This window comes from Pristis pectinata, chromosome 20 (genome assembly GCF_009764475.1).
Source record: "Pristis pectinata isolate sPriPec2 chromosome 20, sPriPec2.1.pri, whole genome shotgun sequence".
NCBI classification, from domain to species: Eukaryota; Metazoa; Chordata; class Chondrichthyes; order Rhinopristiformes; family Pristidae; genus Pristis; species Pristis pectinata.
Window position 1 is genome coordinate 16,533,406 of NC_067424.1, and position 144,179 is coordinate 16,677,584.

At 41.4% G+C, this 144,179-nt stretch overlaps 2 protein-coding genes and 1 long non-coding RNA gene across 4 annotated transcripts; 2 read left to right on the forward strand and 1 right to left on the reverse strand.

The window, feature by feature from the left end:
• The first annotated feature begins 9,023 nt into the window (after window positions 1–9,023).
• lamtor5 (late endosomal/lysosomal adaptor, MAPK and MTOR activator 5) lies at window positions 9,024–17,699 on the forward strand. The gene is made up of 4 exons (XM_052034781.1): window positions 9,024–9,099; window positions 11,418–11,479; window positions 12,761–12,878; window positions 16,215–17,699. The coding sequence occupies exons 1-4, from the start codon at window positions 9,065–9,067 to the stop codon at window positions 16,273–16,275; spliced, it is 276 nt and encodes a 91-aa protein (XP_051890741.1). The 5' UTR covers window positions 9,024–9,064; the 3' UTR covers window positions 16,276–17,699.
• Window positions 17,700–29,986: 12,287 nt separating this feature from the next.
• LOC127580826 (uncharacterized) lies at window positions 29,987–47,926 on the reverse strand. Its single transcript, XR_007957881.1, has 3 exons — window positions 47,842–47,926; window positions 30,297–30,403; window positions 29,987–30,151 (listed from the first exon to the last, which is right to left on the reverse strand). It is a non-coding gene; the product is annotated as an uncharacterized LOC127580826 (long non-coding RNA).
• Window positions 45,921–115,172, forward strand: slc16a4 (solute carrier family 16 member 4). Of its 2 annotated transcripts, none has more exons than XM_052034748.1 (10): window positions 45,921–46,189; window positions 67,733–67,884; window positions 69,115–69,265; window positions 82,032–82,164; window positions 84,238–84,381; window positions 87,893–88,054; window positions 89,820–90,431; window positions 101,947–102,158; window positions 105,029–105,122; window positions 114,718–115,172. In XM_052034748.1, the coding sequence occupies exons 3-10, from the start codon at window positions 69,161–69,163 to the stop codon at window positions 114,969–114,971; spliced, it is 1,716 nt and encodes a 571-aa protein (XP_051890708.1). In that variant the 5' UTR covers window positions 45,921–46,189; window positions 67,733–67,884; window positions 69,115–69,160; the 3' UTR covers window positions 114,972–115,172. The 2 variants fall into 2 exon arrangements, with proteins under 2 accessions (XP_051890708.1, XP_051890709.1); XM_052034749.1 differs by lacking the exon at window positions 45,921–46,189 and adding an exon at window positions 46,375–46,471.
• The last annotated feature ends 29,007 nt before the right edge of the window (window positions 115,173–144,179 follow it).

The following is a 144,179-nucleotide window of genomic DNA, read 5'->3' on the forward strand; positions in this document are numbered from 1 at the left end:
ACTGGATCATACATACCATGTGAATGACTGTAGCCTTGAGCTCCACTCTCCATGATTGGCCTTGGGTCTTCATCCAAACAGCTCCTCCATCAGCAAAGATCATTTATTTAATGCAGATAGTTTTAACTTTCCATTTCCTGTGTTCTTTTTCAAATCAGCTCAGTTTGGTCCTTTGTAAGACTAGGATGAGTTGGAGGTCAGATGCCAGCATATTTGACTTCCCACTGCATTGCTGCACTCACCTTTGAGCCCCAGGGCAGAATATTGAGGTACTGAGGAGAGGACTTAGCATCTGGCCCCTCTACATTTTGGTAGGGAGTTTGTGATTAGTTTGAACGAATTGCGAGCCCTGTGGGAAAAAAAAACTGCTGCAAATTCATGAACGGTCTTCAACCTGAAACATTAGTCTGACTGTTTCTCAGCATTTTCCTGTTTGTTGTTTTAGATGTAGTGTAGCGGTTAGCATAACGCTTTTCAGCGCCAGCGACCCGGGTTCAATTCTGGCTATTGTCTGTAAGGAGTTTGTATGTTCTCCCCATATCTGCATGGGTTTCCTCCGGGTGCTCTGGTTTCCTCCCACATTCCAAAGACGTACGGATTAGGAAGTTGTAGGCATGCTATGTTGGCGCCGGAAGCATGGCGACACTTGCGGGCTGCCCCCAGAACACTCTACACAGAAGATGCATTTCACTCTGTGTTTTGATGTACATGTGACTAATAAAGATATCTTACATGTCTGAGTCCTTTTACTTTATTCTAATACTTTGAATTGCCTGTTTGTACATTAAGATATGTTTAACTAAAATTATTTTTTGTTTTTTTTAACAATTTTTAAACATCTTTATGATAAAGGTTTGAAAACAGCTCAAAGACTGTTAATGTTCAGGATAAATTGCCATTAGATGGCCCTATCTCCCTGCCACTCAAAGCCCATTCCACCTTGTCAATGGGGCATCAACTAAGTTTCAGCACTTGGAGAAATTAAGTCCAGGCAGACATAAATGCGGACGGCAAGTCTGAATGGTTTGGCAGGTCCAGCACCATCCAGCCACAAGGAAGCAATCTTAAAATCTTACCAAAAAACACTAGCTCCAACAAGTTACTTGCCACTCATACTTGCCCAGCCCTCTCCTTCCGCATCTGAGTGTCTTCACAATCCATTCCTAGAATGGTAAGCAGCATTGCCCAAAGCAACAACTGCTCCTTGGTAATATTATAAAGTGATGCTCAGGGTGCTGTTCATAGGTCAGAAGGTAAACTGCTTTAAAGAGCATTAGGACCAATAATAAACAAGGATTATAAGATCCATATTAGAGGGAAAATGGGTTACACTTACTAACACTTTCGTTCACTCTGATTTAGAAATGTTCAACATGTGCAATCAGCTCATCCTACAATGTGTGACACCAAGAGGTCACAATATTAAAATAATACCATCCTGATCTGTTTTGTTGAACATAGGTTTACATTTATTTTCACCAGATCAATATCCTGGATCTCACTGCCTTATAGTGCAATGAACACATATTCACAAGGACAACAAAGCCTCGAGGTGAAGGTCCACTGCCACCTTTCCAGGAGCACCCTCAACAGCTTCTCCAGAGACTTGAATACAAATGTAAATCTTTTATTCTAATCTAAGCCAACATTACTGAAGGAGTACTGCAGTGTTGGAGGTGCCACCTTTTCAGATGAGATCCCATTTTCTCCTCAGATGAACGTAAAAGATCCTACTTCAGAGATCAGTTGGTATGAAAGATTTTATATGAGGGTTGAGTAATCAATGAGGATTTCAGGTGAAGGGGCAGAGGGCACTGAAAGATTTTAAGTGAGGAGTAAATGGGCACTGAGGAAATTCAACCAAGGGGTAAGTGGGCACTGAGTGAATTCAGGTGAGGGGTTATAGAAGGTACAGAGAATTTCAGGTGAGAAGTCCATCGACACTGAATGATTTCAGTTGAGATGTCAGGCAGCATTGAGGAATTGCGGGTAAGACATCAATGTACTGTTGAAAGTATCCTGACAGGTTGTGTCATAGTCTGATACGGCAATTCGAATGTGCAGGAACATAAGAAGCTGCAGAGAGTAGTGGACTCAGCCCAATACATCACAAGCACATCCCTCCCCACCATCGGAAGTATCTACTTGAGGCACTAGCTCAAGAAGTTATCGCCTATCATCAAAGATCCCCACCATTCGTGCCATGCCATCTTCTCACGGCTACCATCAGGCAGGAAATACAGAAGCCTGAAGTCCCACACCACCAGGTTCAAAAACAGCTACTTACCTTCAACCATGCAGTTCTTCAAACAACCTGCACAACCCTAATCACTACCTCAGTATAGCAACACTATGACCACTTTTCACTGCAATGGACTTCACTTTTTTTTGGTTCCAATTGTATTCTTCCTTGTAAAAATTGTGTGTAATTTATGATTAATTTATGATTTTCTTTTGAATGCCGCTTATCTGATGCTACGCGCCTGTGATGCTGCTGCAAGTAAGTTTTTCATTGCACCTGTGCATACATGTACTTGTGCATATGACAATAAACTTGACTTTGACTTTCACTTTGAATGGGCAATGTGGGATTTCAGGTGAGGAGTCAGTGGGAATTGAAGAATTTCAATTGCGACATCGGTGGGCACTGAGGGATTGTGCAGGTGAGTCATTAGTGGGTATTGAGGATTTCAAGTGAGGGTGGATGGGCACTGAATGATTACAGGTACAGTGTCAATGAACAGAATTGTCTGATGGATTGCAATAGAAGAGGTATAATCATAGAAGGGGACATAACGGAGGGCTCGTCCACTGAGTCTATATGGGTAGAACTCAAAAAAAGGGAAGATGCAATCACTCTGATGGGATTATACTACAGACCTCCCAATAGCATCCGGGACATTGAGGAACAGATATGCAGGCAGATTAGGGAAAGGTGTAAAACAAATAGGGTTGTTGTCATGGGGGGACTTCAGCTTCGCTAATATAAAGTTAGGGAACAGTGAGCACAAGGAGTTTTAAGATGGCTATAGATAAGGATAAGTATGGACCTTGTGGAAGAGTATTAAATTGGAGCAGGGAAAATTACGAGAACATTAGGCAGGAACCAGGGAGAATTAATTGGGAACAGCTGTTTCTGGGCAAGTCCACATCTGACATGTGGAGGGTGTTTAAAGACCAACTATACAGGTATAGTCCACTAAGAAGGAAGGACAAGGATGGCAAGGTAAGAGAAGCTTGGATGTCGAGAGAGGTGGTGAATTTAGTCAAGAAAAAGGAAAAGTATGTAAAGCTTAGGAAGCTAGGATCAAACAGAGCACTTGAGGATTATAAAGAAGCCAAAAAGGAACTCAAGAAGGGAATTAGGAAAGCCAGGAGGGGCCATGAAAAGTCCTTGGCAAGTAGGATTAAAGAGAATCCCAAGGCATTCCATACATACATCAAGAGCAAGAGGATAACTAGGGAGAGGGTAGGACCACTCAAGGATAAAGGAGGGAACGTGCTTGAAAGTGGACAATGTGAGGTCCTTAATGAGTACTTTGCATCAGTATTTACCAAGGAGAAGGATGTGGAGGATAGGGAGATCAGTGTGGAGCGTGCTAATATGCAAGGGCATTTTGAGATAAAGGAGGAGGTAGTGTTGGGTCTCTTAAAGAACATTAAGATGGATAAGTCCCCAGTGCCTGATGGGATATAGCCCAGGTTATTGAGAGAGGCAAGAGATGAGATTGCTAAGGCCTTGACCAATATCTTCATGTCCTCTCTAGCCACAGGCGAGGTCCTGGAGGACTGGTGAGTAGCTAATGTTGTTCCATTATTCAAGTGAAACAGGGATAATCCCGGTAACTGTAGACTGGTGAGTCTCACGTCAGTGGTAGAGAAGTTACTGGAGAGGATTCTTAGGGATAGAATTTATGAGCATTTGGAAAACCATAGACTAATTAGGGACAGTCAGCATGGCTTCGTGCAGGGCAAGTCGTGCCTTACTAACTTGATTGAGTTTTTTGACGAGGTGACAAGGGTGATTGATGAAGGTAGAGCTGTGGATGGTGTCTACATGGATTTTAGTAAGGTGTTTGACAAGGTCCCTCATGGGACGCTCACCCAGAAGATTAAGATGCATGGAATCTACAATGAATTGGCCGTTTGGAATCACAACTGGCTTGCCCATAAAAGACAGAAGGTTGTGGTCAATGGGACTTATTCTAGCTTGAGGTCTGTGACTCAGGGATCCGTACTGGGACCTCTGCTGTTTGTGATGTATATAAATGACCTGCATGAAAATGTACATGGGTGGGTTAGTAAGTTTGCAGATGATATGAAGGTCGGTGATGTTGTGAATAGAGTAGAAGACTGGCAAAGGATACAGTGGGATATAGATCAGTTGCAGATGTGGGCGGAGAAATGGCAGATGGAGATCAACCCGGCCAAATTGAAGTGTTGCACCTTGGGAGATCAAATGGAAAAAGACAGTACACTGTTAATGGCAAGACCCTTAACAGTGTTGACGAGCAGAGGGATCTTGGGGTCCAAGTTCATAGCTCCCTGAAAGTGGCTAGATAGCTTGACAGGGCAGTAAAGAAGGCATACGGCATGCTTGCCTTCATTAGTCGAGGCATTGAGTTCGAGAGTCAGGAAGTTATGATGCAGCTTTATAAAACTTTAGTTAGGCCGCATCTGGAGCATTGCATTCAGTTCTGGTCACCCCATTATAGAAAGGATGTCGAGGCTTTGGAGAGGGTGCAGAAGAGGTTTCCCAAGATGCTGCCTGGATTAGAGGGCATGTGCTATGAGGATAGGTTGGACAAACTTGGGTTGTTCTCTCTGGAGCAGCGGAGGCTGAGGGGAGATCTGATAGAGGTTTATAAGATTATGAGAGGCATAGATAGAGTAGACAGCCAGTATCTTTTCTCCAGGGTTGAAATGTCTAATACCAGAGGGCATGCATTTAAGGTGATAGGGGGTGTTCAAAGGAGATGTGCAGGGCAAGATTTTTACACAGAGAGTGGTGGGTGCCTGGAATGCGCTGCCTGGGTGGTGGTGGAGGCAAATACATAGGGGCGTACAAGAAGCTCTTAGATCGGCACATGAATGTGAGGGAAATGGTAGGATATGGACATTGTGTAGGTAGAAGGGATTAGTTTAGTTGGGCATTTTATTACTAATGTAATTGGTTTGGCCGAAGGGCCTGTTCCTGTGCTGTACTGTTCTATGTTCTATCTATTAACAGCTCTTTCAAGAACAGATGAGCTGACTGCAAGTGAGAACCAGGTCAGACTTAGTTTGATGAACTCTAGATTCAATGCCAACACTTGTGCCTAACTAGGCACTAAAATCTACTTTCAGATATTGAACAAGCAGCAAAGATGAAATTGGAAAGAGGAGGGAAAAAATAGAACAAAAATGTTTGACGTGTTCATATTTAGAAGCCCACGTGCTGATGATAGACGCATTGTTTAGTGTGCTAAGGAACTAATCAACTGCTCTTTAAAATAGATTTAAAAGATTTTAAAAGAACACACTGAGTTATGTGAAATGGTAAGTTCTCCTGAGAGAGATTTTTGATTAAATTCTCCAAACATACATTACTGCTCTCAGTCTATCTTCTGGATCATCTCTCAATCACAAAGCTCCCTCATGAGAATCAGCTGGTCAAAAGGGTGTGCAATTGATTAATGAATTTCCATTAAAAAGGACATCCAATTAGTTGAGATCCAAAAGATCCCATTTTTCCCATGTTTAGCAACTCCTGAAATGTTCTCCAATTTGAAACCTCCTCATCATGAGGGAGAATTATTTATTGATTTGATTTCCCTTAGAACGGTTCCAAACAGAAACGATTTCTAAATCCCTCCATGGGCATGTTGGAAAGTGGCAATCTTGTTTGTTGAAATGAATAGCATTGTTTTATTGCAATATTTGACCCTCCCAATTATTTTAACCCTGTGGGGTTGGTCCTTCCACCTGTTGTTCTGGTTCAGTGTAAATCCCTGAGGGGCCTTTGCCACACTGCCACCTGTCTCGCCTCAACCCCATTGCTTGTATTGTCACAGACAGAATCTCTCCTGTCTGTTGTCTGTAGAGTTCCTATGTGAAATGAGGTGGAACTGTTTCGGTTCCTTAAATGCAGAGACAACTGGACACTAACTGGCATTTCAATAGCAAGGAAGTCTGGGAGATAATGTAGAAATGAAAGAGAAATACATGCTTCATTCTTCTAGGATTGAGGCTGGTTTATGCAGCCAGGGAATGGGAGAACAATCTGTATATAATTAATGGTGTATCTGCTGGATACTGTATTTTATTAGAAAAGTGTAGTGAGAGTTTGACTCTGTATTTAATTGTGGTTTCCATGCCTTGTGAGTGTCTGATGGGAAAAATAAGAGGGAGATTTTCCTCTCATTTGTGGCCCATGCTATAGCTTCCTTCAAGTGATTAATGGAACAGTGTAGAGATTGTTTTGACCTAATCACTGTGGTACTTTTAAAGTATATGAAGGGGCATTACATGAGGTATTCTTTTGTATCTAACCCATGCTACAGCTGCCCTGCAAACATTGATGGTGAAGGGAGCATTACTGTGTCCAGTATGTCATGCACCATCTGCAGGAGTGTTTGATGGAAGCTTTGGTCTGTACCTAATCCAGGCTGCACCTGTACCAGGTACAACTATCTCATTCTGTTCCCATTCTTATGGTGCTTGATGGGAGAGTATAAAGGGGAATACTCTGTATTTGACCTGTGATGATACTCCGGCCATGATACCAAATAAAGCTGATTGTCTAATGGTGATTGTTAACTCCCATTCTTTTGCTCAGGTGGGTTTGGCAAGGAAGAGCTAGCTCCAGTGGAGTCTCCTGACAAAATGCCTGGAACACGGTCTTGTCATAGCCAACGCCCTGTGTGGTTTGAGAGTTGGGCAGTAGGCCCCAGGGCAATACCCCTGATCCAGGCACTGATACCTGTTAGATTAATTCGTCATCCATTGACAGGTACTGATGGCTGTTAGACTGAGCACCACCCTGTCACTTCCATCAACCTGGCCCCAAAACAATAGTAGCAGCAGAAGCATTGCTGCAAGAAGGTCAATATTGTAGGACTCAAGGATCTTCTAAAGAAGGTCCTTCTCACACCATGCCTCAGGTGCAACGTGGTGGCATCTAACCAACGGGATTGGAAGTTTCACAATGCCTCAAGGGAGAAGAACAAACTCTTTGGGCATTGAAGGCCAAGGTCCAACAAAAAAAAACTCTTGATATAAAGACACACACAAAATGCTGGAGGAACTCAGCAGGTCAAGCAGTATCTATGGAGGAAAATAAACAGCCAATGTTTCGGGTCAAGACCCTTCATCAGGATCTTGAATAAACAGTTTATTTCCCTCCATAGATGCTGCCTGACCTGCTGACTTCCTCCAGCATTTTGTGTGTGTTGCTCCAGATTTCAGCATATGCAGAATCTCTTGTGTCTCTTGATGTAAAGAACAGTTGGTGGGTGGAAAGAGCACAGGAGACCTGCCAACTCACTATTAACCATGACACATGCAGCGTGCAGTATATTAGATGGAGTTATGATACAGTTCGGCAATGAAGTCACCAAATATCAGAAATAAGCTTCAGATGCTGAGGAGCCCATTCCCCTTCCTATGATCAGTACTTAAGGGTTAGGTAAAGGAAAGATCCCATGGGATCTGCAAAAGCTGAGGGAAGCTGGATTAAATGTGGCTATGACCCACATTTACGAGTAGTCCACTTTAATTCAATGGCTGAAAGACAGGAGCCTGTATAACCAAACCCATTAAGAACTGGCACTGTTAGTAGTGTTGGGAAGAGGGTAGAAAGGGAGGCAGAGAGGAAGGGGAGAAGTGGCAAGAGGGGGAGGGGAGAGGGGGAGAGGGATATGGAGAGAGGACAAGGATGGGAAGTGAGAGATTCTAGGGAGTGGAAGAGAGAGGGAGGGGAGGCAGTGTTGAGGAAAAGGGGTGTAGAGTGAAGAGGAGAGGGGGAGAAATCAAGAGAAGAGGTGTTGAGTGATGAATAGAGGAAAGGGCAAATGTAGAAGGATAGGAGGAAAAAGAAATATAGGAGGGGAGGATGTGGAGGGGAGAGGGAAAGCTGAGAAAGAGGGGAGAGGGCACAGGGGAGAATGCGGGTACAGGAGAGAGGAATGGGAGTGAAAGGGAGGGGCTAAGGAGGTGAGGAAGGAGGTGATGTGTGGGAAGAAGCAGAGGGGATTGGAGGAGAGGGTGGGGAAAGAAGAGAGGAAACATTGAACATAAAACATAGGAAACAGGAGCAGGTACAGTCTGTCAAGTGTACTCCATCATTCAATACGATCATAGAGGATACCATATTCCTACACTCTCACCAAACATATTGGTTTTTGTGTTAGAAATCTATCTCCTCAAATACAGTCAGTAACTCAGACTCTGCTGCCTTCTGTGATAGAACATTCTGCAGGTTTACCACCCTCTGAGTAAAGGGGTCCCCTCATCGTTCTAATCTCCAGTCAATACTGGCTTGGTCCTCATACCTAAATCCTCCCATCCCAGGAATCAGTCTGGTGAATATTCCTCTCAATCCCTCTATTGGCAAGTAAAACCTTTCTTTGGCAAAGAGACCAAAACTCCACACAATCACCCAGGTGTAGTCTCACTAAGGCCTGCAGAGTTGTAGCAAGACATCCTTGTTCCTGCAGGCACAAATTCTTGCAATGAAGGCAACATACTATCTGCCTTCTCAACTCCTCGTTGTACCTGCATATTTGCTTTCAGTGACCTGGTGTACAATGACAACCAGCTCCCTTCTGTGCATTAACATTGCCCAATCTATCTTCAGTTAAATCGCTCTGTTTCACCTACCACAGTGGATACGTTCACTTTTAATCCAAGTGAGGGAAGAGAAGGCTGGAAAGGAATGAAGGGCAGAAGGAAGCGGACAGGGAAGGGTTAAGGAGGGTGGTTGGGGGGGGAAGCCTCCTGTCCTGGCCCCGCCCACCGGGGCTCTGAGTCATGTGATCAGCGGCGGCAGGTCATGTGACGCGGAGCGAGAAACGTCGAGTGCGGGATGGAGGCGGTTCTGGAGCAGCAGCTGCGGGAAACGTGAGTGCGCCCGGCTCCCACTGGGTCTCCTTCCCTCCCGCTCGCAAAGCCCCGGGGCCGGGACGCCCGGGTCGGTCTGGTTCCACCTTTGGTGCACTGAATCCCCCTTTGTGAGCTCCACAAGCGGGCCGACTAGGGCGGGGGAGGCGCTGCCGACCCTTGGGATTGTCTGAAGGCATTTGATGCAGTGTCAGTGGTAGGGATACAAAGCCCCTTGGATCAAAGGGGTGGCTGCAGTGTGGGTCGGGGAACGGGTTCAGTGTCAGAGTGAGAATTATGGCAAACACTTCCTTTTCGGTGTTAACTGTTGCCCAGCGGTTGGAGCTGAGACCTCTACTTGTTTTGATACACAGTGGCCTGGAATTTGTTCAAGTTTATTGTCATGGGCATACACACCCAGGGTATAAATGCCTTGAAAATGACCTTTTTGCAGCACAATACAGTACAAACATAAATTATGCATAAGTTTATGTAATTTATGTTAACTTGCATGACCAAATAAGCAATGGCAATAGTGCAAATTGAGGGAAATATCGACTGAAGTAGAATTAGGGTTTTTCAGGTTGGTTCAAGAAACTGATGGCAGTGGGGAAAAGCTGTTGATCCTTGAAGTGTTGAATCATCAGGCTCCTGTACCTCCCACAATGAGAAGAGGGCGTGGCTGGATGGTGGAGGTCCTTAATGATGGATGTCACCTTCCTGAGACATCACCTCTTGTAGATTATCCTCCATGGTGGGGAGAACTGTCCCTGTGATGGAACTAGCTGAGTCCACCACCCTCTGTAGCCTCCTGCGTTCCTATGCGTTGGAGTTTCCATACCAGGATGTGATGCAACCAGTCAAAATGCTCACTGTACGTCTGTAGAAGTTTGTCAGAATCCAGGTCCTAATTTTGAGATGTGTAGATGTAATGAATCTTATAAGCCGAGTAAACAATAAAAATTATAGCAATTGAATTCAGGGTGTCATGAGCCAATAACTTTAACAGTGATTCATTCTGATAGGAAACTAATTTTATAATATCAAAGAAATGAGTGCATAGAACATAGCATATTACAGCACAGGAATAGGCTCTCTGGCCAACATTTTCTGTGCTGACCATGAAGCCAATTTAAATGAAACCTATCTGCCTGCACATGATCCATATCGCTCCATTCCCTCCATCTTCATTTGCCTGTCTAACTGCCTCTAAAACACTATTATATCTGTTTCCACCACCACTCCTGACAATGTATTCCAAGCATCTACTACTGTGTACAAATAAAAGTTACCCCAAACTTCTCGTTTAAACTTTCCCCTTCTCACCTTAAAGTTATGTTCTCTAGTATTTGACATTTCTTCTCTAGGAAAAACAGTATCCTTTATATGCCCCCTCATCATTTTATAAACCTCCATCAGGAATGCAGAAGGAGGCTATTTGCACCATTGTGTCCATCTGGCCAAAAGTGGACTAAAGTTAATCCCATTTTTCCAGTTTGTAGCCCATGGATTATGGCACATCCTGTTGTTTTAATATCTGCTGTAAACATTTTTAAAGAAGTGTGCAGGGACAGAGCTATAGGGATGGTTTACACATTTATAATCAGTGAAGTTGACAAGCTGATAATGCTGCTAAAATGGTATGTGGAATTTAGGGTTTAGAGAGATAGTGTCCAAAGCAGGGGAGTTACGCTCTACAAAACAAGCAGCACAGTGGCACATCAGATGGAGCTTCTGCCTCACAGCTTTAGTGACCTGGGTTCAATCTTGATGTTAGGTGCTGTTTGTCTAGAGTTTATATGTTCTTTTAAAATCCTCCCACATCCTAAAGACTTGCTGGTAGGTAGATTGGCTATTGTAAATTGTACATTTAATGAAAGTAATTGTGAATTATGTTCAAAAGTGTGCCTAGTTTTGAGCTGATTCCCATGGCAGGTGTTGGAAATGTTGATATATAAAATAACAGCTGTAACCCTTTAATGCAGTACAATGACTTGTTAAGATTGGAAATGTACTGCCAGAAAGGGTGGAGAAGCAGATTTGAGGTTTAATGTGTATTTAAATGCTTCTGAGCTATGGAGAATGAGGTGAAGCAGCCAGATTTATAGCTGTGTCAAATAACTGGCACAGATACAGTAAGCTATTATTTTATGATTCCAGGGTGGAGGCACAGTTCTGGGGAATGGGGTTATGAGTTAAAGCAAGAATGGGGTGATGTTGGATAAAGTTTGATGCTGAACTGAATATAAACAACTGGTAAAACCCTAGATAATGCGCAGTAGGGATCGCCACACTGGCAGATGCTTTGGAAGGACTGACATTCATTTCTGATTCCACAGGATGAAGAACCCTGCGATTATAGGAGTCCTCTGCGCTGATGAACAAGGTCTTAACCTGGGCTGTAAGTACTGGGCTGCAGTTGATCACAAATCCCCTGACCAGTGTGTGAATATATGCTTTTCCCATCTGGCCAACTCACATCACCTTCAAGGACATTATTATTCTCTTCCTCTGTCTGTCTACCCTAACCATGCACTTTGTTACACTGTTTGGTAATTGTCTGTTTTAAGTCAGGAATATGATAAAATACTCTTCCCTTGCATAAATGAGTGCACTTCCAGCAACTTGCCAGAAGCTCAACGTCATCTAGGATAAAGTAGCATGTTTGATTGGCACCCAGTCACCCAACCTAAACATTAATTCTTGTCATCAGTGGTGCACAGTGGCTACAGTGTGTATGATCTGCAAAATGCACTGCAGTTACTTGCCCAACCACCTCCCACGATCTCTACCACTAAGGAGGACAAAGGCAGCACCCAGACCATATTTTGCAGGCTCCCTGCCAAGTTGCACACCAAACTGATTTGGAAATAGATTGCTCTGTGGGAGTACCTTTACCAGAAGGACTGCAGCAATTCAAGAAGCTAGCACATTGCCGCACCAGGACAACAAAGGGGATGAACAATAAATGCATACCTTGCCTGCAGTACTCAGACCATGGAAAATGAATGAATAAACGTTTGCCTTTAAATATTTTTGGGTATGGCACTGCCATATCTGACTTGCAAATCTTCTTCAAGCACAACTTAGTTACTAGTGAGGATCTGTCTCCCCGTGCACACTGTAAATCGGTTTTGCCTGAGAACTTTGTACCAATGTGGTCAATAAATTTCAAGTCCCTATGTGTAATGTGAAGCTGATCTAGAGTACAGGATTGTAGAGAGTGTGTGGGTTTGGGGAAGGGCACAGGGATGTGGTTAACAGAAGTGCAATACTTTTTACTATTGTTCAAATGCACTTGGCCATCTTCAGAATATCTATTTTATTTCTTTTAAATTCTGCATTTTATAATGCTGGTATCAGTGAAAATGATACTTGTGTTAAAATTCTGTGAAATTCTTTAAGGGATGAAATACACAGTCTGGGACTAAGCATGACTACAGTCCCCTATTAATGTGGTTGCCAGCTCCTCTGAAGTACAAAATGCTTTCCTTATACAGTACATTCTTGAGAGACAAAATCAAAAAAATGAATCGAACTTGTTTGCACACCATCCACCTTTCTCTGCCATGCATCCCTCCACCTACCCAAGCACTACAGCCCTCTAGTGGTTCTGTTGCTTGGTGCAGTAGACAGTGCAAGCCCTGGTCAGATTTGAGTTTTTTCCTTCCTCTCTTTCCAGGTCGTGGGTCACTGATCGATGAACATGCGGGTGTAGTTTCTGTTCTCGCACAACAAGCAGCAAAACTGACTACAGACCCAACAGATGTGCCTGTGATTTGCCTGGAGTCGGATAATGGGTGAGGTTTTGAAAATTGCTTTTGGGTAATCTTGGTGGATTTTTTTAATATTACTGGCTTGTGAAAGATTCCTGTACCTCCAAATCCCGAGGAAGCCTCCCACCTGTAACTGGAGAATCCATGTTCATTTGTCATTATGCCATGCCATGTCCTATGGCAGAAAGGGAAGGAAGGAACCAAGTGGAGTGACAGCCACAGATGCATGTTCTTCAGCTGCAAGTGATGTGACACACTTGTTACACACTTGTCTGTATGCTGGGGGTGTTTGAGCATTTGCTCACTTTGACCTTGGCTCAAACTATGCTCAAGATACAGGCCAACTCTTAAATATTAAACTCAAGACTTGGTAACAGGAGTTCTGCAAGTTTCACCCAGCACCCCATCCCGCCTGGCATTAACTCAGCTGCTCCCTTCCCCCTGCCCATTTCTGCTGCTCATTCTAATCAGCATTCACTGAAATGGGTGAAAGTGATGCTAATCCTAAATTTGCTGCAAGGCATTCTGAGATCTCAGAATGATTGCTGCTCTTGAGGTTTGCCCTCCAAGACTGTTTGAAGCATGTTGGCAGCATAGGGGCAGTGACAAGGAAGAGTGAGCTAGTGTTGGAGGAATGTGGAGAATGATTGGCTGCCACTGGGTAAAGGATAATTCTACTGTTATTTGTTTGTCTTTCATGATTTTGGGAAGCATGTTATAGTCTATGAAGGATGCTGAAGAGTGCACTTCAGTTTGCACACTGCAAAGTCCAAAGGCATTGTGGTAATGAGCAGGTAATCTGTCTGAGTAGTGTGGAAGGGATAAACATTGCTTGGCTGTGTGGGAGAGCCCCTGCTGCTTTGAATGGTGCTATGGAGGAGAAGACAAAAGAGACCTCAAGTCTTATCTAAAAGGCAGTGGTATTGGTATTATTGGTATTGGTTTATTATTGTCACTTGTACCAAGGTACAGTGAAAAACTTGTCTTACAAACTGATTGTACGGGTCAATTCATTACACAGTGCAATTACATTGAGTTAGTACAAAGTGCATTGATGTAGTACAGGTAAAAACAGTAACAGTACAGAGTAAAGTGTCACAGCTACAGAGAAAGTGCAGTGCAATAAGGTGCAAGGTCACAACAAGGTAGATCGTGAGGTCATAGTCCATTCTCATTGTATAAGGGAACCATTCAATAGTCTTATCACAGTGGAGTAGAAGCTGTCCTTATGTCTGGTGGTACGTGCCCTCAAGCTCCTGCATCTTCTACCCGATGGAAGAGGAGAGAAGAGGGAATGTCCCGGGTGGGTGGGGTCTTTGATTATGCTGGCTGCTACACCAAGACAACGAGAAGTAAAGACAGAGTCCAAGGAGGGGAGGCTAGTGTCCGTGATGCACTGGGCTGTGTCCACAACTCTCTGCAGCTTCTTGTGGTCCTGGGCAGAGCAGTTGCCGTACCAAGCCGTGATGCATCCAGATAGGATACTTTCTATGGTGCATCGGTAAAAGTAGGTGAGAGTCAAAGGGGACAAACCAAATTTCTTTAGCCTCCTGAGGAAGTAGAGGTGCTGGTGAGCTTTCTAGGCCATGGCATCTGTGTGATTTGACCAGGACAGGCTGTTGGTGATGTTCACTCCCAGGAACTTGAAGCTCTCGACCTCAGCACCATTGATGTAGACAGGTGCATGTACACTGCCCCCTTTCCTGAAGTCAATGACCAGCTCTTCTGTTGACACTGAGGGAAAGGTTGTTGTCATGACAGCATTCCACTAAGCTCTCTATCTCCTACCAGTACTCCAACTCATCACTGTTTGAGATACAGCCTACAATGGTGGTATCATCTGCAAACTTGTAGATGGAGTTAGAGCAGAATCTGGCCACACAGTCATGAGTGTATAGGGAGTAGAGTAGAGGGCTGAGGACGCAGCCTTGTGGGGCACCATTGTTGAGAATAATCATGCCGGAGGTATTGCTGCCAATCCTCACTGATTGCAGTCTGTTTGTTAGAAAGTCAAGGATCCAGTTACAGAGGGAGCTGTTGAGTCCTAGGTCTCAGAGTTTGGTGACAAGCTTGCTTGGAGTTATTGTATTGAAGGCAGAGCTGTAGTCAATAAACAATAGTCTAACGTAGTTGTCTTTACTGTCCAGATGCTCCAGAGCTCAGTGTATGGCCAGGGAGATAGCATCCGCTGTAGACCTTTTTCGGTGATAGGCGAATTGCAATGGGTCCAGGTTGTCTGGTAGGCTGGAGTTGATGCGTGCCATGACCAGCCTCTCGAAGCACTTCATGATGGTGGATGTCAGAGCCACTGGTTGGTAGTCACTGAGGCATGTTACCTTGCTTTTCTTTGGTACTGGGATGATAGTGGTCTTCTTAAAACAGGAGGGAACCTGAGATTGAAGCAGGGAGAGGTTGAATATGTCTGCAAATACTTCTGCCAGCTGATCAGCACAAGATCTGAGCACGCGGCCCGGGACACCATCTGGGCCAGGTGCTTTCCTCGTGTTCACTCTCCGGAAGACTGATCTTACATCCTCCACTGTGATCACAGGTTCAGCTGCATTGGTGGCTGTCAGGGTGGATGGTGACAATCCACTTCCCTTTTGTTCAAAATGCACATAGAATGCATTAAGTTCATCAGGAAGGGATGCGCTGTTGTTAGCTATGCAGCCCGACTTCGTCTTGTAGCCTGTTATGGCATGTAAGCCCTGCCATAACTGGTCAGGGACTCTATTTTGAGCTGGTATTGCCTCCTGGCATCCCTGACAGCTTTCCGAAGGTCATACCTCGATTTCTTGTACAGATCAGGACCACCAGATTTGTGCGCAGCAGTCCTCTCCTTCAGTAGGGAGTGGATCTCCCGGTTCATCCATGGTTTCCTGTTTGGGAACACCCGTATTGCCCTCTTTGGTACACAGTCCTCCACACACTTGCTGATAAAGTCTGTGATGGTGGTGACATACTCATCAAGGCTGGCAGCTGAGTCTTTGAACATGGACCAGTCCACTGTCTCAAAGCAGTCACGTAGGAGCTCATCTGCTTCCTCAGACCAGCACTGCACGACTCTCCGTACCGGATCCTCCCATTTCAGTTTCTGTTTGTATGCAGTGTTGCTGAAGTGCAGCATTGTGTTGGAACTGGTAGCAATGGTAGTGCTGTCAAATCACAGGAATAAATCTGGGACCCAAAATTTTCTCACAAGGGCAATCTTGCTCTCACTGAACCTTGACTAATGATGAAAAGTCTATGCCAGAGTTTGGTAGTAAGTGGAAATGAGAGAGACAGTAACATTTCCATTTATAATAGGTAGCTTGAAGAGACTGCAGAAATCTTATTCATTCATTGTGATTCCTTCCGTAGGAATATCATGATACGGAAACATGGAAGCATCACCATCGCTGTGCACAAGATGACGGTCTGAGCCAGACCGAAGAGGTGGAATTTGATCATTTGAAGCACAGCTTTGCTACCATAGTCCCTGCTATGGGATGTGCAGATCCTTGTTTTAAGCCCTCAAAAGGCAGCTTCTGACCTGGACTTGTGTCTGGGTACCAGTTCATTGACACTGTAGGGTGGAGCATGGGGGTGCGGTGAAAAGAGAAATTATTTGATCTTTCAGTGGATTAAGTTTGGAATTAAATGCAAACTCAGCAAATGTGTACAATTTTCATTATTTTTTCACTCACTCCTGAATTGGGAGGGGTGATATTTCTACTCCTGGAGCCCTTGTATGATTTGTAATAATTGTGTCAAACCAGCAGTGACTTTAACCCCAAATCCAGAAGCCACTCCTAATTTAGGTTTAGGCAAGTAACTGTGAGTGAGATGGGGTTGGTGGAACATTTGGGTAAAGGGATGGGTTGTATTTAATTGGCAGGGGGGGAGTTTGGGAGGAAGCTCATGCTGGTACTGGAAAAATCCCCACAAGGATAGAGATGTTGGATTCTTCCCATTTCATGTAACCTTGAGTGAGACTAGTGTGGCATTTTTCATGACAATTTCAGTGCCTATGAAGAAGCAACAAAATTCCAACAGGACATTTCCTTTTAATCAAGCCACAGTGTAAATATTTTGATGTTTGCCTGTACATACATTTTCATCATATTATTCAATGTTATTTTAAACTTTGAAGACTACGACAAACATTCATGATCAAATACAGTTCACAGGTTTGTTTTTGGAGACATTGTACCTATTTAGAGTTCTATGGGAGAATTTGAGTAAAGTTGAATTTCCATAAGTGGCATCTTCTATAACCTGGGTGGCCCCTGTACCTGTTGAAATGCCTTTTAAACATTGTAATTATATCAGCTTCTACCACCACCTCTCAGCTTGTTCCATATAACCACCACCCTATATGTAAAAATAAAAACCTGCCCCTTAGATCTCCTTTAAATTTCTCTCACTCGCCTTAAACCTATACCCTCTAGTTTTAGATTCTCCACCCTGGGACCAAGATGCTGACTATCTGCCCTATCTCTGCCCCTTATAATTTGATAAACCTCTGAAATCACCCCTCAGCCTCCCATGCTCCAGTGATAATAATCCCAGCCTATCCAATCTGTCCTTGAAACCAAAGCCCTCCACTATAGGCAATATCTCATGAATCTCTTCTGCACTCTTCCTAATGCTACCAGATGCTTCCTGCAGTGTGTTGATCAGAACTGTACACAATAGTCCACTTCTGGCCTAACTAATGTTTTGTACAATTATTGGAACCATGTCACTATGGTAATGGTTTTGTTTGTATTATATTAAAAAACTTGATTAAAAATGTAAAAACCTTTCCCCTGTTCTGTAGATCAAATTTGCATTTTTCAAATTAAATAAATAAGGACTGTGATTATGGTTACTTCACTTATTGCTCGATCAGACTGCTGGCTCTCAGGCTTGCAAGACCTGACTGTAAATGTATTTGATTTGGGTTATTGATTGGGTAAGGTGGAGCTGGTGCTATTTTCTCCATCGCTACCTCACTGGGAACTGACTCTACACTCCTTCACCACACCATCTGAACGGAACCATTGTCCCTCTACATCTCATGCAATTCATAATCCAGATGTTTGGCAATTCTAAATGTATCACTACTCAGGTCAAACGTGGAGAGGGAAGTTTAATTTTTACCTACTGCTTTCCATCAACTGATGCCTGAAAAGAAAACTAGTGCAAGGAGGAAAAGTATAATTAAATCCTCACCAATTGGAACTACGTCTCTTCTGAACAATATAAAAACTAGGACTACTGCACAGGCTTTGTGGAGGTCATAACCAATTTATGCTCTGAGGATATCTTCCATCCTGCTCAGTTTAGATTCAACCAAAATCGCTCATTTCTGGAATTCATTGAAGCCTTAAACAGAGGTGAGTTGGAAGAGGCAGATAACATTCATGCCTGATGAGTGCTAAGTAGTGACCTCCAATATAAGACACTTGGCATTCAAAGGTATTGCTATTACCAAATCCCCACAAGCTACATATTTGTGGCTTTTATTGACTAGGAACACAAGAAAACAAGCAACATGATGTCATAGCTTCAAAGCAGATCACAGTCTAAATATTACGTGAAGTATGGCTTGCTTCCTAATTTCTTAAAGCCTCCTGCAGGCAAAGTGACCATAAAGCAGATTGGGCCACATGGAAGCACTCCTAAGAATTGGCCTCGTCACCCTTGTCTTTACCATCCTGGCCTCACCTCCCAGGTGGCTCTTCAGTAACAGGATTGTCTGTTTCCTCCACCGAGTGTCTGATCTCTTGCTTCCCACCAAATTTGCCCCTTTGGCTTTGGAAGTTGAAGGAACCAAAAGCAAGATGTTGAATGAAGCTTTTTTAAAAAAGTCCTTGGAAATAAAACCCATCAAGTATTTTATACATTCACAATGATTAGACTAATTTAAAAATATTTGAATAGCATTGTTTAAAAATAAATACTATTTGGGAATCTGAAAACATGGTTAATGTCTTACTAATATTTCCACCACAAGAGGGCAGAGCAAGACTGAGTCATGGTCTCCAATACAAGATGCCCCCTCAATCTGGAATGGTTGTGTTCCATTCAGCATTTGGACGTACAAGTTTGGTAGCCTAAGTGGCAAAACTCATACAATATGTTGCATTTGCTTGGATGGATGTAAATGCAACATCATTCAAGAATTTCAACACCAAATTACCAGGGCAGGGTAATCTACTTGATCATCAGCCCATCCACCACTTAAACATTTACTTTCTCAACCTATTAGCAAGCCAATCTGACATGTACCAGTGACAAAATGTACTGCAGCAAATCATCAAGGCTTCTTCAATCATGCTTCCCAAACCATGAGCATTAACTAGAAGGGCAAAGCTAGCAGGCACTTGGAAATAACTTCCAATATCCCCTCCAAGTTGCTTGCTATTCTGATTTGGGCATAAACCACCATTCCTTCATCACCACTTAGTAAAAATGCTGGAATCCCTGATCTAACAGCACTGTGAGGCACCTGCATCACACAGACTGTGTAGAAATTCCATTACATAGCCCACCTACATCGCCATCTCAGACCAACCAGAGTTAGGCTAAAAGTAGTGGTCCAAATCTCAACAATGAATTAAAAAAAAATTTGGTGGATGAGCTCTAACGTGATAGTGACTTTTCAATTTCTGGATTTTCTAATGATATTCATACTTCCAATGGTCTAATTTTCAATGGAGAGCTGATGATGTTTGCGAACTTAATGCAGAAGTAGTAGTTGGATTTTAATGTTCATCTTTGCTCAAAGAATTGTACATTACCAGGAATGGAATTAATGCAATTGATAGCCTAAGAATTTGCTTGAATTATACAATTGAGAGAGAAAAAAGAGCAGCCGTTAAGAAATATGTTTAATTTCAGATTTCCAGTATTTGTCCTATTTATCTGTACATGGGGAAACACCATTGCCCAGGAACTGCATCCTGGACTGTTGATTTAGTTTTTAAGTGTGAAGCACGTTTACATCTTCAATCTCTTGTGTCTACAACCCCTGAATGACCTTGTCAAAAGGTAAGCATGTCTCTCATTTACAAAGATAAAGTTACTTTACTGCCCAATGATTATCATGTAACATCACTAGAGATTAACTCGTTATGTGATGTATTCATTGCTAAAGAGATCATGCACTGATTTTGATCTAACTGCCACTGAGCACCTGACAAACAATCATCCAGAAATGAAAGAATTTGCAAGAGTGCTGGAATTCAAAATATTCCAGATGAAATAAAAAATACCCAGGAAAGGCTAACGGCTGGCAAAACAATTGATAGACACAGTTAACAAGTTACTTAGAAAGTCTGGTTACTATCTTCAATTCTATTCAAGCAAACACCCCAGAGAAGACCTGGGGTAAGTTCAGCTGCTTCCATGGGTTAGAAATTGAACAAATCTTCCTATCCTTTTCCTGTTTCTTTTCACTTTCTCTGGGTTGGATATTCTTGCCTAATAGATTTGGAAAGGACTGATCTTGTGGATAGATCTTAAACCAAATATCCAAGAACAATTAATATCAGCAATACAAGGTATCTGGGAATTTCAAACTTTGCATTAGATCTTAAGACACCTTGGTGCACAGTCACCCTGGATGCCTGGTCTGGAGTTTTACTGAGGCACAGCTATCCTGTATATCTGGTCTGGATATTCAAAGTAACACACTTATTCTTTATATTTTTCTGCAGGAGTAGTGGTACACATACACTCTGTATATCTGAAGCTGACGTTCCATGGTTCACATCGATCCTTCACATCTTGTCTGGACATTCAGCTTTACAGGAAACTAAATGTCTGAACAACCTGTTTTATATTTTAAAAAATCTGCCATTTATGATCTGAGTTTGGCCTTTTGATTAATTAATTAATTAAGGTAAAGAGTCAGATACTGATGCACAAGGCAAGACAAAAAAATAATTAAGTTCTGCAGCGGTAAGTGGGTAGACCAAGCTTGGATTTAAAAGCCTGAAGGTTATCAGAGGAAGGAAGGATTCAAGGAGGATTTCTACACAGGCAAGGTCCCTAGAAAGAATGAGTTAGAGTAGGAGACAGGGCATGGGTCTTAATTTCAACACACCAGCAGTAGACAGAAGAGAAGCAAAAGAAGAAAGTTCAAATGAGCAATGACCATAAATAAATAGAAAGATGCTACAAAAGGTCAACAGGGAGAGACAGAGAGAGTTGGAAGCCATATATCAGTGGCAGCTGTCTGTCAAGTGTTTAGGAAGGTGGCAGCAGGCAACTGGAAGAGGATATATTTAATTCCAGACTTGTAAGGTGTAGGTTAAAAAATGTAATCAAGTATTCAATAGAATTGTTTTTATAGCTTTGAATGGTTCCAAGTTTGAGGGATTACAGTTCCTGGAAAATCTGCTTGAGAAAAGAAGACTAAGAGATTTAATAAAGGGGTTAAAATCATAAACAGTTTTGTTCATATCTCTGTGTAAATTCACCAGAATAGTTTTTCTTTCCTCTGGTCTTTTGCGGGGCTGATTAATTTCTATTATTTGAAAACCTTTTCCTTAAAAATTAGAACAAGTTGTCCCGCTTTTAAGTGAGCAAGGGTTCCATGAAATTCATGTGTAGGCAAAAATTAAATGCAAGTTCTTAAGTGTGCTGGAGCTTTAGAGTCATGGACTCACATAGCATGGAAACAGACCATTCTGCCCACCACTCCATGCTGACTGGTGACCCATCCATATTAATACCATCTTCCAGCACTTGACCCATTGTTTTCTATGCCTGGGCAATTCAAATGCTCATCTGGACACTGCTTAAGTTCCGTCAGTGACTCTGCTTCCTCCACTCTCTCAGGCAGTGTATTCCAGGTACTCACCACTTTCTGGGTAAACAAGGTCCCCCTCAGATCCCCTTTAAATCTCTTACCCCTTATCCTAAATCTCCGTCCATTAGCTTTATCTGTCTCTGATATGGGGAAAGGTTTCCTGCAGTCTACTCTATACCCCTTATAATTTTATATACCTCAATCATGTCTCCTCTTCACCTCCTCCACTCCAGGGAAAACACACCCAGTCTGTCCTCATAAATGATATGTTCCATACCAGGCAACATCCTGATGAATCTCCTCTGCACCCTCTCCAGCCTGGAGTTGTTAGTCCAGCTCCACTAGAGGGTTACTGGGACGTGGCACTGAGCTATAAATGCCAGAAAGTTGCAAGTTCAATCCCTTGCTTGTGCTGAGATGAACAATGTTAATTAAAAGGCTATTTAACTGCAACATGTGTCACAACTAACACTGATTTTTTTTTCATCTGATCTTCATTCATTCCCTTTGCAGAAGATCTCACTTGTGGAATTCCAGGCGGATTTCCCTCTCTGGCTCTATTGACTTCTTACTTAACATTAGCTTACTCTGCACAGATTGAACCTGGGCTTGTCCAAGCCCCATATGGTCCATATATTCATTAATCGATTTGAGGATTTAAGTTAAAATGTAACTCTTGATCTTAGGAAATGCCAGATATGAGGCAAGGCCAAAAGATAGATGTCTTGTGCTGTTCTCCAGTGTGCCCTGGTTACAATGTGTAAGGTTATCATGTCCATACCTTATTTTTCTTGCCCTGTTGATAGGTTCATGCTGTGCTGTCTATTTGGCTGCGATCGTTTATTAGAAATGTAAATCTCTCAGCAAAACCGCTGTTTCAGCTGTGGAAACTTGGCAATACCTAACTCACAACGTCCCACAAACTGGGCTCATAAGCTAAAGTGGAACAGAGCAATTGTCAGAGATCTGATACAAACATATGAGCAGCTCTAACTGGAAGCTAAACAGGGGCAAGGACTCCTTGATTCTGACATATGTGTAGGATTGAGAACATGTTTCATGCCTATCCACAAGGTATCCAGATTATTGAATCAATCCCATGAAGAACTTCATTTAATAGGGTTAATTTAGGGGGACAATGTGTATTGAGCTCAATTCAATTCAAAAGATTAAGGCATGATCTAATCAAAATGTTTAAGGTAATTAAACGTTTGATAGAGTAAATAGAGACTCTTTCCTCTCATGGCTGAGCCCAGAACAAGAGGGCCTGATAATTAATTAGCGAGTCACTACAGTATAGCAAGAGTGGAAATCTGGAACCTTATTCTTTTACAAGCTGCTGTGGCTGGAGGTCAATTGAAAATTTCAAAGCTGAAACCTTGGATTTTGTTAGACAAGTGTGATAAATGTTATGGATCAAAGGGTGGATGGAGTTAGGATACAGACAGATCTGAATAGTTACGCAGGCTGAAAGAATTGAGTACCCTTCTGCTTTAATGTTCTTAAATGGTACTGTTAGTTTCAGTGAAAAGATTTTAAGACCACTTCTACTCTAATTTATATTTTGTTTTGCCATTGGGCCAACTCCTGGTGTGTTAATCTCCATGCCTCCTGTACACACTGTACAAGATTGTACCAAACTTATTATGGCTGATAACGAGGAGAGGCCAGAGCATAAAACTGCATGAGAACCATTACTAAACTCAGCACTGTGAGCTCCCAGTACAGTGAGATCAATGCAATAACTAGGAGCATCTTGAGAAGTCTGGGCTTTTTTTTAAGAGCTGAGGTTAAGTGATGACTTTGCAGAGCCCTTGAAAATTATGCAATGTTCTTTCCATGGTCAATGACATGAGCCACAAAATTAATAAAATCACATGATTAAAGAGATTAGAACTGATTATTTATATACAGGGGGTCTATGTGGAATTCTCTGCAACAAACTTCCTGAATCAGGATCTGGAAGTTCTTTCAAAAGAGAATTAGTATGTTTATTGTAAAAGACGTATACTCAAGGGTATGGAGTGAGCAGGAGATTGGGATTAATATCGTGGGATCTGAAAGGGTACAGGGATCAAAGGATTACACCGGTGGTATATTAAAGGTCATTTGGATCAAGGGAAGAGTGGAATTATAATAGAGGGATACTATGGGAAATAAAAGTAAAGGGGAGAGTAGTGTTAGACTGGTGGGATATTAGAGGATTTGGGAAGTGTAGGATTCATGTAATGGAGCAGATAGTGTGGTTCTTGGGGAACTAAACATAGAGGGCTGCAAATCTCATTTCACAAAGACTATAACAGCCCCCCTACTGCTGGTCATTCAGCAGAAGCCCAAGTCAACCCCAGAATGAAGGTTCCCATTTAAATGATTCTTTGAAACTGTTTGAGCTCTATCTAATCTCTGGTAAGACCAAGAAACCACATGAAGGTAGAGTGTTAGCAAACTGCATCTTTCTGCACAGTAGATTTTATCCATTCCTAGTCTTCATTTCCTATTACTGTGAATTATTAGCTCATTAGTGTTTTGCCAATAGTTAGTCTTCCTATAACTAATCCAGACTCTGAGGACCAATTACTTTTGTAAATGTTGCAGCAGTTTTAACAGCTGATATGTTTTTTTAATTTATTCCCAGACCAAGGCCCTCACTGGCCATCTCTGGTTGCCTTGAGGTTACGGTGGACATCTTTCTGAACCACTGTTGTAACTGTTATGGTTTGATGCAACTAAGTGATTTGTTAGTCCATTTGGGAGTAGAGTTAAATGAGTCTGGAATCACATATAAACCAAACCAGATTTCCTTTCCTGGTGAATATTAGATTCATAGGAGGTTTTATAACAATCCCATCCCTTCATAATGATTTTTACGTTTTTTTTCAAGTTCCTCCTAGTGGATATGAACTTATTCTGCTGGACTACTAACTAGGCCATTATTAAGTGAATAACATTATCACAGGCATATTCTGAGATTTATCATTAACACTTACAATCATATTCTGTATCCATTTGCGTGGGTTTCCTCCGGGTGGTCCAGTTTCCTCCCATATTACAAAGACGTACGGGTAGGTTAATTTGGGTTTAAAATGGGCGGCACGGACTCATTGGGCTGGAAGGGCCTGTTACAACGCTGTAAATAAAATTTTTTTTTAAATTTAAATTTAAAATGGACTTTGTTTTTTTTCTGTTCTAATTGTCTTCTTTCTTGTAAAATTGTATATAATTTATGATTAATTTATGTTTTTTTCTTGTGAATGCTGCTCATATGATACTATGTGCTCGTGATGCTGCTACAAATAAGTTTTTCATTGCACCTTGTGCATACATGTACTAGTGCATATGACAATGAACTCAACTTTGATTTTGACTGTATCCGAACAAAAGTTTTAAGTAAAGAAAGTGACTGACATGATTTTGCCTTTTACCTTGAGACCACTTAAAACTGCTCACTGCTCCAAGATTACTCCAGAAGCAGAGATAATCTCTGGCTTCTTTCATTGAGAATAGTCATTTCAAACTCTTCTCTCCAGTGTCCTCCATCCTCACCTCCAAAAATTCAAAGGCAAGGAGCTCCTCGACCTTTTTATGACCAACATTGAATGCACTAGATAAGGTTACAATATTTTCAGCCATCTTCAGCCAGAATATTGAATGCACGATCCACCTTGGGTTCTTCCTTTCATTTCTAGTCTTCAGAGAATACAACACCTTATCGATTGTGATGAAGACTGGTGCTCCAGAGGATGTTGTGCCTCTATCCAAGTTGTTCCAGTACAGCCACCTAATAAAATGAAAATTGTCTAAGCTTGTCCCATCTGCTAAAAGGCAGGACAATCCAATTCAATAGTTATTGACTTATCACCTCTCCTGATTGTCAACAAAGAAAAAGAAGATGTCGTTGGCAGTGCCATCAACCAACAATTATTCACTGATGATCTGCACACTGCTCAGTTTGGGTTCCATTAATCTGATCAGCTTGGCTTCCACCAATTCCACTCACCCACAGACCTCATATAGTCTTGATTCCACACAGACAAAAAAAAACTGAGTTCCATGGGTGAGTTGAGAGTTACTGCCTTTGACTTCAAGACACCAAGAAGTTCTGGTTAAACTTAGGTCAATGGAAATCAGCGCCAAATTCTCTTGCAACAAAGAAAAAAGGAATATGACTGTGATTGTTGGAGACAAATTACTTCAGTCCCAAGACAATGCTGCAGGAGTTCCTTAGGGCAATAGCCTAGGCCTAAGCTGTTTCTTCAATGAACTTCCTGCTATCATGAGATCTAGGAGTGGAATGAATGCTGATGGTTGCATTGTGTTCAGCTCCATTTGCAGCTCCTCAGATAATGAAGAAGTCTGTGCCCACATGCAGCAAAATCCGGACTACATTCAGACTTGGTCTGGTAAATGGTATATTATATTTGTGTCACACAAGTGGAAGCAACAACCATTTACAGCAAGAGAAAGGCTAACCATCTCCTCTTGACATACAGCTTTATTGCCACCATCAAACTGGGTAGTTGGTGGTAAGCAACTGAAACCCTTTAAGGCCCTGAAACCCTCCATCTGACAGTATTCCTCTGAAACTCTTCTACTTGCACTCTCTTGCACTTGTCTGGAGCACTTTAATTTAACTGTTGAGGTCAAGCTCGCACATGTGCTCATTACTGAGAGCTTGCTTCTTATGTAGAGAAGAAAGAAGTCATTCTCTGCAGCACGTCTATTAGATAAAAAGGGCTGAGGTGGAGACATCTGGCTCTCAAGCCTTCATATTTTCTGATTAATTAGTTGTAATTTCATTGTCCAAAATAAGGCAACTGACACTTGTAAAGAAAGTCATCAGGTGGAATGCTATAGGCAAAGGGCTGTAATTATCTCCACTATAAAACACCTATGTTCACTTGGAGTAAATCAATAAGCTCCAAAGCAGCCATTATTACTTTCAAATCCCGATGTCCGGGAGAATGATTTTCATTTACTCCTCATTATTCCTACCTCGTTATTCCTCTTTGGCACTACTTATTTATTTTTGTAACTTATAGTAATTTTTATGTCTTTATGTCTTGCACTGTACTGCTGCCACAAAACAACAAATTTCACGACATATGTCAGTGATAATAAGCCTGATTCTGATTCTCAGCACCACAAAAAGACAAATTATATGGTCATGTTCATATTGATGTTTTGTAGTTTGCTTTACACAAATTTCAGCTGTGTTTCACTGGAGCCCTTCAAAATTCATTCTTCTGTCAGCACAGGACACTGGCCATTGCATTCCAGCAGTCACAAGCAACCTCCAGGATTGTCACAATCTGATGAAGATCACTCAGGCTAATCTGTTGTGTCTTCCAGGTCAATCAGCTTCTCTTCATGCACACAGCTACCCATTCACTTCCACTGGAGACTAGCCCTGAAACTCAAGTAAAAATAGTTCTGAAGAGCAAGACATGGTAACACAGGGAGCTTGAGTTTCAGGAGTCTGGAGGTAGAAATTGAGGAGGCAGCTACTACTGGCGAGAATCAGAAGACATCAACTGTGAACTGACAAACATTGGGAGCCAAATCATAGTTAAATAAAGGATGTTAGCAGTCCATCACTAAGGATGTTTCCAAAGTTGGTGCATCTTCTAGCTGTATAGATTTTTCCTAATAATAATGATGAGCAAAAATCCCTTTTTCCAAGAGGAGTTAATTCAATGACAGTCAATGAAGGAGGACTGACTGATTATTCCCATCTTTGGCACAGAGCAGGAACTAAACCTAGGACATTGCTGCAGAGAGGGATCTGGGACAAGCCAAACCTTCAAAACCAAAAAGCTTTCAGAATAACTTGGAGCATTTAGAATGCTACAACTTAGAAGAAGCCCATTGGATCAAGAGTTATTTTTCATAGAGAGCCATTGAGCTGCACAGAAACAGAACGGGTTCTTTGACCTGAGGAAAGAGGTATTGAGGAATCTCATTACCTTGTATATTTTTTTAAGAACAAACAACTCCATATGATGACATATATTCATCTCTGTGTTGCCTAGGGCATTTTATTGTGCTCAGAATGTTCTGGCACTGGAACAACATCTGTAGATGTCTAAATAATTCATTGTATATAAAGATGAGAGAAGGATTTCTGAGAACCACAATTTTCCTTTTCCTGGGATTTCTGTGCATGGGAATAAACCTTGTGATCTCTAGACTAACAGCACACAACCCATTAAAGAATCTATTTAAACAAAAAAGTAAAACCTTCTTTGTGATGGGAGTGTAAAATAAAAGTAGTAAGTGCTGGAAATGCCTAGCAGATTGGCAGCTTCTGTGTAGAGGGAATGGGGTGAACAAACTTACTAAAAAATGGAAAAAATTAGAATCCAAACCCACCCACCCCTGGGTTTAGCAGAAGTGAGTAAAAGGACAGGCAGCAAACATACTCCCAGGAGCTTGGTTGGCTTTTAAAACATTTTACAGAGGTTCACACTCTTTGTTTTCCTGAGAGATTAAACAGTGTTTGGTTGATAACATGACAGCAAAATGAGGTAGGGATAGCATTCAGGAGAAATTAAGTATCTTACAGCACAGGATGTTTCTCCCCAGCGTCACATCCTGATCCTCATGTAAAGGATTGCCAGCTCACCAATGAGATTCCCACTGTTCTCCTTTTTCTGGGCTTATGAACCTGTAGACTCTGGATTCCCTCTCAAGCAAATGGAAGCCAAGCTGTCAATCGATGTAACTCCCAGACAGGGGGATGTTACAGGAGGTAAAACTTCGCACTACCAGGATTTTCTTTCACATGAAGCTTGTGAAGGACAGGGTAGCTCACTTGATAATAATTCTTTTGTAAACATTAAGATCTCTCCATTACTGACATGCCATGACTGCAGTATATTTTACTGCAATGCTTGGCAAAGCAATTTTATCACCAACCCTCAAACCTACGTCCTCAACTTAACTGGGAATAAAGTCTTAGAGGCATGGGAAGATACAGCACAGAAACAGGCCCTTTGGCCCACAGAGTCCACTCTGACCATTAACCACCTATTTACACTAATCCTATATTCATCCCATATTTTTATTCCCCTTCATTCTTGTCAACTTTCCCCAGGTTCTACACTCATCCATACACTAGGGGCAACTTACAGTGGCCAATTAACCTACCCATCAGCCCATCTTTTGGATGTGGGTGGAAACCAGTGGACCCGAAGGAAACCCACACAATCACAGGGGGGACGTGCAAACTCCTCACAGACAGCATCCAGGGTCAGGACTGAACTGGCTCTTTGGCGCTGGGGGCAGCAACTCTGTTAGTTTAAAGGAGATGTGCGAGGTAAGGTTTTTACACAGAGAGTGAAAGATGCCTGGAATGCACTGACGGGAGATGTGGGAGAAGCAAAAATGATAGCAACGTTTAAGAGGCATGCAGACAGACACATGTATAGGCAGGGATACAGACCATGTGCTGACAGATGGGATTAGTTTAGATTGGCATCATGGTCAGCACAGATATGCGCTGAAGGGCCTGTTCCTGTGCTGTACTGTTCTATGTCCTATGTCCCATGATTCCAAATCCTGGAACCCTCCATGTAACAGACTGTGAAGCGTTACTTCATAAAACAACCATGCTCCTTCTCATCACCATTATCACCTCCTTTTAGTTCAGGGACAACATGGATATGGTGCATGTTGATCATCTGCTCCATACAATGCTGGGGGAGGGGGGTTCCTTTAAAATTGGAACAAATAAAAACAAACTGTCCGGGAAACTCAGCGGGTTAAGCAGCATCTGCGGAGGCAGAAGGATGGTCGAAGAGATTCCTGGTGCAGGGTCTCGACTCGAAACATCGACTTTCCCCTCGCCTCCACAGATGCTGCTTAACCTGCAGAGTTACTCCAGCAGCTTGTGGTTTTTTTTTGCTCCAGATTCCATCATCTGCCGTCACTTGTGTCTCCTTTAAAACTGGAATTGGTTTCTCCATCTGCGCTTGAGAAGGTTCACGGTAAAGAGAACCCAACCGATCTGATGCTTCCATCAGGCCCTGAGTAATGACCTGCACTGGTTCTGTGGATCAATAGTGTTCATTACTTGTCTTCTTACTTAACGTTCATGCATCTTCTTAATTGTGACGATGAAAGATGGGAGAAGTGAATTTAAGTGCATCCTCATTCCGCATCTGATTCAGAAATAAAATGCTGGAAAGGCACAGCTGGTCGGTCAGTTTTATTGATGTGCAGTTTTATTGTGACAGTTTCTTTAATGTACAGAATTTATGCAGCGCTGAACGGGCTGTGAAAGTGACAAATGGTAAACACAATATTCAGGTTTGGCAGTGAGTGTAACTCCGGGCTGAGAGTTATTTGCACATTGAGGCCTCTCGCATCCCCTGATAGTGCGGCGGTCCGCCTGACACAGACACCGCAATTGATCCGCTTTCTCATAAACTTATTTGATGAAGTAAAGAAATGCTAATAACTGCTCCATGTTCGGTTAACATCACCCGCGATCCACTGAACCTTAACTCGCTGCATCCTGCACAGAATAAAAAAAGAATTATTATTATTATTACTGCATTATTATATTTATGATGTTTTAAGTAAAATATATACTATATACTAAAAAAAACATTTGACTAATTGACGCTAGATGTGAACTGTACGTAACTGTTCTGACTTACATACAAATTCAACTTACGAACAGACTCAAAAACAGAACTCGTTCGTAATCCGGGGACTTCCTGTATATAACAGGAAATGATGGAAATATTCAGCAGGCAGACAGCATCTGTGGAGACAAAAACAATGATGACGTTTAGATCAAAGACATCATCAGAACTTTCATCATGGCTTTACAAGAACTCAATAGTTTTAAACTTTGTTAACAAACATATGAATATCAAACTTTGATGTATTTATTATTAATCTTGATGTAATTCAACCCATTCATTTTATGAAGAATACAAGCGTTGTTTGAAAGCACATGCTTCCCTCCAGCTTTGTCCCTTTTTAAAGACTGAGGCATAAATTCCAGCCACAACCTTCTGACCTTCCCAAGGGATTATCCTGCTGAAGGCTGGGTTTTCCTGTATTTGTTCCTGGGGCATTTTATTATGTATAGATTGATCTGTCATTGGATATATAAATAACTAATTGTACATGAAGATGAGAGAGGCATTTCTGGGAAGTATGAGTGAGAGATTTTTCTTTTTCCTGGGATCTCTGTGCACCCTATGATCACTAAATTAACTGCATGTAACCTAGAAAAGAAATTATCCAAACCAAAAAGTAAAACCCTCTGCATGCTAGAAATTCAAGATAAAGGTATTTAATGCTGGAAATGCTTGGTGGATCATCAGCAACTACAGTGCAAGGAATGGAGTTAATAGGATGAATTAAAAGTGGAAAAAGTTGGAAACCCAACCCAGCAGCCTCTGCTATTTAAATATTTTACGGAGGTTGATGGTCTTTGGTTTCCTTACAGATTAAATTATGCTTGGCTAGGCCTTATTGGTAACATGGCAGTAAAGGAGGTGGGGATAATATTCAGGAGAAATTAAGTGTCTTAAAACAGTGCTTGTGCACCATGAAACTCAGAAAATAGGAATAGCAGTTGGCCATTTAGCCTTTCCCTCTCTGTCAGTCAGGCTAACTGATCTATAATTCACTGTTTTCTCTCTCTCCATCCATAAGCTACCCTGTAATCCATAGGAACTGATCCAGAGTCTAAAGAATGTTGGCAAATTATCACCATTGAATTCACTATTTCTAGGGCCAACTTCTTATGTACTCTAGGGTTCAGAATGTTGTGTCCTGGGAAACTTATCAACCTTCAATCCCATCAATCTCCCCACTACCATTTATCTTCTAATACTGATTTCCTTCAGTTCCCCCCTTTCACCAGACCCTAACGTTTCTGGGACATTAGCTGTGTCTACATTTCTGAACACTGAACCAAAATATTTGTTCAATTGGTCTGTCATTTCTTTCTTCCCCATTATAAATTCCCCTGTTTCTGACTGTAAGGGGATTACATTTGTCCTTGTTAATCTTTTTCTCTTCATATATCTTCTGAAGCTTTTACAGTCATTTTTTATGTTCCCTGCAAGCTTACACTCATACTCTGGTTTCTCACTGTTATTTAATCCTTTGGTCCTCCTTTGCTGAGTTCTGAACTGTTCTCAGTCCTCAGGTTTGGTACTTTTTGGGGCCAATTTCTATGTCACCACCTTGGATCTAATACTACTTCTATTTTCCTTGTTAGCCACAGTTGAGCCATTTTTAGTGTGCGACTGGAATAACAATGATTATTGTTCATGCACACACTCCTTGAATACTTGCCATAGCCAATCCTCCTCAAACCCCATAAATACATTCTCCGATCTATCTTAGCCAATTCTCAGCTCACGCCATCACAATTTCTTTTATTTAGATTTAGAACCCAAGTCGCACATCACTCTCCATCTTAATGAAGAATTCTATAACGTTATGGTTATTCCTTCCCAATACAACCAGTAGCTGCAAATTGATATACTCACTGGACACATGGTTGCCAGAGACAGTGGAAGTGCCCCTGATTTCCCATACATTGCAGGAAGAGCATGTCACAGGTCCCAGCTCCCATAGGACATAAAACTGTACAGCACCGGAACAGGCCCTTCAGCCCATCATGCCTGCGCCGACCATGATGCCACTCTAAACTAATCTCATCTGCCTGCACATGGTCCAGAACCCACTGCCTGTACATGAACACATGAGTTGGTTATGCCACTTAAATGTTGCTATCAAATCTACTTCTACCACCTCCCTGGCAGTGTGTTCCAGGCACACGTGACTCTCTGTAGAAAAAACTTGCCTCGCACATCTCCTTTAAACTCTCCCCTTTTCACCTTACACCTATGCCCTCTCGTATTTGACACTTCCACCCTGGGAAAAAGACTCTGGCTATTTACCCTATCTATGCCTCTTGTAATTTTATATACTTCAGGTTGCCCCTCAGCCTCTGATGCTCCAGAGAAAGCAATCCAAGTTTGTCCAACCTCCCCTATAGCTCATACCCAACGTCCTGGTAAAACTCTTCGGCACCCTCTTCTGCCATGATTACTCTTTAATTACCTTAAATTAAAGTCTACTAATGACATTACAGCCTTAGTTAATTCTTATCAATCCCACACACAAGCAAAGGACCTTTTAAATTCTAGGGGCCTCTACTCCTCTTCCTTTTAAACTCTCCATCTCTCCATCTCTCTGTTCCCACTCCTTTTAAGCTCTCTGATTCTCTGTTCCCACTCCTTTTAAATAGGAGTATGTGTGCTTCTTCCCACCTATAAAGATCCACCAGGTCAGGAACAGGGGTCCTACTCTGTCCTGACTCCTGCGTTCATGAACCTGCATGTTCTGGATTTCTCTCACCCAACTAGAAGCCAAGCTGTTACTCAATCTGACTTCCAGACAGGGAGAAGAAGGTGCACACTGGAGGTAAAACTCCACACTGTCATGGCCAAAACTATGCCCACCCCTACCTACATAACCTTCTCCAGTTTATATCCAGGGTAATGTTTTAATTCCACTATCATTCACATCTTCCCTTCCCCACAGATCTTGCTTGGACTGCTGAACCTTTTCAAAAAAACTTTTACAAAACAGAATTTTTTTCCAGCCTTCCATTTGTTACCTATGCTCCGTAGAAGAAGGCAGTTGTTATGTATCATTCATAAAATAATAAAGTGGATTAGCAATAAATCATATTACTTTGAAGCTCCTGCTGTGATATTGAGTCCTTAAATTGTCTCCTCCAGTTTTTTTTAAAAGCTGAGATTTCATTGGATGCCCCATACTTTCCCACTGGGAACTTAATCCTAACGAGGGCTCCTCATATTCTGGTGATTATGACTTGCCTCTACTGACAAGAAGGATCGAGTTAATATCAGATAATGAGATGTTAATGATTGTAAATTCTGAAGAAAATTAGGTCCTTGAGGGAACTTTACAATGTGAATGAAGCATGGATTTAAAAAATAAACTGCTGGAAGAACTCAATGGGTCAAACAGCATCTGTGAATGCAAAGTAATGGTTGATCTTTCAGGCAGAGACCCTGTATCAGAATTTACTTTGATAAGAGATAAGAAAAGATAAGATATCTTTTTTAGTCACATCTACATCGAAACACACAGCGAAATACATTTTTTTGCGTAGTGTTCTGGGGGGGGCAGCCCGCAAGTGTCGCCACACTTCCAGTGCCAACATAGCATGCCCACAACTTCCTAACCTGTACATCTATAAACAAATGTTCCTTCTCAGACGGCCCACTGTGATGTTTGTCACAGAAGTATGACCAATTGCTTCGTGACGAATTTATCACATTTCAAAATGAAATCTCTTAAATTTGAGAAAATGTTGAATGATTGCCTGGTTCCTGAAGTTGAGCTGAAGCTATTCTGAGGAATGATTTGCTCTCTGCGCTTCGCATAGAAGAATGTGTGCCTCAACCATTGAACTGTTGGTGACACTTTCAGTACCTTCACTGACAATATTAAAGTCAGGCCTCAGGCTGAGATATTCGTTGAATGACATTAAATACGTTCTGCATCATCAAAGACAAAAGGCAATCCTCGGCTAACAGCCAGGTATTCACAAGAGATCAGAGGAAAATTCACAGATCTGCTCATCTTTTTGCTCTCTCTGTAAACCATGGAACTTGGCTTTGAATCCTGATAAAAGCTGACTGCATTGTGTCATGGAATCTCAAAACACAGAGCCCCTCATTCACCATGTCCATGTCAACCATTGCACACACTGTATCTGTGCTAGTCCCATTAACCAGCATTTGGTCCATATCCTTGGCAATTCAAGTGTTTGTTGAGACACTTCTTAAATGTTGTGAGACATCTAAGACATGTTGTGAAGTATAGGCAGGAGAGAAATCTGTATCAGGTATCATAGTCAGACGTGATGGAACGTTCATTCTCATCTGCATGTTCTATCATTTTTCTATCGTAGTATTGCAACACAAAAGGGGGCCCTTTGGACCATTGGTTCCCAGCAGAGCAATTCCATCAATCTCATTCTCCCTCTTATTTCCCCGTTATGTATGTTCTTTCACTTGTCCATCAAATTTTCGTGGGTTCTCCTGCCATCCTGCAAACTCCCCATTCACAACACCTGGGATCAGGATCAAAATGGGGGTCACTGGAGCTGAGAGATATATGCTTTAGCTAGGGAGCCATTGGAGAAATTATTGGATGGTGATCAGCAGAGGGAGGCCTACTTGGTATTCCCCAGCACAGTGACCTCAGCTAGAGCAGATTTTTGTTTATTTGTTTTATATTTCATAAGTCCGTAAAATAGAGGAGCAGGATTAGGCCATTCAGCCCATCAAGTCTGCTCTGCCATTCAATCATGGCTGATTTTTATTCTTAACCCCATTCTCCTGCCTCCTCCCTGGAACCCTTAACGCCTTATCAATCAAGAATTTCAAAATCTATTTTATTCATTAAAAAAATCAAATACATATAGTATAGAATATTCAGGTCAACATGTTCTTTGCAAGTCATATTATCCACAGTATTTTATGTTAGCATGCTATCTTTTATCATTTATATATAACCACTGAGCAAATAGTTCACAGATTCCAACTAATGAGTGTGTAATGGTGGGAGGCCCTAAATCTACGGTCTTTCCCCACAGAGTCTGCATATAACCTTAACGCATCCCACTATAAGTAGTCCTGGACCTTAGAAGGTGCCAGTTTGCAACATGGTCTGGAATACCAGTGCATCTTGGACAAACTAGAGAATGATTTTCACCATATTGATATTTGTCTTGGTCTGTGGAAACAGCCTGTGTGCCATAAAGTTCTGTGTTGTGCAGCTGTTCAGCACCAACCTTGACAAATATCTTTGCATCTCTTCCCAGATCTTTCGGTCAAAGGTGCTTTCTGGAAAATGTTGGGCGACAGTCTCATTTCTAGTATAGAAATGTGCAGCGAGGCCAATATTCTAAACAGACCTAAAAGATTTAACAAGGAAGTCCTTTCTCACCACCAACCAAGCAAGGTATTGGTACTTGTATAAAAGCTTTGGTGATGAGGCATTCTGCCAAATGACTTTGACAGTCAGATTAGGAACACCACCACTGGATCTACCGTCTCTTTTTTCTGCAGGAGTTTGATGATGTCTTGTGCAGACTCCCATAATTAATTTGTAACCAAAGGTGTTCTTCTGAATAAAGTACCTTATGAGGGACTGGCAATGTGGAACAGTCCAGAAGAAGCACTTCGAGACAACTGCACATGCAAACGAGAATGAGGGCCACATAGGATACATTTTTCCCCCTCTTACTGGAGGTTTATACATCAAGGTTCTGCAAACTTGATCCATTTTTGAGCTCCAGATGAACTGGAAAAGAGGTTGGAAGAGTGCTATAGCACTGCTATGAGGTACGGCCCATGCCTACACCAATTACAGCAACATTGAGAGCACTTCACACCTGACAGCCAGGTTCCTTCCTGTGATCGAAAGTGACTGCTGTCACCAGTATAACAGCTTCCTCTTTTTTTTTATCTGTATGTTCCACCCAGTTTTTTAGTTCATGCCCCATCTCCTCTGAATCATATTCACAGCAGATAATTGGACTTGATGGTAAAGGGATGAAAGGAATGATCAAGTCAGCTGCCAAAGAACACAGCCTTGTGTTTGTTGCATTTAACTTTGGCTCCTGAAACCAGTTTGAACTGGTTGTGAATGAATATCAAGCTCCTGAAGCCTGAACACTTGGCACCTTCTTCTTCATGTGCCTGAACCTATGGACATTTGGAGCAGTATTACTATTGAGCTAACATCTCCAAATTCTTTACTTGCTGTGAGATCCAAATCTGCACATATCTGACATGATTTTGATAACTTGGCTTATCACAAGGCTAAACAGGAGAGAAAGAAAGGTGTTTTAATCTACTGGGAAACTCTACTCTTCCTTCCAGCCTTCAACCCTTCTCTTTCTGTCACTGCACAGCTTCCTGCTCAGACACCAGTCTCTCTCCCAGTAACAAATTGTTGCCTTGTCTCTCACTCACTTGCTCAAGGCCTGAAAACTGAGAAGGCCTCCCTACCTTCAGTCTTCCCAACTTCTTAGTATCTTCAAGCTTTTAAACCCCAAGTTTGAATTTCTCGAAATATGACCATAAAGAGAATTGGTACCACCTGCCAAAGGCTCCAATAATTGCTCAAAATTATTGGCTGCAAATTTACCTGTCACGTCAAATTAATTTTCTCTAATCCATAAGGGTGAAGCAGCTGAGTTCTGCTCTGGTAGTTTGGTCTGCTGCAGAAACTAACTTTGAGATTACTGGGTTTGCAATACTATTCCTTGATTTATTCTGGATTGTGGGCATAAAACAACAGTTACTGAATGTCTTTCCTTCAGAAAATAGGTTAAGGCTTACAATTTCTCAATGAAATTCTAATAACTTGAAAAATCAGTTCAGAATTGGATTGTAACAAAAATGGTTGGTGGGGGAAATGGGGGCAAAGATTATATATTCCGAGCTGTAAAGGTAAGATCCAAGGCTCCCTGGAGATTGGGCCTTGTACCTTTTTGTCAGTTACTTGAGTAAGACTTCAATTGATGGAAAGAAAGTGGAGCAGGTGGGGTGCAATAAATTCAGAAGTAAGTCCAGAATTTGCATCACACCATTGCCATATTTCAAACATTGTGCACACACACAAAGTTGTAAGTAATAAGGATAAATGCTTTGGCTGCTACCAGGCTGAACCCTTAGCTAGTAGGTCTTGCGGTTGTGTTGCAACATGGATGATATAAAGCGGATCCTGAGGTCAGGTTGCATTGCAGGAGAATGATCAGGTGTTGGGACAAGGGCTAGCTTAGAGGGGTGGGGTGCAGAAACTGGGAAGACTAATTTGGGGAATTGAAGGTGAAGCCAGAGGTGAAAGAGATCAGGAATAAGGATGGACGCGTGGATAAGGATGGAGAGACTGAGGTCAAGAGGGGCAAGGAGAGCTGATATTCAGGTATGTTACTTGCCTTTTTTATTGCAGGTGATCCCTAGAGTGGATTTCTCTCAGTGAGGGAGAGCTAGCTCCCTCAGGGTAATCTATTGTTGCCTGGGATTTGATCAGCTATAAACACTCATGTTTGCAGAAAGGACTAAAGCCTGATTCAGGTAGGGGGATAAAGAAAACTAATTTGTTTCTTGGTGCGCAGAGTACATTTTCACTTGGATCCATGTGGACGATCCTGCTATTTTGGGGGGTTGGGGGTTCAGGAATCCACACTGTAACCGAAAAAAATTGAACTAACAATGCAAATTTTGTGCTGAGTATTCAGTTTATTGTAACTTTGGTGAGCAACAATTGATCTCAGATAGTATTTTCTGAAGTAAAAGCCTTCCAGACTTGGATCTGCCAGCCAGATTCCAGTAGCTCCACAAACCAGAGTAAATCAAGGAATAGTGTTGGACTGAAGTCAAAGGTCTTTTCTGCAGCAAACGTAATTGCTGCAGCAGGGATCAGATAATCTCTGCATACTCCAAAAAACAACAGAAAGGTCCTGTGTTATCACTAATGATCTCTCCCTCACGAAAGCTGCTTCGCCTGTGTAGATTAGAAGGAATAAATGAGAGCCGAAATTGCAGCCAATAACTTAGAGCAATAATTGGAGCTTTCTGCATGTGCCTGGTGCAAGTCAAATCTTTCAGGAACCATAACCCAGAGAGAGTGGACACCTAAAGGAATTTTATCCTAGGGCTTATCACATGACTTACTTACTCATTATGAAGCAGAATGAGGCTATTCAACCCATCAGGTCTATACTGGCACCCAGCAAAACAATCCCTTCAGTCTCATTCACTTTTACCCTTGCAATTTGCCAGGTACCTACACTAAGGAGTAATTTACATCAGCCAATCAAAATAAGGGAAATCTAAATCTACTGCCAGCTTGCCCCATGGACATAAAGACCAGTTCTATCGATTTTTTGATTGTTTTCTGTTAATATCCATGAGATTTTGAAAGATCTATGTACATGGACCTCTCTGTCTCCTCAAACCAGAGCTGCACATAGTTTTTCTGCATTTAGAAATCATTTATTCAGTCCTTTACATGTTCAAAGTGGATGAACGCACATTTGTGTATATTGAAATCCATCTTCCATGGTTTTGCCCAATCACTTAATCTATTAATAAGTCTTTGTACTTTAATGTTTCCATCTACACTGCTTACAATATTACTTTGTCATCAGCAAAGTTGGATATTTGACTTCCTGCTCCATCAAATGAATTGTTCATAAATATGATGTTCCCACAAGTCAGCACTGGAAGTCTATGCATTCCTGCCTCTGGATATCTATACTCAGATGCTGTGTGTTCCTGCTCTCAAGTACTGATGTACTCAGTGTGTCCTTGCAAATGAGTATTTGCAGGGGTGAATGAGTGGTATAGGAAAGAAGGCTTTCTTCCTGGGGTATGAGGGCACCAGCACATAGGGAACAGGTCTTGCACATTTTACGTGAACAAAGGGCTTTAAACCTATGTTGGTACAGTTTTTCACCACTTAGAATGTACTTATGCTCTCCTCTTCATGTTCAAATTAATAAAACGTGTATATGTAGAGTTTAAATAAGCATGAAACAAAGGCAGAATGATTTTAATGGGGGATTTTAACTTTCACAGTGTTTGGAATGAGAAGCCTACCTCGACTGAGAGGGACGGAATTTCTTGAATTTACTCCAATATTAGATTTAGTAATATATAATGGGCCAGATTTAATTAACAATTGATTAACGACCTAATCATTTACCTAATAGTCGTCATGATATGATCAACCAATGCAGTGTTTGAGATAGAGAAATACAAACTACAAGCAGATTTTGGTAATGGTGTTTAAACAGAGACAGCTTACAGTAAACCAGGTAAATCTGTTTCTGTGTAAAATAACAGAAGGTCAGTGGAAGATTTTTATAAATCTAGTATAGAAACAGTTGACCAAAGCAGAAAGAGCCAACCAAACGGTGGGCTGAGTTGCTTCCTCCTATCTTGCAAGGAAATACATGATATGGAATAGGAGGGACTGCACACCATCGAGTTACCTTGACCAAGGATTAAGTTACAAGAATTCAATGATCTACTTCTTTTAATTTATATGCTTAAGTGATGATTTGATTGAGGTTTTCAGGGCATTAAGGGGATCAGAGAGTAAAAGAGAAAAAATGGATGGGGATTCTAGGACAAGGGAATATAGTTCAAAAATTAAAGCCAAGTTTTCAGGGAGAAAGTTAGGAAACGTGCAAGATATTGGACATTGACAATAGGTCAACTGCTATTTTTTAAAGTGAGGACTGATAGATTTTTGTTAACCAAAAGCAGTAAGGAATATAGGCATATGGAGTAGAGATGGGTAGATGGAATCATGTCACAGATCAGACACTTTCCCATTAAATGGTGGAACAGGGCTTGAGGGAATAAACAGTCTTCTAATCCTGCTCCTGGATATCTACATTGGGTCTTTTTGTGTTGTTGCCATGGGTATCTATAATAGATCTTTTATCTTTTACCTACAATAAAATGTATTCCTCTAGGTAGTAAAACAAATTTGATGATGTTGGAACAGACCAATTGATCCATCAAGTCTGCCACATAATGGGTGAAGATATCGCAAATATTATCTGTAAAGGTACTTACCTTCTACATGATGCAGTCTGTACCCAATCAGGAACTGATACAGTGGTGACAATAGAAAATAAGCATCCACCATATCAATCAATCAATACCTCATTCCAGAGGCTCATTCCTCTCTAGAAAAAGAAGATCCGCTCAGCAATCTGACTAATTCCACACTGGTGTATTTTAACTCGTATTTCCAGCTTTTTTTTTTACCTGCAATACCTCCCAGTAGACACACATTCTAGTCCTTTAATTATTTTATAAACCTTCCTTAACCTGGAGCTAGTCATGGTCACAATAACTGGAAAACATCTAGCCACAGATGAATGTGTATTACTTCATAGAAACTGTAATATTACAGAAGCACTAACAATAACTGCAAATATGACAATTTTATAAACAACAATCCCATGAAGATTTACACCTGTCATATGGAATTCAAGTAGTGACTCACTCTTCAGGTCCTGGCCATTTTAATACTTAAGAATTTAATCTAGAGCATAAGAACATTTCCCTAGCCTGTCTGAATGTGGTCACTAACTTTATTTCTGATTCTGGATAACCTTGGGCTGGTCCAACATTTGACACAGGTCACGCTGTCCAAAGGTTGTGGATTCAAGTCCCAATCCCAGGAAGTTGAGCACAACATCCAATTTAACACACACTGCAGTACTGAGTGAGTGCTGCACTGTCAATCTGTCAGTACTATGGAAACATTGGGCTGTCTGAGAGTCAGTATATTGTTAGAGGGTCTTTTTACATCTACTTGAGAAGACAGGTAAGGCTTCGGAGGCAGTACCTATCTGTCTTCTCAAGTAGATGTAAAAAGATCATGGTGGGTCTTCAAAGAAGAGCAATGAATTTCTCCCAGCATCCTGGACAACATTTATCACTCAACCAACATAATTAACCATATTCAGAAATACTGCATAATTGCTTCACAAACTGTTTCACGAAGATTCAGAGAAAGTCCTAAAAACCTTCAGGACTCCTGTCTGTGATTGACTTTGAAAATGGACATCAGGTAACAATTCATCTGAACAATTATGATGATCCTCCATAATAAAGTGGCCTACCAACGTTCACAGTTAAAGTTCACAGTTAGGTTTCTGTCAGTTGGATGAAGGTCAACCTGTACAGAATTGTAAATCATTGAGCAGCCATAACCTTCAAGAAAGACAAAGGGAGAAAACTAACAAAAAAAATGTTACATTTCACAGAAATCAAAATGTTCCAGAAACAGAAACAATAGTCGCTGAGCATGTTATTTTTGAATACAATAGAGGGAGTTTCCATGCCCAAAGTTTTCTAGAATGAAAAACAAAATTTTGATGCAAGATTGTAAAGTGAAAACCTAATGGAAGAATTACTAATATTGGAAGTTAGGTACCAAATTAAAAGACAGATAAAAAGTGAGGAGCAAATTAAATCATATATCCTGATCCTCTCAGTTCCTTACCTGAACTGATTGAAGGCTGATTGGAGCACTTGCTAACAGATTAAGAATGGCCTCTGTCTCCTAGATCAAGCCATTGAGGCCGATGGGAGAGATCAGGAGCAGATAGCAAGCCAGACAGATGGGGGCATCTTATCTTCCTCAGTGAATCGGATGCAAAAAACAATTGTAAACTTGTTCATTTTTTTTCAAGCAGCAGAGTAGAATTAGTTGTCCGAATACAAAGTGTAGAAGAATTCCAAATGAACGATGCACTTGGCAGACAAATTGGATTGTGAATCCTAACACAGGCAAATACCAATATTGCATCTCAAGAGAAAGTAAAGCAAGATAAATGTACAATAAAAGGATTAGAATTATCAGGAGAAGAATTAGAAAGAACCTGGGAATGAGGGGAGAATCATCACTTTTGATAGCAAAACAATCAGGAGAAGAAATTCCAACAAACAGAACATTAAATAATGAATTAAAACTGTGGGGTGTGAGGGGTAATTGTTAAACTTTAAATTCATGGAACTTGCCTGAGCATTAGTAGCACAACAAGGAATTTGGGAAACTGCTAGGTTCATGGCCCTTCAATTTTAAATTTTAAAGTGATGGATAGAAATCACAAGAGCCACAAACTGAATGCATATCTGAATGCATAATCAGTGCTCCTTGTGATTGGGGCAGTTGATGGGATTTATCCTTGTCTACAAGAGTAGTTACTGGGGAGGCTCAACGTGCCAATGGAAATTATTTGCTTTAGCTCTGCAAAATTCGCAGATTTGCTTTAGCTCTGCAAACTGAAGAGACAATTTAGGGAAAAAAAAACTTATTTATTTAAACCACAAATATCTTCAGTTTGACGTGTAATATAAATAGAGTTTGAATCTATTTAGCTTTAATATTTGGCTTGTTTGGGTTTTTTAAAAATACTCAGCAAAACTGGGACTTTATGATATTTAAGAAAAACTTTAATCAAGAGATGAATCAAGTCCCAGTTTTCTAAAAAACAACAAAATTGAAATTGGTATAAATTGCATGTACTTTCAAGGTCATATTAACGTTAAGATTTACAGCTGTCCACAAAGTCATACCAATATCCAACACATGCAACATTTCTTTGTAGTCTGTATGAGGATCTTGAAAGTCATGTGCAGAATTCTTAAAACAAAATGAATGAAAATATAAATTCTGCATGGCTGTCATTTATTTCCAGCAATTAAGTTTTCTTTGTGAAAAAAAGATTCTTCACAATATTCTCTCCAGCTGTTATAGTTTAAAACTAAAATTTAAGCCCTAAAGATAAAGTATTTCTAGAATATTAATTCAAAGACAAAAACAAGTAAGAAGAACTTTAACTGACACAAAAAGAAATGAAATAGGTACTGAAAGGTGATTCTGTGGTTTCAGGAGAATACATGTGCAAAAAAAACCTGGTAAATCAGAGACATTAGGGGATTTAATAAATAGCTTGGCTGATGAGTTGGATAATTCCCCGAATGAGGTAAATTTTAAACTAGGTGAGTAAGATGTTGGGTGATTAGGATATTGGGTTGATTGAATCAACCTTTGAGCTGGTTAAATTGAATATTTGATGTGGTGAGGTGGATGTTGAATTAGGTATTGAGTTTTCAAGCAGATGTTTTGTTGGGTGAGTCACATGTTAGACTGAGAATGTGTGGGGTATCGGGTTGGATGAGTTCAGTGTGGGAAGAACAAGGATATTAGGAATTTGGATTGGATGAATTGAATGTTGCAATGGTTCAGATGGATATTGAATTAGCTGAGTAGGATATTGGAATAGGAGAGTTTGACTTTGGGCTGTGCAAATTTGATATTAGAATGGATAAATTAGAAAATAGACTAGGTGAGTGAGGTGGTGAATTTGATGAATAGCATGTTGGATAGGGTATTGCTCATGTTTTTCATATTTTCACATGGATTCCATTTAATTCATTGTCTATGTCAGCTCTCAGAGCATTCCCATCAGTTCCATCTCCCATTTATTTGCTTGTAACCTATTCTCTCACACATGCCCATCAACCTCCCCCCAACTAACATGCTACCTACTTACACTAGGGACAATTTACAGTAGCCAATTAATCTAGCAATGCATCTTTGGGATGTGGGGAGGAAACCAGGGTATCTCAAGGAAACCCACATAGTTGCAGGGAGAATGTGTGAACTCTAAACAAACAGGAATCAAGGTCAGGATGAAACCCAGGTCTCTGGACTGTGAGGCAGTAGCGATAACTGCCATGTCACCATGCTGCCAAATATGTTTGATCATAGGATGGACAGGATGGTGCATTGAGGAAAAATGAGCAGTACTGGCCAAATGCCTTTTCTTATACTTAACTGTTTTCCATGAATATAATACATCAAATAAAAGTGATCAATCTAAATATGCTTGTAAGTGTAGAAGAGTGTTTGTCATGATGAAGATGGGTTGGGTCATTCTTATTTACTGCAGTGTAAAATGAAACTAAAATAGGATTGGGTATTCTGAGGAAGTAGTGTCACAAGTAAAGGGAGAAATGGAAGGCTAGACGGCAGTTTGTGGTGATCTATGCGAGAGATATGTCAATGTATTTTGAGGACCTACTTAATTGAATATGTATATTTTCAAATCTTTTCCAGTGTGAAAGAAACAGTTCTAAACCAAATTAAATATATTTCCATCTAAGCTCGAACTGCACTCTAATGAGAATGGTTTGGTATGCAAGGAATCAGGCAAGGGCTCCTGTTGGTGAAGAGAGCAAAGGATTAACATGCTCTTAATTGACATACCTGCTCAATGAGACTAGCTGGAATTAAATACACAAGAGCTGTGATATAGAGAATGTAATGCAAGAAACACCCAGTGATTCTATTGCTATCAGCTGAGATCAGAGTTTATACTGGTTTCTCCAGTAGTACAACAGTCTGTGCCACCAATGAGAAGCCATCACGTGTTGGAACCAAAGGAACCTACCTCTGGGTGGGGGAATCAAAACTCCAATATCAGATGAGAATAGGAAACTTTGGAACGGGTTAAGTTAACTTTGCACTGTACTGCTGCCACAGAACAACACATTTGATGACGTATAAATCAGTGATAATAAACCTGATTCTGATACCAAGAAAAGGCTGTGCAATTGATACTGGGAGTTACCAGGAAAGACTGAGAGATACAAGTGAGGGACCAAGAGATACAGGGGAGGTGTGGAAAGGGAGTGAGGATGAAAGGTGATGGTTGAAAGACACAGATTGGGCTGAAAGACACAGCTTGAAGTACTGAGAGGTTCAAAATGGGTTCTCAGGGGTTCAGGGTGAGAGATCAATAGATTCAAGAGGTAAGATTTATGGGGAGCATCTCTGGAGACACTAAGAGTTATAGGGAGATGGGCTAAGAGATACAGGGGAGTAGCACGGGACACATGGGAAGGATTTAAGCAGTGGAAGTGGACAGACTAAAAGACACAGGAGTGGGCATGAAGTATACAGGGAGATATTATCAGACACAAGAGTGGGCACCAGGTATACATGGATGGGCATGAGGTGTATGGGGCAATGTTATGAGATACAGATGGATGTACACAGTCAACTCTGTTGCTTGCATGCTCAACACCTGGTTCCCAAAACAGACACTCTGGTTTGGGCTCTGCCACATGAAGATATTTCCAGGAGAACAGAGGAGAAGATTCAAGGTGATGAAAGTGACCTTGAACAAACACAACAACTCCACTGACTCCTTGGAATCTGTGGTCCATGACCACTCAAAGTGGAGAAGGAGAATTCAGGGATGGCATGGAGAACCTCAAGGCCATGACCAGCAGCATACAGAAGCCCTCACTAAGCTGCAGAAGGAGCGGACCAACTCACAGACTCTCCATCAGCCCCCCGCACCACGCCCCCCCCCCCCACCGCAACCGCCAATGAAAGTGTGTGTGGTTCCCTCATCGGTCACCTCAGAACCCAACAAAACCCGACCCTGAGAAGAAGGTGATGAACAACGGGGGGGGGGGGGGGGGTCGAGATTTGAGTGGGGTGCAGGGTGGGAAGTGGGAGGCTCTGTGGAAGGGGAGGAGCTAAAAGATGTAGGAGCAAGGAGGAGACACGTATTGAAGGTGAGCCAGCAGTTAGAAAATTAAAATTTACACATTCTTATGCAACTTTTAATCTTGGCTGTAGGGAGGCTGAGTGCCGGACACTGCGGGCAATAGTCTGTAGAGGCAGGCAGCAGGTGAGATTGCAAAGGCACTGTGCCGGTTTCAGGAGCTGGTCAGTGCTGACCTGAGGCAAAGCAGGCGGGACACCTGCCAAAACTGCAGATTAGGTTTTGATATTGTTTAAAGCGTCAGTCACATGTTCACAGGGCCATGTCTCCATACAAAACTGTCCTTGTGGTGCCCAGCGCCTGAAGAGGATTAGACGCGAACCGCGAACCGCGAACCGCTCTCCGGGCACATTATACACGGTAGGTGCTTGAATATCGTCCCGTTGCTCTGTGAGATCACAGACTGAATGGATATGACTGGGAAACTGAATGAATATATGTACAAGGTGAAAAAGTTCCATTGTCGTGCCGGGTCGAGGTGTATTTTTGGATCTCCCATGTTTGTGAATGAATCGGCTGTGGGTGCACTGCGGGCAGGGGAAGCTAGCGTGTAAACTCTGGGTCTGCTTAGTACGTGGAAGAACTTGCAAAAATCATTTAACTGAACCACAACGCAGGAGACGGAAGAACTTTTTTAAAAAGGTAGCGAAGATTTTCTTTATTGTCGTTAGGACGTTTCGCCCAACTTTGATTTGCAAACCAAGTTGAGACTGGCTTTTAATTGCTAAACGCGTGCTTTCCTTTTGCAAACGACGGCCGGTGTGGGTTAACAAACAATCTGCTGGAGAAACTCAAGCAGCGTCTGTGGCGGGGAAGAATTGTCGGCGTTCGGGTCGAAGCCCTGCATCAGATGTGGGTTAGACGGTCGGGGGTCACTTCATGGTTACATTTCGTGAATTAACGTGTCTCAACTTGTCGTTAGCAAAGTGCAGGGTATCGCAGCGGAGTGGCATGTGGGTCAAAGCGAAGGAGCTGAGAGTGTGAAGAGAGTGTTCAGACTCTTTGTAAGTTTCCCCATGATAAAACCCATTTTACACCTAGGCTAAAATGCAGGGATTTCTTTGCCTGAATGGTGGATTCCCAGTAATTTTCAACGTTGTTCCAATCACAACGGGGGCAGGGACAGGACGCGTTGGGTACGGACTAAAACTCCACTCAGACTGACCCATCAAACTTCGCTTCTCCCCCCCCCCCTTTAAATCCAGACCCCCATATTCTGTGGGTTTTTCATTTTCATGTTTTAAAATAACGTTATTAAAAGCAACAAAAAAAACAATTAAAAAGGTAACTTCGATGTCCAGGTGCAGGTACCCAGTCCTATCAACAACTCCCAGGCGGGTGTTAATTGAAGAGAAAAGGCTTCGCTGTTGAGAACGTTTCTGAGGGAGAGGTGAACATGAGAGGAAATCAATATCTTTCTATATCTAAAATTCAGAGGAATTTTAATTCTTGTCCCTACTGGAGATGAGTCACGGATGTTAAAGTAACCCATCTCGCCCTTAAAGGAACTGAATTTTAAAGTTCTCAGACCTGTTGGAAATTGAGACCACACCAATGCAAGCTGGCAGAGGGATATATCAGTTTTGAAGTTGATGCAATGCAGATTAACCAGATTTATCTTTGTATTGGGTGCTGAGGCTGGGCATTGACTTACAAGAGAGAGAGAAAAATGAGATGAACATATAGTCTATAATGAGAAGTAATCTTGCCAAAACATACTCCGAAAGAGAATGAAAGAATCTTGACAGAGTGGCTGTGAAAAGAATGTTTCCCGTTGTGGGAGAATGTGGAACTAGGGGTCACTGGTTAAAAATAAAAGGTCACCTATTTTAGGTGGAGGTGAAGCAAGATGTTTTCTGTCAGGGTTGTCAATCTTTGGAAATCTGTTCACAAAGGTTGGAGTAGGTAGAATATTTTAAGTCGGAGTTAGATAAACTCTTGTTAAGTAAGGAAAAGGTTAAAGCAAGTAGGTGGGAATGTGTAATTTAGGTTACAATTTGATCAGCCATTACCTTATTAAATGGCTTGAGGGGCCAAGAGGCCTGGCTCCACTCTTCATTCCTATATTCATTTGAAAAGATAGGTGCTGTAAGGTTGTCTTCTCCTGCAGGAGCCTAGAACCAGGAAGCATAGAGTCAGGATAAGGAGTCGGTCATTTGACCAAGATAAGAAGTACATTCTTCACATTGAAAGTTGTAAATCTTTACCTGAGAAGGATGTGGATTCTCAGTAGTTGAGTATAATCAAGACTGAGATCAGTAGATTTGTATTCACTAAAGGATTCAAGAGATCTGGAAATCAGCTGGAAATGTGGTGTACAATTGGCCATGATCTTATTGAATAGTAGAGAAGGCATGAAGCATTGTGTAGCTCACTTATGCTCATGTTTTTCTATGTTATTACTGTTTCAATTCCCTTTTCATTTTCATCCTGCCCTAATTTATTCCTCTCCTCCAGCCTTACAACCCTCTGAATTATCCACACGTGACTAATTTTGGCTTTTTAATCTTCCCAAATTTAATCATCACCATTGTTAGACATACCTTCAGCTTCCAGAGCCCAAAGCTCTGAAATTTCCTTTCCATATATCTCCAGCTCTCTTATTGAAAGAGATAGAGATATATAGAACATAGAACACTACCGCACAGTACAGACCCTTCAGCCCACAATGTTGTGCCGACATTTTGTCCTGCTCTAAGATCTATCTAACCCTTCCCTCCCACAGAGCCCCCTATTTTTCTATGATTCATGTGTCTATCTAAGAGTCTTGTAAATGTCCTAATATATCAGCCCCCACAACCTCTGCAGGTAGTGCGTTCCATGTACCCACCACTCTCTGTGTAAAAAAAAACTTACCCCTGACTTCCCCTTATACCTTCCTCCAATCACCCTAAAACTATGTCCCCTCATGTTAGCCATTGTCACCCTGGGAAAAAGTCTCTGACTGTCCACTTGATCTATGCCTCTTGAAATTAAAGATGCACCTTAAAATCAATGTCTTTGACAAAGCATATGGTCATCTGCCCTAACACCTCCTTCAGTAGTCTGGTGTCAATTTCTTCAAAATGTCCCTGTGAAGCCCTCTGAGATATTTCTGTTATGTTAATGGAGCTACATAAATTCACACTGTTGCCATTGTTGAAAAATTTCTTGTTTGGTGTCAGTTTAGCTCCTGCCTTCTCTGTTGACCTCCTTCCCATATCAGTCAGATGAAACTGTGTTAATTTAATAGGACTCCAGCTTGGAACATCTTGCCTGTTCTGGTACAGATACAGAAGAATTGCATTAGCATTTGTAATAGTCACACCCATGGGACAACTCTTGCAAGAACTATATTGATCTATTTTGAATAAGCTCAATGACTACACTTCCACAGCCCTCTGGTAGACGATTCCAAAAATTCACACTCCCCACATGAAGAAATTTCTCCTCACCTCAGTCCTAAATGCTTTGCCCTTACTCTGAGACTCGACTCTTAGTTTTAGACTCTTCAGCCAGGAAAACATCCTCACCGTGTCCAGCCAGTCAAGTTTCATAAGGAATATGTAAGTTTCAATTAAATTTCTTTTCATTCTTCTAAACTATCTAGACTACAGGCCATGCCCACTCAGTCCCTCCTCATTACACATCCCAAGAAGCAGTCTGGTAAGTCTTTACAGCACTCCCTCCATGGCAAGTATATTCTTTTTTAGAAAAGAACACCAAAACTGCACACAACATTCTAGGTGTGGTCGCACCAGGCCCTTATATAATTGCAGTAATTTATCTTTACTGTTGAGAGGCAACATAGCATTTGTAGGGTTTCAACCAGAAATGTCAACAATTTCTTTCCTCCCACAGATGTTGCTCACCCTTCTGAGTTCCTCCAGCAGATTGTTTGTTGCTCCAGGTTACAGCATCTGCAGTCTCTTATGCCTACTTTCAACAGTTGCTTGTTGGTTTTTTTGGTGACTCGTGTACAAGGACACCTGGGCACATTTAAACATCAGCATTACCCAATCTCTCACCATTTACCAAATACTCTGTCTTCCTGTTTTGTGCACCCAAGTGGATAACTTTACATATTTCCACATTATGCTGCATCCTTGCCCTCTTGCTCAGCTTGTCTGTATCCCCTTGAAGCCTCTTTACACTCTCCTCCCCACTTACAGTGCCCCCCCCCAGTTTGTTGAACTTAGTGAGAGGTGTACAAATACTTACAACCTACTTGATCAATGTGTTCAAATGATAACTTTCAGGAAGACCTCATGCTTCTTTAAGAGTTGTTGATCTTCCAGCAGCAATTGACATCTGCTGTTCTGTCTGTCCCTGTGAACAGTTTGTAGAGCAGAGGGCCCTGTGTTTCTGAGCTGATGGATGAAACAAATGGTACAGATCTCTCTACTGTTCAAAGAGGCACTTCAGCAGGTGGTAGGTGAGGGTGTGTTCCGCACTGCACCCTCAAAGCAGGCTCATGGAGAAGCTGAGGTTCTGAGGGTGTTTTCCCACTGCCATCCAGCCTACATCCTACTGCCTGAGGATAGCTCTATTGAGAAGATGTTTTGCCAAATGGCATCAACCATCAGATTAGGAAAAGCACAACTGGGCTCATTCTCTCCCCTCTCCTTATGAGTTAAAGCTCATTTTACATCAATCATGGTCTGAAGGCTTTACAGTTGAAGGCATTCCTCCAGTACTTCTCCACTTAGGAGTGGTAAGAAGAGGGTGTGAGTGAGAGTCAGTTTCACTTGTGAGGATGTCCTGTGTCCTCTTAGTTAGCTGGGTAGACCAAACTTTCTTAGAAGCTCAGCAAGTGGTAATATTTTGTGCTTACCTATGGGGTTCTCTACACCACCTGAAGCAGCCATACACAAAGATGGTTGGGTTATTGCAGAGTGGGAAAATATTTTCCCCCTCCCCATCTTTGTCTAGGGTCTTGTGTATGGTGGCTTTGTTGACACATTTAACCTTGGACCTCCGGACAAAGTAGAAAATGATTTGAGTTATTTTGACAATGATGTTGATCCAGGACACTGGAAATACCTTGTACCTGACTCAGTTCCAGCCATTTATGGTGATGGAGCATCCCACCCACCTAACAGCTTCTGCTTGACCTTTGCAACACATCCTTCCACTTTTGGTCTCCCTGAACCAGATCCACTATATCTTCAGGTGGGTCAGACTTGAAGGTGAGAGGTATGAAGGTTTGGGTAACCTACTTGCCAATATACATGGTCTCTCTCTTGGACTGGCTCATAATAGCCACAAATCCCCATGAGCCTCTGGACTAACTGCTGATCAAAGCAAAAGATCTCAAACTGAGTACTTCTATTATTTGGGATGGTCACCAACAAACACCCCCCCCCCCACAACCCCACCCCATTTACCAGTGCCATTCCTGAACAAAGGGCTCATTACAGCCAATGAATACACCGAAAGAGAGAGGTTAGTCTGGCCTGATTCCAGATCTAATTGGAAGGGTTTTTGACTGCCATTGTCAATTAGGACTGCACTGCACGTCTCAGCATAGAGCATTCAGATCCAATGACTGAGTCTCACCCCAAACCCCATTTTGGACAACCAGTCCAACTGATCCACATGGGATTTTCTGCCAAAGGTCTTCTTTCTGCCAAAGATCTTCCTATCTTATAGTATTGGTCTGGCCAGGGTGGATCACCTGCTCCAGAGCAGTTGTAAACTTGTTGGTTTTGTCCTTGGATAGAGTTCTGAGTGCATGAGATTTGTTGGAGTGATCAGTTGGTCCATGTTTCACTGACCCGACACCCTTTCCTGATGATGAAAAATCAGAGCATATCAGAGGTTGGGTACTCTGTGGTGAGTGATGCCTCAGATCACGCCACACAAGAGTGTGATGGAATACTCTCCATTTGCAGCTCCAATGTTGCCCAACAGGCTCAATACAATTCAGGACAAAGTAGCCCACTTGTCTGGCATGTAACAGAAAATCCTGGAAACACCCAACAGCTCAGGTATCTGTGCAAAGAGAAACCGAGTCAATGCTTCTGGTCAAATATGTTTTGAGAGTTTTAACGACGGGTGTGCAACCAGAAATGCTAATCATTTCTTATTCCAGTGATGCTGCCTGATCTGTTGTGTGTTTCTAGTACTTGCTGTTTTTATTTCAGTTTTTCAGTGTCTGCAGTCTTTTGATCTTCATTTACTGTTTGACTTTCACCCTATCAACCACCTTAAACATTCATCGTTCATGCTTCCCCCACTGATGCACAGTGACTACATAGTGTACTGTCTACAAAATGCCCTGTAGTTACTCACCTACACTCCTCTGACAGCATTTCCCAAACCCACCAAGAAAGTCAAGGGCAGCAGATGTATTGAAGCACCACATCTACAGGTTCCCCTCCAAGTTACACACCATTCTGATTTGCAAATACATTGCTGGTCCTTTATCATTTCTGGGTGTAAATCCTGAAAATCCCTTCCCCACCACCATTGTTTGAGTAGCTTCACTAGAAGGTGTGCAGTGTTTCAATAAGATGGTTCACTGTCACCTTCTCTAGGGCAATTACAGATGGGCAGTAACGTCTAGCCTTGCAATGCCCAGATCCAATTAATTAATTAATAGCTGAATGAATAAATACTTATTTTCAGTCGATGAAAAGAGAGTTAGAAATCAGGAAAACTACACAGTGGTACATATTGTTTGCTACAATAAATTGAAAGATGAGAGGGTTGGCGAACATTGACACAGCTTGATCCCTGGTACAATATATGCTCAGTCCACACGATAAGAAATACAATATTATCATGTTAATGAGCAATAGGTCAGGGCCAGTATGTTGATATAGTCCGTGTCTGTGTCAGAAAGTCTGGGGGTGGGGGGGGGGGAATGCCAAGCAATCACAGCCAATACCAAACCATGGGCAGTATCAATGATGGTGAAAGTCAGTGTATCACATTTTGGGTAGCCTTGGGGATTGTGTGAGTACATTATGAAGTCCTGGGAAATTGGTCACTGTGTTGCACTATAAGAAACATCAGGGATTGCATGGGTATATCTGTGTAGAATACTCTAGGGAGTCTTGGGGATTGCACGAGTGTTTGTGTAGAACATTACAGGCAGTGTCAGGGATTGCAAGAGCAAGTAAGTATATTACACTATGGGGAGCTTCAGGGGTTGCGTTAGCTTGTCTGTGTATCAGAGTTCAGCTTATCTCGGGGATAAAAAGAGTCTGTTGCACAATGATCAGCCTCAAACGTTGCATGAGAAAATGTGTGTATCATACTGTTGGCAACCTTAGGGAATACACGAGAGTGTGTATGTATAACACTATAGGCAAAATCTATTCACATCCTTCTTGTATGTTCATCACATGCTTTCAATTTAAGATAATGAACATAATTAGCCAAAGATATATCTGTTCAATCTGTTGGTTGTGACACTGGTTTCAAACACAATCTTGAAATTCTTGCCATTAACCATCCATGTTTCTGACATTCTGCCTAGATCAAGGGGAAACAATCTATTTTTTGGCAGTCAACAAACATTTCATTTCAAAAGGACATTCAGCACCTAAAAGCTCTGCCTTTTCTTTTCAGTGATACATTTTTTAGCAGCAGTTCTCTGTTGATGTTATTCTGTTATTGTTTCTGTTGTTGTTTTTACCCTGTACTGCCTTTAAGCACTTTGTAATGTATTGATCTGTACGAACGGTATGAAAAACAAGTTTTTCATTGTACCTGAGTACAAGTGACAATAATAAACCAATACCAATACTGATGTGATATTCAGCTTATACATTCTTCCTTTTCATGCATTGCAAAGTTAAATCTGCATGGCTGCCTCTTAACTCATTACTCTTAAATTTGAATTGGGTGATGTCGCATTGACAATTCTTTGAAAAAAGTGATAGCAGGAAACTCTCTAAGCAGGTTCATGGCATTAAAACTAAGCAAAGTTGACTTTACACTTCCCATCAAGATCTCAGTTCAGCATAGTTCAATGCAGAGTAATGTTGTCAATACAGCGCACTGTGAATGCTCCTGGGGCAGGCACAGTATGGGTTAGATATTCAGTACAAATCTCTCTATACTACCCCATAAAATACTCCCAGGGCAAGGACGTTCTAGGTGAGATGCAGGGTAATACCCCTTCTACTCAGTGTGAACAAGAGCTCCCAGGAGATACAGTATAATGCTCTCTTTACATTGCCCCAAGCAACACTCAGGTTGAATAGACCATGGTTTGGATACAATGTATAGCTCCATCAAACGCTTCCAGGCAGGTACCTACAAACAGAAGTGCCCATAATGTACCATGTGATTTCTTCCATCTTCCAATATCGATTAGTGTTACCAATTAATATAACAGTATGGTAATCAGCAGGATTTCCTGATTCCTGTCAATTTTAAAACTTTTAACTTAAGTACTTGTATTAATACACAATGAACCTGGGAAGAACAGGTCAGATAACATCTATCTTACTGCATGGAAGGTTTAGGTAGGCACTCAAAAATCCATCATCTCGGCTGCCTGTTCACGAAAATTTACAATATCTGACTCAAATGCATGTATGGTCGAGTTGCCACTTTATGAAGATAAACTCACGTAGACAGGTAGTCATTTACAGCATCAAGAAATTCCCTCTTCTCTGTTCAAAAGTAGTGTTAGATTATTCACCTCTTCCTCATTGTCACTGAAAAATATTTGAGTTCATCATGAAGAAGATCACAAATAAAATTTAAATCTCTGGCCACGTAACCAATGTGAACAATAAGCTTAATTTTCTTAAATCATATCAAACTAATGACCTGAAATTTCCATAAAGCTGCTCAGTTTTCACATTTAAAGTTTGTGGTGCTCCCAAGCAATGCTGTCCATCTCCTTTGCTATACAAGCCAGAGGTTTGGAGGGTGCTGTCAAGTAATCCTTGGCAAATTGATGCAGCACATCTTGTAAATGAAGTGTGATGTATAGTGTACTGGTGACAGCACGAATGAATGTTGAAGGTAGTGGATAAGGATGACCATGAGGCCTTGAGTGAGGTCTTCCTAATCATTATTGAGGCTGCACTGATCCAAGCAAGATGAAAGAATTCTATAAGATGTCATTAAAAGAAACTGATACCCCACCCTCAGATGGAACTTTGTTGAGTCAGTAGGGGAGTGGCTTGTTGCACGATATCCAGGCTTTGATCTTACCTTGTGGATACAGAATGTATATCGTAGGTCCAGTTAAATTTCTGACTGTTGGCGAAACCCTGGGTGTTAATGGTCGGGGATTTAGTGTTATTGTTGTTGAATATGTTAAATATAAAGTGGAAATGAAGATGCCTTGCATGAAAAATTTGACATTAGCTGCATAAAAAGACAGCAGGATAGGTGATCAATGTAAAGGAGGGTTTATAAGGAGCATTTTAGGAGAGCAAGGAACAGTGGTAAGGTGAGGGGTGCTGGCTTTGGGGAGGAATATCACATCAGCCGAGATGGTGAATCAATAAACCACCAATAACGACGTACCTACATCAGGGATGTAAAAGCGTCCAGACTTGAATTGGGAATGAAGGACTGGAAGAGGTAACCAAGATAAGGACGAGCAAGGTGATGGAGGGATTACAATTCTAGAACAAAAATTTTTAAACTGCTGAACAAACTCTGCACACAGAACTGATGGCTGAATGGGGATAGCTTGAATTGAGTTAGTACTTGGACACCAGATGAGCTCATATATTAGAGGTGCTGGTCGAGTGGGCATCAGGATATCAAAAATGGACCATTGATATGTGAAACTGAAGCTAATCCAGCAGATGTTATTTGAGTTATGGCCAATGAAGGCTGTTTTTTTTGTCAGTCTCTGTGAGGCTGGGCCTTGAAGTTGTTACTGATTCCTCTGTAAAGGTTTTTATTCTCCCTGGCTGATCTTTATCTGACATCCCAAATGCAGTCCATTTGGGGTGACTCAATGACTTAAGTCATTAGCTGGAGCTGTAGAAATCAGCATTAGAAATAAACTCAAATTTAAGCAAGTTATGTGAAATGAAGTGAGGAACCCTTGCTGCTAAGGCAGGATAAGCCTGCTCCACAGCAAACCCTGATATAACATGCCCAATCCATAGCCCTGAACAACATGTCCAACCCATTGTGGGCAAGCCTGCTCTACGGCAAAACACAACACAGTGTGCCCTGACAGCTGGTAAATCCATAGCCCTGAACAACATGCCCAACCCATTGTGGGCAAGCCTGCTCTACGGCAAAACACAACACAGCATAACACAACACAGCATGCTTGACGCATAGTGTGCCCTGACAGCTGGTAAATCGGCTTCTGGCTGTCAGAGATGTCAAAGCTGCCATTTCCTAGAAAAAGGGAAGCAGGGGAAGAGCAGCAGCAACAACAACAGTCTTGTAGACCTTATTTTTGACACAATGTTGGCAAAGCCACCCGGGAGAAGTTTTCTAGTTGTTCTGATTCAGAGTTCACTGCCTAAAAATATTTTGGATTTCAGAATAGCTTCTGGGTGTGGGATAGCCATGTCCGTGTCCATCCTCAAACCCAAAACACTTTCTTTAATTTCCCTTGACCCTAATAGTGGATGAATTTTAGCCATAGCATTTAACTGCAGCTTTAAACCATTATTGTCCATCCGTCAGCCATCCCCACTCTTTCCTTTCCATCGGGACCTTTGGATCTTTATTTTATATCTGCCTTCCAATTTCTGGATTTGACAAGATTTGGCTGGTGTGCTCCCAATCTGTTTAGTTGTTTAAATTTTTTTGTAAGTTTGATCAGTTTGCAGCCATCCTACCACTGCTTCCTCCTCCAGAGCCTGAGTCCATAACTGAAATGCTAGTTCTCCTCCTCTCATTATCAAAAAATGTTTTGTTTCCACTGCAGTCCTTAGCTTCTATCGAGTCCTATGCGAGGTGTGCAAATTACCACAGGTAGGGCAGGTGGAGCTGGATCCCATTCCCCAACAACCTATCCTCTCTCAAATGCTCATTACCTTCCCTCTGATTCTCCTAGCACTAACCTTAACAAGATAATTACAGGAACCAATTAAATCACCATCCAGCACATCTTTGGGATATGGGTGGAAACTGGAGCACTTGGGAAAAGCTACAGATCACTGGGAAGGCATGCAAACTCCACACTGATAGCATGGGGGTTTAGGAATGAAACTGGGTTGTGGGAGCTGTGAGATAGCAACACTACCTGCTGCAACACTTTGCCATCCTATACTGTATGTCTCCACACAAATGTCTAACTCATTTTAGATGTGTCTACAAAGGCCAACAGTTATTATCCATCCATAATTTATCATAACCGCTTGGTTGTTCAGTGAGAGACAAGGGGTGAAATGTACTTCCATGCAAATGTATGCAATCTGTGCTCCTCATTGTCTCCCATGTTACATTCTTAAAGCTGCCCACTCCACCCAACTGCCTGCACTCGGCCCAGCCACAGTAATCCTCCAAGGTTAGTAACTGGGCTTCTGCCATGCAGACCTATCTCTAACTGGTGCCAAGCCCTCATATTTTTGGCCACTTGCTGTTGTGTCCAACTATGGTACAATATGGCTGGTGGTTGTCATGCACTACAACCATTAGGATGAGCAGGTAATGCTAAGCTGGTATGCTGCCTGCATGCTATTAAACAGGCATCAATTACTAGTGCATTGGAATCCCCATGCACATTTTTGGGAACTATCAAATTTAACCCCCACATCTCTTAGTAACTGCTGTGTAAAAAAAAAAGATTCCCATCATTTACTGTAATGATGCTTAAATTTATCTCCAAGGTGAGTTCCAGTGGTAAGTGAGTTGATTTGTCTTCTCAAAATTTCAATAAGATTTCCTCTTACTCTTTGTTCAATAGCTTTTCCTCCTAAGTAAAACTCTTATCATTGGTATGACCTTAGTTATTCACTTCATGGCATCTGCATTGTCTTTTCATCCCTTTCAAAGTAAATTTGAAAAATTGCTTTCACTAAAGGAAAGAAAGTTCAAGGAGATCAAATCTAAAAGATCTTGAGAGAGTAAAATGTTTCTGGTTGGTGAATTGATAAAATTAAGCATGTAAGATTATAATATTAAAATTTTTAAGCAAAGGGTTTATTGGAGATGGAGTACAGTGCCATTCTATATATTTAAGCCAACTCATTCATGGCACAAGGGAAAATTGTAGATAAGTACTTGAAGTATTAAACTGTATAAGATAAGATTAGAGAAACAGAATTAAAGTTCATTATTTCAGCCCAGGTTGTTTTGGAATCAGTTTAATGGGCTGAATGATTTCCACTGTATAACGTTTCATATATTTATTTGTTGTATCATGACCAATGAGGGAAAGGAATATTTAAAAACAGGTAGCTTTTGAGATGTGATGGAATAGTCTTTAATATTCTCAAATTCCTGAACCCTTGATGCACATTGAGACATTTAACCTGATCCCATCTATCTGACCAGGGTGGATGTTAAGTATCTAATGGGAGACAGATGTATCTCTCAAACAAAACACTAAAACATCTGTTCATTTACATCATTGATTTTGTGTGATCTTACTTCATACAAGTTGGTGCAACGTTGCCCCGGGATATAAAATAAGTGGTTTATTGGTCATGAAGGGCCTTAAATATGTAAAAGACATTAATTAATTGTGAGTGCTTACTAATTGTAGTTATACAAACCTTTCTCTATAGTCATTCCAGGATATGTCTGAATGCAGTTGAAAGATCTGTTTATGCATGTCTTCAATAAAAGTAAGAATTTGATACTATAACCAAGGTAGTGACAAAAACATTCTGGTTCCTGGTTACTGTTGAATAATTTTCAGAAAAGTATAAGCAATGGATTAAGATACAGCACGATGTGGCTTCAGCCTGCTCCACCTCAGTCACTGATTCCTTATAAAAACTGAAATACAAACCAAATTGTTTGTGAGCAGAGATCACATAATTGTAAGACCAGCTGGTTTCTTGGTGACTTCTAATAAGAGTGAGTGCACTACCACTCCAAATAAGCACCTGGTTTAAATAAAGGCAGCAATGAACAGAAGCCCTAATGGGTAGAGCCTTGAATGCCCATGCGACAGTGAGTATAGGAATAGAATGAGGTGGAGGTTAAATGCATAGCTGAGGGATTGGAGTGAGGGGCAGGGATACAGATTTCTGGATTACTGGGGCCTTTTTTGGGGCAGGTGTGACCTGTACAAAAAGGATGGGTTGCACTTGAATCCCAGGGGGACCAATATCCTGGTGGGGAGGTTTGCTAAGACTACTGGGGAGAGTTTAAATTAGAATTGTTGGGGGGTGGGATCCAAACTGGAGAGACTGGGGAAGAGGTGTTTGGCTCTCAAATAGAGAAAGCTTGTAGTCGATACGAGAGGAAGGATAGGCAGGTGATAGAGAAGGGACGTGGTCAGACAGACGGTTTGAGATGTGTCTATTTTAATGCAAGGAGTATAGTGAACAAGGCGGATGAGCTTAGAGCTTGGATAAATACTTGGAGCTACGATATGGTGGCCATTACAGAGACTTGGATGGCTCAGGGACAGGAATGGTTACTTCAAGTGCCAGGTTTTATATGTTTCAGAAAGGACAGGGAGGGAGGCAAAAGAGGTGGGGGAGTGGCACTGTTGATCAGAGATAGTGTCACGGCTACAGAAAAGGTGGACATCATGGAGGGAATGTCTATGGAATCTCTGTGGGTGGAGGTTAGGAACAGGAAGGGGTCAATAACTTTATTGGGTGTTTTTTATAGGCCACCCAATAGTAACAGGGATATCGAGGAGCAGATAGTGAAGCAGATCCTAGAAAGGTGTGACAATAACAGTTGTTGTGATGGGAGATTTTAATTTCTCAAATATCGATTGGCATCTCCATACAGTGAGGGGTTTAGATGGGGTGGAGTTTGTTAAATGTGTTCAGGAAGGATTCTTGACACAATATGTAGATAAGCCTACAAGAGGAGAGGCTGTGCTTGATTTGGTATTGGGAAATGAACCTGGTCAGGTGTCAGATCTCTCAGTGGGAGAGCATTTTGGAGATAGTGATCATAATTCTATCTCCTTTACGATAGCATTGGAGAGAGATAGGAAAAGACAGACTAGAAAGGTGTTTAGTTGGAGTAAAGGGAATTATGAGGCTCTCAGGAAGGAAATTGGAAGCTTAAATTGGGAACAAATGTTCTCAGGGAAAAGTACAGAAGAAATGTGGCAAATATTCAGGGGATATTTGTGTGGAGTTCTGCATAGGCATGTTCCAATGAGACGGGAGTTATGATAGGATACGAGAACCGTGGTGTACAAAGGCTATAATAAATCTAGTCAAAAGAAAAACATACAAAAGGTTCAGAGAGCTAGGTAATGTTAGAGATCTGGAAGAGTATAAGGCTAACAGGAAGGAGCTTAAGAAGGAAATTAGAAGAACTAAAAGGGGCCATGAGAAGGCCTTGGTGGGCAGGATTAAGGAAAACCCAAGGCATTCTACAAGTATGTGAAAAGTAAGAGGATAAGACGTGGAAGAATAGGACCTATCAAGTGTAACAGTGGGAAAGTGTGTATGGATCTGGAGGAAATAGCAGAGGTACTTTACTTCAGTATTCATTATGGAAAAGGTTCTTAGTGATTGTAGTAAAGACTTGCAGCAGACTGAAAAGCTTGAGCATGTGGCTATTAAGAAAGAGGAGGTGCTGGAGCTTTTGGAGAGCATCAAGTTGGATAAGTCGCCGGGACCAGATGAGATGTATCCCAGGCTGCTGTGGGAGGCGAGGGAGGAGATTGCGGAGCCTCTGGCGATGATCTTTGCATCATCAATGGATACGGGAGAGGTTCTGGAGGGTTGCGGATGTTGTTCCCTTATTCAAGAAAGGGAGTAGAGGTAGCCTAGGAAATTATAGACCAGTGAGTCTTACTTCAGTGGTTGGTAAGCTGGTGGAGAAGATCCTGAGAGGCAGGATTTATGAACATTTGGAGAGGTATAACATGATTAGGAATAGTCAGCATGGCTTTGTTAAGGGCAGGTCCTGCCTTACGAACCTGATTGAATTTTTTGAGGATGTGACTAAACACATCGATGAAGGGAGAGCAGTAGGTGTAGTGTATATGGATTTCAGCAAGGCATTTGATAAGGTATCACATGCCAGGTTTATTGAGAAAGTAAGGAGGCATGGGATCCAAGGGGACATTGCATTATGGATCCAGAATTGGCTGGCCCACAGAAGGTAAAGAGTGGTTGTTGAAGGGTCATATTCTGCATGGAAGTCAGTGACCAGTGGTGTACCTCAGGGCTCTGTTCTGGGACCCTTACTCTTTGTGATTTTTATAAACGGCCTGGATGAGGAAATGGAGGGATGGGTTAGTAAGTTTGCGGATGACAAAGGTTGGAGGTGTTGTGGATAGTGTGGAGGGCTGTCAGAGGTTACAGCGGGACATAAAGAGGATGCAAAGCTGGGCTGAGAAGTGGCAGATGGAGTTCAACCCAGATAAGTGTGAAGTGGTTCATTTTGGTAGGTCAAATATGATGGCAGAGTATAGTATTAATGGTAGGACTCTAGGCAGTGTGGAGGATCAGAGGGATCTTGGGATCCGAGTCCATAGGATGCTCAAAGCAGCTGCACAGGTTGACTCTGGTTAAGAAGGCATATGGTGTATTGTCCTTCATCAACTGTGAAATTGAATTTAAGAGCTGAGAGGTAATGCTGCAGCTATATAGGACCCTGGTCAGACCCCACTTGGCATACTGTGCTCAGTTCTGGTCACCTCACTACAGGAAGGATGTGGAAGCCATAGAAAGGGTGCAGAGGAGATTTACAAGGATGCTGCCTGGATTGCGGAGCATGCCTTATGAAAGCAGGTTGAGGGAACTCGGCCTTTTCTCCTTGGGACGACGGAGGATGAGGGAGGACCTGATAGAGGTATATAAGATGATGAGAGGCATTGATCCGGTAGATAGTCAGAGGCTTTTTCCTAGGGCTGAAGTGGTTGCCACAAGAGGACTAAGGTTTAAGGTGCTGGGGAGTAGGTATAGGGGAGATGTCAGGGGTAAGTTTTTTACTCAGAGAGTGGTGAGTGCGTGAAATGGGCTACTGGCAACGGTGGTGGAGGCGGATACGATAGGGGCTTTTAAGAGACATTTGGATAGGTACATGGAGCTGAGAAAAATAGAGGGCTAGGGGTCTCTAAGGTAGGGACATGTTTGGTACAGCTTTGTGGGCCAAAGGGCCTGAATTGTGTTGTAGGTTTTCTGTGTTTCTACCCTTGAGCAGAAGTGGCTGAGCAATATTTTCGTCTACTTTTCTGAATCATTGCAGCATCAAATGCATCCTGAATGAGTCCTGCTTTAACTGTCAGCAGTAGCACAGTATCCAACAGTCAGAAAAGTCGAAAAAGAAAAAGAACAGGTTAAAGACGAAGTAAGATTAAACAAAAATGGGTACAATTACATAGAATCTCAGTTGCTGCTTTGTTCAACTGAACAAATTGTGAAATTGAGTGCAATAACTTTGGCCATTTCCAGCACGTGAATATGGCGTAAGATCTGCTAGATTATTGTAAAAATTAATCTGACTTAAAGGTGATCTTTTTTAACGAGGGAAAGGTGGCATCCTTACCTGCAGTGATAAATTTAACAAACATCCTGTACAAACACCTCCATTTAGAATAACTTATGAGGAAAAGGCTCATTACTACATTCTTGCTGGAATTAGGGCTGGAAAATAAATTCTAACCACACCAACAAAGCCACATCCTAAAAACAAAATAATAATCAACAATATAATCAATATTATTTGTAAGGATCTGCCAAAAACTGCAACTTTTCTGCTCTTCATTATATTTGCTTTTTGTATAAGGCAATGTCTTGGAATTGTACACTGACCCTTTTGGTTCTATCCAGTATTAATGGGACTGATCCTTGTGAGGATTCTATTGGAGATCATCAAATGAGGTGATTGTTTAATTCCTTCCAATGATACAACATTAGTGAACTGAATTCAGCCTAGATTCACAAGGAACTAGCAAATCAACTGAAAAGTCTGACTTTGGATTTTCTAACTTTGTACTTGAATCCAGGGTAGGATGCAGAGAGGAGAATTTTTTAAATGTCAAGAGTGGTCAATTACACATACTCAGATGTCAGTGGCAGTCCATGCATCTTTGGGCAGGGCAAATGGATAAGCAGGGAAAAGGTTGGAAAGGAGTCTTGAAATAGTTCCTGGCAGAGAGCCACATTAAAATATGAGAGTAGGGGCAAGGCGGTGTGAATTTCTGCAGAGCTAGATTGTGGATATCGTAAACAACTTCTACCATGTTCCAATTATAACATCCATCGACAGCATTGATAATATTAGACCTGGTGACCAAAGCTAGGTTAAAGATGTATATTTTAAGGATCATCTTAAATAGAGCAACAGTAGAGAGGACCTGGCTACTCAATCTGAACTTAATAAGACCCATGTGTATGAGCTGGGCTTGGGTCAAGTATACATACTAATAGAACTTCTGGGTTAAGTTCTGTTTGGGCTGCTTCAGACTTTGCTGCAATGGCCCAGTCAGTACTTTATCTAGGTGAGCTTAATTTGGTTCATGTTACCAGCATTTGAATAACCTGTTTAAAATTGTTTGCTATAAATATAAAATTTGGGTTGGGTTGGGTCAGATCTGAAAAAAAATTATAAGTGCTTGGGCCAACTTTGTATTGGTTGTGGTCAGCTCAGGTTGGGGGTTAAGTTTTAATTTTACATGTGGCAGACCTCTTGTTCAGTGAAGGAATTCCAGAGCTCTGTGCCGAGGCAGGTGAAGGCACAGCCAATAATGATAGTATAGCTAAATTACGGGTTTGAATATCTGGCCAGAGGTGAAATAACAATAAATCTTTGAGGATTATTGAGTTGGGTGGAGTTATAGGGTTACAGAGACTGGGAGAAGTGATTCCTTGGATATGAAAACAAAGCTGGGAACCACTTTCAAGAAATCACCAGATCATGAGCACCATTTATAACTGGAGAGATGTTCAAGCATGACTTTTTATTTGTTAAAGTGCTAACAGCAGAGTTTGCAATGAATTTATCAATGGAGCAGGAAAGATGGGAAGCCAGCCAGAAAGACATTTGGAATGCAGAAGATAACAAAACTAGAGGAGGATTTCATCAGCAGACTATCCTTGCAGGAATGGAGTTGAGCATTATTACCAAGATGACATTAGCCAGTCTTTGCAAGAGAGTGCAGATAATGTTGAGGCCAATAACAGCACCAAGCCTGAGGAAACTCCGGGGAGAGATTGAACCAATTATCTGCAGAACAGCTTATTGGGACAGAGGACAAAGGCTTTGTTGTGTATCATGTTTAGTTTGAGAACATTTCTTCTCACTCAGTGCTGGATATTGGACCGGGGAGAGTGGAGAGGTTTGAAAAATGATAGGGATGAGGTAGACTGGATCATCAGAGGGCATTTGGAAACTGGTGCTGCTTTCTGACAATGTTGCACAAGAGTATTATCGAGATGGGGAATGGGAAAGGAGCATGGATAGATAGTCAAGGTAATGGTCTGGAAGTGGAGAGAGAAGCATTGCAAGTGATTCTCTGGCTGTAACTGGATAGATAATAATGGAATCAGATAAGTGAATGCACACATAGCTGGTTGATAGGGGAGAGGCAGAAGAATAGGGTGGTAACAATGTCAAAGGCAATGGAGTAGCCAGTGGAGGAGATATGATTGATTATCACAATCAGAATACGTAACATATCACTTGTGACTCTGACAAGGACTGTTTGAGTAATCAGATGTAGAATTCAAACATGAGGTTGCTGCAAAGATGGGCATAGGTTTGTGGGGTGTGACAGCACACTACAAGGCTTTGGAGAATAGAATGTTGTTAATTTGTAGGTACTGACTGGTCAAGAGAGCAGTTTGATTTGTGGAGAGGTTTGGTGCTGGCAGATTTGATTAGAAGAGGAAACCAAAGAAGTGAGATGATCCATAGTTTGGTAGTATTGGGATTTAGGAAACAGGAGGTAGGATTCATAAACAGGAGATACACAGAGGTGAGATCAAAGGAAAATGTGAATTCTTATCGCGGAACAGGGAGGAACAGTGGAAGTATTCCCAATTGGCTAAGGAAAGGGAGGGGAGAAATGGAAGCATCTGAACAGATGGCATCAATCTTTGCAGCAAAGATGTCCATGAGGTTCACAACTTGTCTTTGGGGATGAGTGTTTTAGGGGACAATGAAGAGAAAGAGACAAGAATGATTCACATTTATACAGTGACTTCCACAATCACAGATTCCCCAAAAACCTTTACAGCTGATATAGTGCTTTTGAAGTGCAGATATGGTTTTCCATATACAGGAGCTATTACTGATTAGCAAGCAAAGAAATGGGTGGGCAGGATGTGGCACAAATTCAGACATAGGCAGGACTGTGATGAGGGAGAATGGGTTCCACAGATCTCAGGTGCTACACTCGGGGAGGGATCTTTCATCAGAGGTGGTGTAGGTGGGTGTGAAGGGGAGGGGGGTGGGGTGAGGGGGTAGGGTGGGTGCAAGGGGATGGGGTGGGTGCAGGGATGAGTTGGGAACACAACATCCTCCAGAAACATTCCCTGTAGATAGTGGGAACAGAGAAGTCATGTCCTGAAGGCCTGGATACAGTGGGTCAAGAACTTCAGTGACATTACTTAAATGTTCAGGGTCAGTGAATTCACTTAAACTGGTCTTTCCAACCAGCTGAACCATTAGCTTCAGGCACTACTGAGTTCGCCACATCCAGAACACCCACCTACCAACAATCTCTTAACTGGACTTATACCTAACATTGTTATGTGTTGCTGTGCCCACACACACTTAGAATTACTCCAAGCCACATCTACACCTCACTGTTCATAAAGCATACCAACAATTCATCCCTTTAAAAAAAAATGTTATCCAAACATTACTTGAGACTCATTCACACTCTTTCTTCTATCTGGCAGAGTGAGATGATGTACATCTGGATGCAGCAGCATCCATCTAACTAACTAATGGAAGGCACAGGTTGCACGTCCTTATTCCCATGGAAGAGATGGTGTTGCTTATCACTAAGATGCCTGCTGCTGAAGCCATGGGCAATGTCGGAACACCATCCATTAAAGATGACAGTATGCTCATATCTAATCCACTTTCTCATATATCGTACCTTGTCCTCTTCCCACACCCTTTCACATTTATAAACTACAAATGATGTAAACATTCACTTTTTACTCATCTCCTTCCTTACCCGTCTCCCACCCACAGCACTACCCTTGTGCTTTTTTTTCATTTTAGTTGACCAGTAATACAACCTCGCCAGGCAAGTGCAGGAAGACAATACTGATAATGAAAATGTATCATCACTTGATTTCACACTCAAAATGGAAGTTCAGAAACTGATCCTGTATGTAAATATAGGAGAGAGCACAGAGGTGGAATCCACTTGTGGTGAGGCACTGGGTGCATGTGACCTGCAATTCGGGCAGGGGACGAGGATAATGCGAGTTCCAGCTTGTGAAGGATGAGGTTGTACATGAGTTCTACCACGAATGACCCAGATGAGGTCTTTGGGTCAGCTTTCAGAAGACCGCACAATGAAAGAATTGCTAAGTCTGCTGGAATGTTTTGGTTCACTCTCATGGAGAAGTCCAGTGCTAACATGCCACAAGGGTTTGCGCACACCTTGGAGCCTGTCCTTTCCAGCATGGAAGTGGTGGCCCACTTCACTTGTGTGCAATAAAACCAACCACAGTTCTCCATCCGATCAATGTCACAATTTCCATGGAAGGATGGGCACCCAGATTCAGTAGAAGCTCAGACACCATTCAGTATGCACTTGCTTACACCTTTACCAATATAGCACCTTGCACCATGGGTATGCACGCTTATGTGGATCCAAGGGCTCTTGTAACATCTATTCAAAAAGGCTGTCTGCTCCCCATTTGTGAATAATTGTCCAATAAGATGTATTCTTGGAAAAACCCTTCTGAGGACTTTGGTTGCACACCAATTATGCCAGAAATGTTTGACCATAAGTCAGAAGTTTGGCAGTAACAGATTAATTGATTGCACATGTTGTTCAGCAGCATCAGTAAAAGTCTTGGACCATTATGAGACAGTTCTCCTCAGAGGGCTATACTTTGGCAATTCCATTGTTGGAAAGATTCGCAGAAATATGTCCAATGCCTTTTGTCACCATTTTAATATATTCATGCTTGTGCTAAAATAACAGCTTAAAAAAAGAAAATAAAACAAGGCTAAAACAGGAACGAGTAGAAATAATTGGATTGCTCTCTCAATGACCCAGAATTTACTATATGGGTTGAATAGCAGCTTGTATTGTAATAATTAAATGATGCAATATCAAGGCCTATTTTTGTTATCAATTGCCAATGCACTTCCTAAAAAGCTCCCAATATATTAATAACTAATGTACAGGACATCAGGATACCCTGTGTAATGTTTGCCCCATTGCTCAAGATTTGTAGGGTTATACAGTGGCTCAGTTAACAGAGCTGCTGCCTCACAGCTCTAGTAACCTGACCTCGGGTGCTGTCCATGTGGAATTTGCACACTCTCCCCATGACTGCATGGGATTCCTCCAAGTGCTCAAGTTTCCTCCCATGTCCCAAAGACGTGCAGATCAGTAGGTTAATTGGCCACAGTAAGTTGCCCCTAGGGCATACATGAGTGGTAGAATCTGGGGGATGTAGATGGGAATGCAGGGAGAATAAAATGGGATTAGTATAAATGGGTGCTTGATGATCAGAGTGGACTCAGTGAGGTGAAGGGCCTGTTTCCGTGCTGTAAGACTCTATCAATCTACTTTACAGGAAGGATGAAATATCTCCTTTTTCTATCAAGTGCCAAGAGTGTGGTCTCCACTTAGACCATGCTCTCAGTCCCTAAATACTAAAGCACTTTGTATTCCCTCTACTGCAGGTGCAAGCGGTCTGGAGATGGGACGTCTCACCTGTTCTAAAGTCTGTCAAAGTGTTTCATCTGAACAATGAAAAATAATGAGTAGAAGGGCAGTGAATGGACCCATTTTAACTGGATGCCAAACTTATCAAGATTTGACAGGAGTGCAGCAGGTAAGTTAAAATCTAAAGTTCTGTGCCAGTTATGGCAGGTGAAGGAAAGACTGGTAGTAGGATAATAGCCCCTAACCTGTGGGAAATTCCAACTAAGCTAAGGGATTCAGAGGGCACCCTACCAGTGAGATCTCATCTTTTAACAAAGTGAATATTATTATTTAATTAAACATAAATTATGACAATGATTGAAAGAGAAAGGTAAACTACTACATAAGGGTACACCTATACTAGGACCCATCTGAAGCATCTGAACCTGGATTCCTTCTCCTGGGCACTGGCATACCAGCTAAATACTTCCAGCAACTTCTGTTTTAATTTCAACCTCACAAGGTTTTGCTGTGTCAGAAGCTTTCATTTTACCACTAGAAGTATTCCACCAATGGCCAACCAGCTTGTTGGTCGTATCAATAGACATTGAGGGACATAAGTTGTGCGGCTGTAACTAACAATGATTAACACACTAAGTTACCACGTTAAGAGGGTACACTGGCTCAGATTAATCTGACTGCTGCCGTTGATTGGATTTGAGTGTCAGAATAATAAAAAAAAATTATATTACTGGATTAAAGAACTTTTCTTTAAGTCATCTGATTAGAGGCTGCCCTGGTTACCTCTAATGGATTTCTATCTTCAAAACCTCCTCCAAACCTTTCCCTCTGATTGTGTTTCTGTTTCCATCCCACCTTCTCCCTCCCCTTGCCCTGCTCATCCTACCTACACCCTTCTCTTACCTCATGTTAATCCCTGTGTTGGACCCTCTCCACCCTGTTCCCCTATCCCTGGGAAGAGATGAAGGATAGTTAGGCCATTTCAGTGACTGTGTCTGATAACATATTTCATAACCTGAATATCGTTTGTGTGAACAACGTTTCACCCCTTCTCCAGCCAATAACATAACTACTCTTAACATAAAGTGGCTTTTTGAGAACTTGTACAGGGTCTTAAAAGGTGTGTTGGAATATGATAGTGAAGTCACCCATGATGGATATCATAGAGGGTGATGCCTCTGGTTGGAAACTAGAGGACGAAGCTGGATTCAGAATTTCAGCACACTCCGATCCCAAAAGCCTGACTGATACGAATATTTAAAATGGTCCACAGGTTTTGTTCAGTGTGCCATTAATTTAATGAGAGACAGGTACTGTACAAAATGATTCTGTGTGTTTGAATCTTGGCAATTTGTTTTATTTTGCGTAGAATCAGAAGACCTCTGTTAATTAATTACAGGGGTACAGAAAAGCTGGAGTTTGTTTTGAGCATCTGTCAAAGGAACATGGAAGAGGTGAGGGAGGTGAAGTACCGGAGTCAGAAAGTGAAGGGATATGTCAACCCACCAGATGGAGGCTGGGGCTGGATGACTGTAGTCCATTTCTTTCTGGTAAGTGTTTTATTTTTTAAGAAGAGATATACTTAGAGCAAGATTATTCTTCTGCCATAGAGAGCTAACCTCAGATTCCTGGTAAGCCAGTGTAATTGGAGATCTCTTCCTCTTTGTTGTTCCAATAGCCTTGGCGTTTTCAACCTGTTGATTCAGTGACACTGGCACAAAGCTGAGAGATGTCATCAGGAAACTTGGTGTGGGAAATACAAAACACTCAAATGGATGCTGGTTCTGAGGATGAATTCAAGGGGACATTCTAGAGTTGCACACTTGCTACGTCCAGTCTGAATGAGTTAATGCTCATTCCAATCTCCCAGAAATGACACTCTAGGACAGTTACTAGAGGAGAAATCCATGGAGAGCTGCAAATCTTCCTCTTTCTAAAGTTGTCTGTGCATATTACTCTGACTAAGTTCAGTTGCGTGTTAAAAACAAAGTACGTAAGAAAGAAAGAACCTATGTGCTTATTGACCTTCAGTTGACTTAAGAAAGAACTCGTGATTTTCACTGAGAACAAGTTTAGAGAACAACACCTCAACAGACAAAAAATTCATGGTAGCTGTGGCTGATCATTAATTTACAGTGGGTTGGAAATTGTCCAGCACTTACTATGGGTTTATGATTCCTGAGAAGCTCTGCCATTGATCCCACTGAATATTGCAGGCTTGTGGTTGGTAAGAATTAGGATCATGGACCCCTTGTTAATCTTAACAGGTAGAAGAGGCTAAAGCAATCATATTCTCCAGTACAAAGCCTAAAAACAAGGCTAACAAAACAACTGGAGATCAATATTTCCAGAAAGTAATTTAACATATGCAGATTACATGTGCGACAAATGAAACCTACAATTTTATATCTGGTAACCTTGCTATTATTTAAGTTAAAGTAAGAGATTGTAAGGCAGACCTGCCCCACTGTATCATCCACACTTTCCACTGCCTTAGTTAACATTTATAATTATATTCATAAATAAGCCAAAGAATCCTGGCAGCAAGGCAATACAAGTTATGTTCCTTGAATTCAGGAATGTTATTGGTATGACTGGGACAGATTGGGGCAGCCACAGTGGTGCAGCTGTTAGAGCCATTGCCTCACTGCTCCCTCCTGACCTCCAGTGCTCTCCTTGTGACTGTGTGAATTTCTTTCAGGTGCTCAATTCCAATGATGTACAGGTCAGTAGGTTAATTGGCCACTGTAAATTACCCATATTATGTAGGTGAGTGGTAGAATTTAGGGGGAATTTCCAGGAATGAGGGGAGAATAAAAGAAAGGGATTAATGTGAATGGCTGCTTAATAGTTGGTGTAGAATCAGTGAGACAAAGGGTTTGTTTCCATTGCCATGTGACTCCATGAATATATAGACTAGTTAGTTAATGAAGAAAAGTATTAAGGGTTAGGAATAACTTCTTCCAGCCAGAGTCATCCACAGAACAAATGTGTTATCTGTTTTCTTAAAGCTCAAGTTAATTAAGTCCTTCTTAGAAAGAACTATCATCCCTCTCCAGACCATGTTCAGGCTTTTTCCCTTTCTGGTCTCACTGGACTTTTAGTTTGGTGTCAGGGAATTTGCAAATCTGAACTCCAATGATTTGACCTGGAGAAACAAGAAACTGCAGATGCTGGAATCTTTTGACCTGATTGACTCCCCTGGTAACATGAAGAGGAATTTTCATTAACCTGCTATTCACGTGAATTATTAAAGGGTTTTTTTGTTAAGTAGAATTCCTAAGTATTTCTGAATCATCAGTTAGACCAAATTGGAGCACTGACTCATATTCTATGAAGTACCCTCTAGATAGGTTGTTAAGGCATTGGAAAAGGTGTGGATGAGATTTAGTTGAGTGGTATCAGGGATGTTGAAGAGGCAGGAGAAGGTGAACATGTTTCTTGGAGCAAGCAAGGCTAAAGGCATATCAATAGGAGTGTTCAAAATCATGAAGTGTTTACTTCAAGTAAAAAAAATAGCTGTTTCCAGTCACAGAGGGATTATTTTCCAGGAGACAGAGATTTAAGATAAATAGGCAAAAGAATTAGAAATAAGATGAGAACTTTTACTTAATGTAGTGAATTGTTATGAACAGAAATGCATTACCTGCTAGAGTAGTGAGGGCAGGTTCTACACTTGCATTCAAAACGAACTGGATAAAATTTTATGTTACTATAAGTTTCCAAACTGCGAGTTAGATGTATCTTTAACTGGTGAATTGTTTGTGATAGTAGTGAATGCTTCTTCACAACCTTCTCACACCTTCATGTGCACTTCCTATGTATTTGTTTACTCTATCTTTCCTTACAACTGTCTGTATAGTCCCTCACAATTGCAGTTATGCTCACACTTTTCAGTACACCCCCTTAACCTGCTCACACCTGCCTTTCATTACTCCTATACCTACTACTTACATCTATCCATACACTGTCACTGTTGCTCAGTCACAATCTTTCCTATTTTTCTGTGTTCTCCCTCACTGTTACACTGTGTTCACACTTGCCTCTATTCTCTCACTGATAGCTTCCGCTCACATCTGTCTATATCCTCTTCACAGGTAACTCTCGTTATAGCTGTCTGTGTTCTCCCTCATAGTTACACTCTGCTCACACCTGTCTGAATCCTCCCCCGTTGTTACACTGTCAATATCCTCTCTCACTTTACATCCTGCTCTCACCTGCCTATACCATGCTTTACTGTAACTCCTGCTCACATGTGTCTGTATATTTCCAAACTTTTACTTGTTTATAAACTTTACAAATTATGTGCAAAATACTTTGAACTGAAGTGTGAGGAATTGTTCAGATAATGGTATGATACCCTTCCCTAGTAAGACTCAGCCATATTGTACTTACTGAGCAACATTCAGCATTCTGTCAGGATAGTTTGAAAGTGTTTCTAATTAAAAGGTTGATGAGATATTTTAACAGGGGGAGGAAAGCAGCAACGCAAATTAATCTGCAGGAGCAGTCTCAGCCCCATTCACACCAAACACCACCAGGTATTGATTAAAAGGGCACGGTCTCCATGGAAACATATTTGGCAAGTCTATCCTTGCTTGAGGAAAGTCAGGAGGCCATTGTGAGCTGTGTAGAACATGATGCTGTGAAGAGCAGCATTATGATTCCTTCAGCAAAACTTCTGTAACTGTGTCCTGTGTTTTTCAAACAAAAGGCCAACGTATTTGATTATTCTTTTCTCACTGAGGCACAAGGACAAAGCTTCCTCTGAAGCCATGCTGCCATATCCATGCAGCCCAGGGAAACATTTGGGATTTTCCATTTAAAAAAAAACTTTTTATTCCAACAGAGAAAGAAAACTTCCAAATCTAGCTTTGAAGGTCCGGAGGTTGTACTGTATGTTTTCATGTTACTGGAAAATAATGCAAAATGGCTTGCTGATTGCATGAACCCAAATGTGGGAAGTCCTGGCTAAAGGGCAGGTTTACAATAGGAGGAAGATTGCTTTATGCATAATTTGAGCAAGAGCAAGTTTGGATACTGTAAATTATGTAATCCAAGCATGGCTAATATCTCTGTAACATCACTTCCCTCAGCCAAAGGGTGTACCATGGCCTTTTCTCTGAGTTAGTAGATCATGAATTATACCCTGCTCCAGGGCTCGAGCATAAAAATCTAAGCTGACAGCTCAGTTCATTGCTGAGGGTGCATTGTTTTAAGATTTCAGGTGGATGTGGAAATGATCCCATTTTAAGGAAGCGTTGGAGTATTATTCCTTTGTCCATCATTGGAAAGTGACTAAATGTACTTCATTAGCCATTAAATGCTTTGGGACATCACAAAGCATTGAAAGGCACTTTTTGTGCATTTTGGCTCAGTGTCAAATTACCCTGCTGATTCTGAGAAATGTGTTGGGACGCTTTACAATGGTACAGGGCCTACATTGTCTATGGGCAGTGTGGCCTGTGAGTGACTGTAGAACTACAACAATATAATTGAATCTTAACTGTGCTCTGAGATAGTTTCAGTGATTTGCTACCAGAGTTTCTAAACTATCTTCCCCCAAGGGTGTGGAGGCCAGACCTTAGATATATAAGGTGGAGATGGATAAATATTTGAAAGATCAAGGAATTGAGGGTTATGGAGAACTGGCACAGAAGAGGAGTTGAGGCCAGTGTAGATTGGCCAGATTATATTGAATGGAAGAGCAGGCTTGAGGAGCGTGGTGGCCTACTCCTGCTCCTATTTTCTTGTTTTCTCATTTAATTACATCAAACTGCTGTGATCCAACATAATTAGAATGAAAAAGCAAAACACTGCAGATGCTGGAAATGTGGAATGAAAACAGACAGTGGTGGAAATATTCAACAGGCCAGGCAACATTTGTGGAGAGGGAAAGAGAGCCAATGTTTCAGGTCAGTGATCTTTCATTAGTCAAACAAGATCTTGGTGCTGAAACATTAACTCTGTTCCTCTCTCCACAGATGCTGCCTGACCTGTTGAATACTTATGTCAGATCATGAAAGTCTATGATTCAAAGCCTTTAAGAAAATGGCTGGAATTAATGCAGGATTATATACTTGAATCTCTGAAACACCCCATATGAAAAAGTATAACATATCAAGCATAGAATATTTTGGAATCTTCCTTGTAGTGTTTGACATAATTAAATATCTCTACAATCTTTGCTTTGACCTATCAATATAATCCTATCCCCTGACCCGTGTTGATTCTTGGTTTTATGCTCATTAGTCCAAACTCTTCCTTTTGGTTCCTGCAAAGTAGAGACAGTCTTTGCTTCTCAAATGCAAATGGTTTGAAAATTGGACAGGGTCAGGGTCTAATTGGACAAGGTCCAATTTTCTCTGTTAAACAGATGAAATCTTCCTGCTCAGACTTAGATACAATTATCAACCAAGTAAGATAATAGATTTCCTGGTTTTGAACGGGGACTAAAGCACTAATAATTTACCTATGCATTATTTTTTTTAAATGTAAAAAGAATAAATTAGAATGATTGTACTATTGACAAAATGATACAAACTTCAGTTAATTTGAAATGTATTGAATTCAGGACTCAGTGTATTGCAGCTTAGACCAACTCAATTTTCCAGAACATTTAAACTGCAGAATTCCATACACACGATGGATATTTAGTCCAACGATCTATTAAAATCCCAAACTCTGTCACTGATTCTTCATTCACCTTCTCTACTTTAAACTCATTTGGTGATACATTCACACAGAGGGGTGCCATAACATAGTGGTTAAGTTGCTAAACCAGTGATTAGAATGTTTGATATGGAGATATCAAGTCCCTCTGCAGCATCTGCACATTGTACTTCAATGATTTGGATTATGGAGTAAATGGTTTTGTGGCTAAATTTGCAGACGACACCAAGATAGGGGGAGGAGTAAGGAGTATTGAAGAAACAGAAAGGTTGCAGAGAGACTTAGCTAGTTTAGGAGAATGGGCAAAGAAATGGCAGATGAGATTCAATGTTGAGAAACGTGCCATTGTACACTTTGGAAAAAGAAATAAATGGGAAGATTATTATCTAGATGGGGAGAAAATTCAAAGTACAGAAGTGCAAAGGGACTTGGGGGTACTTGAGCAGGATACCCTGAAGGTTAACCACCAGGTCGGATCAACAGTAAAGAAAGTGAATGCTATGCTGGCATTCATTTCGAGAGGTATAACGTATAAAAGTAAGGAAGTGTTGATGAGGCTTTATGGGGCACTGGTGAGGCCTCATTTGGAATACTGTGTGCAGTTTTGGGCCCCTTATCTTAGAAAGGATGTACTGATGTTGGAGAGGGTTCAGAAAAGATTTACAAGGATGATTTCTGGAATGAAAGGTCTTACTTATGATGAGCATTTGTCGGCTCTTGGACTGTACTCACTGTAGTACAGAAGAATGAGAGGGGACCTCATAGAAATATTTAGAATGTTGAAAGGACTGGACAGAGTAGATGTGGCTAAGCTGTTTCCCTTGGTGGGTGAGTCCAGGACTAGAGGGCACAGTCTTAGAATTAGAGGGTACTGGTTTAAAACAGAAATGAGGAGAAATTTCTTTAGCCAGTGGGTAGTGAAATTATGGAATTCTTCACCACATACAGCTGTGGAGGCCCGATCATTGGGGGCGTTTAAGGAGGAGATCGATAGATATCTAATTAGTTAAGGTGTCAAGGGATATGGGGATAAGGCTGGAAATTGGGGCTAGATAGGAATAGTTTTAGTTTAGCTCATGGAGCAGACTCAATGGGCCGAATGGCCTACTTCTGCTCCTTTGTCTTGTGATCTTGTGATCTCTAAATTTTATTTTTTAATAGAGACTCGTTAAGGTTGATGTTGAACCTATCTAATTGTTGTAAAATCATCAGAGTCACTGATATCCTTCAGGAAAATGAATTTGCCATCCTTGTTTGGTCTGGGAAGTGTATCATCAGTATGGGTAACTAACCCCCTCAATTCAGAAGCAATAAAGGATGGATGGCAATTGATTTATTGTATGAAATTTAACAAAAAACATATTTAAATGGAGGCTTTGTTTGTCTTTTCAAGTGAATATAAAAGATTCCATGACACTGTTTTGAAGAAAAGCAGAATCGTACACTGTTACCTCGCTAATATTAATCCATCAATCAGCATCACAAAAAACACAGATGATCTGTTATCTATCATTATTACCTTGCTGCTTGTGTGAGTTACTGTGTACAAAATGACACATTTCCTACATTCCACAGTGACTAGACGTCAAGATAAATGTTCCATCAGAACAACCTAAGACCTCAAAAGGCGCTACATCAATGCAAACCTTGTTTTTAATTGACAGATGCAGATCTTGCCAAAGCAACCCTGTCAGGAATATAATAAACCTTCTTCCTGTGGCTCACTGACTTGCTATGGAAATGCCACGGAAGCAGAAATTTAAAGGAGGTGCAATAGGAAAGAATCCCAGGTATCAAGGGAAGCTGGAAACTGCCTCGAGTTTGGGCCAGTCAGTGGTTTAGCTTAGGGAACTCCTGTTGACTTTGAGCTTTGTGATCCTCGCTGTGGCCCAGACTTAAAAAGTTGCAGTCTGGAAAAGGAAATATCTATTGTAAATTGTATCCAGCTGTTTGATAGCCTGGCCAAAGGCCTCAAGAAATGCATGTGACTTTTAAGTCTGACACATGTTTCCAAGTGTATTCCAGATGTAAGTCAGCTGCTGGTTCTGTACGCTTGCAGGAGTCACAGCATGCAACAAAATCTGTGAGTCTTGACTCTCCTGCCCACCACCAATGAGGTTCACAGTTTGCCAGCTTCTTATTTTAGCAGAATTAAAATCAGGCTGCTTTGATGAAGAGAGTGTGATATGTTACCCAGTTACAGCCTCAATGAAAACTTCTAAGGCTTTCAAATTGCTGTCTTGTTGTAACCATGTTTTTTTTCCCCACAGTATTTGTTTCTTCTGCTTGAAAGGATTGGGTTAAGATTACTTTCAGTGGTTCGTATGTACAGTTTAATTCTCTCCTTGTGCCCCCTTTAGTTTCTTGGTGTCACCTCACGTCCTTGAGCCAAGCTCTTTACGCTCATTCCATTTCTCTCTGGTAGGTTGTTCCCTTTTGCTCTGATTATACGCAGTTTTTCTTCATGATGCATGAGAAGCTCTTCCCACTGATGGGCCAGCTTCAGCCTGCTACCAGGGCCAATTGAGGGAGTGGTCTGGGATGGTTGTCTGTCTTCTGGGACCAGGCTGCCTGGGATGCTGTGGACAGAGGTGACTAACATCCTGAACCTACATACCAGTTGACTTCTCAAGGGACTGGGTAGACAATGCTGCCCAATGGTACCAATGGGCATTCAGAGCCCATTACCATAGATTCGATCTCCAAACGCAGAGCTGAGGTGGCTGATGATGCTTATTGTGTGTCTAGTCCGTTCCATCTTCACTTTTGTTCTCAGAGTCACCTCTCTGCACAATCTGACAGGACACGGCTCATAATGAAGAGATATATTCGTGGGAGGCACATGCCGTTGCTCCTGCAGAAGAGTCATAGATTCATAGAGCAATAGAGCACGGAACTGGCCCTTCAGCCCAACTCATCCATGCCGACCAAGACGCCCATCTAAGCTAGTCCCATTTGCCCATGCTTGGCCCATATCCCTCTAAACCTTGCATATCCATGCATCTGTCCAAGTGTCTTTTAAATATTGTTATTGTACCTGCCTCAACCACTTCCTCTGGGAGCATATACACACCAGTCTTTGTGTGAAGAAGTTGCCCTTCAGGTCCTTTTATAAATATTTCCCCTCTCACCTTCAACCTACGCCCTCTAAGTTTTTGATTCCCTTTCTCTGTGGGCATTCACCCTATCTATGTCCCTCATGACTTTATATGCCTCTATAAGGTCAAGAAAAATGAGTTCCTGCTGCCACATCACTGCTCCTGTAGGAGGGCAGTCTTCTGACACCTGGGATCTTTCTGCTTATGCACAGGAGCAGCAAGCTGTCATGCAACATTTCTCTGGTGGGGAACAGCCAGCTTCTCATGCGCAGCATCCATTTACTCCTGTAGAACTGTAAGCTGTTCATGGGTAGCAACCCTGTCTGTGTTCATCGTGAGCAGCAATCTGTTCAAGAATGGCGTTCAATGCTCCATGAGAAGAGGAACCTAGTCACGATTGTCATCTATCTTCTCAAAGTGGACATCAAGCTGCCCTCGAATGGCACATCGCTGTTCCTTCAAGCTGCTCCCATGTTTCCATACCTCCTTACCATACAGGAGATCATTTGGCCCATCAAGTCTGTGCCGGCTCTCAGAACAATCCCATTCCCTCCCACCCAATTTTCCCTGTAAGTTACAACCTATTATCCCCTTATTCTATTCAACTCCCCCCAGGTTCTACCACTCAGCTCCACACTAGGGGCAACTTACGGTAGCCAATTAACTCACCAACTCACATGTGTTTAACTTGTGGGAGAAAACTGGAGCATCTGGAGGAAACCCCTATGGTCACAGGGAAAATGTGCAAAACACCACACAGACAGCACTGGTAGTTAGGATCACTGGCACTGTGCCACTGTGCTGCCCAATACACTAACTATTGACAATAACAAGGATTACTGGCCCTCAGGTCCAGCACTTTAGATCACTTGGCCATCCTGACAATTTGTGGCAGAAATTAGACCAAGCTGAATGAGACTGCATAGAAATAGAGAGATCTTGTGTCGGAAAGACTTTGTGTGCCTTCTGATTGTATTTACGAGCTCTCAGCTCAATTGTTGTTGATCCTTAGCCAAGAAGTGCACATGCCATCCAGGATGGAGTCTTGGCCTCTTGGCTCAGTGGGAGTTTGGGGAGGGATCCCTCCATGCCTATTCTCATCTTCTGCATTTGGTGAGACAAGCCTGACTTCTTGCTCACCATACTTCTGTATCAGTCTTCTCATAGAAACTTCGCAATTGGGATACTCATCTGAGTGTCCTGAGGGAGTACAGATGCAGGAACCACCTGATCCGGCAAGGCCGCACATGAGATTCCCCATGACATCCACCAGACTGAGGCTCACCAGTACTCTGTCTCCTCACCTTCTGTGGTCTCGCCAACTCCAACCTAATGTGCTGATCCCTTGCAATCCCAGTCTCTGAACTGATTGTATGAAGTATCAGGCACAACTGTGCCCTGTCCTCATCTTCCTCTCCCTCTCCAGTGTCCCCTCCTGTTTCTCAGATCCTCCCATATCATCTCCTCCTCCTCAGGAAGGGGGGAAAGCATGTGACTTAATCCAATATCCTGTAAAGAGAAAACTGTTCCCTTCATTGCAGTTGGTAATGTAACAGTATGGATGGTAGTGATTGAATCAAAGGCAATGTAATGGTCGCAATAAAATATTACTCATGAGGATATCATATATGCTCCAGAAGTAGGTTGGGGCTTGCTGGCTTCTTTACCCACAGGCGTTGGATGGCCTTCTTGATGTGGTTCAGTTACAACACACTCAAGGACCCTCCCCAGACCAACCCCATGGGATTGCCCTCCCTCCTATTTTTCACTATCTTTGATTAAATGGAGGAGATGAAGAACTTTGAATAACTTGTTCGTAATTGGCACAAACTTTTTCATGTGGAACATAGGATATAGAATGTCAGTGGTGGCTTTTGTGGATGGAGTCACAGTTGGTGTGATTAACTTTGTGTGTGTGCGTGTGTGTGCAAACGTGTGTGTGAAAAGCAGAATATTTTCTGTTTTTATTTCAGGTTTCCAGCATTTGCAGTTTTATTTTTGCTTTTTAATGATTTTGGAGTTTCCTGTGAGGGTGGTGGAAGCAAATTTAATAATAACACTCCAAAATGGAATTGGATGAATACTTAAAATGAATAATTCGCAGGGGTCTTTAAGAACAGAGGGGGTGGAACTAACTGAATAGCTCTTTCAGAGAGCCAGCACAGGCACAATGAGCTGAATAGCTTCCTCAGTGGAAATCCCAGACAGAGGGCACCCCACCACTTCAACTCACTCTTCCAGATATTAGGCAGATTAAAAGAATGTGAGAAATAGCAGGAGTAAGTGATTTGACCCCTTCCCCATACCATTCAATGAGTTCTATTACCTCAGCACCACTTTCCTGCACTAAACCAATATTCCCTGATTCGTTTAATATCCAAAACTCTATTGATATCTGTCCTGAATATATGAGTGATTAACACTCCATAGCCCTCTACTGAATTCCAGAGGTTCCCTACATACTGAATGATGAAATTTCCTTTAATCCCAGTCTTGAATCATTTTGAGACCAGCCCTGGTTCTAGTCACCCCATCCAGGGGAAACATCACTGCGTCTGGTCTGTTAAGTTGCATAAGAGTATTATATAATTTTCTGAGATAACCTCTAAACTCCAGAGAGTATCGGTCCAGTCTCCTTAATCTCTCCTCATAGGACAGCCACACCCCCTGCCCTGTCCCAGTAACCAATCTAGTGAACCTTTGTTGCATGTAAACCAGATTGGAATGAAATTTATCCTTTTCACAAGCAAGTATGTTGCATTATCTCCAGGTGTTAAAAATCTAATATCTGTGTTCACTTCCTGCCAACCTTTCTTCTTCTAAATTCAGATTACTACATGTACAAATTAACCTGTTGTGAGCCTCACATGTATGAATCAAAGTTTGATCTCTTTACAGGGGAAGCTTCTATATAAATGTGCACCTGTTAAAGGACCTGTAGGAATTTAACAGGTCCAAATTGTTGCAAATTTTGGGATGAGTCAGTTGCTGATGGTGACACCTGTCTAGAGTTTCCAATGGCCTCGCATCCCAGTGGCTGGGATTTCTTTTGGGAACAGGCAGCAAATTTGAACTCAAACAACAAAAAAAACAAACCCTTATATTGCTTTGGTGTCTGTAATGTGACAAGATGACCCAAGATGCTTCATCAGAAAGTTTCCAGCTTCCAATCTAGGCAGATGACCAAAACCTAGGTTTAAGTAGCACCTTGCAAGAAGAAAGAGAAGTGGAGAGTTTCAGGGAGGGAATCCCAGAGTTTAGGGGCTTAGCAGCTAAAAGCACTGGAATCAGTTCAATCAGTGTCTTTCTAACCTGATTCCATTCTGCTGGAGTCTGTCCCCATTTTCCCCAAATGTGGGCAACATAAGATCTGAGGTGGTATTTAAAGGGATCCTCAGTCGCACTTAGGGAGATGTCAGTGGAAGATCAGGAAGCCCTTTTGTGGCAGACATTTTCAGTTTTTAAAGCTGTGGCAGTGGGTTCTGCACGACCTGGCTACTTGAAGTGCTGTTGCTTTTCACTCCCAATGTTAGTTCACCCTTCCCTATAAAGTGCTCACAGTGCACCTTCAGGATCTCCCTTCTGCTTTCATATCCAAGAGCTGCCAGATGGAAGGTTCCTTTCTTACATTCTTTTATTGTAAAGAGAGGCCATTTGGCCCATCAAGTCCATGCCAGCTCTCAGACCATTCCCATCAATCCCCTTCCCCAAGTTATTTCCCTGTAACATGTCCGTCAACTCCACCCTGGCTTTCCTCCCACCTACGTACATTAGGAATAACATACAGTGGTCACTTAGCCTACCAATCAGAGGATGCGGGAGGAAACCCGAGCACACAAGGGAAACCCATCCCATCTCTGAGAGCACCGAAGGCCAGGATGCTGTTGCTATGAGGCACAACTGTGCTGCCCACCTTTTTGGACTGACAACACACCAGTTAAGACTGGATAAGATTCAGAACTCATTTGGGTCTCTGTTTGATTCCAATGGACTGTCAGCATCCCTCACTCTCCCTACTATTTTGCTTTGTACTGAAAAATCAACCAAGACCTATGATTAAAAAATAAGATCACCCAACAAATATTAATTACAAAACCTTAACTCAAGGGATTGATCCAAATTCATTCCAGTGATTTTCTGTTTTAAATCTTTGCTGAAATGGATGTATATAAATCATGTACAACATCCATGAATCTATCAAAACAAAGAACAACGCTGGAAGAACTCAGCGGGTCAAGCAGCATCTGTGGAGGCAAAAGTTGTACATTGACATTTCTGCATCAGTACCCTGCTGCATCTTTGTATCTGTTATTTGATGTTTTGCTAATTAGATGAATAAATGCATACTTTTGAATAATGAGCCTGCGTTAAATCTTAGACCGTTTCAGGATTGGTTAGAATCACTGGACCCCAAGAGCAGGCAATTGTGATGGTTGTACCTGGTTCATGCATACATACATTGGACATGATTTTTCTGCAGAAAGCATCATTTGGACCTTGAAATTGGATGCATTATATTGTGTAATTCCTCTATCTTGATTTGCAGGTGAACGTGTTGGTAATGGGAACACTGAAAACCTTTGGGATTTTCTTTGTGACCTTGCAGGAAGTATTTGGAGCTTCCTCGGAACAGATCAGCTGGGTCGGCTCCATTATGTCCAGCCTCCGTCTTTCCGCAGGTAACCAGATGTGATTGGAGGATGGGTTAGTGTTGTGGATCTCAATCCAATGCAATCTGCCAATACGGAGAGGGTTTTAGTTTTGACAGTTGTGTCCCTACTGAAGTATTTTTTCTTCCTTTCAGTTCCTCCTCACATCCTGAAAGTGCCAGGATACAGATTCAAAGTCCCTTCACGCCAAGTTTAAGTGTCTTTTCTTAAAGTTGTATGGTGAATGGGGCCTGGTTATTCAACTGTAAAAAAAAACTTCACAATAATTCAGTTCCTATCCAGGGAATGAATTTTGACATCTGTCCTGGTTATGAGATGCAGATAAAAATGTATATAAAGCATAGACTTATTTGTTGCTGGCTGATTTCTTGATCTCCCCTTCCACTATTCCATCATTGTTGACATTCTCTCACATATCCATCTCTCTGTACCCTGAAAATCTCCCCCAGAATCGCACTGTGTGAACTGAGTTTGCTCCAATTCTGTTTCTGCGCCTACAACGTAAAGTTGGCACAATCTCTGAAACACACCTAACGTCAGCCGGTGTAGGTGATGGGAAAATGCCACAGTGATCAGTAGGTGGTGCCTCTGAGCTAGGGAGAGGACAGGGAGCAGTACACTGCAAGTGCTATTGCTGCACCTTGGCCTAGAATTACTGGATTGATGCTAATTTGGACATCTATCACCAAGGTGTGACTAAGGGTTTTTTTAGTGTGAAAAATATCTTGGGTGAAAAACATCTTGTGTGAACTTCCTGAGTGTTTCCCAAACCTCCCTGGTTGGGGATTGATTGTTCCCATCCTCATTCTATGAGTGAGGTGATGGTAAGAGGTCAAGAAAGGTTCTATCTGTTCACTAGAAAGTCATTGAAGGTCATTCCTGCCCTGCATTGTTCTGTTGTTTTGACAGCTGTCACCATCTTTCCAACTACTTATCTACTTTTTGGACACTGAGGAAGCAAACCCAAAGCAGTCATAAGTGGCTCACAAAACCATTGACATGCCTCTAGCCATGAATACAGCAGAAGATTCCTAAATAGCATATTAGGCTTTCTAGAGATAAATTACCTTGGGATACTGTTTGATCTCACTGAATGTCATTCTCAGTTTTGATTTTATTACAACAATCACTTCTTTCATCATATCATCTATCCCTAACTCCCTTGATTTACCCAGTTGATCCCTCACACATCCATACATCTACACCCTCACTCACATAAATTTCTGAATCATCAATATCCTACTTTTACTATTCCAGCAATTTGATTTTTGATCCTTATTCTGATTTCTCCAAATCTCCTTCCTGTCCTCTCACAGCAATATACAGCAGGTCTTGCCTACCTCTGTGTTCTACTAGAACCGTACTTCTTGTTTCTCCCATCCTCTGCTCCGTCATTGTGGTCATACTCTTACATGTTAATCTCTCTCCCACTCTCCCTGCACTTGGAAGCTCCCCACGGACCTAACAAATATATTGGGATTCAATAATAAATACTGAAGTGGTGGTTTAATTACAAAGGCTGACCATTTAAATTATGTGTGTGTCAAGTCCTCCAGCTTCTGGGACAGACACCTTGGGCAGCTATTCTGTAAATGCTTCATATGACTAATTCAATATGCCCACAAATGGAAATGCACCACACTGTTACTTTTATCCAATCTATGTGCTGTATGTCCATTTATGAAAATAGACAAGAATCCCCAATCTTTCTTTGCCTGCACTCCGAAATGCTTTCACCAAACCCCCTTCATGTTGTCTGTACCATTTTCTTGAGCAAAGTCTTCAGTTCTACTCCCTCCTCCTAACACCACCAGTCTCCTCCCCCCCTCCCATGAAAAAACTCCACTTCTGGATATGGGAACAGCTCTTCGGAGGATGGGACAGTAATAAGGGAAGGAATGGTCACTTTCACCTTTTGTCCATTCTCTTTGTCATTGTGATAGGTGTCTGTTGATAAATGTGGAACACTGCCAGATGTCTTCAGCATAACTCTTCAGACCAACTCTTCTCGGTGGAGGGAATGAACTTTTTTTAAAAAAGAGAGAAGAATATAAAATGTTTCACCTGATCTTCCCTGTCCAGGTCCAATTGCTTCGGTTGCTTGTGGAAAGCTGGGAGATCGATGGACTTCGATTCTGGGGGCTATCCTTGTGAGCGCAGGATTTCTTGTTAGCATCCTGGCTACCAATGTCATCTTCCTTTATGTGTCTCTTGGTGGTGTTGTTGGTAAGAAGTGTTAATTCTGTCAAAATCAGTTTCTATTTGGAGTTCTATTAAGAATGATTTTTTGAAATGTCCAAGGGCCTCTCTGTAGCCAAAAATTATCTCACATCCTTCCTGTGCAGTCATTTAGACAGCTTTTGGAGGCCCATGTTAATAGCACTGATTATAATCAATAAACCATATTAACATATTATTCATCACCTTCCTTACTTATCAGATTCCAGCACTGGCAGCCTTTTGTGTTCAGGTTTATCACCCTCCCAGTTGTCCCCTCCCCCCACCTGGCCCCATCTGCCCCTTTTTTTGTCTGCCCCCATCTATCATCTGTCTTCCAACTCCACCCCTCCTCCCTTCCCTACCTTGCTCAATCTGCCCGTCATTTTTCACTCCTCGGTCAACCAATCACCCGCTGGCTCCTGTCTGACTACTTCCCCACCCCGCCCCCCCCCCGCCCCCGTAATACAGGCTATCTTCCCTCTGCATCCTTAGTCCCAGTGCAGGGGTTCAACCTGAAACGTCAACAATTCCTCTTCCCCCACTTCCCCCCACCCCCGTTCCCCCTCAGACCCATCCCCACACAGATCCCACTCCACCTGTTGAGTTCCTCCAGCAGATTTTTGTGCTCCAGATTCCAGCATCTGCAGTCTCTTGTGGCTCCATACGTTAAATCAACATTGACAGTGCAGCCATTCCTTTGTGAATGCCCCACAGCTTCTTATAATAAAATTTAAATTAGTAAACAAATTTATACAAATAACTTTGATTTATGGCTTCCTCCTCTGTGAATCTATGAGATTTAAGTATTTTCCAGAAAATTTGCTAAACATTGTAAAACCTGAAATAGCACAAGAATTAAGGAAAGCTTTTTAACTCGTCATCATTGCTCTTCAGCCATTTTACAAACTGCCCATTAGCAGATTCGGAAGGTGAAGGGTGATAGCTACAGGAAAGAAAGTTTCATTCCGTGCAACATTGGTAACAGTTGTGGGGCAGAGGGGGACTGTAGCAGTGGCACAGGCTCAGTTGAACTGAGCAGAGACAAGTGTCCTAGTAGAAATAATGACCAGGGCATTTTAAAATAGTACATGGTGTAAGGTGAGGTATGGATGGAAAACATAGAATTAATAATAATTCTAAAGCATAAGTATGTATAAGTAAAATTCATCAAATGTTGAACACAATCAATAGATACAGTGGAGAGAAAAACAGAGTTGACATTTCAGGTTGAAGACCTTTTGTCAGACTGGACGAGATAAGAGATGGAATTTTCTTTTACGTGATGGGGGAAGGGGGAAATGAGAGGAGGCTCTGAGGTAGGGTATTTGACAGGAGGGATAGTGGTGCAAGGCCAAAAAAGATGATAATTGGACATAAGATCGATGTGGAGGAGGTGTAAATGGAAATAACCAAAGCTATCTGAAATTGTTAAGCTCAGAGTTGAGCCTGGACTGAAAGTATCTAATCAGAAGATGAGATACTGTTTGTGAAGCTTGATCCTTATTGGAACAATGTACAGAGGTCAGAATGGGGAGTGATGGAATCTTTGGTAATCAGGGAAAAAAAAACTCAGTCTTGTGCCTGCAGAGTGACTTGATCTCCCAGTATATGTTTGACTGCATTGTGAGCAGAAGGCCATTTACTAATACAGGGGATCATGGAGAAATTGGATCCCTTTGGAGCTCTGAAAAAGGAAGGTGTAGGAAAATTTGTGTGCCGGTGATACACAGGACAAGTTGGAAACAGTGGAGGATGATCTGTGGACTGTTGCGGCTGGTGAAGTTTAAGGTGTGGACAAGGGAGAACCCTATCATGGTTACCGGCGAAAGAAAATGGTATAAGGATAGAAATATGGGAAGTGGAATGGACAAGGTTGAAAGACCTGTTAATCATAAAAGAGGCAATTCCTCAGTTGAGGAAAAAGGAAGATGTATTAGCAGCACTGGAAATGGATGTATTACCAGAAAAGTTAAGATGGAGATGGAGCAACTGGCAGAACACAATAGAATCCTTACAGAGTGAGAGGAGGTGTAGGCAGTCACTGTGAGAGTCAACTGGCTGTCAGTAGTTTTTCCCCCTGAGTAAAGAGAGTGGAGAAAGGGAATTGAGGAATTGGTGATGGACTATATGAAGGAAAAGGATGGATGGAAAGAGGAAGCAAAATTGATTAAATGTTTCAATTTGGAACAGAAGCAAGAAGTGACACTGATATGCACATCAATGAGCCAAAGAGTACCTAAATGAGACTGAAACAAACAAATATAAGAAAAACAAGATGTTGGAAGTACTCAGCCGGTCAGGCAACATCTCTCTCCACAGATGCTCCCTGGCCTGTTGAGTACTTCCAGCATTTTCTGTCTTTATTTCAGGTTTCCAGAATCTGCAGTTATTTGCTTTTATGTTACTGGAATAAACAATATTTTCCATTGTCCATGAAAAGTCAGGCATAGCTGGGACCCATTTGACTTCTCTCAGCAATACTTCTTATTTGAAAGAAGTGAAGAGAGTCAAAGTACAACAAAGATAAATATTGACACAAGAGATTCTGCAGATGCTGGAATCTGGAGCAACACAGACAAAATGTTGGAACTCAGCAGGTCAGCCAACATCTATGAAGCTGAGGTTTCAGTTGAGACCCTTCGTCAGGACTGGAAAGGAAGAGGGCAGAAGCTGGAATAAGAGGGTCGGGGGAGGGGGAGGAGTACATGCAGGTAGGTGATAGGTGAGTCCCGGGGAGAGGGGGAAGGTAGGAGGGTGGGGGAGGGGGGGGAGAAGTAAGAACCTGAGAGGTGATAGGTAGAAGAGGCAAAGGGCTGAAGAAGAAGGAATCTGGTAGGAGAGGCCAGTGGACCATGGAATGAGGTGGGGAATAGATAGGCAGGTCATGAGGGTGGGGGAAGGGATGGGCGGGTCATGAGGGTGGGAGAAGGGGGAAGGGGGCCCACAGGAATAGGGAAGACAAAGGAGAAACAGAAGAGCAGTGAGGGGAGGAGAAGAGGAATGGGGTTACTGGAAGTTAGAGAAATCGATGTGAGGCCATCAGGTTGGAAACTACCAAGGTGAAATATGAAGTGTTGAATATTAAGATAAATATTGTACTTACAATCACCATAAAATGTGCATGGAGCAACACTTACAGAGAGATTTTATTCTATGCGATGAAGGAACTTTGCTATTTCCTGATGCTCAATGAGCAGGGATAAATTATTATTCTTTCCAAAATCTTCATTGATGGTAGTGAATGTGATTGTTTGGATGGTGCTTGTGCAACTCCACCTGCACCTGGGAGACTAACACCCCTGCAGTCTGCTGATTTGCCAATCCAACTCATAACTCTGTGTAAAGAGACTGCTCTGCCAAGTTTATGTTGGGCAGAGAGAAGGGAGAAAGTGATCTAATTTACGTCCTGTTTGGAAATAATGGACGGTTGCCCACATCCTCTCTCAGTTGTCATTAGGCACACCAGAGAAACAAAATGTTTAAAAAAAAGACAATGAAGTGTGAATGTTTGTTGCAGGAATTGGCTTTGCTTTTCTCTATCAAGCAGCAACTGTCATGCATGCAAAATACTTCAAAAAAAGACTTGCTACTGCCTACGCCATCGCAAGGTCAGGAATGGGCCTGACATTTGCCCTCGCCCCTTTCACACAGTTATTGCTCGTGGAATATGATTGGCAAGGTGAGAAATGTGTGTTTCAATTCTCTTAATTGGCACAAATTAATTTTTTTCATAAATTTTTAGATGTGGCATTTACCAAAGAAAATATGTAAGTAATAAATAGAAGCAGGCGGAAGCTTTGCAATACCTCAGATCAGTTCTCCGATTCAATAAGATCATGGCTGATCTGATATTCATAGAGTCATAGGGTCATACAGCACAGAAGCAGGCCCTTTTGCCCAACTCATCCATGCTGACCAAGATGCTCATCTAAGCTAGTCCCATTTGCCCATGTTTGGCCCATATCCCTCTATAGCTTTCCTATCCATGTACCCGTCAAAGTATCATTTAGATGTTGTTATTGTACCTGCCTCAGCCACTTCCTATGGCAGCTCATTCCATATCAGTGCCATTCTCTTTGTGAAGAAGTTGCCCCTCAGGTCCCTTTTAAATCTTTCCCCTCTTAACCTTAAACCTATGCCTTCTCATTTTCAATTCTCTTTTCCTGGGAAAAAAGACTGTGCATTCAACCTATAGATGTCCCTCATGATATTATACACTTCTATAAAGTCTATAAGGTACAAGGTCTCTACCTTTGGGTTCAACACTTTTCTACCTGATTTCTCCTTAACAGTTTCAAAGGAGAAAATGATTGTAGGAGTAAATGCAATGTTCAAGATAGACCTGTCAGTGAGGGGTACAGAGAGTGGTTAAGCTGCATCAGTTGTCCAAGGCATTCTTGATAAAAACAGAGCCGGACACTGTTTCTGTTTGCCAGAAGGGCTTTGAGATTCACTCAGCCAGATTAAAGGGAGAAGGTACCTCCAGAGTGTTTTACTTTTAAATGGATCAGCCTCTTACGGTTGAGTCTTCAGCCAATATGTACCAGGAGATTTCATGGGGTTCTTCATCCATAATTTTTGTGGACAGATGGTTGAAACCCTAAGAAATATTGTCAATTGTAACAATGGTATCTGTTGTTTCTGAAGGTGGGGAAATTAGTGGAACTTATTATAATATTATAATATTCATTATTGCCTTGACTTGGATGGAGTCATCAATGATTCACTGATGCGATTGAACATAAATATAGAAGTTTCTGTAAATATGAACTCACCTGCAGGAATTTCTCTAAATATTAAGGCACCTGTATCACTTTCTGTAAATGATAGCAAACCTGTGCCACTCAATAAATATTAACACGTGGGACAATGTAATACTTATGTAATAATTAACATGTCTGTGGGACTATTCCTAAATATTAGCCCTCTCTACAGATGTTAACATATCTCTGAATGCTCTCTGTAAATATTAATATGTGGAGATTCACTAAGAATTAGTCATCTGTGGTAAATCTAAATGTTAACATACCTGTAGGACTTCCTGTAAAGGCTAACCTGTCTGTAGGACTTTCTCTAAATATTATCACACTTATGGACTCTTAATAGTTAAACACGCATGGTCACTAAGCACTAGCACATGTTGAATTTTTCCTACGTATTGGCACCTGATGTGACTTTCTGGAAATAGTTACACACCTGTGAGGCTTTCATGAAATATTGACAGACTTGCAAGACAGCTGCTGAATTTTAACATATTTGTATGGACACTGTGTAAATTTTAGCAAATCTGTGGGATCTTCTGTCAATATTGGCATGCCTGTGGACCCCATGTAAACATTAATATACCTGTTTGAAATTACTACATCATAAAAGCAAAAGAAACTCTGCAGAAATTTTCAGTGACTGAATAGATGGTTAATGTCCAATTTCCTTTGTCTCTACAGGTGCTTTGCTTATTTTGGGAGGTATAATGCTGAATCTTATTGCTACTAGCATGTTATTGAGGCCAATTTATCTCCTGGAAAGCCAGCCTAAGCACTCGGAATCACCTTCTAATGTGAAAACACTCATAAACCCACAGAACAGTCGTTTCCAGAATGGAACAACTAAACAAGGTATCTTTGAGAACCATTCAGAAGGCTGTTTAATCTCTGCCAACCCCACAGTGAGTCATTTGGCAATTGGTCACCTTGGTGATTCTAAGAACCATGACAGCTGTATCTTGACTGACGACAGCCTAAGCATCAATCCATTGCGAGTGGAGACAGAGTCCAGCATCACACAGGAGAGCAAAGCTTTTTTGGATAAAGTAACTTTCAGAAAAACTCATAGTGAGATCGTTGAGTTTTCAAGCAAGGACAAGGGAATGCAAAGCCTCCCTCCAAAGGAGAAGCTTCTCGACTTCTCACTATTAAAAGATCCTTTCTTTTGTATTTACACATTCTCAGTGATGTTCAGTCAGTTAGCATACTTCATTCCGTACTTTCACCTGTCGGCCAGGGCCAAAACCTTGGATATAGATGCGATGGACGCATCCTTCATCATTTCTGTTGCAGGTAAGCTCAGGGTCAAAAATGGTGTCTGTGTTTGAATTTTTGCTGTTGTTCTCCACTCAAATATGTTGTAATTCTTCATGTGTACTCCTGGGACTTAAAGCCCAAAAATCTGAATGAAAATATTCCATTATAGTTTTAACGTAACAAAAAGAAATGACAGGCTTGGGTGTCACCATATTGTTCAATTCCATTGCGCGGTGGAATGGATTTCAGACTAAGCCTGACCCTGTCAACTCCTGGAGGCCATGTGGCATTTCCTGTTCCTGCTCTCTGCTGTGAACTCAGGTGCAGCAAGAATTGGCCATAGTCCCTCTGAGTAAGAGCAGTCTTCTCATTCAGGGTCACATTGTGGTTTACGGCTGTGAGAACAAGAAGCAGGAGTGAAATTCCTGGGTAGCTTTGATCCACCTAATGTCCAGACCCCTTTTATCGGGCAGCCATAACAGTAATGAAATCCAGCAGTTCCAGCTGACTCTTGGGTGTCAGTGGCTGTGTACAGTGTTATAACCCAATATGCTGTCATCTTTGTTTAAAAGAAATAATGACTGTACACTCCTTTGTAACACCATATTAAGGAAATGCTTCTATTGATGCATTCGGAGACCCCAGTTTGAAAACCACCAGGGCAGCCAGGTGAATTGGAAAGCAGCAATCAGTATCAGTGATTGTGAAACTAGCAGTAAAAATCGCATTTGGTCCATTTAGATTCTCAATGAAGGAAATCAGCCAATCCTATATGTGGTTCCAGCCCCTCCAATGTTGTTGACTCCGAAGTGGCCCAGCAAGTGTAGTCGGATTAGTTTAGGTGGGCATCTTGGTCAGCATGGACACGTTGGGCCAAGGGGCCTGTTTCCATGCTGTATTACGCTATAACCCTACGACTCTAAATCACTCTTATCAAGAGCAATTAGGGATGGACAATAAATCCTGGCCTTATCAGTGGTCTCATCTGCTAGGAATGAATAAAAAAGGGATAAAACAGGTTGCTGTGTATTTCAGGGGCTAGTGTTGGCCTACTTTTGTGTAATGGGGAGAACATGTATGCACAGTGATTGGACTGCTTGTTTTGGTGGACTGGAGGGAAAGACAGAGGGCTTTGCACCTACTTATCTGCCACTGCAGATGAACTAAACTTCACAGCTATCGGTGCATTTCTGGGTAGCAATGTGCCCTTTGACACTTTCTCCTCTTTTTCTTTCTCTTGCTCCTTATCTTTCTGTCTCAATCCTCACTGCTTAGCTATTATTATGGAACATGCAGCACACCACCGTCCCTGACACACTGGCAGGTACATATCGAGGCCCTCCTTCAGTGCAGACAGGAGACATAAAATGCATTTTTAGCATTCAAATGACCTTGTTTTTCATAAAATTATGGATGGAAAGGTAGCTTTGATTGTACCACTCTTGTGATTCATTCATTGGGTTATAACCTTGATGGGCAAGACAAGTTCTCAGAACGTAATCTTGGGCCTTAGTAGCTGATTCTGTTTGAAGTATTGAATAGATAACTGGGGGTGGAGACCCATCGGGTGAAGAGATTATGAAGACTGCCCAGGTATCTTATATACACTTGCAGAAACATTCTCCTCTGGTTGCATATTAATAGAATGGGATTCTTTCCCACCCCAGGTTGGTCTGGGGTGCCTTGATGGTCACAGAAGTGCAGTGGGTCAATAAATCCAGTGGCCTAATTCCAGAAAGTGTCATCCAAGGTGGAATTGATGCAATCAGCAAACAAGATATCTGTTATGTTTGTATGCAGCCAAGTGAGAAACCATATAGAATCCCAGACTGACCCCAAATTGAAGTTGAAAGCTGGGGTCACCTTGACTGTCAGCTGCAGCCACTTTGACTGTCACCTGCAGTGGGTATGCAGGTCCCGCATGCAGCAGATCTCCTTTAAGGATGCTCCAAAGACCAACCATCACCTGGCGTTATACCCTGAGTAATCTGAAGCTATGTCGTTCTGACATATTGAGAAAACTAAACCTTTATCTATTTACCTTGAATGTAGGTTTCAGGCTCCTGTGAGCTGCTGCTCTGCCCTGTGCCCTTTCTTTTTTACACCATACGTGGGTGAGCAGCAACCTGCTGCTCCTGAGGCTCCTGAACTTACTCAGCCTGATCTTCCTCTGGGTTCCAGAGTATTGCCGCATGATCAATATACATCTTCATTTCTTGGTGGAAACATGCCCACTGCTGTGGAAATCCTCATCAGCAGCTCCAAACACCGTTGTCTCATGACATCAAGCCAAACACGGGCTACCATCTGTCACTCTCCCTCAGCCAATGAATCAGTATTCCTCTGTGTTCAGCAACACCTTGAAGAAACACTGATAATAGGATGGGCTGGGTGGGGGACTTCAATCTCCATCACCAAGTGTAGCTTGATGGCATCGCCACTGACCGAGTTGGCTGGATCCTGAATGCCTCAGCTGGCAGATTAGGTCAGTGGCAGTTAGTGAGTGAACCAATGTTGGGTAAACTTGGTTGACCTCATCCTCACCAGTTTACAATGGCAGATGTCCATTACTGCATAGTTAGAAGTGACCACTGTACAGTTTTTGTGAAAATTAAAAATCTTGTCTTCACATTGTAGTCCCACACAACATAATGGAGAGTATCCTTAGATACTCTCCATTATGTTATGTGGGACTACAATTGCGTTAAATGGGCCAGGCTCAGAACAGAAGCGGCAGCTCCAAACTGGGCATTGATGAGGCTCCGTGACCATCAGCAGCAGTAGAAATGTCCACCATCAAAACCTGCAATCTCATGGCTCAGCATTCTACCATTACCATCAAATGAGGGGGGTGCACATGGACATGCTGGGAGCAGCACCAGGGATACCTAGTGCCAGCCAGGTGAAGCTTCAACACACAAATACATGTGTGCTAAATAGGATGCAAGAGACAGGGTTAAGCAAACTCACAACTATCAGATCAAGTCAAAGCTTTGCAGTCCTGCCATATCCGGTCATGAGTGGTGGTGAACAATTAAACAGCTAATGAGGAGAGGAAGTGTCAAGAATATCCCCATGTCCAACAATGGGGGCAGGCATGGTAGTGTAGTGGTTAGCATAACGTTTTACAGCGCCAGCGACCTGGGTTCAATTCCGGCCTCTCTCTGTAAAGAGTTTGTACGTTCTCCCCGTGTCTGCGTGGGTTTCCTCCGGGTGCTCCGGTTTCCTCCCACATTCCAAAGACGTACGGGCATGCTCTGTTGGCGCAGGAAGCATGGCGACACTTGCGGGCTGCCCCCAGAACACTCTATGCAAAAAGATGCATTTCACTGTGTGTTTCAATGTGCATGTGACTAATCAAAAGATATCTGATAGGTTGTCTAACACACAAGCACTAAAGACAAGGTGGAAACACTCACAACTATGTTCACCTGGAAGTGCTTGGTGGATGATCCCTTTCTGCTTCCTCCTGAGCTCCCTACTGTCACAGAAACCAGTTATCAGCCGGTTTGATTCAGTCCACATCATATCAACAAACAGCAGAGGACACTGGGTAAAGTAAAAGCTATGGGGTCAGACAACATCCTGGTGTAGTACTGAAGACCTACATTCTATAGCTGCCCCTGCCTCTAGCCAAGCTACTTGACCACTGTTATAACACTGGCATTTACCTGACAGTGTGGAAAATTGTCCAGCTAAATCTTGTTCACAAAAAGTAGGACAAACAAAAAGTCGGACAAATCCAATCCAGCTAATTACATTCAGTCAGTCTATTCTCAATCAACAGCAATGCAATGGGATATGTTGTCAATGATGTTATCAAGTGATACATACTTATTGATAGTCTACTACCTCTGCCACCTTAGTTTGTCCCCAGGACCTGTCAACTCTAGACTTCGTCACAACCTTTGTCCAAACACAGATCAAAGAGCTGAATTCCACAGGCGAAGTGAGAGTGACAGCCCTCAACATCAAGGCAGTATTTGACCAAGTGCAGCATCAAGGAAGCCTGATAAAACATACTTCATGGGCATCCAATAAGAATTAAAAATTGTTATCACTGGAAATCTGAACTAAACGCAGAAAATGCTGGAAACACTCGGCAGCAACATCAGTGGAAAGAAAAACAGGGTTAATGTTTCAGTCAAAGACCCTTTGTCAGAACTCAGTTTATTGGAGTTTGTAATCTTTGACATCTGAGAGGAAGGAAAAGGTCATCTATTGCAGCATAAAATGTGACAAAGAATAAAGTGGAACTGCAGCCCACAACAACTTTGAGATAGATTGAGTCAGTATCGTTGCAGAGAGAGGTAAAAGGCACACGTGCTGATGCGCATTAAGCATAGATCTCAGGATGCGATGACAACAGTGGCTCAAGGAATGTTGGATTGTATGATCCTGGTGGATCCAAATTGTGAAGGTGGAATTTTACTGGGAATCAACATGGGATGAGTTGGAGCCAGAAGAGATGCAGCTGTGGAAGCAAGTGCTGGTCAACAACTGATGAAGATTCTTCAACCTCAAACATTCAGTTTGTTTCTCTTTCCAGAGATGCTGCCTGACCTGCTGAGTGTTTCCAGTATTTTCTGTTTTGAAAACACTCCAATGGTTAGAATCAAACCTCGGACAAAGAAATATGACTGTGGTCATTGGAGATCAATCATCCCAGCCCTGGGACATCACTACAGGAAATCCTCGGGGTAGATCCTCAGACACAATCATTTGCAGTTGCTTCATCAATAATCTTCCTTCTATCATAAGTGCAGAGTTCACTGATAATTACAAAATGTGCAATTCCCTTCTGTAATTCATTTGCAGATTAGCTAGTTTTACTTCTGCATGCAACAAGAGCTACACAACATTCAATCATGGGCTGATGTATAGCAAGTAATATTTGTGCAACAAAGGTCCAGAGAGTGACCAGCTCCAACAAGGAAGTATCTGACCACCTACCCTTGATATTCTATGGCATTAACATCAGAGCCCTATGCTATCAAGATACAGAGAGTCACCTTTGACCAGAGACACAAATGAATCAGCCACATAAATATTGTGTCTACAAGAGCAGATCAGAGGCTGGGTATACTCCAGTGAGTGATTCATATCTTGACACCCCAAACCCATTCCACCACCTAAAAGGAACAAAGCAGGAATGTGTTGGAATACTCTCAACTTACCCGGTGGAGTGCAGATCTAACAATTCTCCAGGTATTTGACATCATCCAGAACAAGTAGCTTGCTTGAATAGTACTCCAAAAACCTCATTTAGCATTTAGTCCCTCCACACTATGGTGCTGTGTGTACCCTCCAGAAAATACACAGCAGTTACTTCCCCAGGATAAGCCTACAACCTCTACCACCAAGAAGAAGAAGGGCTTCTGGTGCATGGGAATACCGCCTCCGGCATATTCTGCTCCAAGTTGTACGCCATCCTGACTTGGAAATATACCATCATTTCTTCATTGTCACCATGTCTAAGTCCTGGAATGCCTTAGCTGACAGTATTGTGAGAGCCCATTTACCAGGAGGACTGCAGCAATTCAGGAAGATAGTTCACCAACCACTTCTCAAGGGCAGTTAGGGTGGGCAATAAATACCAGTAGTACCCAGATCCCTAAAAATGATTAAAGAAAAAGTAATCAGTTCCAAAAGTGGAGATACAGAACAACAAGATTAGCACTAATCCTCCCAAAACTTTGTGCAAGGCCTGTTAAGAATCAACTGAGTTACAATGAAGGAAACTTATTGTGACACACAGGACAGCAGCCATGAAGCTGCAGTACTTATTGTGAGATTACATTGTCAGCTCCTCGCCAATGCTATTCTGCTCTGCCAGGGTTTTGCGGGCGGGTTGCCGATTCTGACGGACTTGGCTGGTTTGCGTTGAGCTTCTGTTTATGCTGATTTAACACCCAACTGTCTGTGAGGCCCACCCAGCCTTGGAGTTCAAAATATCATGCAAAATGTAGTGGGCAAGCTTGTTGCAGTTTGGTACATTGGAGATGCATTGTTCCAATCAGTTATGCACAATTCACTTTCAAACCCATTCCCCTTCTCTCTGAATTAAACAATTGTGGACATGCACATAGAGAATTCACAGGTGTGTCTCATGCAGTTCACGTAAACCCAAAATGCCATTTGGCACACAGTAGCAACTACCCTTCTAAAAGGTTGAGGTTAAAAGTGCGTTAAGAGTATGTGGAGAAGGCTGCAGAAGCCTTACTCCACGACTAGCTGGAGTTCATTTGGTGCTGGATTAAGCACCAAGAATACATTGGGATGCCTTTAACCTTTTGTGTGCAGAACCATCCCCCACCACGATCTGTTAAAATACACAGATCACGCCAATCTTTATATTGTACCGATTTGCTAACTCTGCTTTGCCCCTTGTGACACTATTATTAAGTGCTGGAATACACTGAATCACAACAGTACGCTGTTTCTCTAGATTATCAGGTGTATTATCTAGAGCCCTTTGTGTCCACAGGTTACACTCCCCCACCCCCAAACCTATACATTTATAGTTCCATATCTGAGCCAAGACTTCAGGGTCTGATTTTTAATTCCACGTGAACCGTTAATGAGGTAATTCCAGGAACAGGCTGATGCACTTGGTCTGAGGAGCATTGAGATTACTTAAATTCAAATCCAGTTGCTACCGTACGTGGGTTGCATGAAAAGAGGTCACTTTGTGTGAGTATCAACAGTCCGCCCTCTCACTTGAGAACAATAGTTGTCACATGGCAACACAGCACAGGTCAGGATTTCAGCAGACTCTGGCTCAGTGACTGAATGGATAGAGAGGTTAGGGCTAAGCAGGATCATTCCGTGTTGCACTTAACCTAAAGTACCAGCACAAGGAACTGGCCCAATCCTGCTTTCACAATGGTCCCTCTGTTCCCTTGCGTGTTTACGTCTGAATTTCTCGCTGTGTGAAATCTCTCTAGGCTCGAAGCTGCTTGCCTAAGACCCGTTCTTGGTAAAAGAAGCCATTCATTTTTCTGGCCTTGACTCTCTGTCTGCTTTTCCTCTGGTTGCCTAGCAAAAGGAAAGCTTCTCCAGCTGATTTCTGCATTTCTTTGCCCGAGTCTCTTGGTCAATCTAGGATTCTATAATTGGATCTAATTCAACTCTGGAGGTTCTCTGATTATTCATCTTGGCTCTTTTAAACTCCTAAAATGTAAAACTTTTTAGGTTTGTTAACAACTGTAGTTAGTTTCCGAACCATTGCTGTCCAGGACAGAGCTTGCTAACAGTGACTCGGGCCGTGCTTTGAATCTGAGACTAACCTGGAATGTACTGGAGGCCTCAGACTAACTTAAACCACACTCAGAGCAATCTCGGCCATGCTGGGAGTCTGTAAGGCAGGTCACAGTGAGATTAACCCAGATCATGGTGAGACTAATATAGATCACGATGAGACTAACGCAAGTCACAGTGAGGCTAACACAGATTACCGTGAGACTAACACAGGTCACAGTGAGATTAACCCAGATTCCCTGGTGAAACAGATCACGATGAGACCAACACAGGTCACGGTGAGGTTAACACAGGTCACGGTGAGACTAACACAGGCAATGGTGAAACTTTCCCAAGTCATTGTGAGGCGATCCCAGGCCATGGTGAGACTAACCCTGGCTAGTGAAACTAACCCAGGCTGTGGTGAGACCAACCTGGGCCAGTCTAGGACTATCCTAGACTATAATGAGACTGAAAGTGAACATAACGACTGCAGATGATGGAAATCCAAAATAATTGCCGGAAATGTTCATTTGGTCAGACAGTATCCATGGAAGGGGAAACAGATTTAACGTTTGAGGTCCAAGATCTTTCTTCAGAACTGCACAGAGAGAAAACAAGTTAGTTCTTAGTAGCAGGAAAGGTGGGGAGGAATGGGTCAAACAAAAGGTAAATCTCTGGTAGGATGAGACCAAATAAATCAACGTAGAAGTCGGAATCAGATTAGGCTTCTTTGTCTGTGTTATGTGTTGCTACAGCAGTGCTGTTGGGCATGTCCAGCAAATCAGACTGTACTAATGGAGAGAGAAAAACTGAGCCAAAATCACAGATGGGTGGATGGCAAAAATGGCAGTTCTGATACAGACAATTTTTTCATTTCCATTATGTCCCACAGCTTTGCCATTGACGACACATAACACAGGTAAAGCATAATCTGATTGCAACTGCCACATTAACGTGTTCAGTCTTGCCCTATCAGAGATATTCCCTTTGTTATAATCATCCCTTCCCCACCTTCTCTGATACTGAAAACTAACCCCCTTTCTCTCTTTTCCAGTGCTGACGTAATGTCAGAGACTTGAAACTTTAATGATGTTTCTCTTTCCACAGATAGTGCCTAACCTGGGGATTTTTTTAGCACTTTCTATAATGAAACAGACCCAGAACACTTCATGCTGGGTTTTATACTCTGCTGGTTACACTGTGCAGAACACCAGACCGCTCTTGTACCTGACTGACAAACAGTGTAGGTTATCATGGGTTGGGATGGAAGAAGGGGACAGTGCAGGTGGTGTGGTTTCTGTTGTGTTCTCACCTCTCTTCGGGTGAACTTGGGAGAGAATTTGTAGTCAGGGAAGTAAAATTGTGACAGTGGCCTTTCAACTTGTGGTGCAGTTATAGCATGTTTTTTTTCTATGGTAATCTCCTGCCACTTCCTTGTTCTCCTTCCTGCAGAGTCAGCAGGATGAATCAGGAGCAACATTCATTGCTGACACTGGCTCTGCCTCCAAATTATTAGTTGGACATTGTCCATTGGCATTCTCTGCCAAGTTCTCTGGAAGGATGGCAATTCTATATGCCAGTGAACTGTAGTGTATTCAAACAAGTTCAAGGCTGTATTTTTTTTTTGTAACTTTTCCTGTGTTTTATCAAATGCCTGGGAGACAAAATCACAAAGTCATTGTTGGGAAGCATTTCAGCTCATTTGGAACGTTGTGAAATGCACTTTAAGAATGCAATTTATTTTTTCTTATCCGAGAAAGAAACCCTTGCAATGTGTCCTCAGGAAGGGCTTTGCATACAATAAATCACTTAGCACAAGACTGTTGTACAAGAACAATTTCTGTGCACAGAAAGATCCCACAAGCAGATGACTGACCGGTTAATCTGTTTTTGGTAGTGTTGTTTCAGTAAGGACACTGAAGAAAACTCCCCCATTCATCTTCAGGATAGTGCCATGGGATCTTAAACCAACACTTCTGAGGGCTGACAGGGCCTCGCTTTAATGTCTCATCCAAAAGACGGCACCTTTTTTAGTGCAGCAGTCCTTAAAGTACTGACCGGCGGGCAGTACAGCACTTCCTCAGTACTGCCCCTTCGACAGTGCAGTGGTCCCTCGGTATTCCAGCGGGAGTTCTGACCTGGATTATATGCTGAAATAATAAGGTGAGTCTTGAACCCACAACCTTGAACAGAAGGCAACCCATGGGGCAATATATGCATGAATAGTGATTTCTGTGTCTTAGTGGCTTCTCTGGAATATTGCCCTCTCGTAGAAAACAGCAATAAGCAGCTAATTGGAAATACTTGCAAAGGTTCACCAAATTAATTCCAGGGATGAGGAGCTCTCCTATGAGGAAAAGTTAAGCAAAATGTGATATGTTGTCTGGAACTTATAATGAGAGATAATCTCATTATGACAGATAATTCCTCAGAAATCCTTCCCTCAACCATTCACCTGTTTTCCTCTATAGAACATCTCTCTTTGATGAGGCTGTTGCTCAGTTTTCATATCCTTAGGTACCACGCCTTAAGAAGGATATATTGACCTAAGAGACAGTGGACAATGGATTTACCAAATTGATACCTGTACACCAAGGGTTAAATAATTAGAAGGGACAGTGGACTTAAAAGTTTTAAGCCCCAGAATTTGAAGGTCAAAGGGCATTTTTTTGAAGTTTCGAAGATGATTGGGCAGACTAATCAAACACCACTTCGACTAATGGCTGAGATCCAATATTCGGTATAAACTGTGGGATCTTGCTGATTAGTATGGATCATTCACAATCCAGATGGGATATCCACTCACTGACCCTGTGGCCTGTCCTCTTCCTTCATCCATGTAGTTTTCCAAGAATAGCTGTTACTCTCATTGCACTCTGTTCCTCTGTTAGTCTACACTTGTGGCACTGCTGTTTAGAATTTGTTTCATAGCTGAAATACTTTTATTCTTAGCACATGTATTTCTGTTTGCTACTCCAGCCAAAAGAACCCACTAACCTTTGGTGTGTTGCCAAAATTACAGGCACTGACTTGCTCAAAGGCTTATTCCTAAACTCAGAAACAGCATCACGTGCAAATTTGCCCTGGTTTACTATTACTTATTCTCCCATTCTCTGTTCCCCACTCCATTTCCATTCCCATTTCTTCTCCACCCTTCCTGCTCCTTCTCCGTCAGTTCCTGGCCATCCCTCTCCATGCCTGTGCAAATAACACCTTACCTCAACCACTCATTTTCCAATCCACCATTCCTCTCCTTCCCTCCCTCTTCCTCCTCACCCCACCACTCCTCCCCACACTTCTTTTCCACCTCTTTTCCTACCTCCATCCTCTCCCATTCCTCCTTCTTCATTCGTTCTCACCCATCCCCAGTCACTTCCTCCCACATTCCCTTCCTCCTCCCTTCCTCTCCCTATCCTCCCTCTCTTTCCCCTTTCCTCTCCCTCTTCCCTTCCCCCCCATGTAGTTAGACCTTCTCTCCTCTCTATCTCCCATTCCTTCCCCTTCCTCCTCCCCTCCCCTAATCCCCCTTTCACTGTCCTCATTATCACTGCTGTTTTTGATAGTTTGCTATAAGTAGATTGGCTGTCACATTTCCTATACTGCAACAGTATCTGCACTTAAAAATTATTGTGACTGGCTGTAAAGTGCTTTGGGATGTACAGAGATCATGAAAGGCATTCTATAAATGCAAGTGTTTTATTTTTGTAGACTGAGTGTATCGAGGGATGTAGTGTGCATGGGTAAATAGAGGTGAGCTACAGATCAGCTATGATCTGAGGAATGGTGGATCAGGCTCAAAGGAGTAAATGGCCTCAAGATGTTTAAGTCAGATTTTTGCTGCTTCCGTCGTACATACCTGGACTCATTTCCTCTACCTTGTTCCCGCACGTTGTTCGAAACTCCTCTACTCTATGTTCCTGACCCTCCCCTTGGCTCAGCCCTCGCAACCATCCCATCATTGTAGTTTGGTGAGTGAATTCAAAGTGATAGACCTACCCTGTATGGTACAGCCAAGGTATCAAATTGTAGGGAAGTTGTATCCCAGTGAGAATCAGAGGTGGTGAGCTAAAAAGAAAACAAACTAAATAATGCATTCAAACTTCCTAAATTCTTTTCTCCTTTAAGATGGAATTTAAAACTGATTTCTTTGACCATGTTATTTAGTCACTCTGTCCTTTGAAACCTTTGGCTCACTGTCTGCTAAGGGAACCAGGAAGCACCTTGGGATGTTTTATTGCATTCACGGTGCTATATAAATGCTAGCTGTTGCCATTGTTATAAGAGTGCTGCTGTGTCTCTGTGGTTTCAGGTATAACGGAGACTGTGGCCCAGCTTGCATCAGGATGGATAGCTGACCAAAACTACGCCAACAAATTCCATTATCACAAAGCCTATCTTCTCCTATGCGGCCTGTCCAACTTGTTGGCTCCAATGGCGACAACCTATGCCCAGCTGATGGTTTATGTCGTGTTCTTTGCTGTTTTCTGTGGTGGATACATGGCCCTGCTGCTCCCAGTCCTGGTAAATCAACAGATTCTCTTCATTACACATGCAAAATGCTGAAAAATTTGTAGAATGAAGGGCATTTTCCTGGGATAATGGATGGTGTGCTCCTGAGGCAAATCTTTGAGGCTTTGATCCTTATTATGACTTGAATTAGCCAATTTCAGTCAGATGACTGGAAGTTTAAGTTAGGGAGAAGAGAAATAAAATCAGACATCTCCCTCTTCTGATTCCTCCCCAATCTCTCTACCTTACCCAATCTTTTTGTCCAGTGACTCGTCAGCAAGGCCTTATTCATGACACAAGAAAGACTTGCATTTATATAGTGCTTTTCACAACATGTCAGAGTGCATTGCAGCCACTAGTGTATTTTTAACATGTAGTTACTGTTGTAACATAGAAATCAAGGCAGCCATTTTGTACATTCCTGATCTCACAACCAGCAGTTGCACCCTGCTTTTCCAAATAGTGCCATTGGGTGTTCTGCAACCTTATGAGAAAGTGTACAGGACCCAGTCTATTGAAAAACCTGAAATATTTTAAACATTCCTCAGCCATGACTATTACATCCTATGTGAAGTTAGCAACTCCAGTACTTGCTTTTATACTGCACTGGAGTGCCAGCCAGATTTTTGTGTTTAGGTCTCTGGAATGAGAAGTAAACAACAATCTTGTGACTCAGACGTAAGCATGCTGTCAACTGAGCCACATTTGGCACCAAAACTGAACAAGGGCTGGTTTGGATACCACTTGAAGACCTTCAGTGAACAACAGCCCCATGAACATTATATTCGAGAGCTGTCACCATACTCTGTTACTGCATCAACACAGGAGTAGTCAGGTAGGGCAAAAAGTCAAAATGAAATTTCAAGGAATTAAAATATCATGTGCAGCACAAAAACTGAACCTTAATCCTCTCAATTTGTGCCCAAGATTGTTCACAATTTGATCATTGGTGACTTCTGCTGTGGGGAGTGTAGATTGAAAGTTGAGGAAAAAGAGCCAATGTGTGGAATTAATTTCTTGCCTGATGTTCAATAACTTTTGATCTCATAATGGGTGGCTTTTTAGGACTATGATTTTCATTTTGATCAGCCCCTGGATGACTTTGTGCTCAGCTATTCATAGAACTGAAGCTTGGAATGGAGAAAAATCCTTAAACCAGACTCTCAATTTATAGTCCATTGGTCACACCTGCTGAAGAATTAACAGTTACAGTTGAGAAATATTTCAGGTTGTTGAATAGACTGAGTTCTCTAAGGTTACTGCATCTGTTTTGTAAATAAGCATGTGGTGAATCAAAACTTCTTAGGGATAAGCACATGAACCTTACATCCTGGGGAGCAAGGAGTGCTAAAATCTCTTTTGGGTCATGAAGCATTATTCCAGTTTTTGGCTGTGAACAGATTTAAAATCATTCCAGTTGACTGCAAACATATTTACTTACACTGTTCCCTTATCCCTTCATTTTCTTTTCCTTCAATAACCTCACCAATTTAATCCCAAATGGTATCAGTTTCTGCTTCAACCATTAACTTGGAATGAATTCAGAGCTGCATACCTTAGAGTGAAGAAGTTTTACTGCTCTTCCAAATTCCTTACATTTTATCTTGAGGCAATGTCTCTTCTTTCTGGTCTTTCAACCACTGAAAACAGCCTTCTTCTATTTTCCCTGTCCATTGTTACATAATCTCTCACATTGAATATCATTTGGACAAAATGCAGAGCAGCAAGGGCACTGAAAGTACACTGGATGGGGATGAATCACCAGGAGTGGCTTGTTAGCACCAAACTGACTCTGTAGGCTGGGCCTTGAAGGTCAGAGCTCCCAGTCTGGATTTGTAGCAAGTGGCAGGTAAATGAATATGAGGGAAATATCTGGTCAACATCTTGCTCCCAAACATTCCCACCACAAATGCATCCAATCATAACATAATTATCTTGTAATTTATAGTAATTTTATGTCTTTGCACTGTACTGCTACTGCAAAACAAATTTCACGACATGTAAGTCAGTGATAATAAACCTGATTCTGATGGGTATGTGTGATCATCACCAATGGCAGCAGAATTGTATTCTGTCACAATCTGTGACCTTGTGATCTGGTATAACTCTAACTCGAAGCTAGGGCACAAGAATACACTTGAACCAGGAGTAGCCAGTACCTGAAAATGAGGTTCCAACTGGTGAAGCTACAACATAAGACCACTTGCATGATAATCGGCAAAAGCAGCATACAACAGCCAGAGCTAAGTGATCCAGCAACCAACAGATTAAGGATAGGATTTTAGATCTTGCATCTTGCAGCTCTGTGCAGGATGAGTACAGTTCTGTCATATCTAGTAATGGATAATTTAACAAGAGAAAGAGGATGCCCTATGGCTTTCCTTAATGATGGTGGCACCCAGTATGTGACTACAAAAGACTAGGTGAAGTGTTTGGAGCCATCTTCAGACAGAAGTGCTGATTGGATGATCCATCCCTTGAGATCTCCACCATGGAAGCTAATCTCCAGCCAAATTTGATCCATTCTGTATGATTTTAAGAAACATTAAAAGGACTGGATGCAGCAGAGGCTATGGCTTCATGTAAAGTTATTGAACAAAATTTTCAGTTGTTGATCTAATAGTTCTTTATGATGAAGGAATGATGAAGGAATTATTATTTCTTAAACAGGGTGGAGGTCCACTGTTTTAACTTATCTTCATTTGAATCTACTCATTTATATCAGTTACAGGAAAGCTGTGAATGCCTCTGAATAAACATCTTACCAATGGGAGAGTGCACTGCTACAGGTGCTGGGTCAGAGTTTTGATGTGATGATAGTACAATGCACAATTGGATCCAAGTATACTAATTTGCTTCTTTGGCTTCTTTATGTTGCACAGGTTGATCTAGTTGGAGTGACAAAAGTGAGAATTTCGTTGGGATTTTCAATGTTTTTTGCTGGGATTGGCTGCTTGACTGGACCTCCAGCAGCAGGTAAAGGCATGCACAAAGTTTACCAGTGTTTCCCAACACACAATGTTCCCCTACACTCAATGTCCCCCTACACTCAATGTCCTGCAAATGCACACAGTTCTCCTGAGTTACTGTTTCTCTCGGTCAACTATCTACAATGTACAATGTTTCTTAAGAGCATAATGTTCTCCTATAATCTGGATCTGCAAGTACACAATGTTGTGCTGCCATCATTGTTTCCCTGGATGTGATCTGCAAAAGCGGAACATTCTCCTTTGCAGAGTTCCAGATTGACAGTAAAAATCACCGAGACAGATACAAATTTTAATTACAAGGTTCTATTTCAGCTGATATATTGGTATTGGTTTATTATTGTCACTTGTACAGAGGTACAGTGAAAAGTTTGTCTTGCATACCGTTTGTATAGATTACATGGTGCATTGAGGTAGTACAGGGTAAAACAATAACAGAATACAGAGTAAAGTGTCACAGCTACAGAGGAAGTGCAGTGCAGGTAGACAATAAGGCGCAAGGTCATAAGGTAGATTGTGAGATCAAGAGTCCATTTTATTGTATAAGGGAACCATTCAATAGTCTTATAACAGCGGGGTAGAATCTGTCCTTGAGCCTGGTGGTATGTGCCCTCAGGCTCCTGTATCTTCTGCCTGATGGGAGCGGGGAGAAAAGAGAATGTCCCGGGTGGGTGGGGTCCTTGATTATGCTGGCTGCTTTACCGAGGCAGCGAGATGTATAGACAGAGTCCATGGAGGGGAGGCTGGTTTCCATAATGTGCTAGACTGTGTCCACAACTCTCTGCAGTTTCCTGAGGTCCCGGGCATTCAATAAATCCTCCCACTCAAAACAAAACAAAATAACATAAAAGCTCTTTGGCTGTCCATTGATCACCTGATTACATTCGAAATACCAGGAAAGCATTTGTCATTGTTCACTGATAGATGTGGAGAGCCACTTACTGTCTATACCAAAAATGACAGAGAAGATTCAATCTCAGATGTGAATTGTGTACAAGGAGTGTGAGAACTCAATGATCAGCAAAAATAATGTGAATTATATGTGAAATAAGGTTGGGGAAGAGAAAAAATTAATGTAAACAATGTAAGTGATTGGGATAGAGAAAACAAAGAAACACAGGACTCTAGCTTTATGCGGTCTAATAGGTTTCACTCCTTTGAAGTGAGAAGTTTGATTTTATTGTCACTGTTTTTAAGAATAAGGTGACATGAAATAATGTCATGTGTTTAATCCCTCTCACTTCTTCTGGTAACAAATTTCCTTCTCTACCCTTGTCCAGTGTTGGGCAACATAACAGAGCACAGGTTTTAGCTTATGGTCAAGTATCCAAAACTGCTCTTTGTATGGGTGAGATAATAAATATGATAGTTCAAGGTACTTCTGAGAGTAACTGCAATATTGTTGAGAGTAAGTGTGATGTCAGATTTACTTTGCCACAACCAAAGCTGCTCAGGACCCAACACCTAATGTCGCTGGAGCAAGGAGGCAATGACAAGGTAACAGACCAGCACACTAAGTGGTAAAAGATCTCAAATGAACAGATGGACGTGATTCTGTCATTGTAGGAGTGACTGAGGCAGGTACAGAAAATCAGACTATCAAAGTGATGCTATAATTAATTAGAATCATACAGTGCAGAAACAGACCCTTCAGCCCATGCAAGCATCAAGCACCCATTATACACTGATCCTATATTAATCCCATTTTACTCCCCCAACACTTCCACCAACTCCCATCAAATTCTGCCACTCAGCTAAACACTAGGGGCAATTTTACAGGGGCCAAATAACCTACCAACCCCCAAACCTTTGGGATGTGGGAGGAAAACGGAGAACCTAGAGGAAACCTATGCAATCACAGGGAGAACATGAAGACTCCACACAGACACTACCCAAGGTCCGGATTAAAGCTGGCACTCTGGAGCTGTGAGGCAGCAGCTCAACCAGCCGTGCAACTCAGTCAACTTGCAATTATCAGCAGTAATAAAGTTCTTCCTGTTCCATTCCTACCTAGCAGCTGCCCCAACACTGGTCCCCAACCTCCTATTCCCCTGAGTTAAAGATTAATGTACAGAATATTTCTACTTTTAGGTTATTACTTTAATTGACTCTGTTAGTAATAAAAAATATTGGAGATGAGAAATGGGCCTTTGAACCCTCGGTCAAAAATCATCAAGAAAAAATCTACTCCTAGCCTTTCTCCACTCAGCAAATTGGTTTATTGGTTTATTATTGTCACTTGTATCAAGGTACAGTGAAAAGCTTGTCTTTCAAATCGATGGTACAGGCCAATTCATTACACAGTGCAGTTACATTGAGTTAGTACAAAGTGCATTGATGTAGTACAGGTAAAAACAGTAACAGTACAGAGTAAAGTGTCACAGCTACAGAGAAAGTGCAGTGCAATAAAGTGCAAGGTCACAACGAGGTAGATTGTGAGGTCATAGTCCATCTCATTGTATAAGGGAACCGTTCAATAGTCTTATCACAGTGGGGTAGAAGCTGTCCTTAAGTCTGGTGGTACGTGCCCTCAGGCTCCTGTATCTTCTACCCGATGGAAGAGGAGAGAAATTCAATGCTACAAGTACAAACAGGCTCCAGTCCATTTCTTAACTCTTGCAGACTTCTTCTCATCTCCAGTTCTGTACACCCTGAAGGTGCAAGTTGCACGATGTTTCACTTCCATGGAAGCCATGTACTTTTCTTTACACAAGGGCCCTGACACACCCTATCACAGTTTTATGATTATGTTATATAAAGAAGTGGCAATTTTCCCAGCCCTCAATGATCCATCATCAGGTGCTATTTTCCCTAAAACAGAACATTCCCTCTGAAAGTAGTAATTCCTGCTGTTGGTGACATGCCGGGGCTTAAAGCAAAATAGCTTTACGATTATGTTATATTCAAAGAGATCATAAATTACCTTTAAGTGAAACAAATTAACAATTGATCCAAAACCTAGTAAGTATGACACCTCCCTGAGTATAAGTGTAATGTCTTGGATTGGGTCCACAGCGTTCTGAAGGGGGAGGGTGAACAGCCAGAAGTTGTGGTACATATTGGTACCAATGACATAGGTAGGAAAAGAGATGAGGTCCTGAAGGGGGGATATAGGGAGCTAGGTAGGACGCTGAAAAACAGGACCTCAAGGGTAGTAATCACGCACCATTGAGGGTAAGAATAGGTTGATTTGGCAGATGAATGCATGCCTGAAGAGTTGGTGCAGGAGGCAAGGTTTCAGATTTGTGGATCATTGGGATCTCTTCTAGGGAAGGTATGACCTGTACAAAAGGGATGGGTTACACCTGAACTGGAGGGGGACCAAAACTCTTGCAGGTTTGCTAGAGCTGTTGGGGAAGGTTTAAACTAGTTTGGCAGGGGAATGGGAACCCAAGTGATAGGTTAGAGGTTAAGATAAGATATCTTTATTAGTCACATGTACATCGAAACACTCAGTGAAATGCATCTTTTTGAGCAGAGTATTCTGGGGGCAGCCCGCAAGTCTCGCTATGCTTCCGGCGTGTATGTTGGTTTGTTCATTTACTGTACAAGTATATGTAGAGTGTAGAAAGACTGTGAGAAAGGATAGGCAGTTGAAAGGGCAAAATTGCAGACAGCTAGATGGGGTGAAGTGTATCTACTTTAATGCGAGAAGTATCCGGAATAAAGGTGATGAACTTAGAGCATGGGTAAGTACATGGAACTACGACGTTGTGGCCATTACAGAGACTTGGCTGTCACAAAGGCAGGAATGGCTGCTGGATATTCCGGGATTTAGATGTTTCAAAAGGGACAGGGACAAAGAGGTGGGAAAGTGGCTTTGCTGATCAGGGACAGTATCACAGCTGTAGAAAGGGAGGATGTCCTGGAGGGATCGTCTACTGAGTCAGTGTGGGTGGAAATCAGAAACGAAGGGAGCGATCACTCTATTTAGAGTATTCTACAGACCCCCCCAATAGCAGCAGAGACACTGAGGAACAGAGCGGGAGGCAGATTTTGGAAAGGTGCAAAAATAACAGGGTTGTGGATGATTTCAATTTCGCTAATATTGATTGGGACTTCCTTAGTGTAAAGGGGATAGATGGGGCAGAGTTTGTTAGGAGTGTCCAGGAAGGATTCCTGACACAGCATGTGGACAGGCTGACTAGAGGAGAGGCCATACTGGACCTGGTACTAGGCAATGAGCCTGATCAGGTTTCAGATCTCTCGGTGGGAGAGCATTTTGGAGACAGTGACCATAACTCCTTGACCTTTACCATAGCCTTGGAGAGAGATTGGAGCAGATGATATGAGAAAGTAAATAGGGGAGGGGGAGTTCTGAACCCACACATGCAGATGTTCTTGGGGAAGTGCACAATGGAAATGTGGATGTTGTTTAGGGAGTACTTGCATGGGGTCCTTAATAGGTTTGTCCCGTTGAGGCAGGGTAAGGATAGTAGAGTGAAGGAACCATGGTTGACAAGAAACATAGAATACCTTGTCAAGAGGAAGAAAGAAGCTTACCCAAGGTTTAGAAAGCATGGATCAGACAGGGCTCTGGAGAGTTACAAGGTAGCTGGGAGGGAGCTTAAGAATGGACTTAGAAGTGCTATAAGGGGGCATGAGAAGGCCTTGGCGAGTAGGGTTAAGGAAAAACCCAACGTGTTCTACATGTATGTGAAGAATAGGAAGATGACTAGTGTGAGGGTAGGACCAATCAGGGATAAAAGAGGAAACATATGCCTGGAGTCAGAAGAGGTGGGGGAGGTCCTTAATACTTTGCTTCAGTATTTACCAGTGAGAGAAACCTTGATGTTTGTGAGGACGGTGTAGAACAGGCTGATACACTAGTGCATGTCGACATGAAGAAATAGGATATGCTGGAACTTTTGAAAAATATTAGGATAGATAAGTCACCGGGGCCGGAAGGGATATATCCAAGGTTATTATGGGAAGCAAGGGATGATTTTTGCATCCTCACTGGCCACAGAAGTTGTGTCAAATGTTTGGAGGATGGCAAATGTTGTTCCTTTGTTCAAGAAAGGGAGTAGGGATAACTCTGGGAATTACGGGCCAGTGAATCATACTTCAGTGGTGGGAAAATTACTGGAGAAGATTCTTAGAGACAACATTTGGAGAAGCAGAAGCTGATTAGAGACAGTCAGCATAGCTTTGTGAGGGGCAGGTCATGCCTCATGAGCCTGATTGAATTGAGGATGTGACAAAGCACATTGATGAAGGTAGAGCAGTAGATGTGGTGTACATGGATTTTAGTAAGGCATTTGATAAGGGTCCTCATGGAAGGCTCATTCAGAAAGTTAGGAGCCATGGGATCCAGGGATACTTGGCTGTGTGGATTCAGAATTGGCTTGCCCATAGAAGACAGAGGGTGGTTGTAGATGGAGACTATTCTACCTGGAGGTTGGTGACCAGTGGTGTTCCACAGGAATCTGTTCTGGGACCTCTGCTCTTTGTGATTTTTATAAATGACTTGGATGAGGATGTAGAAGGGTGGGTTAGTAAGTTTGCAGATGACATGAAGGTTGGTGGTGCTGTCAATAGTGTAGAAGGTTGCTGCAGGTCACAACAGGACATTGATAGGATGCAGACCTGGGCTGAGAAGTGGCAGATGGAGTTCAACCCAGAAAAGCATGAAGTGATACATTTTGGAAGATCGCATTTGAAGGCAGAATACAAGGTTAATGGCAGGATTCTTAGCAGTGTGGAGGAACAGAGGGATTTTGGGGTCCACTTCCATAGATCCCTCAAGGTTGCTGTGCAGGTTGATAGGGTTGTTAAGAAGGCATATAGTGTGTTGGCTTTCATTAGTTGGGATATTGAGTTCAAGAGCCACGAGGTAATGTTGCAGCTCTATAAAACTCTGGTTAGACCACACTTGGAGTATTGTGTTCAGTTCTCATTATAGGAAGGATGTGGAAGTTTTAGAGAGGGTGCAGAGGAAATTTACCAGGATGCTGCCTGGCTTGGAGAACATGTCTTACAAGGATAGGTTGAGTGAGCTAGGACTTTTCTCTTTGGAGCAAAGGAGGATGAGAGGTGACTTGATAGAGGTGTACAAGATAATAAGAGGCATAGATCGAGTGGACAGAGACTTTTTCCAGGGTGAAAATAGCTGACACGAGGGGGTATAATTTTAAGGTGATTGAAGAAAGGTAAAGGGGGGGGATGTCAGAGGTAAGCTTTCTTTCCCCACAAAGAGTGGTGGGTGCGTGGAATGCACTGTCGGCAGAGGTTGTGGGGGCAGATACATTAGGGACATTTAAGAGACTCTTAGATAGACACATGAATGATAGAAAAATGGAAGGCTATGTGGGAAGGAAGGGTTAGATAGACCTTAGAGTAGGACAAAATGTCGGCACAACATCGTGGGCTGAAGGGCCTGTACTGCGCTGTATATATGTACTGCTATGATCTATGTCAAACACATGGTCACACAGTTGCACAGAGTCCAACTCATCAAATGTTGCAGGACCAAAAGACAATGACAGAAGACAACTCTTTTATTACATAGACATTGTCTGACATAAATGGGAGAAATATGTAAACGGTAAAGAACCCACAAGCCGAGTACTCCCCTAGTCTATGGGCCCATCAGTGAGAGACTATACTACAGAGAAACAGATATTTAATGTACTTCTGTTGTTGCCAAGGTTGAGACTGGCATGGTAAATCAAACTTTAAAACCAGACCTCTGGTAATTTGTCTGTATTAAGATTCTCCTCAACCTGATCCAGCCCTACCCCTTAAACCCTTTCCATTCTACAAACTCCAGATCGAGTCCTGTGTGATACCTGTACATCAGCATCCCACTGGCAGAGGTTGATGTATCCATCTGCTAAACAGAACCTTGTAATACCCCATTTATTGCATGTAATCTAATGACAAGTTCACAGTAAATTACAGCAATGGGAAGGTCTGCAGTTAAAGTGGAAAATGGGTTGTTGATATTGTTACTTTAGACTTTTAGTGAAGTATCACTTGAATGACTTTTAAATTGACAAAAAAAAGGTTTGGATATAAAAACTAAATGCAACCATCTGAAATATGATGATTAAAATAGGTAAAATAGAGATAGAGGCAGCATTGGCTGGGCCTATACATTGTAAATACAATTTCATGTGCAATGTATTTGCTGAATTATCATAAAAATTTTATAAAAAGGTCTGTAAGTGCCAGGAAACTGTGTTTTTAACATTTAGAGGAAATTGTAAAAGGAAATAACACCTTAGCTATAGGTAGAATTTTTATATTAGCAGTTCCCCAACTTGCTTTTTGTAGCATTTGTTCAATGCAATAATTGCTTATGGAGTCAACTGTAATTTGGAAAGTTTTGGTTCCATGGGATATCCTTAGCAGCTGTGTCCTGTGCTTGACGGGAGGGCTAATGGAGGCTGAACTCAGTTCAATTCTCGGCCCTTTGTGTCAGTAAATTAGAAGTGCAGACATGTTGATTCTAGAAATGGACCACTTCTCGCTTCAGGCATCTGAAGGACAAGTTCGAATAGAAAACCCAGTGGAAAGAGCATAGGAGACACAGCAGCTCACCGATAATAAAAATATGCTTAGATTCTTTAGTCTTGTCAAGACCATCTATGGCCCAAACACACATCTTACTGGGCCAAGAGTGGAGGAGAGCTTATTATTTACCTGTTATAACCCAGAAGGAAACTGTTCATGAGAGACCTTGACTCCATCCTACAGCAAATCATCCAGTCTACCACACCACCATCTCAAATTGTCAAAAAGTCAAAAAGGCAGTATGCCAACTGAGAAAATGGCCCGCTGAAGTTCATAAAGACTTCAGACACAAACTCCTGTGGCAAAGCAAACCAGTGAACATCAGAGACACAAGGATTGTCACTCTCTTCAAAAAAAAAAGGATCTGATTGCTGTAAATATAGGACATCGCTCTGCTGTCTGCCACAGGGAAAGTCATCACAAGGGTCCTCTTCAATTGCCTCCTCCCACAAGACAGAGTTATTCCCTGAATCCCAGTGTGGATTCTGTAAACCTACAAGCATAAGTAATCTTCACTGCACAACTCCAAGAAAACTCCAGGGAACTGTATCGATTATTGTACAGAGTCTGCTCTGACCTCATAAAAGGCTCTCATCAATCATGTTGGACTGTGGAGAATCCTTTGCAAATTTGCTGCCCTTAGTGTTTCTCTCCATCCTACATCTGCTACACGATGGGTCCACAACAGACCCAAGCTTGGAGCAGACTGATGTCAAGCAAGGCTGTGTCATCACCCCAACACCTTCCTCAATTCTTCTCCCCACAATGTTGCACCAACTCTAATAAGCTTTTTCTGGAGTGGAGCAAATACTTCAGACAGATAGATAATCAATCAAACTGTCACCTCCACTCCAGACGTCATTTCCAATCTCAGGCAGAGCTGCAGTACACAGATCTTGCTTGTGTATGCACGTTCATAGACTGAGCTCCAAATCATAATCCACTCTCTCACTGGTGTATGGAAGATGCTCTGCATGTTTTAATTTTATGAAATGGTCAAAATAACGATCTAATGAAAGGTCATCAACCTAAAACATTAACTGTTTTTCTCTCTCTCCAATGCTGCCTGATCTGCTACTTAATTCCACCTTTTTCTATTTTTGTTTTAGCCTTTAAAAATTTGTACTAGAGGTGTGGAAGCAATAATAACATCTTCCTCATTCTAGTGTCCAAAATCAGTCATTTCATGTTGTGCAATGGACAAGTAAGAAATGAGATTTTTGCTTGGACTGGAATCTCTGTTTTTGCTGCTGAAGAATGCTTAAAGGACACAGCTATAGTTTTATCACATAGAGCAGTGCAGTAAATGAAAGTTGATTTTGGGTTTAATGAAAGTGGTGAGAATTAATTTTAAAAGAATGTTTCCATGCAAGTGGATTATAAACCAAGAGCTTTCAAACATGTGGTTAGGATGACGGAGGATTTGAAGGGTGTTGCCCCTTCATAATATCTGCCCTCTAGTCTCTCATTCTCAATAGTTCATTCAAATACTCACCAAATTGGTATCACAGACCACCAAGGTGGGTAGGACCAATCAATGTTTTTTTTTGCCCCAAGTCCTGCATCAATCCACCTTTGTGTAAAGAGGCTTGGTTTTAACTGCTCCCCATAGCTAATCATTCTTAGCTCAAAGAACCATCAGCCAAAATAATTTTTTTCCTAAATTTTTGCACACATTGTGACAAGGTTAAATTGATAGCCCCAAAAATAGTTGTTTCTGTTCAAAACTGTTCCAAATTATTAAACCTCATCACATTTTCTGATTCTAATGTATAAAATGTTTTGTAATAGCTTCCCAAACTGGTGAAACAGCATCTATGTTCTCTCTGCAGTGGGGTGCATATTAGTTATAAGCCCTGTTGGGTGGATGATGAAAATGGCATTGAAAGAAAAAAAATCCTGGTTTCAAGTATTAAGATCCTCAGCAGCAAGAGTACTTGGATGAAGCAGAAAGAGGCCTTGGTCCTGATGGAGAATATCATGGAGTATTTAAACAGACAGGGAGATAATAGTTCATTCCAGATTGTGTAGCTGTCTAACTGAACATCTCTTGTAAATTTTTCCAGGTTGGCTATATGACTACACACGGACATATGACTGTTCCTTTTACCTGGCTGGCATCTGCTACATCTTGTCTGCTGTTCCTCTTTTCCTGGAGCCCACAGCACGTAGATACAAGACAAAGAAACAAGCAGAGACTCAGACGGTGAAGATGGAAACAATACCTAATGTAGCCTGTATAGCAGAACGCCAAAATGGACAAATTATTGTTCCATCTGATGTGAGAACTGAGAAGCTGGAGCATATCAACTCTGTATAAATAAGACTGCTTTGTCCAACAAGGAACTTAAAAATATTTAAACTACAGTAGTGAAATCTTGTCTGATGTAAATTCAAGAGCCTAGGGCTCTGAGCAGATTGTACAAGAGCAGTTATTTTGCATCAAAATAAAAATATTTTTTGATGCAATTCTTTGGGGAAAAAAAAAATTAGTAGTTGTGAATTTTTTTTGGTCATCACAAGGTAGGAGTATGCCCAATAAAAACAAGAAAATTCTTCAATGTTTTGCACCTAGCATCGATGTGAACTTCAGATAGAATCTGGATTTGAAGCAAGGTAAAATCTCCAACCACTCATACTGTCAATGCACTTTAACCCATCACAGTAAGCTTCCTCAATAACACCAACACAATTAATTTCTCATATTTGTCATTACTGGGCAGCCTCATTGGGGGAAAAGCGCATTTATGCTAAACTGTAGTCACTTTTGTATTTGGGTTTAGCCCACAGGAACTGAATTGAGCCATTTTGCACAGAGACCCCATAGTGTCAACTCTCCCAACATAACAACCCAACTATTTTATCAGATTTCAGAGGTACAGCAGATGAAACTAATCTCTGACACAGAGTAACACCCAACTTTACATAAGCTACTATGGGTTCACGGCCTTGTCAAACTCAAGTTCAAATCAACACACTTCCCTTACCTCTGAGCCAGCCCTCCTGCTCCTCATCTGAAACTTAAAATCTTTATTTTAATGGCATCAGCTAATAAAATCATTCATGGGGCTTGTGCAAGGGCTCTGAGCAGATTGTGCAGGGTCTGTTACTTTATGATTGACTACTTCAAATCTTACGTTCATGACCCCCCACCACCCATCCCACAATTCACTTCGTTGCTGAATGTTGGCAGTTTTTAGTGGCCCCAGATAAGCTAGCCACAGAAACAGCAATGCTGGGGTAGCATTAGAGGACCCAGAGTGCCAAAGAGTTGCCTCTAATTTTTCAATAACAAGTTCTTATTTTCAATTAAGTTATTCTGTAGGAAAGACTTAAATAGCATCCTTCACTCTGCTGAAAGCACAAATCGCACTGCATTAACCGCGTCTGTTTGTGTTCAAACCTCTGTAGCCAGGTGCCACTATTATAAAGATTTTTAATATTATAATCCTTTGATTATCAGGGCAAAATAAATTAGAACCACTGCACACAGAATGGCTTGCGGTACAAGAGTAAAATGGGCTAACTCGCCAAGGCTCTGCTGAAGGGTATTTCAGTCATAATCTATCTTTTCACTTAATAGAATCTATCAGGCCTATTGTATGTTTACAATTTTATTTTTATTTCAGATTTACAGAATGTGTACATTTTCTTTATTCTCCATTTCATGGATTTAATGACAGCATTAATTACTCCCAGCTCAATTAGTAAATAGTTAAATGCATAATGAAATTTTGTTTTTATCTGACATTGCAAGAAACTTACATGTCATTTTTAAAGTTAATATTCCACAATACTTCACAGATACTAAACAAGAGGGAATTAGGTTTATTAAGTCTGTGAAAAGAAAATACTGAGGCCAAGACATTTCTGGTTAAATAAGGTGGAGCTGATCAAAAGCTGTGAATGATGTTTGATGAATACACTGGAAGCCAGCGTCAGAGGACATGCAATGTAGGCCGAGATTATGGGGGAGCCAGATCCATATGTTGGAACAAAGACTGTGTGTTCATTTTACTGGGGAATGGGAACCGTCAATGGTTAACCAGATCAGAAAGAGACATGGCTGACAGGATTTTCAACAGCTTTTGAAATGTGTGTAGGATGAGGATTAGAAAATAATTTATTGGAATAGCACTTGTCGACAACATGAGCATGGATCTACCACACTCCTACCTTAGCTGAACATCTCAACTACTTTAATGTGGATTTCTGGGCCTACCTGGGCTCTATTAGCATGTTTGCAATGTTATGATGTGGCTTACCATCATCACCAATACAAATACTTGCCATTTATTCTTCAGAGCTGGAAGTGTGGGAAGACTTTAAATCCTGAGTTTGTCTTTGTTGTTTATCTTCAACTTGGAACCATTCTAGTAGTATGACACTCAATTCTCCATGCAATGCAATTTCTATAATACATACAAAGTACAAACCCATTGCAAATAAGCACTGTTATTATTCATTGTCAAGTCTATTTTCACCTTTTCTTGGGGGCAGTTTCAAAAACAGAACATGAAATCTTTCCCAATTAATGAACAACCCATCTTTTCCCTGTTCAATGGATTTATACTTTTTAAACTGTGGCAAAAGATTATAGATTTATTGTATATAAAATATAATAAATTTCATCTTTTCCTGAGATGTGTCTCAGCCCCAAGGTAATGACAAAAAGTTGTCGCTCCAGTTATTCTGTAGCAATTGCAAAATGGACATGGGGTACTAGGCCCCATTTATCCAAACACTTGGTGTGTTGTACCCTCTGCAAAATATCACAAGATCACAAGATCACAAGATAAGGGAGCAGAAGCAGGCCATTCGGCCCATCGAGTCTGCTCCAAGGAAAAGGGAAAAAGAAATGGGGTGGGAAAAAAAGAGAGAGAAAAAAAAACTATTCTAATCCCATTTGCCAGCCTTATCCCCATATCCCTTGATACCCTGACTATTTAGATATCTGTCTATCTCCTCCTTGAACACCCCCACTGATCTGGCCTCCACTGCTGTGCGTGGCAAGGAGTTCCACAATTTCACCACCCTCTGGGTAAAGAAACTTCTCCTCATCTCTGTCTTGAAACTGTACCCTCTAATTCTAAGATTGTGCCCTCTGGTCCTGGACACGCCCACCAAGGGAAACAGCCTAGCCACATCTACTCTATCCTTACCTGTCAACATTTTAAATGTCGCTACGAGGTCCCCTCTCATCCTTCTGTACTCCAGCGAGTACAGTCCAAGAGCCGACAAACGCTCATCGTACTTAAGCCCTTTCATTCCTGGAATCATTCTCGTAAATCTCCTCTGAACCCTCTCCAACGTCAGCACATCCTTCCTAAGATGCGGGGCCCAAAACTGCGCACAGTATTCCAAATGAGGCCTCACTAGCGCCCCGTAGAGCCTCATCAACACTTCCTTACTTTTATACACTATACCTCTCGAGATGAATGCCAACATAGCATTCGCTTTCTTAACCACCGATCCAACCTGGTGGTTAACTTTTAAGGTATCTTGTATAAGTACCCCCAAGTCCCTTTGTACTACCGCACTATCAATCTTCTCTCCTTCTAGATAATAATCTACCCGCTTATTTCTACTTCCAAAGTGTACAACTGCACATTTCTCAACATTGAATCTCATCTGCCATTTTCTTGCCCATTCTCCTAAACTGTCTAGGTCCCTCTGCATTCTTTCTATTTCCTCTATGCTCCCTACTCCTCCACTTATCTTGGTGTCATCCGCAAACTTAGCCACACAACCATTTATTCCATCATCCAAATCATTGATGTACAAGGTAAAAAGGAGAGGCCCCAACACCGACCCTTGCGGCACACCACTAGTAACCGGTAACCAACCAGAACGAGATCCTTTTATTTCCACCCTTTGCTTCCTGCCAACCAGCCAATTCTCCACCCATTTTGCTACCCTGCCCATAATTCCATGACCTCTCATCTTATTAATCAGTCTCTTGTGAGGCACCTTATCAAAGGCCTTTTGAAAGTCTAAATACACAACATCTACCGCCTCTCCCTTATCCACCCTACCTGTGATTTCTTCAAAAAACTCCAATAGGTTGGTCAGACAGGACCTCCCCTTCACAAAACCATGTTGACTAGGTCCTATCTTGCCTTGCGCCTCTAGGTATTCGGTAACCTCCTCCTTGAGGATAGACTCCAATAATTTTCCCACCACTGACGTCAGACTAATAGGTCTGTAATTGCCTTTGTGCTGCCTCCCACCTTTCTTATATAACGGAACTACATTCGCTACCCTCCAGTCCTCCGGAACCATGCCAGAATCTATCGATTCCTGAAAAATAATCGCCAACGCCTCCGCTATCTCCACAGCCACCTCCTTCAGAACCCGGGGATGCACCTCATCCGGTCCGGGAGACTTATCAGCCTTAAGCCCCTTTAGTTTTCCAAGCACCTTCTCCCTATTAATCTCAATTGAACTCAGCTCCAATTCGTGAGACTCCTGACTAACGGGCACATTGCTTATGTCCTCCACGGTGAAGACCGATGCAAAATATTCATTCAATTCCCTTGCCATCTCACTATCATCCATTATAATACCTCCTGCACCGTTATCAATTGGTCCTATGTCAACCCGTGTCTCTCTTTTATTCCTTATGTATTTAAAAAAACTCTTAGAATCCTTCCGAATGTTGTCCGCCAGCTTCCTTTCGTAACTCATCTTTGCTTTCCTAATGACCTTCTTAGTTTCTCTCTGCAGATTTCCTAATGACCTTCTTAGTTTCTCTCTGCAGATTTTTAAAATCGTTCCAATCTTCTGTTTTCCCACTAATTTTTGCTACTTTGTACGCCGCCCCTTTTGCTTTTATTTTATCCTTCACCTCCCTCGTTATCCACATCTGTGCCTTTTTTCCATTCAAAACCTTCTTTTTTCTTGGAATATATCTGTCCTGCATTGTCCTTATTTCCTGTAGAAATTTCTTCCATTTTTCCTCTGCCGTCCCTCCAGCTAACTTACTCCTCCAATCAATTTGGGCCAACTCATCTCTCATACCTTTGTAATTTCCCTTATTCCACTGAAATATCGATACACCAGTTATCAGCTTCTCCTTCTCAAACTTGAAACTAAACTCAATCATATTGTGATCACTTGTTCCCAGTGGTTCCTTTACCTTTAGTTCCCTAATCACCTTTCTCATAGAGGAATATGCTCATAGAGCATATTCTCATAGAGCATATGAGCATATTCTCATAGAGGAATATGCTTTCTCATAGAGGGTAACCTGGTTAGAGCCCTACCTACAAGTGCTCTGGATTATTACTTGGCAGAATCTGTGTGGTTACTATTTTCTTCAGTGTACCAGACAACATATTGAATCAAACAGTGGAAAGATGGAAGGGGCAGTCAAAACATCCACTGTATCTTCAGTCCGATTTTCTTTTGACAACTAATGAAATTGTTCACTCTACCCAATTATTTAGTTTTGTTAAACACACTTTTCAGCAAACCATAGACTAATTTTAATCCAACTTACTCAGAAGGAAATCCAGGGAATTGGGTAGAACAGACTTCCATCTAATTGCCCGAGCCTCTTGCTTGGGCAGGTGTCAACTGTGGCTATGCTGCTAATAATATTGTCACCAAGTCAGATGTGGATTCAAGTTCCACTCCAGAGATTTGGTACCAAACCGCAGAAAGACACACAATCTAGGGCCATGGGAGTTCCCTGTCACAGGTATTATTTTTGAATAAAATATTAAAGCTGCTCCATCAGGCAGATACGTATTAAAAATTTCATGCAATTATATTGAATAGGGTGTAATACTCATTGTCCCAATTGAGTACTATCTCCCAAATGACATCACAATATGAATGATCACTTTCAGTGCTGTTTGTAGGAACATGCTGTGTGGATATTGGCCATGAGTAATCTTCAGTACATCCTGAGGTTGTGAAAAACACCATATGTTTAGAATTCTTCTTCTTTCAACTTACTGGGAAGTAATAATGGAAGGGACATAAAAGCAGTATTGCTCTCAACCTTGGGGGCTTCTTAACTGATCTATTGGATTGAAATTATTCTCTGCTTTTCTGATCATGTGACTACAAAAATAGTGGCTCAAACTTAATTGGTTCAGAGAGGAAATAAACTTTCACCTGCTTTTCATCTTTTATCAGGATGAGCTTTGAAATGTAATCTCCATCAAATTCTAGTTCCAAGTGGATCTTGAGATCTTTTACTGACAGTTTCAGAGACCATAAATCATAATACAGCCTGTAAGCAGTGCCAGTGAAAATTATCGAAACAGGTAGTACATAATTTTTTAAAGGAACTCAGTCCTACATAGATGAGGCAAAATTATTTAGCTTCTCTTGTATCCGGGGTGGGGGTTAGGAAGGAGAGAGAGAGAAACAAAAGGTGGTCATGCTTGATAAATTAGATGAAACAAGAATCAGAATGGTCAAGTGAGATGCATGGCAAATTGTATACAGAAATCCAGGAGCCACAGGATGGAACTGCATTATACATAGCCAACACATAAAAAGCTGTTTTCCACACCTGGAATCTAGTGTCTACTGACTTGAGAATGTGTCCCACCAGAAATTTCATAGATTTATTTGAAAACTGGCAAGACTCATACAACAATCAAGGTTTTTTGGAAATCTACTGGTAGAATCCATTGGCATGGTGAAGATTAGGATGATCAGCAAGTTCAATCAAGCCCTCAACTACCAAAACTGCTAACACATGAACAGTTAGCAGTATATTAATGCCCTCATCCCCTTTTTAAAAAAAATTACTTTGATAATTTCAAACTGCTTTTCTAGTGGTAACCTTCAAATGGGAACTGGAGCAATATTTGGGAGGAGGAGATATGCAAGGTTAAGGGAAGAGTGGGATGTGGATCAAACTGGAAATCTTTTTCAAAAGCCTAGCACAGGCATGAGAAATCAAATTCTTCCTTTTGTACTGCTTGATTCTACCAAAAAGTCATATCCTTTCACTTTTGCAGGGTCACCCCTTCCATCATGTGCCCTAATGTCATGCGAGGGAGCAACTCATCACGACCCTCCATCTGAGAACTTGGACAATACGTGGTGATACCATGTTGGAAGGATAAATCAAACATTTATTAGGGTTGAGTTGCAGCCAACCTGATATGCATCAACCAGCACATTTAATGTGTATTCTGAACAAGAATAACTCTTCTTCCTCCCCACCCCCCTGAGGCATTTATTCTCATTTAACTACTTTACATAGGCATTATTACTGTCCATTTCATCTGCTATTACAGCTTTCAAGGAAACACACCATGATAGCACCCGTCTGCCAGAGCAGTGCTGCAGTCAAGGTAAAATGCCCAGTGATCAGAATAAACTTGATAGGCATGAAACCACATTAAATTTTTCAACTCAAAGGAGCTGGGACCAGAAACATTGTAAAGTTTAAAAGAGAAGCCTTTTGATAAGTTGAGTAGGTCTTCTTATAATCACACAATAAAATCTTGGGGCCCCAAAAGACTTCTCAGAAATGTTTGAGAATGATCAGTAAATTACTTTCAATGGGAATAGTTTTAAAATGCTGTCAAACAATGAAGTTAAGCCAAATTTGAAATACTGAATCCTGTGCAGATGAAAGCCAGCCTGTAATAAGAGCTTAAAAGTCAATATAACATACAAGAGGGTTGTGACATGTGTATTTTAAGACAGTTAGTGGCTGTGGTGGTATTTCCTCAACTGGCCCAAAAAATACCTTTACTATCAACAACAGCTATGGACCAAACAATACAAGTTCTCAGCATTTCGGTTGAAATGAATCATGTATGAAGGGAGAGAAAGGACTTGGGTACTCATTCTTGAGTAGTGCTGATGGTCATCAGTTTTGCCTGGACAGAATTTTAGTCACACCACAATGATGAGTGGTTCATCTTCAACAAGCTGAAAATACAGATGGAACTCATCCAAAAGGAACAGCATACTAACTCAATGTACCATTCATTCCCCCCCTTCAAGAAAGGGGCAGTGCATTAACTCACTGTGCCATCCATTCTCCCTACAGATATGGCAGTCTAACAGATATGGCATTGGGCTAGCAGAGTCCACAGAAATAGTTTAAACCCCACCTGGCCATGTTGTGAAAATAAATTCATCAAACCTGGCAAATGGAGAATTGGCATCAGAAACTTTAGTAACATAAAATCTACCCAGGCTGATCTACAATGCACCTTCAATTTCATCTAATGGATGGGCTCCATGCGGCAATAATTGATTTACCAGCGTTATCAATATCTCAAGAACAAAAGAGCAGCAGTCAACGGAAATAATTTACAGAACATCTAATTGATAGAAGATTTCTCCCATACACGTTGCCAATAATTGTGACTCATGTGTTCCTTATGTAATCTGGTCTCTTATCCAAGTACAATATGAAGTATTGAGATAACACTGGTGCAAAACAAAAATCTTTATTAAGCACTCATTCAAATTATTGAGTTACGTCACTAATTCCATCAGCACTTTTCAGAAAATTTGATGCAGTAAACATTTTCATGTTCTTACTTAAAACTGGAAGAATTCCAAAATGTCAACTATAAAACTAGGAATTTTAAGGGACCAAATGAGCTCCAGCCAGACAAAGCTCTTGAGCACCAGACTAAACAGAATCCTTATTTAGACTATTGGTATTGTATTAATCCAAACCTATGATGCAGCTTTCTTGACAAGCTGATCTTAATCTAATTGGCAAGTTGTTTTTCCAATTTATGCAACTGAAGCCACTGACAGCAAATGCAGTGTCTGAAGACAAAAAAATTCTGCCATTGATCTGACAAAAATCAAGTAATTTACCTTCAATGGGGCAGTCTGTTAGATAGATCAGAAAAAAAAGCTTTAATATTCTAATATACTTAAAGCAATCCTACATGTTTTTTGTTCCTCATACGTACATGGATGTCACCTGTGCTTGCTTCCAGTTCCTTCCATTTGTCCATCAGCTTTTGAAGGGTCTACATTTCTTCCACAAAGTCTGAAAAACCAAAGCCAATTCATTTATTTCAGCTAGTGCATCTGCATTTCTGGGCTAAAATCTACTAACGCCCAAAGCTAGTCTATGGATCTAAATCTAGTGGTTCATAAGGTGAGAGGGGAAAGATTTAATAGGAACCCAGGGGCAACTTTTTCCACACAGAGGGTGGTACATACATAGAATGAGCTGCCAGAGGAAGTGGTTGAGGCAGGTACAATAACAACATTTAAAAGACATTGGACACGTACATGGATATTGGTCAAACTCGGGCAAATGGGACCAGCTTAGATGGATGTCTTGGTCTGCATGTACAAGTTGGGCTGAAGGGCCCATTTCTGTGCTCTATGCCTCTATAACCACTGTATTAGGTCCACTCCTAAGCCAAGATGTCAGTGCTAAATTTACTCCTTCCTCAGGAGGGATTTTCTTACCGAAGGAACATGGCTTGTTTACATCAGCCCTCAGTTCTAAAAGTATCAGTATGACTCAGGCAACTTTGAGTCATAAATCTAATATTCAAATTTAAGATCACAGAAGCAATGTGGAATGGTTTGGTGTCAATGTGTCACCTTTGAAAACGCCAAGTCATTCACTTCTGGAATTTGCTGTGTATAAAAGAGCAGTACTTTTTTTTTGTAGATTTCATAGTGGTAGCATGGAAAAGAATTTTTTTTTTACTTTAATCCATACCAAGGTCAACGTTTATTTAAAAACACTCACCTCACTGATGCAAGGAAGGCTAGAGTGCAAATACATATTATGGAAGTAGTGAGCTCCAGGTCACTTGGTAAAAATAACTATGAGAATAAACAACCAGTCCAAGTGTTTTTCCTACTGTTGACTGAGGGAAACATGAACCTCAGGGCAGGAAACTGCCACTCAGCAGCATGAACTTGTACCACAACTGTGAGATCACAACTGACACAAGAGCTAGGGAAAGAAATTAATTTTTGGCTACTCATACTAAACATGTGAATACAGCCAGAGACCAATTTATACTTCTCCACAACTACAAAGAGTAGTTCAACTGGCAATTAATATTCTTGCATACATTTAGTGCCACTGACTGCAGATGAATTTCTTATCCCAACTCTGTATAGCAACTTTTGCTTCAGTCCCTCAATTCCTCTGGTCACTAAAAGTCCATCAATTTTTAAAATGAATAATTCAACCTCTCGAGAAGTTTCACTTCTAGAAGAGTTCGAAATAGCCTTTTATTGCCCCCAGTATTTATCAATGCAGTGGGATGGTTAAAGGTAGGTACCATTTGAAAGCACTGTAGACAGCAACTTCCATCACTTCACAGTAAGTCTACTCTTGATCATCAGTATGCTAATAAGCCACATTGGATTTGTCCTTTTATTTTATGAACGAGACATAGCTGAGCAATTTCCCCACATCGTAGGGTAGATATATTGTTATAAAAGGCACTGGAGCAGCTTGGCGTGAGGTAAAGCTGTTTTTGGAATGCAAGTCTTCAGTAATAACCTGGGACATTGTCTAGTCTCATTACTTTTGCTGTATCCAGTGCCCTCAGCTGCTTTTCAATTGAATGCGAGAGAAACAAACTGGCTGCCATAATGGAGGGGAATCTCAGGAAGAAGCAGAGATGGATTATTTATTCAGCTTTTCTGTCTGAACAAGGTTGCAAATGTTTTTAATATTCACATGCCATCATTGAAGATGGAGGCTCCAAGAATATCACCACCCCCCCCCCCTCCCATTAGCTGTTTATCACTATGACCAGATGTAGTAGGATTCCAGAGCTCCTACCTGATCAGTTAGTTTTTTTTTAAAAAGATCACTTGGCTGTGTTTTTTGCATGCTACTTAGCATGCATATGGTTCTGTATTGCAACTTTTATTAGGCTATCACTTACATTGACAAATCTGGTGCAGCTTCCAGCATGCTCTTCAGCACTCCACGCTGAATCAGGGTTGATCCCCTGGTTTAACAGTAACAATAGAGCAGGGATTCGAGGTTACAGATTTTAGCAGTGTATACTTCTGCTGCAGCTCTCAGTCTACAATATTTTGCAGATGCTCAGTTTTGAGCTGCCACATCTGTTGAGTCTATTCCATTTGCTATGTTTATAGTAATATTCACACAATGGAGGGTATATTTGATGTGAAGCTGGGACTTTGTCTCCACAAGGACTGTACACTGCTCATTTCTACCAGTGGTATTATCTGCCACAGGTTGAATGGCGAGGACGAGGTTTGCCCTCTGTGTTGACTTAATCATGACATGTTGCGAGACTGGGTCTGCAGGAATGACTTGGCCAGCTCAGTCAATGGTGCTATCACCAAGCCACTCTTGGTGATGGTCACTGAAACATGCCACCAAGAGCACATTCTGTGTACCTTGGTACTTTCAGTACTTCTTGCAAGTGTCTTTCAACCTGGAATGTAAGGATTCATCAACTGAGGGAGGAGGGTGGGTGATAATTAAGAGGAAGTTTTCTTACCTAGGTTTGATCTGATGCCATGTTATTCATGGGTTCCTCAGTCAATGTTGAGGATTCCAAGGGCTACTGTTTGCTTCCAGTATATCACTGTGCTGCCACAACTGGTCAGTCTGCCCTACTAGTAGAACTGCATCAGGTTGTCGCTTGACTTGCTTGTGGGACAGCTCTCCCAATATTGACACCAGTTCCTAACTACTAGGCTAAAAGACTGCTTATTCCCAAGCATCCATCTTACTCCTTCCTGGAAAATATGTCATCCAATTTTTCCAATCTAAAAGGAACTTTGTCCTAATCAAAAGAACTTTGTGAGATTATAGTCACAGCATGAACATTCTCAATTGCTTCTAATGAAGGAAAACATCTTTCTGGTGCCATTACAATACGCTCTCATTTTAGGGAAGGGTTGCATTGCTAGAAAACTTTATACATCGTAATTTTCCTTAAAGCAAACCTTTGACAAAAATTGACAATATTTGTTGTTTCTTTCACATTGTGTTTATTCAGTTATTTTCTATCATAAATTCCATAAGAGTGAATTTTTAATTCCGCATTTCAGATTTTTTGGAGGTGATTTGTGAATTCTGCAAGGGCAAATTTCCAATATCTGCACTGTCATAATGCAGGGGTACACTATTTGTGGCAAATACCCAGCCCTAATTCAACCCAAGTTTCTTTCGGACACCCAGCATGCTATCCCCTTTCTCCACTGTAAATACAGTCAATAATTATTCAACATGTCAATTTATGTTCATTTAGTTTCAACTGTATTTTTGTTTTAAACATGATGGGAAAGCCAGCATAGATTAGTAACTGGAAGGTCATTCCTGTCTTATTTTTATTTATTCATTCATGGAAAGTGGATCGCAGAATTTGTGCTCCTGACCCTGCAATTCCACCAGCAGCTTGCCCTTTCCAACCAGCATGGTTTGCTGCTCTCCATGCTGAGGTTATGCAGGCTACAGCCACTGTATGTAGTCTTTCCTTCAAGGCTATTTGGAATCTCCTCCACTGAAAATCACATTTCATCCTAGAAATGTACAATTAGCACTGCACAGTAGCAATCAGAATCAAAAGCACATGGGTGACAGGCACTAAGAAAGGGCAGAGCTTTAAAAGGTGAGAGAGGCAAGGTTCAAAGATTTTTGAGACAAGTTTTTATTAAAAAAAATACACAGTGGGAAGTGACTGGAACATGCTGCTAGGGGATATGACTGAAACATATATGATAGCAATGTTTAAGCAGCATTTAGACAGACCCATGCACAGGAGGAGAGTGGAGTGATATGGACTATGTGTGGGCAGATGTGCAGTTTAAATTCGCATCATGATCATCACAGACATTGTGGTCAAAGAGCTTATTCCTGTTCTATACTGTGCTATGCAAGGGAGAGCACTCAGACCAGGTGCTCACTGGCTAAACTAAAAACAAAACTGATACAGAAGTGAAGTGAGCACAGAATAGAAATAAAAAGAATGCTGGAAATATAACACACAGAAATGAAATACTATGATGTACTTAGGTCAGGCTGCATCTGTGGAAAGAGAAACAGTTAAATGTTTTGGGTTGAAGAGTGAACCTTCTTCACCAAATATGAGGCACAGCATCAGAGTTTGTGAAAACGAACGCAATTATTAGTGAAGGTAATTCACCTGAAGGAGAACTGCAGCATCTGGGTGTAGTCAGGAATAAATAGTGAAGGTAGAGAGTGACTGATACATGCAGATGGGTTCGCACCTCACAAATCCCAATCTAAAAATATTTTACAATTCCTTCATTGCCTCTGTCTATACCATCTTCAGCAACTTTTCCAGAGCTGCATTTTCCCCAACGTCCTCTAAACTCTTTAGTCTTTTGTTTTTGATTCCCATTGGCACTTCACTAATATCTTCAGACACTTCATCTCTTGCTCCAGATTTTCCTCCCCAACCCCAAGTTTTACCATAAGACCACCTTTTAGAACAAGTTAGTGGTCATCCATTGAACTCTGGCCCATGGCCCTGCAACAAATGCTGTAAAATCATTCCTCTTTGGAAGAGCTTTGGTTGTCTTGTACAACAAGAATGCAGAATGCAGGTTTGTATTCCAAGCAGCTGTTTAAAATTTACAAACTAGGTGGGGATAAAAAAAGGGTGAAAATATTCAGTGCTTCTTTTCCTTACTATTTACTGTTGATAGTCGTGAACAGCTGGAGTGATCTTCCTAAAAACCTATGAAAGTAATAGTGAAAAATACAAGTTTCACTTACCAGAAAAAATGATGCAAGCAAACAAGAATGCAATTATCACAACTTAAAGATGATATGACTTATCTCAGGCTACTGGACACTTGGATAGATAGAAACCCATCCACAATCCTGCTCCACGCATTTTCCATGGATCAGCACACCACAAAAGCAGCTGCAAAAGTAAACACAGAAGACTAAGATTGCAATTATGTTTTTAACTGTTTATCCAGTATTGAAGAATAATTGTTTTTGAAAATCTGTTATTTTTGGGAGGAGATGCTTTTGTGCTTGGGATGACAAGGAAACACTCTCTACTGACTCACAGTATCAACACTAAGTCTATCAGATCAGATACTGGACGGTTAGATTCACTAAAGCTCCCCTTGATTTAGCTCCTGCGATAGCGTGCTCACTTCCTGAGAATTACACCTTATGCTGCTCCAGTGAGAAACTTAAAATTTACAAGGCATCAGTTCAAGAGATAGCTCTTCCAACAATCTTCTCCTACTTGACGGTAACTGTGCAGCCTTTGCCACTCATGAGACCTATACAGAAAAGCTGAAAATCAGGTTGAATTAAATTTAAGAGTATATGTAATAGATTTATACTCTGATCCATCTGTATTACAAACCTGATTTTGCCTTGTATGCACACAGCCAGTTCAACCCTCGTGTCTACAGGGATGGAGCTTAATTAGTTCTCTTCTTGGGTGGTCCCTGCTTCCAATCCTGTGTGGTGGGATCTGAGGTGATTAGAGGGCAATATGGGATCTGCAGACTCAGCCACAGGCAGGAGAGGACATGCTTAATGGAATAGGTAGTATGGGAGATGGTGCCATCCATCCATGTGTTCCAGGACTTTAGGTTCTCAGTGTTGCTCTGAATAATCCTTCCCCATTTTTGAGTGGTTATGGGCCAGGGATTTCCATCAGTCAGTGAGAATGTTACACTTCTTTCAAAGCAGCTGTAAGAATATTCTTTTCCCTTGCCCTCTGGGTAATCTCTCACCATGATGGAGCAAGGTGGAGTGCCCGTGTCAGGAGTCTGGTGTGAGGTAAGGTAATTATATGGCCTGTTCATTGGAACTGGCTGAGTGCAAACAGAGCCCTGATACTGGAGATACTGGCTTGGAAGTGGGTACAACCACTGGTTCAAAGTTTGGAGATTTTGCAGGCCTGCTACATGGCATACAAATCAAAGATTCTAAATAATCTCAGCCTTATTAGTAACATCTGGACAGCTGACAGACAAGCTACATAACTGGTTATGGTAGAGAAATACAAAAATAAGTCGCAGAAGGCAGCCTTTATGTCTCTACCAGGACCAGCCCCACAATTTGAGTTATCTGCCCTAACTTTGTTCATTTTAAATAAAAGTTCAGATTCCTTTTTAACAAATCTTGTGGTTTCCACCTTTATAACTTCCTAAAGGAAAAAATTTTGCTTCTAATGTGTGTGGTTGAAATAATGTTCTCTCTTTGTGAAATACTTTAATCAATGTCCCTTCATTATCTTGTCAACTTAAAAATATTTTTCTTAAAGTAGTTTCTCTTAAATATTCTCAGAATTAAAATCATTTATCAGCTGTTCCAGTGGAAAAAAAGTACTCATTTTCTAAACATCTACATTTGGATAAAATGAAAATCCCTTTTGAAGTGTGGATCTGTGGTTAATTATTTGCAACTTTTGGTACAACATAAATTATTCTAATCTAGATTTGAATCTTTCATTTCAGGAAAGCACATTACCTTTAGTTATTTGAGATGAGATATGTGGTAAATTCAGTTATGCCTTGGAGAAAATAATAATTTTGGACTCAATAGTTCCAAAGCTCTCCACTTGTGATGTTTCCTTATAGCAAGTCTGGCCTGGTTATGGATTAATTCACTGTTATTAATCAACTCTTTGTTGTTGCATTATATGATTCTCAGGATAGCAGTAACCCACAATTCCAATCTTTCTAATAATTGCTTTTTCTTTTTAAACTAGAGCTCTATTACCCAGAATTTAAATGTTTTATGAAAATTTCATAAAACAATTCACCAAGGATTTTGAAAATCCATTGGAGCAAATTACAAAATTTGTACAAAACCTCAATAAAGCACTGCACCTTCTCTGTAAATGTAACACTACACACTGCAGTGTTATTGCTTTTCCCTTGTACTACCTCAATGTACTGATGTGATAATAATAAACCAGTTTAAATGCCTACAGTCCTTAAAGCCATTTGAATGGTCCAGGAATATTTTAGGAGAGAAAAGAAATGGTTAATATTTCAGTAGCAATCCATTGTCGAAGTCTTTACCAAGTTTGTAGAGTAAGTTCACCACTTGTAGCACAATATCTGCATTTGTTATTGCAATCATATCAGCAATTCTATACTGTAGAAGGCAACTCTCCCTACATTTGTAAATGAGCAAGAGGGGTGGAGGGAAAGACAGTGAGTAAGAGAGGGGCAGAGGTGTTTGAGGGAAGGCCAATGAGTGAGCATAACAGATCAGAGCCTGAGAAAGTCTTCTTCAAGGTCAAAAGCTCAAATCAGTACTGAGGCATTTGAGCTTTTGAGAGTTCATCTGGTTAGTCTGAACCAAACCACACAAATCAGGAAGTTCCTTCAATCATTCCCAAATTACCTTATTACAGCTGGCTCAGTTGTAGTAGAAACAGAAATTGAAAATGCTGGAGTTACTTAGTAGGTGAGGGAGCATCTGTGGAGAGAGAATCAAGTCCATGACCTGCCAATCAGAACTAGGAAAAGTTACAAACGATGTTTTAAGTTGAAAGATGATGGAGGTAAGAGGATAAAGGGAATGTCTGTGACAAGGTAGAGATGAAGAAAGACTGAAATGATGCAAATGGTGATAGTGCAGGTTGAGAGAGGGTGGTTAAAGCTTGTTAAACCACAGTCAAGCTGTCTGCAGGAGTTGAATGGACTTCAAAAAAAAAATAATAATGCTGGAACTGAGAAATAAAGACTATGGTGCTGGAGTATGCAAGACCTACCAAGCAGTTTATATCTGTTCTAACGACAATATGTTCCATACCAGTTCTTACCAACTATAACAAAAGGTGGTCTTTCAGCCATTAGGACAATGCCAGCACCCAGCAGAGTCATCCCATCATTCCCAGTCCCCATCTATTACTCCCCCTCACATTGGCCCATATCATCTCCCCTTTGATTCTTTTGCCTCTTACTTCAATTAAGGGGTAATTTACAGTGACCTACCAGCATGCCTTTGGGATATGGGTGGAAATTGGAGCACCTGATAGAAACCTGCATAGTCACAGGGAAAACTTGAGAACTCCACTCAGCATCTAAAGGGGAGGCTCGAACCTGTGGATCCAGCAGAGATGAGTATTGGGACTGTTGGTCTTCATGCTCAGTATTAAAAAATCTAGATGAAGTAGTTTTGGAGCTTATCCATAGGTTCACTGTGCCAGTGTTCAGATCTTGGAGAAGGTATCTGGTCTAAAAGTAATGTTAGAATAGGTACTCATCAGGTGGATACCTTTAATGCAAAAAAGAACACAGCATCAAATCATGTTGATGCAGCACCCAAGCTTTATAGTACACTGGTATTTGAAGGAACATGGCAAGAGAGGAGGCACTCCTCCAAGGCAACAATACATAGCAAGAGCAATTCTGTAAGAGACTTGTATCCTAGTTAGGCCTTATTTGGAATGGTAGTGCCCAATTTTGAACCCTTCACACAGTGACTGTTTCTTCAATTAAGGGCTAATTTACAGTGACCTACCAGCATGTCTTTGGGATATGGGTGGAAATTGGAACACCTGGTAGAAACTTGCATAGTCACAGGGAACCCCAGATCAAAATCAAAGGAGAGCCAGTAGAGCAATTAGTTTAAATGCCCTTAGTTATCACAATATCTTATGAGAGCTGGGTGGGGTGGGGTGGGGTGGGGTGGGGTGGGGTGGGTGGCAGTTTAAAGAAAAGCAGATTCTGGGGAGGTACAGTTGACATATGTGAAATGCACAAACAAGTCTAGAGCTTATGGAATACAAGGGAAAGTTTCCTTTTAACAAGTGTCTGGCAATTTCCAGATTTGTTGCACGAGTATAAGTGGAACAAGAGAAATTCTTATGTTGCCAATTGTATTCTAAGCTTAAACATTTTTTCAGCAGAGCAGACTTGAGCAAGATTACCAAATTCAGGAATTTTCTCCAATGATAATATCCACAGTAGATAGCATACTCATTCAGCACTTACTATGGCCCCATTCATAATGGCGTACAAATCAATTCCAGCCCTTGAATGATTGCCAATTTGAGAAGTTTGATGCGTATCTGGGAAAGACTTTTCTAACTGGAGGAATGCTGAAAATATGAAGGAGAGTTGTGTTTACCCTAGAAGTGTTTTACTTTGAGAGTGTTAAGATGATTCTAACCCTACTTAAGATGACTGATGTGATGACTCAATTAGAAGGAACAGGAAGTTCCAAATGCTCGATAAGTGGCTTGAGATGAAGTTGTCCTGCTGTGTTCGAGGACAAAGCAAGCATTGTATAGGGCCTCAGGGCGAAGGAGATAAATGTGAGAGAGGGAGACTATTACCAAAAAGAGCAAGAGTTTCCCATCACTATTCTGCAACATTACAGCAGTGTGTACATGCCAGGTCTGGATTCAGATAAAGAAAACGGCATTTTGACAAGGTCCTGAGGCCTGTTACTATCTATAAAATGAAACATGAACTGTCATGTTAACACAAAAGGTTTCTGCTTTCTTTCTACCCACTTTCATTCCAGTCCACTTCTGTTAGAAAGCCTTACAGCATTTTGTTCCACACAATCTCTTCTTCAAAATCCCTTTGCTTCAAATACATTCACCCATTCTCCAAATTTACTCCGGCCACCTGTCCAGTTTTCCGTCACCGTTGTTTAGCATCAAATACTGCCTTTGTTAACGTTTGGAATATTTCACTGTATTAAACATACCATGCAAGTGAAAGCTACTGCAGTATACCAACCAAAAATAAGAAAACTTTTAATTATTAGACAGTAACCTCTTAAGAATTCTGACATCACTTACACATTACATCATCTTTCTTCAGCATTTTACCATAACGGGATCTCAAACCCAGGTAGTTATTAATTTGTAACTTGTTTATTCTTTGATCTGATTCCAGTGTACAAATTTCTTCCTTATACAGAGACACCACATGAATTTCAAGTTGCCAAGACGGGCACTAATTTTGAAGCTTATGCAATGAAATTCCTCCATTACTAGCAGAATATGTATCGTATTTCAGAAGCATGGGCCTTTAATAGAGTTGGATGCAAAATGAAATCTTTAACATATTTTCAAGAAATGGATTTTCATTCTGCCATGTGCAGGGTTTTTATCAAATTCTCTTCAATATGCCCATGACATTAGGCAGGGCTATGCTTTCAGATGCCCCCTCTACTTCTTGCATGTATTTACCATTCATGTGTCCAAGAGAATGTGCACCTGCAGACTCATTCACAACAGGAGCATTGCTACCAACCCCAAACCCACCCCTCCCCATATTTAAAACCCATTCTCTATATAATCTGTAATATTCTTTCCTGCAAGGAAATGGTCAGCAGCAGACAACAGTTTACTTTTCTTTTCCTCTCTTATTCCAGGAACCTTGTGATCAATCAACATATGACAAATACAACAAACATCAGTTAAATCACCACAGCCTAGGCATTGTTCTCACTTTCTTGCTATTTTGTGTAATGCTGTTCCACAGCAGACAATGCAACTCAATTCCACAGTTAAACCACTAATCCCTGATTGGGTACAGTTAAATGCCAACTTTGCATAGCTTTAGTGTTAATTTAGTTGTTTTTAAAACCACTGAAGTGTTACATTGAGTTCTACAGTTGGCACAATTTTTAGTCATCAAATCTGAAGTAAATTGCTATAATTTATTCTGTACCTAATTGGCAATTTATTCTATGACTCTATAATGACTCAACTAATTTCCAGTCCTTCAGTACAGCTTCAAAAGAGTTGCAATACAAAAATCTAAGTATTCATTCACCTTTCAACCAAATACTTGTAAAATTAACACTGGTAGTAATCAGGCTCCCAGAACTTACAGCCACCAAAATTTAAAAAATCCCTCAACCCATTCTTTTAATGATATCACTTGAACAAAGTCTTTTATGCAAGAATCTTCGTAACTGACCCTATCCAGAATCAAGTGGTAGTAACCAAGTGATACTGCATCAAATGCATCTTAAAACGGTTTTAGAAACCAAGATATTCCCATACACATAAAATACAAATAAAAAAACTGCAGATGGTGTAAATGTAAAAAAAAACTAAAAAATGCTGGAAATACTAAGTAGTTCAGGTTGCATCTGTGGGAAGAGACAGTTGAAGTTTCAGGTTGAAGACTTGTTATCAGAACTGGGAAGAGAAAAGCTGGTTAAGCTGCATGGAAAGTGAGAGGGCTGGGGGAATGTCTCTGATAGGATGGCCATGGGGATAAGCTGTAAGGTCAATGAGTGAATGGGAGCAATAAGAGAGAAAGAACACAGACAAAAGAATGTAAGAGTTGCAAAATGCAGAGCAGGAGGACATGCCAGGCAAGTTAGGCTGGGCATGTCCTCCACTTCCAGAGAGACAAAAAAAAATGTGCCAATAATCACCAATGGATAATGCATACAGACAGAGAAATCAAGTTACCTGAATTTGTAGAATTTAATATTGAGCCTAGAAGATTGCATCGTGTCCAGATGAAAGATGAGCTGCTGTTCTTCAATCTTGCATTGGGCTTCACTGTAAGAGTGCAGGAAGCCACAGATTGTTAGAATGAGGTGGAGAACTAAACTGGCAGACAACAGGAAGCTTGAGGTCACCCTTGTGAACTGAATGCAGACACTCCATAAAGTGGTCACCAAACCTGTGTAGAGCAAATTACATTGTAAACACCAGATTGGAAGAAGTGCAAGAGATTCACTGCTTCACTTGGAAATATTGTTTGGGTCCCTGGATGGTTGGAAGAGAAGAGCTGAAAGGACAAGTGTTGTATTGTAAAGCGGGGCGGGGCGGGGAAGAGAGAGAGGTTGGTGGAAACGGAACAGTGAAGGGAACTGTCCCTGTGAAATGCTGAAATGGAAGGGCAAGATGTGTCTGGTGATGGAATCTCTTTGGAGGTGGCAGAAACCGTAGAGGATGATCTGTCGAATGCAGAGGCTAGTGGGGTGGAAGGAGAGAAACAGGATAATTCCTTCCTTGTTCTTTTCCAGAGGGCGTGAGAGTAGAGGCATGGAAAATGGATGAGATGCAATCATGGGCTTTGTTAACAATAGTAGACAGGAAACCAAGGTTCAAGGAAGAAGACACATCAGAGGCACTGTACAGAAAGTCTCATCACTGAAGCAAATACGATGAAGATGGAGGAACTGGAAGAGAGTCCTGAAAGGAGGCAGGGTGGGACAAAGAGTAATCAAGATAGCTGTGGCAGTCAGTAGGCTTGTAATGGATGTTAGTAGCTAGCCTGAGGTGGAGACAGAGATCCAAAAAGGAAGGAAAGAATCAGAGGCTGACCATGTGAAGGAGAGCAGGACAGAAATTGGCAGCGATAATAACAAAATTGTCAAGTTCTGCACAAGTATAGATAGCAACACCAATGCAATCATTGATATACTGGAAAAACAGTTGAGGGAGTGGGCCCCAAGTTGAAGTGAAACAAAGACTATTCTATTTATCCCATGAAGAGACCAGGCAGTTTGGATTCATACCCATAGCTACACTTTCGATCTGGAGAAAGTGAGTGAAGTTGAAGTTGTTCAATGTGAGAACAAGTTCAGCCAGGCAAACAAGTGTGTTGGAGGAGAACTGGTTGAATCTCTGCTCAAATAAGCAGCAGAGGGCCCTCAAGCCACCCTGAAGTGGGCTGAAGGGGTAAAGGGATTGTATGTTCATAGTAAAGATGAGCCTGTTGGGACTATGGAATCGAAAATGGTTAAAGTGGCGAAGGACAGATACAAGTGGGAGGGAACTGGACCAGAGGAGAAAGGATAGATTCAAGTTAGGAAGACAAGTTCAGGATGCCAAGGGCAGGCTAAAACAATGCTTCTGCCAGGGCAATCTAGTTTGTGGATTTTGGACAGAAGATAGAAGCGGACTTTGTGGGGCCAGGACACCAAGGCTGGAAGCTGCAGAGGGAAGACCTCATGAGGAAATGAGGTCCATGACTGTCTGGGAGACGGTCTGATGTTCAGTGGTGGTGTCATAATCCACAGGGAGGTACAAGGGGGTGTCTGAGAGTCGATGTCTAGTCTCTGCGAGATATAGGTCAACTACCTTCGTCAGTGGGTTTGATAATGATATCAGAGTTGGTTCTTAATGAATGAAATGCTACAAATTCACAAGGGAGTAGGTTAGAGTGGAGAGGGAAGGGTCAAGGCAGTCAACGTCATGTCAGCAGTTAGCAATTAGCAATGGATAGATTTAAACAGGGTAAAGTGTTCATAGGGAGGAGTCCAGGTGGATAAGGAGTACTGAAGACAGGTGAAAGTGTGCACAGCATGGGGTGAAGGGTCATTGCCAAAGAAGTGGGCACAGAGGCAGGAAGAAGACATTGAGCTCAGAACTCATTAAGATGGGTACATAGGGGGACGGACAAAACAGAGGCCTCTGCTGATCATTTAGGAACAGAGAGGGGAAGATCAGAAAGATTAGTGAAAACACAACAGGGGTGGGACTGGAGAGAGATATGGAGTCTGAGGAAAGTGAAGGGAGAGAAAAATCTAGAGGGATATTGGAGTGCAAGAGCAGTTGGAGTTTATGATCTTTGATGTCTGAAAAGGAGAAAGTACTCTATTGCAGCACCAAATGTGATGAAGAACAAAGAGGAGCTATGGACCACAACAGCTTTGAATTAGAGTGCTGTTGTTAGAGGAGAGGGGGGAAGAGAGAGAGAGAGAATCAATGCACATGCTAATGCATGGCATTGAGTGTGGATCTATGCATGCAAAGAGATCAAGGCCTTAAAAGACTGGATAGTTTGAACATAGCCGTGATCCTGGGTCAGAATTGTGAAGAATGGAATTTCAGTTGGAATCCATGTGGGAGGAGTTGGAGCCAGAGACATTTGTTAAGAAAAGATGTGGCTATGGAATCAGGTTTTGGTCAACAACTTATCAAATGACAAGAAGGGAAACAGAAACCACGAGGGTGAACAAGAGAACAATTTGGATGAGAATCGAGGTGGTGTAATGAGCAAGTTTGCAGATGAGACCGTAACTGGTGGTATAATGGACAGTGAAGAAGATTGTCCAAGGTTGCAACAGGAGAAAGTGGGCAAAGGAATGGCAGACGGAATTTAATTTAGACAAGTGCAAAGTGATGCATTTCCGGAAATTCAACCAGGGCAGAACATACACGGTGAATGGCAAGGCCCTGGGGGTGCTGTAGAACAGAGCAACCTTGGGGTACAAAGTACATATTTCTGAAAGTAGCAACATAGTTAGACAGGGTTGTGAAGGTGGCATATTGGCACGTTTGCTTTCATTGGTCAGCAGTGACATCTTGTACAGCTGTAACATGATGTTGATGAGACTGCACTTGGAATATTGTATGCAGTTCTGGTAGCCTAGCTATAGGAAGGATGTCAATAAGCTAGAAAGGGTAGAAAAGATTCAAAAGGATGTTGTCAGGACTGGAGGGCTTGAGTTATAAAGAGAGACTGGAGAGGCTGAGATATGACCTTAGAGGTTTATAAAATCATGAGGGGCATAGATAAGGTGGATGGTTGCAGTCTTTTTCCCAGATAGGGGAAATTAGAGGTCATAGGTTTTGTGTGTGTGTGTGTGTGTGTGTGTGTGTGTGTGTGTGTGTGTGTGTGTGTGGGGGGGGGGGGGGGGGGGGGGGGGTGGGATTTAAAGGGGACCGGAGGGGCAGGTTTCTCCACACAGAGGATGATGGGTACATGAAACGAGCTGTCAGTGGTAGAAGCGGATGCCATTACAATGTTTAAAAGTCATTTGGACAGGTGCATGGATAAGAAAGGTTTAGAGGATATGGGCCAAACACAGGCAAATGGCACTAAATCATGTAGGCAACTAGGTCGACGTGGACAAGTTGGGCTGAAGGTCCTATTTCGGTGCTGTACAACTCTGCAACTCTAAGACGAGACAGACAGACAGATGGAAATCACATCAGAGAGCAGAGTGCAGGTTCTTCAGGTTCCTGGAAGACAAGTGGCAGTGAATTCAATGAGTAATAAAAATCAGAAAGTACAGAGGCTAGGAATCAAAAAAATATGCATAATGTTTGCTTAACTGAATCCAGTACTCCATTTGGAAGTTAATGAACACGTCAATCTGATTACCTGAATGGAATCACTCTACCAATAATCTATATATAAATTGATGACATTACTGCTGGAACCACCAACCGTCTATGAAGCAAACAGTTAATGAAAAGATCATAAAATGGTTATAGCACAGGAGGCTGCCACTGGCACAGTGCATCCACACTCTCTACCAGAGCACCTCACTGGTTCCACACCCATGGCTCTTTCCCTGTAGCCTTGCAATTTTTCTTCAGTATTTATTTATCCAATTTCTTTTAAGGCTACAATGGAAGCTGACTATCATTGTATTCTAGATTCCAACCATATGCAGCATTTAAAGAAGTTTCCTCAAGTTACCCTTAATTCTCCATATTTTATTCCTGCGACTTCGAGTCATTGATCCCACCACCAAAGGGAATAACACTGCTATCTACCCTGTCCAGGTTTCTCCTTGTTTTATTTACTTCTATTAAACCTTCCTGCATCCTTCTCTAAATAAACAGTCCCAGTCTCTAATCTATCCCAACAATGCCCATTGGTTAATGCATAAGGTTTATATTGTGTAAAGTAATATATGATAACTTGTCATCATTTCCTAGTACAGAATTCAGCTCTTATTGAGCAACTTTGCAACCTTCTGTTTCAAACACAGCAAACATCATGGATTTATTTCTTTTAACTTGTCCAAAAAAATGCCTTATAATCAATTAGCAAATTCAATATCCAGTTTAGAACCGGATCAGCCAGGAGGTTCTGGGTCTGATGCAACCAACTGTGAACATAGGAAATATTGTTCTGGAGAAGGGACAGTAAAATCTAGGATTCTTCACTGGCCTGCTGAAACAGATGGAGATAATCTTGTTTGATTGTGCCAGATAGCCCCTTAAAACTCTCCCATGAAGTAAGAGCCATTTTGGGAGGGAGGAGTGGCGGGTAGGCAGGGAAGCAGAGAAGAATGATGGTTTGGGGAGCTATCAGAGTGTGGTCTTCAGCTACTGAGCTGCACTCCCCACCTCCCCTCCCCCCAGAAGGGAAAAACATTAACTACTGATGCAATCAAAGTCATAGACTATTACAGCTATTTAGAATGACAAAGAACCCTCCCTCGTGATTTAATGACAGTTAAACAAGCATTAAAATATATTAAAATTCTCATTTACAACATTCTGCAAGAGAAACAAAGCAAAACATTTATCATTGTATTGTTTCCTTAATAGATGATTCACCTTTAAATCAAAGAGGTATTTCCATAATTCTGAAGCATCACTGGAATAATTTATTCCAGGAAACAAAACCATTACTTCAATCTGGCAAAATTTATCTTAAATTCCAAGACTAGGAATCAGCATTTAAAATAAAGCACAGTTTGTATAAACAATGGTAGTCTTAATGTAGAAATACTTCATATTCCTATGGAGGATTTAGTAAAACCAAATGAATCATGGAAAACATTACCTAGGAAGGCAATCAATGAATAAATTAGTTTCTGGAATGAAAAGGCCAAGGAAAGCCATAGCTCAGTAGAAAACACATGGTTTTGCTATATAGTTCCAATATAATTCCAAATTACTGAGAAGGCATACAGAAAACAAAACAATTATATAGAGTTACAGATAGGGGAAAAAAGAAATGCAGAGAAATTAAAAACTGACATTTGTATTCAAAATAAAGAGATAAATGAAAGAATGCACGAGGGAAATTACAAACGTGGAATCAAAGTTCAGCCCAGAAATAGACCATCTCGGACTCAACAATCCATTCTCTTCAAAACCACACTATTTTGCCTTCAAACCCCTAAATGAGTTATTAACATTACTAAATAATTATATCCTGCATAGCAAAAATGAAAACAGAAAATGCTGGAGATACTAGCAGGTCAAGCAGCATCCGTAGAAAGAAAAACAGAATTAACATTCCAGGTCAAAGACCCTTCATTAGAACAAGGAATGAGAGAAAACAAGCCCTCAAACTCGTGTCGAGAAATTAAAAATTCATCAGGCTTTTGAGTGAAGAAATTTCTCACCTCAGTCCTAAAATAGGTTAGCCCTTATCCTGAGACTGAGTCCTTGATGTCAGCCCTTCAGCCAGAGGAAACATACTCACTGCAACCAGTCAGTCAAACCCTATAAGAATTTTGCAAGTTTTAATGAGACTTCCCCTTAACCTTCTAAACAATACAGAATAAGGCACAGACTACTCAATCTATCCTTGTACAGCAAACCTGCCACCATTCCACTGAATGGTTCCAATGATTCTAATGAGAGAACCATGCACAATAGTCTAGGTGCCGTTTCATCGGGTCAATATCATTGCAGTAAGGAGAGAGACAGAAAACATGCAAGATTAACATTAGTGGGGAGCTATCAGAGTGTGGTCTTCAGCTACTGAGCTGCACTCCCCACCTCCCCTCCCCCCAGAAGGGAAAAACATTAACTACTGATGCAATCAAAGTCATAGACTATTATAGCTATTTAGAATGACGAAGAACCCTCCCTCATGATTTAACGACAGTTAAACAAGCATTAAAATATATTAAAATTCTCATTTATAACATTCTGCAAGAAAAACAAAGCAAAGCATTTATCATTGTATTGTTTCCTTAATAGATGATTCACCTTTAAATCAAAGAGGTATTTCCATAATTCTGAAGCATCACTGGAATAATTTATTCTAGGAAACAAAACCATTTCCTTAACATTACTAAGGAAATGGTAACTGGCACTTGGAAAATAGGGTTGGGTCGGGTCAAGACAGCATTGACTTACGAAAGAGAACGTTTGAAGTTCTGATGAAAGGTCAGTGACTTGAAACGTCAACTGTTTCTCTCCAGTTTCTGCCTGACCTGCTGAGTATTTCCAGCGTTTTCCATTTTTATAAAAAGGGAAAATGCCTTTGACAAATGTTAATTGTTTTTGAGATTATCACTAACAGAACAGATAAAGGACACCAGTTCATATGGTGGATATGGACTTCCAAAAGGGCATCAAATAAGACGCCATGGAAGAGATTAATAAACAAAATTAGAGTCTATAGTATTTGCAGTAATATACCAATGTGAAATGAAGATTACATAATGGACTAAAAACTTTAGGAATAAATGGGTCATTTTCAGGTTGGGAGGCTGATCAATGAGATGTCACAGGGATTGGTGCTGGACTGCAGATGTTCACAATCTATATCAAAGAGCCAGATGAGGGACTTATATGCAATACATCCAAATTTGCTGATGATAAATCTAGTTGGGCTGTGTGGAGCATACAGAGGCTTCAACGGGACACAGACAAGTGAAGTGAATGGGTGCTACTTGGCAGATTGAATATAATGTAGAAAAAATACAAGGGCATCCTTTTTTGCAGAAATATAGAAAAGCAGAATTCTCTAGAAACAAGAGAGGCAAAACTGAAAGACACTGATGCGCATAAGGAATCAGTGGAAGTTAGAATACAAGTACAGCAAGCAGTTATGAAGGCAAACAGTGCATTAGCCTTTATTGCATGAAGATTTGTACATAAAGGTGGAAATGCCCAGCTACAATTAGGCAAGACCCTGGCGAGACCATATCTAGAATGATCTGCAGAGATCCGGTCTCACTACCCAGATATACTTGCAATGGAGGGAATAAAGCAAAGGCTCACCAGATTGATTCCGAGAATGGTGAGCATGTCATATGGATTAGAGATTAAGCAGACTGGTCTATACTCTTGAGTCTGTGAGAATGAGAAGTGATCTCATTAATACTTACAAAATTCTTGCAATGGATTTGGTAGATGCTGAATTAATGTTCCCCCTGGCTGGGGTATTTAGAACCAGAGTGTCAAAATCTGGGGTTGGCCATTCAGGATAGAGTTGAAATTTTCTTCACCCAACGAGTAGCAAATCTTTGTGACTCTCTACCCAAGAGGGCAGTGTCAGTAGACTGAGATGACTTTTAGCTACTAAAGGATATGGGGCATAATGCTGGAAAAATGGGACCAAGGTAAAAGATCAGCCAAGATCTAACTGAATGGCCTACTCCTATTTCTCATGTAAAAAAAAATCACTTTTCTGCTATGATATCTATAAATTTACAACTAGTTCGTGATGCTTACAATACAATCCATCATGGCACATGGGCATGTGTGGCACTAAAATGGGACAATTTTTTTGCATAAGGAATAATCTTGTTTTGCTCTTTCCTTATAGGTCCAAATATACAGTTGAAAATGGCATCCAAAAGTGAGTGAAATGGCAGAATGTAATTTGCCAAAAGATTTTTTCCCAGCTTAGCCAAATTGTTTTTTTGCATAGCTTTTAAATTATTTTCATCTTGCATGCATAAAATTTGAAAAAAAATTTACCAACACCTAAGAAAATGTGTGCAATTTGAAGGGCCTTACAATACCAGTGCAATCAGCATCATCTCACTGTTTTGGCCTGGGAATAGGGTCAGTTGTGGGCAGAACCTATCCTGGACAAACCAAACATTATACAAGCTTAAGGGATTCCAAAAAAGATAAACAAATGTACATGTTTGTTTAAAATTCCATGACCTTTGGTGCCGATTCTGTTGATATCATCTATATTAACAGTGTAAATAAATGGGAATTTTCCCTGCATTTCTAATATATATTTGAGGCCCGTGCACTTGCATATTTTATAATTCAAATGAATAATGTCATTGTAATTAGAAAAAGAATAGTGCTCAAGGGATTGTTCCTAGTTTGCGTCTTACCACTCTTGCTACAAACTAGCTGAATATCTAATACTTTACACCAATAAAACATATTGGAAGCTATAAAAATCCAGAAATCCAGAGCTTTGGAACAACAGAGCAAGGGGAAACCCAGAGTGCTTAAAAAGCAAAAGATTCATATACAATTCATTCCCAGGGACATCCTAATCTCAACTGCATTTTAGGGGTACAATCCCTGTGGGGAAAATGCATAAATAACTAAAACACTTCCTGCAGCAACCAAAACCAAACATGCCCATTCTAAATCAATTTAAAAATTGACATATTCTTTAGTTTTGAGAAAACCAGTGACAAATTAAGAGGTTACAAGTTCAAGATTTGCCAAAGTTGCCTTGCTACTGCTTTATGACCCCTTCACCTCCTCTTATGCATCTTATTTAATTGACACTACCTAATGAAAAATTTACAACTACCAATTTTTTAATCCAATTTATTTTCAATTACTTATTACTACAAAGCAAAGAGAAATGCCTCTGCAGTTAACCTATTTTCCTACTTTTCTAGTTCTGATGAAGGACCTTCTCCCTCAGTTGTAACCCTTTCCATCCACAGTGTGACCTGACCTGCTAAGTGCTTCCAGAATTTTCAGTATTTATTTCAAATTTCCAGCATATGCAGTTTATTGATTTTCTACGTAAATAAGATTCCTGGACCCAATCCCATTTTTTCTTGCATTTCCCCATGAGAATTTTGCAGTCCTGGTGGCTTGGAAAGTCTGTGTTAGCACTTCTGCCTAATTGATAGACAACTTCACAATTATGAGACCAAATTGTTACTCTCAAGCGCATAATGTAGAATTCATGAAGTTTTGAGAGTTTG

What these genes read in the sequence shown, in the direction of transcription:
- lamtor5 (XM_052034781.1), top strand. Translation starts at nt 9,065, where the DNA reads ATGGAGGCGGTTCTGGAGCAGCAGCTGCGGGAAAC. An exon ending in GAGCAGCAGCTGCGGGAAAC is followed by an intron (nt 9,100 to 11,417) that starts GTGAGTGCGCCC and finishes CTGATTCCACAG; the next exon opens with GATGAAGAACCCTGCGATTA. An exon ending in ACAAGGTCTTAACCTGGGCT is followed by an intron (nt 11,480 to 12,760) that starts GTAAGTACTGGG and finishes CTCTCTTTCCAG; the next exon opens with GTCGTGGGTCACTGATCGAT.
- slc16a4 (XM_052034748.1), top strand. Translation starts at nt 69,161, where the DNA reads ATGGAAGAGGTGAGGGAGGTGAAGTACCGGAGTCAGAAAGTGAAGGGA. An exon ending in CTTCATCATTTCTGTTGCAG is followed by an intron (nt 90,432 to 101,946) that starts GTAAGCTCAGGG and finishes CTGTGGTTTCAG; the next exon opens with GTATAACGGAGACTGTGGCC. An exon ending in CCCTGCTGCTCCCAGTCCTG is followed by an intron (nt 102,159 to 105,028) that starts GTAAATCAACAG and finishes TATGTTGCACAG; the next exon opens with GTTGATCTAGTTGGAGTGAC.